General features: G+C 32.8%; 10 protein-coding genes and 1 long non-coding RNA gene across 24 annotated transcripts; 5 read left to right on the top strand and 6 right to left on the bottom strand.

The window, feature by feature from the left end:
- Positions 1-24160: 24160 nt before the first annotated feature.
- Positions 24161-30270, top strand: LOC112291560 (molybdopterin biosynthesis protein CNX1). 4 transcript variants are annotated; one of them, XM_024539140.3, is made up of 15 exons: positions 24161-24253; positions 24439-25085; positions 25219-25345; positions 25886-26019; positions 26353-26454; positions 26595-26681; positions 26874-27101; positions 27235-27425; positions 27685-27789; positions 27976-28121; positions 28341-28557; positions 28883-29040; positions 29188-29294; positions 29482-29538; positions 29789-30270. In XM_024539140.3, the coding sequence occupies exons 2-15, from the start codon at positions 24897-24899 to the stop codon at positions 30035-30037; spliced, it is 2097 nt and encodes a 698-aa protein (XP_024394908.1). In that variant the 5' UTR covers positions 24161-24253; positions 24439-24896; the 3' UTR covers positions 30038-30270. The 4 variants fall into 4 exon arrangements, with proteins under 4 accessions (XP_024394908.1, XP_090111730.1, XP_024394910.1 ...); XM_090255604.1 differs by having other exon boundaries at positions 24534-25085; XM_024539142.3 differs by having other exon boundaries at positions 24802-25085.
- A 2075-nt stretch (positions 30271-32345) lies between these two features.
- Positions 32346-36695, bottom strand: LOC112290973 (bystin). Its single transcript, XM_024537870.3, has 11 exons — positions 36201-36695; positions 35885-35958; positions 35508-35637; positions 35229-35367; positions 35002-35056; positions 34467-34794; positions 34167-34246; positions 33798-33845; positions 33296-33442; positions 32982-33054; positions 32346-32855 (listed from the first exon to the last, which is right to left on the bottom strand). Exons 1-11 carry the CDS (start codon positions 36372-36374, stop codon positions 32700-32702), a joined length of 1404 nt encoding a protein of 467 aa, XP_024393638.1. The 5' UTR covers positions 36375-36695; the 3' UTR covers positions 32346-32699.
- Positions 36696-42235: 5540 nt separating this feature from the next.
- LOC112291199 (GDSL esterase/lipase At5g03610) lies at positions 42236-46155 on the top strand. 2 transcript variants are annotated; one of them, XM_024538309.3, is made up of 5 exons: positions 42236-42430; positions 43093-43263; positions 44172-44431; positions 44545-45133; positions 45253-46155. In XM_024538309.3, the coding sequence occupies exons 1-5, from the start codon at positions 42361-42363 to the stop codon at positions 45708-45710; spliced, it is 1548 nt and encodes a 515-aa protein (XP_024394077.3). In that variant the 5' UTR covers positions 42236-42360; the 3' UTR covers positions 45711-46155. The 2 variants fall into 2 exon arrangements, with proteins under 2 accessions (XP_024394077.3, XP_024394076.3); XM_024538308.3 differs by having other exon boundaries at positions 42237-42430; positions 45247-46155.
- A 2433-nt stretch (positions 46156-48588) lies between these two features.
- LOC112291453 (large ribosomal subunit protein eL6y) lies at positions 48589-50270 on the top strand. The gene is made up of 4 exons (XM_024538863.2): positions 48589-48909; positions 49279-49385; positions 49718-49896; positions 50059-50270. Exons 1-4 carry the CDS (start codon positions 48659-48661, stop codon positions 50215-50217), a joined length of 696 nt encoding a protein of 231 aa, XP_024394631.1. The 5' UTR covers positions 48589-48658; the 3' UTR covers positions 50218-50270.
- Positions 50271-51088: 818 nt separating this feature from the next.
- On the bottom strand, positions 51089-51841 carry LOC112291454 (uncharacterized). The gene has a single exon (XM_024538864.3). The coding sequence runs from the start codon at positions 51717-51719 to the stop codon at positions 51129-51131; it is 591 nt and encodes a 196-aa protein (XP_024394632.1). The 5' UTR covers positions 51720-51841; the 3' UTR covers positions 51089-51128.
- A 28180-nt stretch (positions 51842-80021) lies between these two features.
- LOC112291690 (large ribosomal subunit protein eL6y) lies at positions 80022-81701 on the bottom strand. Its single transcript, XM_024539487.3, has 4 exons — positions 81383-81701; positions 80907-81013; positions 80396-80574; positions 80022-80233 (listed from the first exon to the last, which is right to left on the bottom strand). Exons 1-4 carry the CDS (start codon positions 81631-81633, stop codon positions 80075-80077), a joined length of 696 nt encoding a protein of 231 aa, XP_024395255.1. The 5' UTR covers positions 81634-81701; the 3' UTR covers positions 80022-80074.
- A 29730-nt stretch (positions 81702-111431) lies between these two features.
- Positions 111432-113251, bottom strand: LOC112291097 (CASP-like protein 5A2). Of its 2 annotated transcripts, XM_073538760.2 has the most exons (4): positions 112638-113251; positions 112371-112503; positions 112140-112240; positions 111432-111697 (listed from the first exon to the last, which is right to left on the bottom strand). In XM_073538760.2, the coding sequence occupies exons 1-4, from the start codon at positions 112961-112963 to the stop codon at positions 111682-111684; spliced, it is 576 nt and encodes a 191-aa protein (XP_073394861.1). In that variant the 5' UTR covers positions 112964-113251; the 3' UTR covers positions 111432-111681. The 2 variants fall into 2 exon arrangements, with proteins under 2 accessions (XP_073394861.1, XP_024393857.1); XM_024538089.3 differs by having other exon boundaries at positions 111432-112240.
- On the top strand, positions 112750-116841 carry LOC112291096 (uncharacterized). 6 transcript variants are annotated; one of them, XM_024538088.3, is made up of 8 exons: positions 112750-112891; positions 114218-114377; positions 114578-114618; positions 114931-114988; positions 115434-115527; positions 115789-115873; positions 116057-116122; positions 116374-116841. In XM_024538088.3, exons 2-8 carry the CDS (start codon positions 114242-114244, stop codon positions 116572-116574), a joined length of 681 nt encoding a protein of 226 aa, XP_024393856.1. In that variant the 5' UTR covers positions 112750-112891; positions 114218-114241; the 3' UTR covers positions 116575-116841. The 6 variants fall into 6 exon arrangements, with proteins under 6 accessions (XP_024393856.1, XP_073394857.1, XP_073394859.1 ...); XM_073538756.2 differs by lacking the exon at positions 112750-112891 and adding an exon at positions 113385-113608; XM_073538758.2 differs by lacking the exon at positions 112750-112891 and adding an exon at positions 113449-113580.
- A 978-nt stretch (positions 116842-117819) lies between these two features.
- Positions 117820-123370, top strand: LOC112291095 (aspartyl protease APCB1). 3 transcript variants are annotated; one of them, XM_073538755.2, is made up of 10 exons: positions 117820-117960; positions 118392-118699; positions 119414-119522; positions 119735-120000; positions 120096-120392; positions 120632-120782; positions 121223-121296; positions 121491-121614; positions 121745-121856; positions 122679-123370. In XM_073538755.2, exons 1-10 carry the CDS (start codon positions 117874-117876, stop codon positions 122768-122770), a joined length of 1620 nt encoding a protein of 539 aa, XP_073394856.1. In that variant the 5' UTR covers positions 117820-117873; the 3' UTR covers positions 122771-123370. The 3 variants fall into 3 exon arrangements, 2 of the variants coding, with proteins under 2 accessions (XP_073394856.1, XP_024393851.1); XM_024538083.3 differs by lacking the exon at positions 117820-117960 and having other exon boundaries at positions 118088-118699; XR_012218926.2 differs by lacking the exons at positions 117820-117960; positions 121491-121614 and having other exon boundaries at positions 118088-118699; positions 122679-122700.
- LOC149987800 (uncharacterized) lies at positions 117824-119561 on the bottom strand. Its single transcript, XR_016506227.1, has 3 exons — positions 119421-119561; positions 118376-118683; positions 117824-118101 (listed from the first exon to the last, which is right to left on the bottom strand). It is a non-coding gene; the product is annotated as an uncharacterized LOC149987800 (long non-coding RNA).
- Positions 122984-132251, bottom strand: LOC112291094 (insulin-degrading enzyme-like 1, peroxisomal). 2 transcript variants are annotated; one of them, XM_024538081.3, is made up of 26 exons: positions 131721-132251; positions 130365-130440; positions 129910-129977; positions 129699-129790; positions 129401-129474; positions 129081-129124; positions 128913-128964; positions 128693-128815; positions 128412-128524; positions 128049-128211; positions 127695-127787; positions 127515-127600; positions 127273-127359; positions 127051-127154; positions 126783-126885; positions 126451-126546; positions 126156-126345; positions 125776-125837; positions 125547-125651; positions 125084-125285; positions 124638-124846; positions 124364-124488; positions 124179-124230; positions 123933-124019; positions 123671-123793; positions 122984-123526 (listed from the first exon to the last, which is right to left on the bottom strand). In XM_024538081.3, the coding sequence occupies exons 1-26, from the start codon at positions 131859-131861 to the stop codon at positions 123197-123199; spliced, it is 3000 nt and encodes a 999-aa protein (XP_024393849.1). In that variant the 5' UTR covers positions 131862-132251; the 3' UTR covers positions 122984-123196. The 2 variants fall into 2 exon arrangements, with proteins under 2 accessions (XP_024393849.1, XP_024393847.1); XM_024538079.3 differs by having other exon boundaries at positions 129898-129977; positions 131721-132239.
- Between the last annotated feature and the right edge of the window lie 11928 nt (positions 132252-144179).

Raw genomic sequence — 144179 nt, forward strand, 5'->3', positions numbered from 1 at the left:
GTAAGTGTACTCTTGTCAATCTGTCAAGGATAAAAACTCGATGAAAAACAATTCAGACAAGTGAGCCTTCACTCAAAGAGAGGTAAATAAACAAATATATATATTGAAAGAGAAACTGGAATGGCTATTGCCAAAAGACAAGAAAACTAGAGACCCTTGAAACTAGACTAGAAGCAAGAAAGGAGTTGACAAGAGTGAAGAGAGCTTCATTCTTGCCTCTATATATACTATCTAACTAGAAGCCACGTGGCGATATTCTATAAGACCTCTAATATGTGTTGACTTTCTAGGCCACATGTCTTTGCTTGCAAGACAAGTTTTCTATGAGTGGACTACGTAGTTAGCTTGTCCTTCAAGCTACCAACATGTGTGGCACATGGCTAACTTGTTGACCAAGTTTTTAACCTAAAAGTCAACTATGGACTCCTATAAGGTCAAAGCAGCGTCTATGAAGCTTCTAGGAAGCTTTTTTAGAAGATATTATACAATTAACCTACTTTTATCTACTTTTACATACTTTTATCGACTCTTGTAGGTAATTATATGTATATCCGTGACACTCAGCTCTAACAAACTCCATTATGTGTTCATACGATGGTGAGTTTATAACCATCTCTACTAATGACGAATACATATGCTTCAAAAATATGCAACTATCTCTTTTGGACACAACAACTTCCTTGTATATCATCTTACGTTCGTCAGCTATAAGTCCTATATATCTCTTCTTTGTTATTAAAAGAAATGTTTCAAACATAGTTTTAAACTCAGGCTTTACATGTGTGAGAAACTCTTTTGATACTTCATTAGATATACGTACAGCTAACACTTTACATGATTCATAATCTTGAGCACTATGAGATATAAACATATACGAGTCGATATCACCATATACCAACTATACTAGATATCTAGATAATATGATGCTTGATGTGTGCATGAGCATAGATCTACCTATTGTTGTTGTGGACTCTGCACCTTCTATAAATTGTAAGTATGAAGAGTTACGAGTTCTATATGAATTATATACATAATTAGCTGATATCTTTAGAGCAAGTTGTCTCCTTTCAAGGACTATTTTTTCTATTCCTATAGATGTATTAGATTGTATCTTAACTTCTTTTTTCTTTAGTATTAATGTCTTTAATAGAGATGGTACTAATCCGAAAGGCTCTTTAGCAAACATGTAAGACTTCTTGTCAAATATTTGTATAGTGAAACAAGGTTGATTAAGATTTCTTTTAATAAACATTGAATAGCATATATTATGACTTATTATAACAAAAGGATATAAACTTGAGAAGTCAAGTAAAGAACATCATTTGTAGAGTCCAAGAGTAGGATTTGATACTATAGCTCCTTCGTACTCAAACTCTTCAAGTAGAGAATCTGTTCTATCAAATACAACATCCTTATCATAACATTCTTTGTATAGCTAAGACTTCACTCTTATTTATTGGCCTCTAGTATAGAAAACTCTAATTCTTGTTCTTGCAACAATTGACATCTCTGTCATGCTGATCCATATGTTCATATTATCGAACAATACAATAGTCAGCAATGAAGCTACTATACAATATCTTGCAATAGTCTGGATAGACTCTTTATCTCCTTTGTCATATAAGTTGAATACTTCTTTGTATGGTAAATCTACTTTCTTATTTCTAGTGAACTTCTTTGATACAGAAGACAAGCTATAGCTTTGCACCTTATACTCCTTCGTAACATATTGGTAAAAGTCTATAACAGTATGTCCTGATAGATCAATGACTATATAATCATTAAAGCCGTACGCTGAACTGTTCCAATGAATATCGATTCTTTCAGTACCAATACCTTACACTCTGGAGCTTGAAGGTAAGTTAATAAGCTTTCTTCGTAGTCTAGTATCAATGTATTTAAAATCAAACATAAATATGTTATATCCTATTATAACATTTGGGTTTATTTCTTTGATAAGAAGGAAATATGCTTCTATTAGATCCCTTTCTGTTGAGAATGCTCTTGGGTCTGTCTAATCAACATTTATACTATACTATCCAATATATAATATATACTTCTTAAATGTATTGGATATGAGGTACCTTTGAGATATTACGGACATCATAAACAATCTATCATTCTCTATGCAAGGATCTGGCATAGCACTGACATTAGATGAGTACACCTCTATGTCCATATATATTATTAATAGTCTTGGGACATCTATTTGATCTATAACTTGTATTTCACTCCAACTACATGTATACTCTAGATCTGTAGAACATAATCGTGTGTTGTAATCTACATCTATACATAATGCCTTTATCTATCCGGAATAGCTTATGTTTGTAGCAGTGATAAACATTTCTTTTGTCTTCATATCACCTTTGTAAACTCTTATATCCATCTTTTTCATTAGATTAGAGAAGTGGTTAAACGTACTTCTCTTATAGAAGTAGTATTTAATAAACTTCTTGTCACCTTTAAGGTATGACTTTAGTAGCCGTCTAGTACATGTTATAGTCTTAGTAATGTTGTTATGACTAACTAGTTTAGATATCTTGTTCATCTTCTTACATACTTTTACTCCTATAGCAGACACAAATATATAATAGTACAAAAGGAAATTATGTACTCTGATAGTTACAAATTCTCCAGTTATAAGATTTCCAAATCCATATAGCACAGTCCTCTCATCATTTGCTCCAGCTCTCCAATCGTATATCATACATGATATCTCTATTGTTTACAAATAGACTCGAGTACTATATTGATACAATGATGATGCTCGACTAGCTCCACCCCTTTACAACTCAATTGCTTATCCCAATCTTTACTTGTTCATCATTCGTAGCACATATGATACTAATCATGTTATTCCTTCTTCTAGTGAACTCGTTCGAAGATACCACTAAAGGAAGTATTGTTGAACGCTCATAACATCTCTTTAACTTATTGTATGTCTCTCGAGTAATTCTAAGAACACCACCACTAAACAACAAAAGATACCAAGATGAGTAATACTCCACAAACTTAGTAGCTATAGAAAATGTCTCTCTCATTATCTTGGGAATAAAAAAGACATCATCTCTAACAATTCTAATGTTAATTATATTCTACCACTTATACATAAGATATAAATTATGTACAAAATAGGCTCTAAGTCTTTGAGCATGTACTAAAGCAGATTGTGATACCTCATTTGTCTCTATTCTTTCTATACTTAATGGTATCTAAAGACATCAAGTCCATCCGCTCTTAGTTAATATAGATATACATTTTTCATTTTTGTTTATTTTTTGCTTTATAAACTGTTTGGACTTTAGTGCATTCTTACAAATAGTTATTTGCATCTTGAATTGCTTCAATGTATCATTCCAATGACCTGTTACTAGTTCACATTGGAGACATGGAGAAACATTTCTATAGCACAAAACGATGATAGATTGATCATACTCATGTTTTCAAATATATGGCCCTTTAGTACATGGTATAGACATTCTTACGCTTTTATCATCAAAGACATCAAGAACATATATGTTTGTTGAAAAGATATATTCTAATGCTCTACAATAGAGTATTGGATCAAGAAATATGTTTCTATCTCTAGCATTGAGAAGTATCTCTTTCTCTGTTAAGTACCACAACTCTTGAAGACATATGTGAGGAGGAAAGCTTAGACTCTCTCTTGGAATATAATACGGCATATAGTATAATATAGAAGACTTGTCTTTCTTAACACCTATTTTTGTTAGATTTGTTGAACACATTATCTTTTGAAGCTCCTTTGAAGCCTTACCAACTATGCTGTCCTCTAAAGGATGTAGTGGCTAGAATCACATTATCTTCTTATGACTTCTCTTTTCATCAAATACGTTGTGCACATATTTGTAATAGTTAGATTGTGATCTTTTAAGATGATCTGTTGCATAACAACAAGGTAGGAACTCAAATATATCTTTATTAGGTAACATGTTTCTTCTAAGTCATAGGAATAGTCCTACATCACAAGCGTATACTCTTGAGTATGGAACATCCTTGGGATATCTCATAGTTGGTCTTCCCTTAGATTTATACTTCTCCTCTTCTAGTTCTATAATTATTATTGGTTTAATAGAGCACTCTCTTGCATATCTAGATACAAATAACTCTGGAACTTCTTCTTTTAGAGCAAATGTTCGTGTATGATATTTAGATACCTTCTCTTCTTCAACTATGAAGTTATATAATTTGTTAAACTCATCTTTTACTTCATTGTAGCCACTAAGTAAAAATAAGATCTACTTTATAATATCATCTATATGTTCCTCGTTCTTAATATTTGTCATCGTGATAGTCTTGATCTCTCCTCTTTTGAATGTTACTATTCCAAGTTTAGCATATAAAGAATACTTGACTTTCATAGATATTGGAAGAGTCTTTTTTCTTAATAAAAAGATCTCACATAGTCTAGGCTCGTTCATTAAAACATCTCATACTAGCTCTAAATCTGGCTTTTCCTCTGTTATGTTAGCAGATAACTCTATGTTTTTCACTTCAACATGTTGTTGTATATCAATACAAATTGTAGTACTAATCATGCTAATAAGCTCAGCAATAGATACAACATATGATGATACATGTCTTATCTTCATTACACCTGAGCTAAAGTCAAAGTGTGCTCTTATAGGTATTCTCCTATTATTATCTTTAAGAGCTAGAATCATAAACGTAATAAGAAGTGTATAGTTACCTTTTAATGTATTGTTGACTTTCATCACATGATAGAAGTGCTTGTACCATGGATAGTCACCAACATGTCTCTCAATAAGAGGAACATCTTCAGACACACATATAATATCAAAAAGTGTATTTCTATTTGTGTTACTAATGCGCCAAACTAAGGTTAACTCTTTTATCATATAAGAATCCATGTCTCTTGATAGACATAAAAAAATAATACCAGTACAAAAAGTATCTTTCTGCATTAATATTTTTTACTTTTTTATATTACTATTTTGTAGTAAACTTCATTGCAGTAATCTCTTTCTATTCTTACTATATCACCTCTCTTAAATCCGTACTACTTACATATTTGATCTTCAGCATATATCTTTGGTAAGCTATCATGAAATATTCCCTTCTCTTCTATTTCTTGTAATTCTGAACTCAATGCAATACAATGCTTTGAAAAAAGCACATTAGATATAGGATTGAACATAAGCTCTTTCTTAATAAATATTGTTATACCATACACAGATATATCACCTTCAAACATAGAAGCATCAAGAGTATTTAATGGCATTACTATTATAGTAGCAAACTCTATAATGTCCTCATGTACAAATTTATAATACTCAAGCATGAAGTTTGATATGTCCTTCTTTGTAAGAACATTTGTATTTGCTCCGAAAGAATTCTTATCTACGAAGTTTCTTGCCAATAGTACTACAAGGTCATTTTTTTTATCTTGCATATGGGCCCATCTTTTCATCAGACTCAGTACCATCATTAGGTACATATCCTCTATCTCGTATCATCTCTTTTATAACTTGAATCATATTACTTAGATAATATGAATCTACAATATCTAAGAATGTTCTTTTTGATTGTAGACTTATCATAAAACTTAGAACCAGATATGTTTGGATCAGTATCAATAATGTCACTAATGACATCGTTATAGAGCATAGAGAATCGCATGTCTATCATTTCTCTACACTTTGCTAATACAAGAGTTGCAGCAACAAGAAGTGTTACATTCATATGACGAACTTTAATACCACACAATATCCTTTCAACAGCTCTTGCCATCTTTGGACCAATATTAAAGTACCTTATAGAAAATGGCAATACATCCAATGATTTCCTAGCGTCTTTTTCATCGAGTGATGATATACTCATAGATTTCAATCTATAGGAATATCTAAGAGATCGTTTATGATCGTAAAGTGGTTACAACCAAAAAATCCTTTGTTTGCACTAAACCGTGATGGATGTGATGCTTTAAGAATTGTATTCTTTGCCGTATCAATCTCTTTATCAAAGGTAGATGTAGTCTTTTCCCACAAAATAAATATTACTCTTCTCTTTGGAGAACATAATCTTATACACGTCTTTGTAAATTGTTGCCATAGAGCATCATGACTCATACTTGATCCACTCTCAGTTGTTAATGCTGAGTTTAGAAGCAGTACATCTTGCTTGTACTACTTAGTAAGATCACCATGAGGAAGTATATTAAAGCTTCTTATCTTATTAGATATCTCTTTAAATATATTTGTTAGTGATGGAGGAACCGAATAATTTTTATTAATAAAGAATGACAACCCATTGGCCTTACCAATACCTTTGTATGGTTCTTGACCAAGCATCACTACTCTTACATTGTTTAATGGTATTTCATAGAAAGTCCTTAAGACATCATGCAGTGCTGCAAATATTATAATTCTATTGTTTATCTTTCTTTTCAGGATAGTTACTATCTCATCTAGCTCATCTATCATTGAGACAATGAACTCTTCTCATCCAAAAGGCAGTGACAAAGACATGATCAAATGGTACGAGTTTAATATTGAATGTATGATCAAAAGAGACATTAAACTACCAAGCATTAACTGTTATGAGGATATCAATAATACCATCTTCCTCGATACAGACTTGAAAGAATCAACGACTCTTGTAGAAGAAGGTGCAGAGCAATGTCCTAAATATAAAAGTAAGAAAATAATGTCCATTGATGTTCAGAAGAGATCAGTTGATGAAGGAATGACTACAATATTCGAATGTTCTAAATGTCATAATAAGTGGCAAATATAAAAACTTTTTTTATATCTTGCTATTATCCACATTGTCTCTTCCATAACAAAATTGTATAATATCTGTATCATCTCTTACAGTATCATCGTATTGTACTGTTATGTCTTACATGGACTTTGATATACGTCTCTATATATATCCAGCATCAGAAGTATTCACACGAGTATTAAATAATCCTTGTCTACCTCTTTGGTAATAGAAGAAGTACTCGATAGGATTAAGTCTTTGTGAGTATGAACTATTAACAAACCCTTGTCCTTGTAATGAACTATCGTATGGACTGTACCATGTTAAAACTCTATCACCTAGTAACACCCTCACTAATCTTTTTTTTCTTATCCATTGTTGACCTACTAATGAAGATATCTGTCCCAGATTAACAAAGCTTCCTTTAGATCCACTTTCTATCATTGTGAAGAGTGGATTATTCTTATAGATAGATTCTACTACCAATAATTGGCTTATATTTCTAATATTATTAAGAATGACATGCACATTCTTATCATCTATATCTATATTTCCTATAGCAATAGAACTAACCTTGGTTACACAATCATCATATCCTACGCTTAATTCTTCTTCAAGAAGTCAGAGATCAATAATTCTCTGTAGTAATCCTAAGAACATTAAAGTATCACGTCCACCTTTGCTTATGAATATACTCTTTATTATATTCTTTATTGTACTAGATATAAGCGACTTGATCATTGGATTATTATTGTTATTTATTAACTTGATAAGCATGAGTATGAGAACTCTTGAAGTATGTACGTTAGTAGTATCAAGATAGATATAGAACACCATGATACAATCATGCAGTGTTGATCATTTTAATATCTTATTCTTTTTGTACATCATGAACACTCCTGTAATTGTATCTTGTATTGCATATACAATAGGCATCAAATTCTGAGGTGACAGGATGTACTTGTCAACAGTAAGAAATACATCACACTCTGCTTTAGATGGATATGACGATACACAGAATATGTTCATCTCATCTCCATCAAAGTCTGCATTGAATGCTGAACACACAAATGGGTTGATTCTTATAGTACAAGAATCACGCATCATCCTTGCTCTAAATGCCATAAGGGACATTCGTTGAAGAGATGGTTGGCTATTGATTAGTACATAATTTCCATCTTTCTATACCTTAAGATTATCTGTCACGGACACAAAATACAGACTTGAAATCTAACAAGAAGTTCAAGAAGAAGTGGCATAACTAGATTAAATAGATGAGTACAAGAACAACACCAGAAAGGTGAGCTAGAACTCCAAGAGATGTGTTGTCGAGACTGAAGAACTCTTCAGCCTCGACTCCTATATATACTACTGGCCTATGGTTCTAAGGAAGCGCATCAAGAAGCTTCCCAAGAACTATGAAGCTTCTCGAGCAACTACCCAAGAGCTAGGAAGCTTCTCAAGTAACTTCTTAGAATCTACTAGAATATTCTAAGCATCTTCTAGAGCCTTCTAAGGGAATCTTTAGGGAATCTTCAAAGAATCTTTAGAGAATCTTTGAAGAATATTCTAAGAGAATATTTAAGAAATCTTCTGGAAGTTTCTAGAGACTTCTTTCTAGAAGGTTCTAGAAACTTGTCTCTAGAAAGGTCTAAGGACTATGTCCCTAACATCACCTCCTCCTTTAGCTTCGAGGTCTCCGAGAAGCAATGTTATCATCAGTCAATACCAACGCAAGAAAATGAAGATCTGTCGCATAACCTCTGCTATGAACTCCAATTGTTGTTCACGAGGCAAGTGATTCAATGGTCCTTGAAGCCAACGGTAGTGGCCCACGCCTTCAACTTCTGACCAAGCATGAACCTCCGTGTCTTCATTGTGAAATTGTCCTGCAAACACTCCTTCTGGCTGACCATTGTAGGCAGGCTCGACCTCAAATACAATCACCAGCGATCTGTTGCTCGGAATCCTTCGACGTCGTCGTGGTGCAAGCGGTTCTTCATCTCGCGGTCGTCTTCGTGAGCTAGTTGCTTGAGATGACATGACAAGTGTAGTATCTTGGCTATCCATATTCAAAGGCTAAAACAATAAGAACAAACTTGGGCTACTAACAAAGTTCTACGCTATCTTGGAGAGAATGACTACATCAACTATGGATTTTGGTGGTGCTCTCTCCTCTTTTCTGTTTTCTGGATGAGCAAGCTTCAATAAGAAGCTATCGTCGAATCGGCTTGGGTTTCTCAGGATATCGTCGATGAAACTCCTGTACCTTTTGCGGCGCATTCGCGAGATTTTCGGCCGGCTCCCATGTTCGTTCATTAATATCGTAACCGCTCTAATGCACAAAGTATTCTAATTTACCCCGTCTTTGCCGTGAATCTAGGACCTTTTCCACCTCGTATTCTTCGTGGTTCTCTATTTCTATGCTAGGTGGTGGACATTGTACTCTTCCAAGAAAAGACGATTCTCGATAAGGCTCCAACAAAGAAACATGAAAGACAGGATGTACCTTTATAGTAGCTGGTAACTCCAGACGATACGCTACAGGATTGATCTGCTTCTGGATAACAAATGGTCCCAATCTCCGATAGTCCAATTTTTCACATGGCCGCTTGGTCTTAATATTTCGTCGAAGCAGCCAAACTTTGTCTCCAATCGTGAATTTAGGTGCCTGATTCCAAAATTTGTCCGCAGACGCCTTGTAAGATTCTTGGGCAGTTTGTAATTGAAGCTTCAATGTAGTTTGAAGCTGCGAAAGCTCCTTCACCAATCCTTCAGCTGCCGAATTGTTAATCGTTGACGAACTCCATAAGTCAAGCTTCGGATGGTATCCATAATTGGAAAAGAATGGCGTTTGTTGAGTTGACGCATGAAGGGTGTTGTTATATGCGAACTCGGCTAGCGGTAGATATGCGGCCCAATCATCTTGTTGATAGTTGATGGTGCAACGTAAATATTGCTCTAAAACTTGATTCATCCGTTCTGTTTGGCCGTCCGTTCGAGGATGAAATGCCGAAGAAAGCTTGATATCCACCTTCAATATCTCAAAAAGAGATTTCCAAAACTTTGACACAAACTGGGTTCCTCGATCCGATACGATATCATCTGGTAGACCATGATATCGATACACATTATCAAGAAAGAGTCTTGCTGTGTCTTCGCTTGACGATGTCTTCTTGCAAGGGACAAAATGTGCCATCTTTGTAAGCCGATCTACGACAACAAAAATGCTGTCAAATGAATTCGATGGTGGTAGATCCATAATAAAGTCCATGGAAACCGAAGACCATAGTCGACGCGGAATAGGCAATGGCTGTAGAAGTCCATAAGGCCGATGTCGAGGGTTTTTGGATCTTGAACAAATGTCACAAGATACAACAAAATCTTTCACATCCTTCCACATTTGAGGCCACCAGAAATCGCGAGAAATAAGTTCCAAGGTCTTATTGAATCCAAAATGTCCTGCAGCTGGAAAGTCATGACGAGATTGAAGAACTCGGAGTCGTGTTGGCCCTTTTGGGATATACAACCACTCTTCGAAATATACTAGATCTCCTTCTATCTTGAATTTATTATCACTAGCATGTTGCTTGATATCAAGGGCTAGAGAATCTTCAATGGTTGCGGCCCGTACCTGGTCGAGGAAGTCAGCATCAATTGGTACAATAGCTGCGTTGAGCCGAAATTTCTCTGGCTTCAACAATGTCGTGCACTGTTGATCAAATGCTGCATCTCCAGCCTTTGGCGCGAGATATGATCTCCTTGATAATGCATCGGACAACCCTTGTTGCTTCCCAGGCCGATAAGTAATAACAAAGTCGAACCTGGATAGCGACATACTCCACCGAGCTTGACGCCGATTCAAAACCCGAGCCGACATAAAATACTCCAAATTCTTGTGATCCGTATATACAGTCACTGGATGTGCAGTTCCTTCGAGAAAGTGGCGCCACTCTTGGAAAGAATCTACTATAGCAAGGAGTTCCTTATCGTGGATCTCATAGTTGATCTCAGCAGCAGAGAATTTTCGAGAATAGAACGCAACTGGATGGAGCTTCTCATCTACGCCCATCTGTGAAAGTACAGCTCCCAAAGCAAAATCCGAAGCATCTGTCTCCAAATAAAAGGCCTTTGTAAAGTCCGAATGTACCAAGATTGGAGCTGTAGTAAATACCATCTTCAAATCTTGGAATGATTTTTCTGCGATAAGTCCCCATTCGAGCTTGTCCTTGCACGTTAACCGAGTGAGGGGGGCAGCAACTTGAGAATAATTCTTGATGAAGATCCGATAGTAATTAGCAAATCCAAGAAAACATTGTACGTCCCTAACCGTCTTCGGAACTTCCCAAGACATGATTGCTTCCACCTTCTTTGGATCCATCTTCAATCCTTTCGTAGTCGCGATGAATCCCAAAAACTCCATTTCAATTTGGTGAAATAAGCACTTCTTCAATTTGGCATAGAGTCCTCGCTCCCGTAGTTTTTTGAGTACCAGACGAACGTGCTTCTCATGTTCTTCCTCGTTCTTAGAAAATATCAAAATATCATCTAGATAGAGGACAACAAAATCGTCTAGATGCTCTCGAAAGATGTCATTCATCATGTGTTGAAAGACTGCTGGAGCATTAGTAAGACCAAATGGCATGACATTGTATTCAAAATGGCCATACCTTGTTCGAAAAGCTGTCTTCCATTCATCTCCTTCCTTGATTCGCACAAGGTTGTAAGCTCCCCTTAAGTCAATCTTTGTAAAGATCCTTGCACGCCCAAGTTGTTCTAGAAGACCAGAGATCAAAGGCAGTGGGTAGCGATTCTTTTTTGTCACCTTGTTGAGACCTCGATAGTCCACGCACATCCGTAGTGAGCCATCTTTCTTCTTCACAAATAAGATTGGTGCCCCAGTTCGCGACTTCAAATGACGGATGAAGTTCTTGGCTAGATTCTCGTCAATATACTTCCGCAACTCAGTCAACTCCGTCTGCGACAAATTGTAGATTGGTCCAAAAGGTGGTTGTGCTCCTTCTTGCAATTCAATGGCACAATCATAGGGTCGATGCTCTGGCAGCATATCAGCATTCTTCTTTTCAAAGACATCTTTGAATTCTTCATACTGCTTTGGAATAACCAAAGTCGAAGTTGCATCTTCTCGAGTCGGAGTTGCGAAGATGACAAGAGGTGTATTTTGCTTGGCTTCCTTCATGAAAGCCCTTGCACCTATAAACAAGGATTTGTTTCTAGACATTGTCTTGGCAGATTCCACCTTCAAGGAGTTTGTTGGAAATGTCACTTTCCGCAACTTCCAATCTATCAATGGATTATATCTATCAAGCCAAGATAGTCCCAAAATGATAGGACATGAAGGCGTCTTGATAACATTAAACACAATATTGCTCTCATGGTTTTCAAGACGTACCTTCAATGGTTTAGTTTCATGGATAACATTGCCCGAAGACAATGGTCGTCCGTCTATGACTTCTACATGGACAGGCTTAAGTTTCTTTACAAGAGAAATATTGTGAAGCTTGGCAAACTCTTCATCTATAAAGCAAGCGGATGCATCCGAGTCTAATAAAGCATCGACTTGTAGTTCTTGAATACCCAGATGTAAAGGTACCATAAAACAATCTGAAGGTTGAGCTGAGAGAAAGGGACCTTGATTAATTTTGGATGTTGAGATGTCCAGCCGCACGGTCCCTATTGTGGCTGGGCGTCCTTGTTTTCCTGCATGCTTGTACTCCTGAGTCTTGTTGTTTGAGGCTTCTATTTCTTCCGACAATCTACAGCTTTATGGCCCGCTTCTCCCCAATATAAACATAAGTTTTGTTCAAACCGTCGCTTCGATTCCTCAGCTGTGAGGGGTTTGAAATGTACCGCATCAATTTGCATGGGTTCAGGATCTGTGGAGTGATTCTCTAGACCTTTTGAAAATGTAGCAAATGCTCCATCATTTCTCCAGCCTGATCGTCTTTCTTGTCGTAATTCAAAGAGGCGGTTGTCACAAATAATTGCTTGAGATATAAGTTCTTCTAAAGTATCCGCCTTAGGCATGGTGATCAATAAGTTCTTGACATCATCTCTCAGTCCATATCGAAATCGTTTCATGAACGCCTTATCATTCCAATCAAGATCACATGTAAGCTGTTGAAATTCTGCAGCATAGATTGCAGCAGAACGTGATCCTTGTCGCAGATTTTGTATCTTTCTTTCAGCCACTCTTTCTCGATCACTATCTCCAAATGCAGCAGTAAGTCTCTCTATGAAAGCCTCTAGGTCGTACAATATTGGAGAATCCTTCTCCAATAGTGGAGCAAACCAAGAGCGAGCATTTTCTGATAGAAGAGTACCTATGAAAGCAACCTGGGTAAATCCATTCGGATAACGAGAAGGGTATAGGCGTAGGTAAAGCCGTACTTGTTGCACAAAACCTCGAAAGTTGGCTCTTGTTCCATCAAACTTGTCTGGCATACTCGCTTTTGGTTCTTTCGTACTAATCCTTGAAGTATCTATAGGGGTCGTATGTGACACATGTCTTGCTTCTCTCAGTCGAATAATCTCTTGTTGTAGGCTATGAATTTCGCGTCTAGCTTTTTCAGTCACTAGATCAATTTGAGGTTCTTTACTTGGATTGCGAAGAAATGCAATCTCCTTTCGTACACTATTCATAAGAGCTTGAAGATCTGCAAGAGTTGCCACTCTATTATCTACTTGTGGAGATGCACTGTCTATGACCTGGTCTACTTCCATATTTAGAGAATAAATGGATTAAAATTTTGAGAGAAGAAGAAATTGCTAAGTCTCTTGGAAAAAAATGTAGCACTACCTGTCACTAAAACCTACTCGGAGAAAAGGAAAAAAAAAAAACACTAAACGATTTCAGTTTTAGAGGAGGGTAATCCGCAACCTCTAAAAATGCCTCAATGCTTTCGAGAAGAGGGGTAATCCGCACTCTATCAAGAAGGCAAAGCTCTGAAATCGATGTTAACAGTCTTTTCTACTAGCTATGCTAAACAAAAAGAAGGAATTAATATCAGTCCAAGAGAGGGTAATCCGCAACCCTTAGAACGCTCAAGTATCTCCAAGGAAAGGGGTAGTCCACTCTCTGCCTCAAAGAACTAAGCTCTGATATTGTGATTGAGAAAATATCAGTTTAGAGGAAAGTAATCCGCAACCCCTAAAGCGCTAGAATACCTTCAAGAAGAGGGGTAATCCGCTCTCAAACAAGAAGGATTCAGCTCTGATATTAAGATAAAGGTAGTCTCGACAAACTGTCACGGACACAAAATACAGACTTGAAATCTAACAAGAAGTTCAAGAAGAAGTGACAGAACTAGATTAAATAGATGAGTACAAGAACAACACCAGAAATGTGAGCTAGAACTCCAAGAGATGTGTTGTCGAGACTGAAGAACTCTTCAGCCTTGACTCCTATATATACTATTGGCCTATGGTTCTAAGGAAGCGCATCAAGAAGCTTCCCAAGAACTATGAAGCTTCTCGAGCAACTACCCAAGAGCTAGGAAGCTTCTCAAGTAACTTCCTAGAATCTACTAGAATATTCTAAAAATCTTCTAGAGCCTTCTAAGGGAATCTTTAGGGAATCTTTAAAGAATCTTTAGAGAATCTTTGAAGAATATTCTAAGAGAATATTCAAAGAATCTTCTGGAAGTTTCTAGAGACTTCTTTCTAGAAGGTTCTAGAAACTTGTCTCTAGAAAGGTCTAAGGACTATGTCCCTAACATTATCATAGAAGGACAAAAGAATACCTATTTCATCGACATCTATATTAAGATCAGGAGTTATCACAACTCTTGCGCAATGCTTGTTTCTCTTATTAAAAATGTATCTTCTAAATGTACCTTCTTTTCCAAATATTTTGTTTATTAGAGATCCTTCATTGTTTTGAAATGAATCTTTTTTTTTTGTTTTTAAGTATCTATTTGTAAATGAGTACTTTTTTTGTTTTTAAGAATCTATTTGTAAATCATTATTTGAGATGATATATTTAAAATATTCTACTTAAATTATATAAAGTATATATGTATCTGATTTTTTGAATAATCTTACATCTCTAATTTTTTTTAGTACGAGGCAAACATGTTTATGCTCTTATATATTCTTGAAAATAGTTTTAAAAAAATAATAAAAAAATAAAGCATTATAGAGAAATTCACAAAATAAATAAGTAATCAAATTTTAACGTATTTACAATTCTACTAGGTATGACACGGTATTAAAACTTATCATAATTAGTTTTGAATGTATTCTTATATTTAATCTCTTTTTTGATATATACCAAATTATAGATTCTTTATAGATTTATATTAGCACTAATGTTTTGAAGTTTGAATTCGTGCTTTATGCTTTAAATTTATTTCATTTAATATAAAAATATTTAATTTTTCAATCTATTTTTTTCAAAGTTTAGATGCAAGTTTTTACAATAGTATTATTCTTTCTCTAATTTTAAAATTTTAAATTGAATCATAATAGTCTATTAAGATTTCAACCTAAATTAAAAAAAATCTAAACTCCTAGAAGATATTGTCATTACTTAATGTGCCCCTCATTACCCAAGTCTTTGTTCTTGGTTTTTTTAAAAGTAAGTTATTACTTAAATTTTTTTAAATGAAAAATTTTTATATTAGATTTTCTTTTAGAATTTTAAATTAATTAATTGTAAATTTTAGAATATATCATCTCAAACAGTAACATGCAAATTGATGAATTGTTAATCATTGATTAATTTTATACCATAAAAGATTGATCAATTGTAAATTTTATGCTATAAACCATTAATCTTTAACATCGTTTTATAAGCTATATTAAAAATAATTGGTAAGATTTTTATTATTAATTCTTTATTATATGTGCATTAATAGAATATTATAGCAAAAAGAACTACAAAATTTTATGCTTATTTCAAAGATTAGACTTTTTTTTAAAATTTTAATTATTTTTTTATATGTAGCCATGAATTCTTCTAAAAATAAATAAAAATTATATACTTTTATTTTTTTATAGGTAAAAATCATAAAAGAATATTTTAAAATATAAGTATAATTATAAAATCTACTTAATTAAAACCATTGAGATATCAAAAAAGTTATCAATATAAAAAAGTATAATTTATTATAAAATTTCTTTAACTTTTGATTTTATTTCATCTAACTTCTCTAATATATTAATTTTTGGCTCTTTTATACATCTAATAATAAGACTTTCTAAATTAACTCAAAAAATTAGTCTACTTCTACTTGCTTCTTTTAATTGCCTAACTTATTAATATAAATTGTAAACTTTATTTTGATTTTTTTTTCCAAAATATAGCAACAGAAGTTCTATGGTTGACATTGCTAATATGTGAGATTAATAATGAAAGAATACTAAAAATATTATAAATATATACAATAGTTACAACTCTAATCTAAATTCTTCTAAATATAATATTTATTATTATTTTTTTTCATTTAAGATCATCTAGACTTGTAATAAATAATATTAATAAACATATAGGTAAAATAAGATAAGGATATTATGCAACCTAGAATACCAAATGAAAATTTCTATATAGAAGTATAGTTGACTTTTTTTAAATAAATAAATATTTAATTAATTAATTTCAATTTAAAAGTAGGTAAATTTTAATTTTTTAAAATATAAAATAATTTCATAAAAATAGAATGATCCACTTATTTTTTAGATAATATAATAATAATTAAATTTTAGTCTTGTTAATCTATTAAAATAAAAAATTTGATAAAAATCTAGAAGATAAAATAATATTGTATAATTAGAAGAAATAAAGTATATTATATATATATATATATATATATACTAAAGAAACACCTCCATGTTATTAATCCAACATCCTGTACAGACATCATCATTTATTCTACACTCATATTTGTATCATTACCTATTCAATAAGAATTCATGATACTTAAAAATTTGTACTCTCAGGTGAAACTTTGCACTATCTTGTGTAACAAAGTTTTTTCTAGAAAAATTGGTCAAAGCTAATAGTAGCGTAGTTAATACAATAACAATTATTAGCCATTAAGCTTGAAGGTTTTAATAAAAAAATATTTTTAAATAAATAAATTTCATTAATTTTTTAATAATAATTAAAAATCTACTTGACAAGAATTAATTTAAAATACTAATTTATTCTTGTAAGGATTCTCAGCACAAATTAGTTGGATATGTCATTGTTGTATTACTAGTACCAAGGAATGTGAGGTCCTTAAGTTATAACCTTTTAGCATCTTATGATTTTTGTCCAACTTAAATAGGTAATAAAATCAATAAGTAGAAGATCTAAGCTGCACTCAAAGTTTTTGTGCTAATTAAGATTGTGTATTAAGTTTGTAAGACAACTTTAAAGTTATTTTTTATGGCATTAATCTTATATTTTGTTTATTTTTTGTAGTTAGAGTATTGGAGCTTTTTCTTCAAAATTTATGTAATAAAACCTATAAGTAAATCTTCCAAAGGGGTGCAAATATTATGAGTTCATTTTATTTATAAGTGAAGATAAATATTTCTTTGGTTGTAAGATGCTCTAACTAGATGGATATTATAACCTCAATAAAAAGGAAATTAGTTTAATCATTGTATTTTGACTATTAAGTGACATGAAAAATGGTATCTGAAATCTTTTAAATAGATATAATGGTTTTTTTTAGAAAATATTAGTACTCCCTTTGTGTCTATTAATTTATGTTATTATATCTTATTATTTATTTATTTTCTTCTTGTACATATTAAAATAAGAAATATATACAAAAAATAGTAGTTTTGATTTTTTTATAAGATTTATTTTCAAAGTTTTTAAATATTGGCAAAAAGACAATCTATGAAAAAAGAATAGTGGAAGGAGAAGATTTTCTGGTTTTTAAATATTATTTCTATATACACATTTGAATCATTATGTCATGTGCAATCATTTTTGATATTTAAACTTTAGAATGTATGTGCATTCTACTATCATAATATTATAGATGCAATTTTTTTATGATGAATCTTACAAAATAAGACACAAAGATAAGTCATTATATTTAGTTTGATTAACATTATTAGTACCAACTACAAAAGTATAAGAAATAAAGTTATTAAATATATTATATGGCTAATAGGTCAAAAAAATAGATTTTTATTACATCAAGTTTTTGAATAAAAAGTTATAATCTAGCTAGAATTAATTAAAATTTTATAATTATCTAATGTTGAGTTGAATTCATTATTAAGAAATTGATAGTAGAATTTTTGAATGTTTAATTGTTTACCTTTTCTTAGGGCTATGATGTTATAAAAAGAAGCTCAAATGTTAATGCCCAAGTTTGGTAGAAGTTTAATTGTGGTTTCTAAAATATTAGTAAGATAAAAATTAAGCAAAGATATAAATACACATACCTTTACAATTGTCTACTTAATTTGTATGTCAAAAAGTTCTATATATTTGGTCTTTGGCATCTTATTATTTAAAATTCTATTTATAATCATTTGCCTTCTTTCAATATGTTTACACATGCTATTTCAAGATGTTTCTTCCTTAAGACACAACAAATTCTACAACACCTTCTACTTACAAAGATCAAGCCTACAATAGTTTTTACTCCCTATCTGACAATAAAAACATGGTATCATAGCCTTGTCTTCAAACATTTGTAACCAACGTATAGCTATGTATTGTCAATTATTGTAAAGATATATACTTATTTTATCTTTGTTAAACAAAATGAAGGTATTGAACTTTTAGTATGATTACTAATGTCATAAAAGCAATGCCATTATTCAATTCTTTTTTACTCATCATCTTTCAAGAAAACTTATATTAAAATATTTATAAGTTATTTTCTTAAACTATACATATAAGAAAAATAAATTTTAAATCCCAGTCTTTCATGATGTGGGTGACATTTCCTTAAATTCTTTTTTTATCATTTATTTTATATTTCTAAAAGATGAAAAAGAGAGAGATTATATTTAAGCATTAGAAAAGTTTAAAACTTTCTTTGATGATGGAGTGGCATCATTTATATTGATGACTAATACAAAATTAGCTATCATATTTGAAATGTATATTTTTTTTCTAATATTGATCAACTTTTTATGTGTTTGGCATTTTAACAGGAACATTTTTGCAAATTACAAGCAAAGTTTTTCTTCAAATGAGTAGAAAATCTTCATAAAGTATTAGAAAAAAATCAAGGATAGTCATTCAATAAATTTTTTTAAATCCACTTAATAAAAACTTTAGCAAAATTATGTTAATTACCTCATCATTATTAATTATATATTAATAATTTTCTTACCATAAAAAGAGAGATTTGCTATTGTATGGTTTTTTGGTATTGGCATTTTAAAAATATCAATACATTGACAGTGGAAGAAAGCCATGTTGTCCTAAAGAAGTGGCTTAAAGTCTCTATAATAAACTTTTATGATGTTTGTTTAAGATTACAATATAGGTGGAGCATTGGAAAAAGAAGCATCATGCAAAAATTAGAGATGAGAAAGTTCAGACTTTGACTAATTTGAATAGACAATTTAATAATCAAATGGTTTACAAAATTTATTATTTGGTATTATTAAAAGTTTAAATATTGGTAGATGTTAGGGACATAATCCTTAGAACCTTCTAGAGACAAATTTCTAGAACCTTCTAGAAGCAAGTCTTTGCAACCTTCTAGAAGCTTCTTAATTGGTAGAAGATATTAGGGACATAGTCCTTAGAACCTTCTAGAGATAAGTTTCTAGAACCTTCTAGAAGCAAGTCTTTGGAACCTTCTAGAAGCTTCCTAGTTGGTAGAAGTTACTTGAGAAGCTTCCTAAATAAAAGTATATATTGAAATCGAGGCTGAAGAGCTCTTCAGTCTCGACAACACATCTCTTAGAGTTCTAGCTCACCTTTTTGGTGTTGTTCTCATCTGATTAATCTAGTTCTTGCCAGTTCTTCTTGAACTTCTTGTTAGATCTTGAGTTTGTATTTCTATGTCCATGACAGTAGAACCATTAGATGAATAAGAAAAATAAATCAGATAATTTACTATCACTTTTGATATTTTGTAAAAATATCTACTTTATGAATGTCTTAAAACCAATAATATTCCACAATTAATTAATTTTCATCCATTCACAATAACATCTTAACCTTCTTCTATTGCTCCCATTATCTTCTATCTACATCATCCAAAAAAAAATTTAATAATTGAAATATTTTTTAATTAGCTAAGTGGTGTATATCTTACATTGGATCTTAATCAACAAGTAGAGAAACAATCAACCTTAGTAAAATTGACATCCTAAAGGTATTTTGTTCCAAACAAGTCTAATTGCCAAAATTCTACGAGATGTCTTTTTAGTGCATTAAATTGTAATTAATTGCAATCATCTACTAAAAAAGATCCATGTTTGTTTGAAGTTGTAGAGGGAAAACACAAACAATGTAAGACATATGGCCAAGTTGGACATAACATTAGTATATGTCTAACATGACCACGTCTACTTGAAGTACTTTAGAAAGAAAATCATCTTAATATGAAGCAACATTCATTAAAGTACAAAAGAAATTCAATTGCTTGTAGAGATAAGAACAGCAATAAGATCTAGTTGATTATTATGGATTTGGATATTACTTTGGCAATTGCCATAGCATATATTTGAAAGTATTATATGTATTGTATATAGACTCATTGCAATAATCTAAGTAACTTTTGACACAATAGTGTTGATTTAAAGAGAAAGACTATTAAAGAATTAATAAGATTCAAATATTATAATATGTGTAAATATTTTTATTTTTTAAATAACAAATATAATCATTTTTTTATGTCAATATAAAGTATTATATGTATTATATGCTATTGTATTACATATTAATAAAAAATATCAAACTATGATACTTCTTATAATACATATAATACATATAATACTTTATATTTAATCAATAGTATTAAAAAATTATAAAAAATATCAAACTATGATATTTCTTATATTATCATAGTTTGATATTTTTTATAATTTTTATATTTAATCAATAGTATTAAAAAATACTCTAACCTACTACTTTTAGAATCGATAAGCAACAAATAAAAAATACTAAGTTTTGAAGTTATTTTAAAAATTGTTTAAAATTAATTTTGCACCTTCTATTATCTCTTTGTGCATAAAAAATAAAAAAAAAAAAAAAAAAAAAAAAAAATCAATCCAATTTTCTTCTTTTATTAAATTTTCCAAAACACTAAGGCACATTTACATATTAAGTTTTGAATACATTCTCAAAATATTGCCAAAATTAATAAGATCCATCATAGAACAAACAATTGAGGAATTTTTTAAAATATAAAAATTAATGGTCTAATATCACTATTTGCTAGTTATATTGAATATTTTGTTTGTAATATATTTCTAAATTAATACTCTAGTCAATAAAATTCACCTGAAGTCTTGAAGTAATAATTTAAACAAGATAATTAAATGACATTAATGTAATTAATCTATTTTAGAATCATTTTTTATTAAAAAAAATTAAACTCATAATTGGTAATTATTATTGTGTCAATTATACAACCATTAGCTTTAACCAATTTATCAAGAAAAAACTTTGCTTTCCATAGAAGTGCAAAACTTCACGTAAGAGTGTAAGTTTTAAGTATCATGAATTCTTATTGAATAGGTGATGACAAAGATGTGGATGTGAAATAAGTAATAACATCTATGTAGAATGTTATTAAAGATGTTTTACATATATATATATATATATATATATATATATGATAGAAAAGAAATTAGAATGGCTATTATCAATTAAAAAATCTTCAATTAAGACTAAAATATAAGAAAGATGTAGTTAAACTTTGAGATAGTCTCAATCTTTTCTTTATGTATACTAGCTGTTCAAAAGGTCTTGTAGAGGCCTTGTAAAGATCTCAATGTTTATTGTCCAACATTAAATTATATAATTTAATAACCATATAAAATATTTATGGGAGTCTAAATATCTAATCCATTTATAGAAAACTTCATTAAAGTTTTTTAAGAAAAATATACTATACACCTATTATACTTCTACTACTTCTATTCACCTCTTTTTACTTAAATAATATTGTAATTTGTTATAACTTTATTCATTTGAAAAAATATCAAAGAGGTTACAAAAAATGCTTATACTAGAGATGATGTAGAATAAGATAGTTAATCATTTAGTATAAAGAAATATCCTTTAAAAAATAAAAATTAATAAATAATAGAAGAAAAATATCTATTTATCTATTATTTAATTTAGTACTACTAAAAAAACTATTATATTTAGAAAAAATGAACTAAAAGATGAATTTTATCAAAAGTGAGACTAATTATTTTTTGTAAGTGATGTTAAAATAACTATAATTGTTTGTTGATAATTATGTTAACAATTTGATCATTTTGTCAAATAATTTAAAAAGTTGTATTAAATGAAAATCAAAGTTGGGATGGAATATGAAATAAGTATTTTCAAAAAATTTCATTGTTGTCTTAAAATCAAATTTGTCAAAAACTACAATAAAACCAATATCATAATGAACCAAAGCAAATTTCTTGAAACATTGTAACATAAAAACTTGAAAGCATTATTTCTAAAGCCAATTTGAAATTGATAGGAACTTTCAAAAGAAGATTATGTGGATGTGAAGGCAAACTAAAAGGTATTCTCTAAAAAGAATAGTAAGATCACTTGTATATGCAATAGTAAATACAACAACTAATCTTATATATGTATATTGTTTTGTAAATTAATACGCCAGCAATGTTGGTTTTATTAATTAAAAAACAACAAAAGTGAAAAGGTACTTAAAATACACATTGAACATCAAATTATATCTTAATGGAGATAATGATAATTTATAAGGATTTTATAGTATATATTATATTAGAGATTCTATTGATTATAGATCCATCATAAAGTTTTATATTCTTTGTTCGAACAGAACAATTTTAAGGAATTCCAAGAAGCGGCCTATTATTACTTGTTCTGCTATTAAGGCAAGGTAAATGAAATCAAGTCATTGTAAAATAGGAATAATTAGATGAATTTAATGTCAATTAATTTTTTTTTAATATGGCAAATTAAATAGAAAGAAAAATCTCAATTTAATTTACAAGAATAGTAAAATTAAATTCAAAATCGATTAATACATCATTCTACTTAGTATCAGTCTCTTAATTTTAAAATTATGAAGCATATATAGATTTATATTTATATATATATATATATATATACATACATTGCATTGAGTATTTTAAATATAGATTAAAGCGTGCTAAAAATGTATTTAAATCAGATGTGGGCTGAGAGAGAGGCATGACCATGGCTGTATGTTGTATAGTCATTTCCAAGAGGGTCAAAATGACCATATTCAAAAGTAACATGATCCAGACTAATGATACAAAAACAGAGGACTTAGCAAAGCAGAACCAGAAAGAATGCAACAAAAACAGGCAAAGGAAGGTCATATGGTTTCAATACTAACCTCTGAGAAAAAAAGCATTGAAGACAGAAACTCCTTGAAGAAACAAACCCTTTGAAGAGTTTCAGATGTTCTCGGGTCGAAGCAAAACAGATCCAACGACAAAAAATATTCTGCCCTTTCGAAACCCTAAAATCAGAAAAAAAAATAAACGAAAAAAACAGACTTACCCTCTTTCGTGTAGATACACTGCTTTTCAGACATATCAGTAACGAGTTGCAGCAGAGTTGATGGCTTCAAGAGCCATGCTCTGCTCCGTCATCTTCATGGAACGAGAGCGCCTTGTAGAACCACAGAGAGCAATGCCCACGCAAAATGCTCGCAGCCCTTGCTTTGGCATATGAAGCACAACGTGTCTGCACAAGTCATCAATCAGCTCCTGTAATGGTCCATACCCTCCTCGCCCCCCTCGCCAGGGTGCCCTATCGATGAACGCCTCCAGTGGATGCGGTATCCTGTCACAGCCGGATCCGGAAAACCCATTCACGTGCTTGCGCAGACAAAAATTGCTTGCAACGCAATCTTCCCAATGCACAGCATCGGGTAGCCACAAAGTTGAAACAGACGTGGATAAACAAGCGGTATAAATCGAGATACGAAACAATCAGGCTACATCGTGCAAAACGAAGAAAACTGTGATACAGTAATGGTGGCGCTTTATTTAGAAAGATATATATATATATATATATCTCTAAACCCAACAAGGACGCCCCCCGTCGAAACCCTCCAGACGGAATCCTCCCAGGTTCTCATCTATCGCTGGTCGTGCCTCCCCACGATGTATACCCGGAATCTCCACACACACCAAGTTGCAGAAACCGTCCGGGTAACGTAGCCTCGGAACCCAAGTCGTGGAGATTTTTTAAAACGAGGCTGTGTGCACATTTCAGATCGACAAATCCTCTCAGCCCTGTGTAGGAATTTGAAAAGCTTAACTTGCTTCAACAGGTTCGTGTGGGAGTTCAGCGCAGTTGTTAGGGTCATTACTTGGCAATCAGGTGTGCAAGATTTTGTATTGTTGGTGGAATTCTTTTGTAAATAAAATCGAATTGAATGGTCCAATATTATTCCATTTTTTATTTTTTATTTTTGTCTATTTTTTGTTGTCGTGCCATGCTTTCTCGCAGTCTTATTGGGTTCTGTCGAGTTCCTTTGAATCCACAAACTGTTTATCGCATGGCAGCTAATGCTATGAGTGTAAGAATTACAACCTGGGAGATGCTCCGAAATTCCGACTTTGGTTTCGGATTGCGCTTAAACCTCTGAGTTTCTTGGCAGTCAATGGCCTTCAGCTTGGGGTTCCCTGTTTCGAAGATTTGAGGATTTCGATTTCTGAACCCTTCCCTTCAATTCCGACATGCGAATGTTATCAAGATCCGTGTCCAACATATTTACGACTGATGTAGTCTGGAAATACTAATAAGGGGTTGAGCGTGAGCATAATCAGAATCATCTTCATTTTAGCAAATTTGGTGGAATCGACTAGAATCAAGCACGAAATCTGTTCTAGGCTGACGATTTTGTGTACTTGCTTATCTGTCTCTAGTGGTCTTGTTAGCTTCAAGCTCAATATTCGAAGGCAGTAGCTGCATCCTCAAATTCTGCATCCCCAATTGAAGCTGGTGTTGTTTTCGAGCAGTTATGGCGCATGATATAGTAATTGAGAGTTCTCCAGGTCTTGTGACAGTTCAACAAGCAACAAACATCATTCTCTCAGTTGCCAAACGCCTGTCACCTGTTACAGTTCCTTTATACGAGGCAAGCGGGGCCACTTTGGCCGAAGACATCACTGCCCCAGAGCCTATTCCACCGTTCCCCGCATCAATAAAGGTGTATCTTTGTGACTCAACTCTACATCGTCTTCGTTGTTAACACTCCAGGGATTGCACTGCGATCTATTAGTCAGATTAGGTAACTCCATTGCTGTGGCTAAGATGAAGAAATGGCGGGTATGATTGTGTAGGATGGCTATGCCGTGGTTGCAGCCGATGGACCAGGAGAATATCCGGTTGTTGGCGCAGCTAGAGCGGGAAGTTATAGTTCTCAGCTGCAGCTTCAGCCAGGCTCCGTGGTTTACATCACAACAGGAGGTGGGATGCACTTCCATTCGCTTGTCAGAAATTAGATTCGTTAAGTAATCTCTTGATTATGAGCAATGCATTCGAAGGAGTATGTGTCTCGAGATTTCTTCCTTTGATGTGATCGGCAGGCTAGAACGTTTAGGTCTTTTTGTTTTATCGCAAGGTGAATATTCTGCACTCAGCATTCAGCGTGTCCACTGTCTATGAGACTCGGAATTGTGTTATATAGTTGAGCTTCTTCTGAAAGGAGGTGACTGAAGGGGTTGGGGTTTAAGGTATAGGGTTTGAAATCGCGACTGAGGATTTGATTACGAAAATTGCGAGATAAGTGTAATTACAGCCGCAGAAGTGTTTTCGTGCCTATTTGTAGATGGTTGAATGTGGTTGGAAGTTTGTAAAGTCACACGAATTGATAGAGGTTCAAGTATATGCAGCTATTCTACGAATTAGCTATGCTCACCGGAACCAATACAGCAGCTAGTATACCAATTTCATCCATAATGTGTAATCTCTATGGCCATCCATTGACTGCATCTGCTCCTTTAACAGGCCCTATACCAGACGGTGCCGACGCAGTCGTGCAGGTGGAGGACACGGAAGTTGTTGAAGATGGGGCATCCAATGATGTCAAAAAGATTCGGATATTGAAAACAGTCACTAAGGGACACGATATTCGGCCAGTGGTAATTTTCTTCACAGATGATTAACATAACGCGGGATACGCAGGAATTTCGGCAATGTCTCTGGACTATGTGGACCTATTCAGACAGTTTGATCATTATAAAAACAATTGTGACAATTGAGGAAATACAAACCAGAATTACCCTCAGCTTTTCTGGATTTGTGCTATGTAGTGCATGCATATTGAAATATTTTTGGGATTTTGGGTGCCAGCATTAGTATGTCAGATATGAGGTTATTCATGAGTAGGGGAACGTCTATCTTTGTTATTTCTTTATTCGATAGTGGAAGAATTCGAAAATATTCCGTTGCGCTTCATGGACTTGTGGATTCAGGGTTTCGACATAGCAGAGGGAGCTTCTGTGCTTAAAGCGGGTGAGAGATTAGGTGCAGCAGAAATTGGTCTTCTGGCTACAGTCGGCGTTTCTCACGTTGAGGTAAAGTTTTTATCTGGCTTGACTTGTCTTAAGTACATAACGAATTATCTGCTGAGGTGATTATTTTAGGTGTTTGATGCTCTGCCAACTTTTCTTTTGGAATTTCTTGTGCAAGGAAGTTATTTAGAATCAATGTGCAGGTTTTTCGCAGACCAAAGGTAGCAGTAGCTTCAACTGGCGATGAGCTGGTGGATCCTCAGGATGGCACGAAGTTGGGGAAAGGCCAGGTGAGATTGTGTTGCCTGCAAAGTCACTATTCAGCCGCATGTTTGTACGGAATATCAATTTCTTGTACAATTATATCATCATGTCATTAATGTGTCTGTAAGTGTCAATAATAGTTCACTTTCCATGCCTTCACTGTGCGTGTTTGAATGAAAAATCTACTGGTCTTGATATTAAGTAGAGATGAGTTGCAGATTCGAGATTCCAATCGTGCTATGCTTCTAGCAGCATGCAAAGAACACCATTGTGAAGTCATCAATTTGGGAATAATTCGAGACGTTGAGGCCGAAGTGAATGATATACTTGACAAGGCTTTAGCCTCGAATGCTGATATTTTGCTCACTTCTGGTGGGGTATCTATGGGTGATAAAGACTTTGTCAAGCCGTTACTTCAAAAACGTGGAAAGGTGTACTTCAGCAAGGTGAGCTCTCGGAGGTTAAAGACATGGCTCAAATACTGATGGTAGATTACAATCACATGTGTTGTCATTTGGATGTAGTTAGTACTAGAAAGAAGCATCAAATTTTATTCCTTGCTAAATCAATTCCTTACAGGTGCTAATGAAGCCTGGAAAACCTCTTGCTTTTGCCACGCTAGAGGCCCGTGCAAGAGGCGCCTCTGAGACATCACAAATGTTGGTGTTTGGACTTCCTGGCAATCCAGTTAGCAGTGCTGTAACCTTCAATTTGTTTGCTGTCCCTGCCATCCGCTACTTGTCAGGATGGGTGGAACCTCAACTTCGAAAGTAAGTGGTATTCCAACCGCATATTGTCTTTACATGCGACTGATTTGTGCAAGTAGAAACTCATTGATTAGTGTATGCAATGTGGCTCGCTATCGTTCATAATGAGCGTCTCAAGAAACCAATGATCCGTTCAGTATGCATTCTGTGTTTTTGTCGTGAAGCTGCTTATCTGAGATACTTCCATTACTGTTTAAATATAATTGTCGAAACCAATCATTTATTTTAAAATTCTGACGTTAACATTTTCAAATTGTCACAGGATTCAAGCTAGAACATGGAGTCCTCTAAGACTGGACCCAGATAGACCAGAGTTCCATCGGGTAACAGTAAGCTGGGAGCTAGATGATGGTACAGGCCATCCTGGGTAAGATACGAGACGAACAGCCTGCGGTTGTTTGCTTTCTAATAGAAACATGGGTCCGAATTTCGATTCTAGAGATGCTAAGAATGCTACAACGTCAAATGATTTCGAGTTTACTTGCTTTACACGGACATTAGTTTCAATATCCGAATACTCTGTAGCTGAATGAGTGGTGAATATCGTGTCCAGGTTTGTGGCAAAAAGCACAGGTCATCAAATTAGCAGCCGTCTTTTGAGCATGCGATCTGCAAACGCCCTACTTGAGTTGCCCCAAGCTCCTGCGATCGTGCCTGCGGGCGTACTAGTTCCTGCCCTTCTGATTGATAACCTAGCAGGTGGCTGTATTGTCTTTCATTACTTCTCTTTGCTTGCATGTGGAAATTTCTGCGCTCGGATTCATGAAAGATGAGCATCGGTTCTTTAATAAAATTGATTTTCATTCTACCTCGTTCTCAAGATTCAAAGTGATTTTTAATAATTGATGAGCTAAACGAAATTTGCAAGTTTCTAAGGATGTTCTGGTGGTATTCATCTGTGCTTGAATTATATTGTAGGTATGCCTCCTGCCAAGACTCCTGTCTCATCTAAAGACATCCCTTCACCAAGGCCTATCAAAGTGGAGGCTCTACATATTCCAGACACTGCCCAGCATAAACATCGCCATATGCATGCCTCAGATAAAAAGAGCGAGGGAGCCACAAATTCGCAAGTTAGAGTGGCAATTCTGACAGTGAGCGATACGGTAGCAACTGGTGCTGGCCCTGATCGCAGGTGAAATTCATTTTTAGATTTTTGAAAAAAATTCGACGGTTATTAAGTGTTCGAAGAGTGCTGACATCCTGTACTTGCCACTCCTCTTTGTTTTGAACATTTATAGTATGTTAGGAGCTTGTAACTTATCAATGGTCGGTATCTGGCCAATTTGTTTAAGGGATTCGTGACGTATAGATTGCTGAACGCTAAATAATATTAGTACACGTGCTGTTTGGTGCTGTCTAGTATGCCATCAGAAATCTTAGCGCAAGGATAACTCGTTCGAGATGCTAGGATTTTGTTAGTGTTTTTGTCCTTACAGTAATTTCCTGAAACTATGCAGTGGACCAAGGGCAGTGGAAGTTATAACCAGTGTTTCAGAACGCCTTGGGGGAGCATCAGTTGTCGCCAGTTCCGTGGTGCCTGATGATGTGGAGGCAATTCAAGAGGTGTTGAAGCGTTGGAGTGATATTGATAAAGTCAATCTTATCCTCACAACTGGTCTGCCCCACATTTATTGCACCTCTTTCTGCCTGTGACCTGTTCTCTGCTCTGGTGTGATTTCTAAGTCTAATTTTGCTTCATCACGTTAACCTTCATACGGAGCAGAATGTAAAATTGGCTCGCGGACTTTCCTGTTGTGGACAGGTGGAACTGGATTCACACCCCGGGATGTGACTCCAGAAGCAACGCGACCATTAATACAAAGAGAAACTCCAGGCCTGACTCAAGTTATGCTTCTAGAAAGCCTCAAGGTAACCTATTTTGAATTCTCTCAACCCACTGCACTGAGCTCCATAAATCAGAGAAGGCACTCATATATCTTCGGCTGGCGCTGCTTCATTTATTCGATGGTGTTGAAATCAACGGTTAAGGTGTAAATCCATCATGATGTTTCCAGATCCAAGGCTATCACGTCATCCCCGTGCTTTTGTTTTGCAGGTAACACCCACAGCAATGCTGTCACGAGCCGCTGCGGGAATTCGAGGATCTACCTTGGTAAGATTCACTCAGTAATAATCACATCTGTATTTATGTGATCAATTTGGAATTCCAACTTTGAACAGTATTCGAACTCTTTTTCACAGTTTGGACGGTAGTTTTTGTAGCTTCATTTTGCCCAAGTCCTAGGTAGATTTCTGTAGTACGCATTCCATTATCATTTTGGCATGTGTCACGATTTCTGTGAGACCAAATAAACAAAAGAATCAACCTGACTGAAAGGGGAGTTCTCCTGAATTAAATGCAGATAATCAATATGCCTGGCAACCCCAACGCAGTAGCTGAGTGCATAGAAGCCTTGATGCCAGCTTTGCCTCATGCTCTGAAGCAACTTCGAGGAGATAAACGGGAGAAGCATCCAAATCATGTCCCTCATGCCGCTGCACGCCCAGCTAATTCAGACGTATGGACGAAAAGCTACCTTGCCTCGATAGAAACTCAGCCCACAGAAGGACCTCTTGTGGACAAGCCTTGCAATTGCTCAATTGAAGGTTGATGGATGGCTGGCTTCGTCAACGAAGCCCCTCTCACCGGAAAGATGTGCCTTCAATAGACTCAACCTTGTCTACTTTTTGACTTGCGTGCTCACTACTATTAAGACAAGTTTCTATGAGTCTTCTATTGTTGAATTAGAGGAATAAAATAGAATCTATTCAACAAAGGTTGCATTTGCTTAATTTTCCAATGTCTACACAAGTAATGGTAACACGATAGTGAGTTAAAAATCAATCGAGTCTCTAAGCTGCAACAGAAGTGTAGTCCTTCCAATACACCATTATCCTAAACAAAAAGTTTAAATGCTGTTACTTGCAAATTAGGTAATTATCATTATCGAAATGTGTTACTGAAAACAATTACGTGATAGTGTGAACTAGTGAAGAAATTGTAGTATTTTATCTATATTTGATTAATTTTGTTTTGAATCTGTAACTTATCATTTGAATGATTGTGAAATTGTGCATATAAATGCAATCGAGTCTGGGAGTCTTAATGAAATATGGCTACTAATAAAATAAGACTAGAAACCAAAAACAAAACAAAATAGGTGGTATAAAGTAAATTGCCTAATGTTTCCAAATTAGTCCAATAGAAGAAAATAGAAATTAATATAAAGTGTTTAAAAGTTTATAAATTTAAACAAATAGATAGGTTGAACTTTTTAAAGACATGAGATCTAAAATAATGTTACAATTTATTTATTTATTATTCACTTAACTATTAAAAGATATTATAATTTAAAATGTAGTGGCAAAATGCATAAGTAATGGAACATCATATTATATCAAATTTAAGGTATAATTGATTATAATATTAAAGACTCCTATTGTTGTTTAATTTATTCAAATGTAAAAAATCATGTTTTTTTTACTTCATATAAAATTTGATATTTTGCTCTTACACTTGCATTTAGAATACAAAAAGATACAATTTGTATTAGGCTTAGGCTACAAGCATACTCCAAGTTGCTATATACACACCTCAAATTGCTACATGCACATATAAAACAAATAGAGGCCTCTAATTGGCTAGTTGATGTTATGTAAGGAATGATATCTACAATGATTGTAGGATCAAGGAGCAAGCAACTCCTTTTGGCATATCCACTGACTAGTTAGTGGACAGGATTTTAGAGGGCACAACCTCCTAAAAGAAATTGAACTTTGTTCCTAGTTTTGTCACAACTCCTAATCTTACAAGTCCTAGACTTCTTCTCTAACTCCCTGGTCTTGCATCTTTGATATGTCTCACCTCTGCAAGCCTCCCTCATACTTGAAACCACACATTCATGATTATGGTTGATGTAGGATATGAATGTGGATGAAGTGAAGACATAGATACAGGATAAGGTTCTGACAATGATAATTTCCAATCTTCAAAAACCAAAGCTACAAATGAGGTAGATAGAGATTGTATGAGGGATGGAGGCACAAAAGTGTAGTATAGTAGTTGGTTGGAGGTGTGAGCAAAACTAAAGTAACCACTACTAAGGGATTCATGGCAATGCTAGAATACAAATATGTAGTATTTTGTTGCTTCCTCAGAATAACTGTCATATGGAGTAGAGGGATCTTGATAATTGCTGATAGTTTTAGAAGTTATAGTGTGTCCCTATGTTGAGTGGCCCTCATGCTTTGTACACAAATCATAGACCATGCAAATGAGAAAAACATGATGCACTAAATTTTTATGTCTAGACTTACAAAGGCTTGTATGAAAGGGGAGAGGGAGGTGTGTTTTCTTTTTCCATGTCAATGTGCATGCATGATTATGATCAAATTGTTATATGCCACAAAAACAGAGAACTTTCATGGATAACTCTCATTTGCAAGGCAAGAAATATTGAATTGGTCAATAATCCAACAACATTGAATGACCTTGAATAACATAGATGAAGCTTGCAAAGATGAGACATATTTAAGGTGAGACATATCAAAAGTGTGGAACTAAGAGTTGAGGAGGAAGTCCATGACTTGTTGGAAGACTAGGAGTTGCAACAAAACTAGGAACAAAGTTCAAATTATTTTTGGAAGAGTTTGCCCTTGGAAATTATGTTTGCTAACCAGTTAGCAAGACCACTAGAGGGAGTTGTCTACCCCTTGACCCCACAGTCATTGCAAATGTCAATCTTCACACAACACCAACTAACCAAACAAAGGCCTCCATTTATTTTGGATGAATGTGTAACAATTTGAAGTGTGTACATGGCAACTTGGAATGTGCTTGTTACCTAAGCCTTTGTATTAACATACAACTGGAATAGAAACCTTGATATGCAAAAGACATGAACAAGCAGTGTCCTTGACTACTTCATAATACATTGCAGTATAAACTTTTAAGAGTAGATGCTGGACAAAGCAGTACATTTGGATCTGCCATGCAGTGTAAAGCAGATCAGAATCTTTAGGTCACGAACGCTTGATCTCGACATTAGCCGAAGCGAAATGAAAAATGAACGATCCTCATAATTTGCATGCAACGATGTTTGCCCCAAGAACACGCATTTAGGATGTGCCCTCCACCTTCTAGTGGGAAAAACATTGAAAAGCGAAAATATTAACTGGCCATTAACCAGCTAACTCACTTTATGATTGTCATACTTGAGAATGCTCAAACAGTCGCTACTTAATTAGCTCGGATATTGAACAATTGACTTAGCATCAATCTTCATCCATACTGATCTGGACTTCTGGAAGATTCCACATATCTTCTTTCAGAACTGCTTTTTCAACTTTCATAGGGAAAATTGACACATTATGGTCTTTCTGACCACGGTTTCTACTGTTGAGCAACTCTCTGTGAATCTCCGGTGTCACCTGCACGAAGTATAAGAACCAACCCAGTCTTCAATTCCAAAAAATAAACAGCGTTCCAGCTCAGAGAGCCGTTCCCACAAACCATGTTGGGCGCATTTCTGATTTAATAACCGAAAAGAAACATACCTGATAATGCTTTTGTCTCCGCGTTAACTGCTTTAGCCTCTCCTTGTCTTCCTCGCTCAGCTCATTCTTATACCTATGCGAGATTTGCACAACTAGTTTTAGAGTCTTGCTTTACAAGACTGAAGCCACATCGAAAGATATTTATCTCCTAGGATATAATTTCTCACGATTCGAATCACTTTAAACTTCAGCTACACAATCAAACGTTACCTCTTCACCATTTGAGGATAAGAGATGATTAAGTCTAGATCAAAAAAACAAGCTCAGAACAAATCCATTAACTGCCGAAATAGATAAATTATTTAAGACATTACCTTTGAACAAACGTGAGCAGAGATTGGTGCCAAATAACGGGAAGATCACGATCATCCTCAATAAACCTCACAAAATGAGACAAAACTGCATCCAGGACTCTGTACGGCAGAGCATATTTCTTGTCCAATAAAAGCTTCAAGAAATAACTGCAAAACAGTAACAAAAATTGAATGTTTACACATGAGTTGGACGTTAATTTCTTTCTCGAATAAACTAATCCAAACACAGGCTTCTGCATATCTAATTATAAGAACTACTTTAACTATTTCAATTGACTATCGTGGTTTACACTACTAAAAATTGGCATTTGCATCTACGACGAAGAACAAGAACCAACTGAAGCTTGGATAGTATTAATGGCAGTAGTTTCAAGAAACAACCAAATAATAAAAATAGCAACTGTTTGTTAATTCAGTTTAAAATTTAGAAATGTTTCTTTTTGTCCTTCGCCAGAAACTAGCATTGTTTCTAATACAACTATAATGGATGATTTCGATGTACCTGTTTGTGCCACAATACTCCATCTCAGCAATTTTCAGTAGTGCGACACTGCAAAAACAAGAAGACCGCATGACAAATGAAAAATCTTGAAGAGTAACATCCACATCCAAGCATCAAGTATGGAAAACTACTGGGTTCTAACATAGCATGGGTCATTATTCCAGTTGTCATTGCACATAAAACTGAATCTTCCTGCAAACTGCTGATAAACTGGGTCTTAAGAGGATTCACGATTGACTCGGATCTGCAGTAAATCACCACATTAATATACCTCACGTTCCCATCGTTCACTAATAAATTTTCACTTGTTGACAATAGTGACTTACACTCACTACAAACCAGTTCAGTGTGTGACTGTTTATATCTCACCTAGAATGTAAAACAGGGATTGAGACCTTTTGAAGCACGCTCCCAACAATAACAGCCTCCCGCAGGTTGCATGTTCTGGACTGCAAGAAATATGAAGTTCATTAGGAGAACTAAGTGAATCTTCACCATGAACATGCTATTGGGAGCATTCAAAACTATAAAAGTCAATGTCCTTGAATAGCAGCACAATATTCTGCAACAAACAACCATTAGAAAAAATTCGCTTTCCGTAGATTCTCCAAGTTCATTAAAAGAAATTCGCCCACGTGTGACTCCTCTAACAAGTTACTATTACATTACCTGGCAGAGGGGAAGCAGAAGGCCTTTATAAAATGCTGAAGGTTTGTAGACAGCCTTCTTCATAGCTTGGTAAAGAGCAAAGTGAAGTCTCTTGTGCTCCCTTATGTCGTTTCGGATTCTTGGTAGGAGGACCAAATTATAGAAGCGCTGGGCCATACGTGCATTCAAGTTGGAGGCAAAAACTCTAGTGACCTGATACATAGCATTTGGAGACCATCTCTCGGGCTCTGTTAAAAATAGCACGTCCTCCCAATTGGAAAGTGAAGGAATAATTTTAAAAGCTTTAGGTAACTTGCCCGCCCGATATCTACTGAGCAACTTGCCCACCCTGCACAATTACATCGCCAAAATTTACAAAAACTTATCTTTCTTCTAAAGCAGGAAAAGCCCTAGACGCTAAACTCTTATACAAGATACCTCCAAAAATGTGCTGATAGTACAAAATACCAAAACATTAACCCAAGAAATGTCCCGATACTTATTAGCTGAAATATACCACATTGCTGGCGGAGGATAGAACGACTAGAAGACATACCCCTGATAAACCTCTATAATTTTGCAATCTACGCCCGGTATCGTTCGACCTTCACCTGCATAGCAACAGGACAATGAACATTTCGCATGTACTCCAACGTGAAGTTAATCACAGAACATCCTCCTAACCAAGACTTCGTAATTGACCAACTAGAATACGTTCGATTAATGCTATATACTGTAATCGCTCAAAAAAAATTCAACATTTGATACAGAAATGTAGCTGACCTTCCACTTCGGCAGCAACCGTTTCATCCCCACCCTTATTGTTAATCCGCTCCATAATAATATCCGCTAATGTTAGTTGTGGAGCTGTATCAGAAGCCATAAACATTGACATAATTCTTTCATCTTCTTCTGTTACTTCCTGCAACATAGTTTCAAATAAACGTCAGATGCTACCGCTGTTTTTCCTCCACAATCTCAAAAGAGACATGAAAAGCTTTCAAGATAACACCCAGATGCAGCGTTCTAACGTGATAGATGTAATAAGTGGTAAATATTTACCTCGAATTCTTCAGTTTGTTCTTCCCCATCAGAGAACCCATCGTCGTCGTCACTGTCACTGTCCATCCTTTGATCGGGAATAGCAGCAGTGAAAGCTCTTCTTGTAGCTGCAACACCTGTCTCTTCATCCCTAGATTATGATAAGTTCTTAGGTCTCACAAATGCAAACCAGATGTGACTTTCAAAAAATATTTTAGCAACCAGCAGAAGAATTTGCTTGAAGAGCATCTAATCTTCTACAATCCTGTGGCTTGTTTAGCACCTACGTGCAACTTCAAGTTGAAGTCCAACAAAATTTAATACAAAATTAATGTCGTTGGCATGTTTGTTCCTTCCGACTGGTACATTAAAGCCTAAGAAACATCACTAATAATTACCTCTCGTTATCAATTTCCAATTGCTGCATCCTTGCTTCACTGAGAATTTTATTACTCATCACTGGAGTCACATACTGCAACCAAATACATGAACACAATTACTAACAGAGGAAAGACCGTACATTACATAAACAAATAAATAAAAACAAACAAACAAACAAACAAAAACAAAAGTAGATAAAAAGTGTCATCAGTATTTACAAACTGGTCATGAGATTGGACGATAAAGGTGAATTAACACAGACGGAAGCCCGACATACCACAACAGTAAGTTGCCTGAAAAACTCCGAAAATCGGAAATGCAACCAATCAGTACCTCATCGGTAGCTTGCTGGCGATTACGATTTCTCGGATGCCTGCGCTTTGGTGGCAAAGCCTCATGGCTCTGCTCCATCTGATCAGCCAAGCTAAGTACATGTTTCTCAGCCCCTGCATCTTTTCGCTTCTTCTTATCCTGTCCAGGAGCCCTCGGCTGTGAGTGGCTCGCCATTATGACAAACTACACAATCAGCGACAGCGGAGTTCCTCTGAAAATGTAGCCTTCTATCACCATAAATGCACAACACAGCTAAGGTTCTCTCCTCTGTCTCTTCAACGCCCCTTTCCCAACTGAACACAGCTGCAAATGGACTCAAAAATCCTCGTCTTCCTCCCAGCAATCTTCACCGACAGAACACCGCACAGGTGCTTCTACGATAAGTCTAAGACAGGGTTCCGCAGTCGAAATCTTAGCATGGAACGGAAGTATCGAGCCCGTGCATGAGATGAGGACCCTGCCTCAGCAATGCCTGTAACAACTGACATCGTCAAAACCCTAAAACATCATCTCTCAACACAAACCCTGAGTGTATATATAAAAGCTCGTTTCACACCGCCAATGTGAAAGCGTCGGTATAATTTGCTGAGTTGCACTTGACGGCTATTTCTTTGATTACACGACTCCTTATTATCACCATAACAACTGCATGCATCCTACACATGCTTTAATTGTGACTTCATTTTTTACCTTTTTTAATGCTTTTGTTTATGCAATACATACCTATTATGAAAACCAAATGTAATATGAAAGCAAGATGGACATCATTTGTTGTAAATGAAATGTGCCAGAAGCCAAGGGGAGGGCACTTCCAATGTCTTAGTTAAGAGCTAGATAAGTCTTAGCTTTTGGTACATGTAATATAGGACATTTAATACTCCTCTTGAAGAAGTAGGACTTAATTCTATACTAAAGCAAGACCTAACATATCCCTAAAAGCTAGAAACTTATCTCTAGAAAGAAGTTTTGTGAAAATGTTTCTTGTCATCTATTCCATGGGACAATATTTCAAACCAATTTGTCCTTTCTTCATACATTGCCTAATAAAATGATGTTTTGTATCCCAATGCTTTGTATGACTTTGGTGTATTGGATTCTTGGCAATAATTATGGCATTGTTATTATCTTCATAATAAAAATCCTCTCTGATTCAAGAATGTTATAATTTCTAAATACTTTATAAAGCTACAAAGTCTCCCTTGTTGCAGCTGCCAAAGTTGCATACTCTACCTCTATTAATAAAACAAAAACTAAAGATTGTTTCTTGCTTGAGCAAAAGATAATTGTCCCATCTAATTTAAATGGATAATCTCTTACTAAACGGCACATCTCCTTACAACCTTCTCCATATGTATCACTATAGCCTATAAGTTACAAATTTGTTTCTTTTTCTTTATACTATAATACTAAATATTTTTTCTCTTACAAATAACAAAATATTTGTTTGATTCCTTGTCAATGCAAAACATATAGATGTGCCATGTATTGAGCAAAGTGTTGACAAGCAAATACAATGTCATACCTTGTATCATTTTCAAGGTACAATAACAAACCAAAAGCTTTTTGATAATACCTTATACCTTTTGCATCCAAAAGATCATCATTCTCATGTTTAGTGACATAACTTTGTACCATTGGTGTAGCAATTGTCTTTCCATCTTTCATTCTAAATTCTTCCAACCTTCAAAAAAAAAATATTTAATTTGGCTCAAACTAATATTATCATGTTTTTTCATCTTGCAAAAAATCAGTGTAAAGAAAATCACTAGATTCACCAAGGTCTTTCATCTTATAGTACTCTTATAATTTATCCTTATATTTCACAAGGATCTCAAAGTTCTTGCCACTAATAAGTACGTCAGTGATATAGATAATTAATACAAGAACTAATTTTTCAATATACATTGTGTATAAATAAGAGTCTAATTCTAAGCAATTCCAACTAAGATTGAATAAAGATTTATTCAAACTCTCTTTCTATCTACATTAAGATTGCTTCAAATCATATACAGTTTTTAGCAATTGCAACATCTTACCTTTGTATTTCAATGGAACTTCCAAACCTTTTGGAATTTTCATACAAATATCATCATCTTTGAGTTTGTCATTTAAATATGCTGAAAGAATATCAAATTACAACATATTCCAATTAAAAATAGTGGCAATTGTAATAAATATACAAATTGTTACAAGGTGAGCAATTAGTACAAAAAATTCTTAGTAATTAAAACATTTTATTTGAGTAAAAACTTTTGCAACCAATCATACTTTAAAACATTCAATGGAGCCATCATTCATATATTTATTCTTAAAAATCCATTTCAAATCTACAACCTTCCTACTATTGGATAAAAATAAAAATTCTCATGTACCATGATTTTTCAAAGAATCTAATTCTTCCTTCATGGAATGACTCCACTCTTTGTAAAAAGGTGAATTCATAGCTTGTTTAATAGTCTCTAGTTCTACATATTCATTAACATGAACAACATCTATTGTTTCAATCAATAAGTCATAATCTCCTTGAATAAAGTTATTGTCTTTTTTTCAAGATGTGCAACATATCCTACTACCACTTATAAAATTTATTGGATCAATGCCACTTATATAACAACATCTTGGTAGTAGAACTTGAGTGATTGCCTCTACTTCTAGTTGATAGGATTCTACTACTTTTGTTGGTATAAGATTTGATTCTTCTTCAACTATTACTCCATCCAATCCATCATGCACATGTAATCTTAAAACTTAAGGTTGGAATATTTCTAATTTACTTTGATGTTGAAAATCTAATAAATTAAGATTATTTCTATGATCTATATCTTCTCCAATTTTCTATTGAAGAATCAATGACTCATCAAGTAACTCATTTTTATTATTAAAAAAAATCAAATCTTGACTAAGAATCATCTTCTTTTTTTTAGATATAAAAATTTCATATTCTTTTACTATTTTTGAATATCCAATAAAATTATCCTTTTTTGTCTTTACAACGAGTTTTTGATGTTTTTCCTTTGGTATGTGATACAAAGTTGGAAAACCAAAGCAATGAGTGTTTTGACGAAAAGATTTTTCATTGTAAGAAGATAATTGTAAGTCCATTTCACAAATTTTGTTGTAAACATTCAATATTGATAATCCAACTTGGCATTGTTTAGAAGTGTTTATATTCTTTCAAAAATAGTCCGCATCATATGCTTTGCCATGCCAACAATTTCATATATATATGCAAGAGTGATCATGTGTAAAATACCTTTAATTTTGAAGTGAGAACTAAGCTTATTATTCAAGAATTCAGTATCTTAATCAATGAAAAAAGCTTTTATCTTTCTTTAAGTTCTTTTTTGTACCTTTGCTTCCCAATTCTTATAAGCAACATGTATTTGGTCCTTTATTTGAAGAAATACAAGGCTACATCAGACAAAATATTCATCAATCTATTTAGCTAACTATTTGGTACCACCAAAGCTAGTTGTATCAAAATAACCAAGGTCAGATACTATTACATCTAAAATACAATTCGCATGCTTATACTTCTGTGAAAAAAAAAATTCTATGAGCCTTGCCAACAATGCATGCTTCACACATAGGTATTTTATTCTTCTCTTCCATGATCTTCAATCCTTCAATATAATTCATCTGCTCTACCTTTTGCATTATATGTATTGAAGCATGTATTAATGTTTGATATCATTCAATAAAAGTATGATTTAAAATAGATGAACTAAAAATTGTGGCAACTTTTTTAATTTCACAAGGCATAAGATAAGGTTTACCAAGTAACATACCTTATGTAAGTAAGTCACCTAAAGATAGAATCTAATTGACTCTATTGACATCTAAGTTAAATTTTTAACATTTCTTGCATAAAGTTGCAACTGATAATAAAGTATCACATGCTCTAGGAATCTAGTGGACATCCTTCACAACTACGAGAATGTATTTTTTTGATAGAATCTAAAATTTTGAGATAAATCTCACTTGAGCCTCGTGATTTGCTAATGTCACTATCATAGCCTTAGAGTTGGATAGTCACTTTTTCATCAAAATTGAGAAGCTTACTCTTGACTCTTTGCATGTGTACATCCATTGCACTATCAATGTATATATAATGCCACAATTGAGACAACAATGCAATCATTATTTTTGAATTCATTGATGCCTCTCAAGTTGAAAAAAAATGAAAACTCCAATATTTATTATACCATTGTTGTTTGTTTTAGGACATTCTAAATCACCTCATCAATGCACCTTCTATCTACAAGCCCTATAAGTACTTCTAAACTTATCAATCTTAGTCTTTTGTTTTTATTATGGATGGTATTTTTTTAAGACTTACTTTCATTTTGCATATACTGCTAAAGTAAGAAATAGAGAACTAATCTTCTCCTTCCTTTGCATGTGCTCCTCAAAGAGTATAGATTGCACTATCTCTTCCGTAATTTCTTCTCTTTTCTTTGATGCAACTGAGTGAATAAATAGAGCTTAAAATTTTGATAATACAATAAGTATAAAAAATACCATCTTTTGTTTGTTGATTTTACTACCAGCTTCAATATATTGATTCTTAAGATTAAAAATCTCTTTAAGAAAAATCTCCATAGATTCTTCATCCACATATCAAAGATTATACAATTTCTTCATTAAAAATATCTCAATAATTACTCCTAAGGGCTTGCGGATCTTAGCCAATACGTCCCACATCTCCTTTGTAATATTACATTTCTGTATATGAGTTAATTGCAAAGGCTTAATATTGAGTACAATCAATGCTTGTGCTCCTGCTTTGCTTGATTCCTATTTTAATTTTTCATCAATATCTATAGGACATTTTAATGTTATATCTACATCCATGAAGAGCTTCCAAATGTACATCATATATTTTATAACAAATGCCTATGTGCCATTTTTTTTTTCCATCTAATTGATCAATACAATGATCCATTGAAGATGCCATTGCCAAATATAATAAGTACAATAGGAACAAATTATTATAAAAGAAAAATTAATAAATAATCTACAAAATATAATATTTAGAAAGTAGTAGTAGTATCAAGCTATATTGGAGCAAAAAAAACTTGATTTCACTACTAACAAAAAATGGAATTTAATTAAATAAAAATCAACATCAATAGAAATAAATTCCAACTCCAACATGGCTCTAGCAACTCCATTAGATTCTTCGCTTTGGCAGCATTCTTACGGCGATGGAGCTTTAGCAGTAGGCAAAACATCCATGTTTTCATCTACAAAAAACATCCATTTTTCATACAAACTTTGTCCAATGATATTTATCCATAGCACTATTCATCTAGCTTTGATATTATGTTACAAAAACCAAATGTGTTATGAAAGTAGAATGAACATCATTTGTTGCAAATAAAATGTGCTAGAAGCTAAGGAGAGGGCACTTCCAATGGCTTAGTTAAGAGTTAGATAAGTCACAACTTTTGGTACATATAATATGAGACATTCAATAATAACTCAAAAGGTAGTAATTTCTTTAAAATCTCATGAAAAATATAGTTAATTATTGATTGTTGCAAATGCATTTGTTGGTAGTTATGACAAAATTGGAGTTGTTATCTAGACTATAAGTAAAGAATATGATAGCATATTGAAATTGTGGAGCATCCTTTCACAAGTTTATGACATAAAGGATGTAGAGCATGACAATCAGCAAGCCTACTAATCTTCTAAGAAATGAACAAAATTGTATTAAAAAGTGTCACAAGTCTTGTGGGTATATATCACAGTAGTCTTAGATGATGAAAATTGGCATTTTTATACATCACTTAGGGATGTAAAGCCCTTGCCTTCAAGAGTATGCATGCTAAAAGTTTTTGTTTAATTTTTTGTTTTTAAATGTTATTTGTGTATCTAAGGACACACGGATGAGTTCGATGACTGAGGTTGGATGGGTGATTTTCGGTCGAACGATCCTGTGCCGAGATGCGGTTTTTCATGCACTTGCACCACTTGGCGAAGCACAGGAGTACTCCATAACGTATCACAAGCCCTGGAATATGATGAAGTAGGCTGCAGTCGGGATTATCAGATCACTCACGGATGCCTAAACTCCCTGGACCAATCCTCTCACAAGCGGCTCAGGGGAGACTGCGGCGCAGAGAATCGAAATTACTAGGCCCAGAGCGTCGCGATGGCGAATGCGAGAACCTTGCAGGTGTTGCTTCTGGGCCTCGTGAGTTCAGCTGTCATCTTCAATTCAGGTATGCATGTGTTCGGTTAAAGCTGCCCTTTGATCACATCTACTCGACGTCCAGTGGCCAGACATTTTCATTTTATCACTCCGTGATCGAACGAGCTCAACCGATCGATATAAAGAGAGTAATGTTTTCCTTGAAGTGTGACTCTTGAAGGTTGTGGATTGTGTACCATGTTCACTTCTGAGTTTTGCTCTGTAAAGAGCATCTTGCATTATCAGCTGCTGGGTACATGGTGTCTTCACAAGAACACCATGAGTCTCAGATGATGTGACGCAGCTGCAATTGAGTCCCCCGTCAATGAACACCATGTTCACGGTCGGAGCTGATGTACGTTGTCGATTCGAAGTCAAGTTGTCTTCGGTCAATATCCAAATCGGTATTGTTGGTTTGTAATCTCATGGATATGTTCGTTGCAAACTGGTCGTACACTCATAAGACATAGACTTATGACTCGATCAGAACCGCAATATCTGTAATTACGAACTTGTGAAAGACTTGAATTAACTCAATGGATGTCGAAGAGCCAGTGAGTTTGCGAATTCATGTCTAGTGTTTGGATCAGATTTGCGTTACATTCGATTTTGTCTATATTTTTGGTTGTTGGAATTTGAAACGTGTGCAGAGTCCGATAATGAATCTGACACCAAATTGGAAATCGATTGCAGTGAATGTGCAGGCGACTAGTTTGCTGTTTGCGTTCGGAGACTCATATGCTGACGTAGGAAACACGCTCAAGGGCATCAGTCCCGCGTGGCGATACCCCTACGGCATCACATGGCCACTGCACGATCCTGCGGGTCGATTTTCCGACGGCAAGATTTCAACAGACTGGATCGGTAAGTCTTTGAAGACCATCCTATCTGCATCTCCCCTAGCTTTCGTCAGCAATTGAACAGGCTTCACCTCTAACTTCGGTGAGCCTTACACGAGGCACACATTTCCGTGCATGTCAGCAAGTCCGACATGGTAATCTTACAAATCAAAGCAAACGATGTCGAGAAATCCGGAGAAAGCAAGTTTCTATCTTGACTTTTTGTTCCTTTTAGCAACTCAGTTAACTTGGATGCTTGCTGCGAAACCCATGAAGCTTTGAGTTTCTATTGTCGCTGTGCAGTTCCGTGACTGTTACAAATATTGAAAAAAGTTTCTAAATTAGCAAGCTGACTGGAGATCCCCCCCCCCACGTGGACTTTGTTGGAATGCCACACTATTTTTGCTCAAATTAGTTGCTCACATATCTACCTGCATTTTGACCAGTTTCTACTGTACCTACAAATATCCCTTGTGAAGCGTTGGTCTATGAAATCCAAAATTTGTCGCTGATCAAAGTGGCAATGTTGTCATTGAAAATAGGGTGGTTCCACGTATCACACAAAGGCAACCATATTGTTTTACTGAACCAAGAGGCATGAATAGATTCACTTTTAAGCGGCCTTTTGCCTTTCGTTATGTCCTTATATCCATCTACATTCTCGTACAACATGGGGCCTAGATGACGGCAATTTCCAGGCCACCGAACTGGATTCGCCTCGTAGGCGGTTAGGTTACTCTATGTGAACAAGGATGTCTGTAAATTTGCCCAGAATTATGGTCACCGTGACACTTCATCGACAAGAACAACTTTGTTTATTCGCTTAGAGAATGTGAATACCGACATTTGAAGAAGCTGGGTGATGTGTATTATGCCCGATTGTAAGTTTCATGAACTCGGCTAACTTCAATGCCTGTTACTGTGGACGTGTAGCGGACCTGTTGGGGCTTCCCTTGTACCCACCTCCGTACCTGTACACCGCCGGTGAAAACATTTCATATGGCGTGAACTTCGCAGTTGGAGGCTCAGGCGTCTTCAAGGTACTCAGCAACGTCAGTTTGGACGTGCAGGTTGACAATTTCGAGCTGTTCCTCCGCACCGATCCTTACTCTAAGGCTGCTCTTGAGAACTCAGTGACATACGTGTCCGTGGGTGGAAATGATTATTTGGCTTTTAGGGGAACGACCGAAGCAGTGAGTCTTAAACCTAACGTTTCTAATCACCCCATTATCGTGTTCAAATCTTGTTTGTCTTTAATCAGACTTCGTAGACTTTTCACAATGGTTCGGATTTTGTTGTACAACAGGAAAGGTTACTGTACATAGAGAGGGTGATTAGGGGAATTCAAGCTAATTTGCAGCGGCTTTACGACCTCGGCCTCCGCCATGTCATGGTAGCAAATATACCTCAACCCGATTGCCTTCCACTCTTTACCGAGAAGAACAACTGGACCAATTGCACAGGTGAGACAGGTCCACTGATAAATATCCATAATTCCTTCCTTCTCGTAGCCGTCGAAAACATCAATGCTCGTAACCCGGGAGCGCGCTTCATCATATTGGACCATTACTCCGCGTTCAGTCGACTGCTGTCGGAAGCGGATGAGCAGGGTTTCACCGATGGTTTGAAGCCATGCTGCACGGGTACCACGAACACAACAAAATGTGGCGATGTCGACGCATCTGGAAAGTGGCTATACACCGTATGCAAGCATCGAGGGAGGGCTCTCTTCTGGGACTCCGAGCACCCTACCATGTGGGCATGGCACTACATTATCGACCTCTACACCAAACAACCCAATTACATTTTGCTGGCTGGTGTTCCAACTTTGAGGGATTGGTTGCAGAACAACAATGCTGCACCGGAGCCCACCGCCGCTCTCATGTCCCAACCTGGTGAGTCGATTCTCCCATGTCAGCGTGAAAGCTAGTGCTACCATCCTTTAGCTTCATGGTTCGTGTCCCTGATAGCTCCGTTCGCTGATCAACGCTCTTGATGACGTGGTTAGGTTCAGACTTGTTGAGTGTTGCCGGACAAGTTCAAACTGCGCTCAACTGCTTGTTGGACAAGCCGAATTATTCTGAAGCACTCGGCGTTCTCCAATCGTTCAGCTTGGAAGCCGTTCTAGCGGAGAATCTTGGCGAGGATGTTACTGTCTTCATCCCCAGCAATGACGCATTCGCTGCCACTGACCAGGCTTTTATCGATGGGGTATTCTCGATGAACAAGGTGAACGATGTCGCTGCTTACCATGTCGCCAACGGTTACTTCGACTACAACACCATAGCCACAGTGCGGCCTTCATTCGTGATCTCGGTAACAGGAGAACAGCTGCCGATCTACTATCCTCTCAAGGGGGTTTTCGTCGGATTGGGTTCGCAAGCCGAGGTTGTCGACCCCGACTTGTGCGTCATGCCCGACGAAATGGTGATTCACGGCATCGACCATATCCTCATGCCTCACAACTTCTGAGCAAAACGCGTGCATGCTACTGTGCTTCAAATTTCTGACTGATTAGGAACTTAGATTTTACGGAATGCTTGTTTTAGGATGAAAAGTTTCTAAGGGAGAAATTTTGGTGCAACGCTCTCTGATCTGCACGAAGGCTGTTCCTGTGCGCTGCATCAATCCGAGAGGGAAGTTGAGAAGTGGAACAGGTATAAGCTATTTAAGAGGTCTAGAAAGTGTTGATGTAAATAGATGTACAGATTCTCTTGGAAAACTCTTTCGATGGTTCTGTGGACTGATTGCAAAGCTGGCGAGATTAGATTACTGCAAGCTAGAAACAGAATAACGTGAAAGTCTTTCAGCTGTTGTGATTTGTCATTACGGAAACTTTTCTTTTTTAACTTTTGAATATATATGTGCATAAATTAAGCCTTTGTGGTCTTTAATTTATTTCTGTAATTTCTTCGCTTACACCGTTGCTATGAGTTTCTTTCCTCGACTACCACTATCCATGTTTAACACAAGATCTCACATCCACACAACTGGAGTACAAATTTTTGTCATCAACACTTTCAGTGTACGTTGCATGGCTGAGCAGCACCGAAAATTAGCAGCCATGACGTTTCCACTACCACAGCCGAAATGTAAAGCGAATGACATCTGAAGACGTGAATTGGACTAGCATAGAGCAAATTTTCATAGACGAGGATGAGTCTTGCCAAGAGTATCAACAAGCGAAGTGTGTGTGTGACAACTACAACCCTTCGTTGATAACACAAACTGATCCCTAAATCCTGTTGCTTAGGAGAGTGAGTCTAAATGTAAGCCAAGCAATGGATGTAAATCCATATACACCATTCATGCTGTCGTTTTGGTAACTTTGTAGCAAAAAATTATAACACAAATCCCTTTCACAACGTGACAAATTTAATAAAGAATATGTGTTTTTTTTGTAAAACAGATGTCTTTTTGTTTTTTAAGTTCATGTTGAATTATCACATGTCAAATTTCACGTGCTGTGTTATGTAATTATGGGCTTGTTATCATAATGCTTCTTTACTGCAACCTTTTGGTTTTAAATTTCTATTGTGATGTTTTTATTTTAACAATAGCGAATTGAAAACCACAAGAATGTTTATTAAAATTAAAATCTGTAAGGCACTAAAATCTTGTTTTTTACCATGCAATATTGTGTCTATTTTTATGTTTGAAGTAAAATGATTGAAAATCGTTTTGACGTGTCGACCATTACTTTGCACATCACACATGCTTATAACAACCATGTTTTGCATACACAACATTTCACTTATGTTAAAAAAGTCAGCCCAATGTCAATTATAATCAAATGCTTGTGAGTTTTGCTACAAATATTCTCTATTTTTATTTTTGTTCTTGAGTAATCTTTTTCCAAACATAAATGAAATTAGAGATATGATAAATCATGGTTGAAATTCAGGGCTGATTATTTGAACATAAAAATAATTTAAAACTTGCAGCATTGACAAGATAAAAAAAAATCACAGGACTTGAGCATTCATTCTAGGCAAAGTTAAAAGAGAAAACGTTAATAGTCGTCTTGAAAATATATGCAATATTTTGCATACTCAAACTTGATCAATAAATCCAAGTGTACAACAGTTGCAAATTTGTAACAGAATCATCAATTCTTAAAATTAGGTTAAAACTTGTTCAAAGTATAACCAAATAATCATAAGTAGCAATGAGCTGTAAATTAAAACAGAAACAAACAAGTAAACAATAATAATAATTATTATTATTATTATTACTTGGATGCTAAATTATAATATAAATATAAAATGTCAATACAATGCCATTCATGAATGAATTGGATTTGATAGTATCTGACACTTTAGACAAGCATAGGAGGTGTTGAAAGATGGTTAAGAACCTGAATAAATTTTTCATTCTATAAACAATGTCATCACATACAAAAAATACAAATAAAAATAAACTTTACTAATAAAAAAATGACAATGTAGACTTCAGCAATTTCAAATACATTTCATGAAATTCATGGTAATACTACTACCATAAATGGTATGAAAGTTGAAATAATGCATTACTAACCATTTCTGTGTGGGTGTGCAAATATATATGTTAACACTCCCAATATTTTGAGTACGTGTGAAGTACTTGAATTTGATTACGGTTTATTTGTGTCTACATATAACACCATGCCAAAAGGATGGGAAACAGCACATAATTTATGTGTTTTTAAATGAAACACGAGGTATTTTCGATTCCACCACTCCAAATTTTAAACAGAAAATACATTGAAGAAATAACTTTAAACAGCCAGAAGGGAGGAAATGTTAAACACAAGCCAAATCACAGAATCTGCACCACAAATAGAGAAATATACTTGGAAAACTCATACAAAACATAACACTAAAAAACCCCACAAAAAAAAAAATTGTCAGGGGTGATATGAATTAATTTTGCAACTTGGAGGTGTTGGATAACGTGACACATCAAATGGCAAGTTAATGCCTACCTTCAAATATTATCAGAAACCCTAAACGAACATAACCCTTGCACTTTTGTGTTTTAAACAAAGCTTGTGTAGAGGACAATGAAAGGCGGCGATTTCCACTTCTCCACACAAGCACACATCCTTTTGCAGCCACAACAAGTACTACTTTTAATAACAATAGTTTCCGGAAACAGACTGATGCGGATGTTTCAATGTAACAAGGCACCGATTCCATGGAAGTGAACCCATAAAAGGCGACGGCCTCATCGTCGTTACGAGCTGTGAGCTCGTTCGCAACAGCCACGGATGACGCCCATCATCCACTCTCTTCTTCATCCACCAGATTAGGGTTTGTGTCTCGAGGCTTGAAGGGCTGGCCAATCCACTGACGGAAATCTCTTTCTTTCTCCAACGCCGGAGTTGAGCTGCGTTGCCGTAGCAGCCCAGGTTGTCTGTTTCCGATCCCCCGTTAGAAGCCATGGCTCCCAAGTCATTGAAAGCTTCCAAGAGCAAGGAGCTGGTGAGGGGCATCAACCGCAGCGGCAGGTCCAAGACCTACCACAAGCGCGGCTTGTGGGCTATCAAGGCCAAGAATGGTGGGAAGTTCCCTACGCACGAGAAGGCTGCGGTAGCCGCGGCTCCCGCTGTCCGTGCGCCGAAGTTCTATCCCGCTGATGATGTTGCCAAGCCCCTGCACAAGAACAAGGTCGTCAACGCTCCCAAGCTGAGGTATGTTTTATTTATTTAGGGTTTTTGTTTAGGATTGCTTCCCTTTCAGTTGAGATGTTTATGCCCTGCTATCTGGGAATTATTGGACAATTGAGAATCGTGGGTTGGGTAGAGGCGAAGGTTTAAGGTGAGAAGATGGCAATGTACATGAGGTTATGAAATCATAATCGTGGCATTGACACGCCACGATGCATATGGGGTTGTCTAGAATGTCAGCGCCAGACACCATTTTTTTGTGTTTTATTGTTTTTGTGTGTGTCGCTGTGTATGTGCCCAGAACTGAATTGTTTGTTTTGGTGTCGTTCCATGAAACGCATTCGCGAACGAGGAGTTTGTTGTAGTTGACTTGGTTACTGTTGCAACATTCAGGTCAAGCATCACTCCAGGGACAGTTTTGATCTTGTTGGCTGGAAACTTCAAGGGAAAGCGTGTTGTGTTCTTGAAGCAGTTGGAATCTGGACTGCTGTTGGTTACCGGTATGGAACTCTTCTATGATGGATGTAATTTCGGAGTTTGGCGTTGGTGGAAGCGGTTTGAGGGTGAAAGGCGATACCTGGCTGCGTATGATGCATGTGGACGTAGAATAGTGTTTGTGCGATGCATCACGGAAGCACTAAGTGAAGATCGTGGAGAATGAAGTGATGACGGTTGATAGTGGGGGATTGGGATAGCTTGCACATTTAACAATCTTGACACTGATGGGGGGGGGGAGTTGAGTGCGAGGAGGCAGAGGTCGGTGGTTGATGATTGTAGGGAACGATGTTGGCATGGTTGTGGAGGTCTGTGAACGTAAGAGTGTATTGTGCAGGACCATTCAAGGTGAATGGAGTTCCATTGAGGAGGGTGAACCAGGCGTACGTGATTGCGACGTCCACTAAGGTGGACATCTCGTCCGTGGACGTTGCAAAGTACTCCGACGCGTACTTCAAGAGGGAAGTCGCGAAGAAGAAGAAGGGAGAGGCAGAGTTTTTCGAAGCAGAGAAGGACGTAAGTGTTGCTGTGACGCAGGCCGCAAATGCAATGAGTCTTGCAGGGAGTCGGTAGTGGGGTGGTAGTGGGGAGGTGGGTTGTGGGTGGGTGTGTTGGGACGGTGTGAGGTTGGTATACAGATTGTAGATGCTAAGGTTGGGAAGGGATGGTGTTGTGCAGAAGGAGGAGAAGAGTTTGCCAGAGGAGAAGAAGGAGGACCAGAAGGCAATCGACGCGAAGCTGATCCCTCTGATCGAGGCAGTACCGGAGCTGAAGAGTTACTTGGGTGCGAGGTTTAGTTTGAAGTCAGGCGTGAAGCCACACGAGCTTGTGTTTTAAAAGAAGCAGGGAATGCGATATGAGTAAAGTGGTGGAGATTTGATGTCTGGAAATGTCGAGGAGTGGTGTTGTGGTGAAAGAGACATGGAAATGTGAACGATGGGGGTTTGATGTGGGAAAGAGCTGTTTGGATTAGGATGTCACTAATGAGATTTGTGTTAATGTGAAACGGCTTGATTAACGGTGGGTTTTGGAAACGAACGATTGATATCGATGACTCGTTTATATTTGCAGGATTTTTTATGGTATACTTTCTTCTGAGAGACCCGTAGTTTCGTATACCGCCGAAGAGTGGGATCTATTCAGTGCTTCTTCTTACGTGAAAGGATGTGAAATATGGATAATGACAAGGAAATCCAATGAATTCGAAATACTCAAATATCCCTTAATTAAAGTGAGTAGTTGGGGCATTGAAGTAATCATAGCTGTAAGCGAAACAAATTGCATCAATTTGTTGAGCATATTATTTTCAACTATTTCTTCAATCAAAACATTGCAAGAAGTAGCCGAACTTTCTGTGATGAAAACTATTGTAAGGTATTCGAATACGAAAATACATTTTTTCACAAAAGCTTGAGAAATCTAACTGTGCCTTAAAACATAGTCAATTCACAACGGTCTTTGATCATAGGCTGAACGCACCAGTGATCGTCCTCGCGCACCATTGATTGTTTGCTCCAGCACGACGTTGGTCAAGATTGTAACTTTTAAGATATCTTAAGACCAGTTCAGTACTCCGCTGGTCTTCCCTCCTCTAAACTAAACGGTGCCCAGCAGAGAGTGAACCACAAGTAGGCTGGCAGATGAATACGCCGAAGAATCGAGTGGTACATCGCCCTAGTTGGGATTGCGAGAGGCTCAACAATCCACAGTCGGAAAAAATGGAAATGAAATGGTGAGGAGACGAAAAATTACACCAAAGTCAGGCCGTGCTCGATGGCTGAATCAATTACAATAGCTAGCTTCCCTTCTAACTTCTCGTTTTTGCGAAGATCGAAAGCCACGGCATAAATATCCTGCTCTATGCTCCTCTCAGCAATAAGCTGCCCAATCAGCCTACAAGCATTGGCATCTGACAAAGAAGGCAAAGAAAGCCGCAAGTCTTTAGCATTCGTCGTCGCTACGGACACCACCGAGCTCGTCACGCGGTGCATGACCTTGGCGTGCACATACTTCGAGCTGATAAACACGTCCAAAATGAACGGCTTAAAATACTTCTCCGTGCGCTGCTTCCACGACTTCTTATTCTTGCCTGGTTGCCCCTTCGACCGTCGCGTCCACGCCGCTTCCACAATCCACGATACTCTCGACCTCAAATTCTCCTTCGAAACAGGAACGAAGAGCCCATGCGACGCGAACAACGCACTCGACCAGCTCACGGGAGACGCATTTCTCACCTGCAGGCAGCAATTTCTCTCCCTATCCGTCTCCTTTCTCGATTGCGTTACAGACAAACCTCCACGCACTGATACAGCCCTCGTAATCACTTGCAACGCGGCCATCTCCGACCTCAATCGCACTCCTCCAGTTCCTGAGAGCAAGCAAACAAGCAAGCAATTGAGGAATTGAGCAAGAGTGCGAGGAATCCTGCAAAAGCCTTGAACCCTATCTCCCTTTCTAGCTCTCTCTCTCTCGCTCCATCCTCTTCCAAAGTTTTTTCGGACACGAGGAATGTCCCAAAACGAAGATTTTTGGGGGTGCTCTCTACATGTACCCAGAACGGTGATCTTCAGGACGAGGGTCAGATTTCCCTTTATTTTATTATTTTTGAAGATTATTATTCTTCACAAATATTTTTTCTTATTTATAGTAAGACTAGTGGAAAGACTAGTAAAAAATATTTATTAAAAACTACAATTGGGGGCTTTTGAGGTTCATGCCTTGTAATCTCTTAGTGCTACTCTTGGTAAACTATAGCAATAATATGCAAATTTTGGTCTCTAATTGATCAAAATTTGAGTTACTGCTTCACATGAAAACAATGAGATAGCACCCAATTAGAGATGGTTTTTGTCTCTTCTTATTTATCCCATTGGTTTATTCCTTGAGTTGGTTTATATAAGAGATTCAACCCATGTAAGATTATTTACTTTATTCTTTAAAGTAAATCCTTGGAATCCTACATATATAAGGAAAGTGAAATTCAATTAAATATTATCACTTTTGCTTGATTATTATGATTAATTATAATTCTATTTTTTATAATTAAAAAAATAATAATAGTCATAATAATCAAGCAAAAGTGAATCAACTCTTGAAAATTAAACAATGTAAGAATTTAAAATTTATCGCTGGTTATTTATAGGGCTAGTTAAACAGGTCATAGAAGTATCAGTTAAGATGTACTTACAACCCTATCAGATTCATACAAAGAAAAAAAATTAAAAAAAACATCATTTTTGACAAATTTTGAATACGTTGAATGTTATATTATAAAATTTCATTTTACAAATTAATTTTAAAAAATTAAAATTCAATAAATTATGTTTTAAAATAGGATTAAAAAAAGCATCAACTTTGTTGTCATCTATTAAAATGATTTTATTTTATTTTTATTTTATTTTTTAATTTTTTGAGAGAAGAAAAAAAAAACCAAATAAGGATAATGTTATTTTATTATTTATTTATTTTTAAAATTTTTAAAATTTTTTCAAACAAAATTAGGTTGAACATTTAGATTATATAATAAAGAGCATATATTATTGCATATTATAATAGATTATTGGATAGTTTAGAAGCCAAAAGAATTTGAATAGAGTGATAAATATAAATCATAAATTATTACAAAGATATTCGTAGATTTTTTTTTTTTTTTTTTTTTTTTTTTTTATATTAAAGCATCAACATATTTTATTTATAAATATTTTTCTAAAAAAAAAAATTTTGAACTTGTGAAAATAGGTCTTTCCAATACAATTATAATCAATTATGGACAATTTCTAGTATCAAGAAATTTTGTTAACAATATGCAACCTTTGCAAGAAAGTGTAACAAAAAGAATATCACACAATGCCTTTAATTTCATCTAATATTATTTAAATCTTGAACTAGTTTTAGAAGTTGAGGTACATAGTATGGAAATAGATTGGTCAATACAAAATAATTTATGAAGAATATATTATTCAAACAAGCAAGAACAAAAAGATGCACTATTATTATTTGAAAGGTAAAATATCTTTTTGAAAAGCTAAGAAATCAAATAACAATTGTAATAAATTCATGCCACCAAATATTTTAATAAAACATCTAATATTATGATTTTAAAGATGTGTTTGAGGAATAAGTTGTAAACATATATCTAACACCACAACAATATGTTTTTACAATTAATTTGCAAGAAAGACCACAAATTTTGTTTCAACAAATTTATAATTTTTTGAAATTTTGATAATAATTTATACAATATGTCTTTGAACCATTATTATTTTTAGTTATTTTAGACCATGATAATTTATTTTAATAATTTAAAAATAATAAAATTTAAAATAAAATTTAAAAAATTTAAAAATAAATAAAAATAATTATAATTATAATTATATATATTTATTTAAAATTATTAATAAAATAATAAATTCTATAATAAAACATGCCATTATAATATAAGATATTAATTTAAACACATCTTTTTTAAATGCAATGTGTTGTGTAAAAAAAGATGGCTATACACAACAAATTGAGAATATGAAATCAATATCAAGTATGTAATCTAAATCAAATAAGAATATATAAGCAACATATTGTTAAGATGAAAAATCTAAGTATAATTAAATCAAGCTATCTCTCATATTACAAAGAAAAAATCTAAGAGAGCAAGTGTATGTAGAAAGAATCCTAAAACTTTCCTAAATAACTAAATCACTATAGCCAAGCAAAATCTTAAAACATGAGTTTTTTTTCTTTCAAAAAATACTCATAAGATTTGACTTGACAAGAATGTCAAATCATAAGATTTTTTTTTATCCAAGTCTTCAAATCATAGTTGATATTAATAATGTCAATTAACAAAAAATAATAAATGGATGACAAATTATTATAAAAAACTAAAATACATCCATCAAACATGATTTGATTTCTAATGTTATATCAAGTTACGATTTTTATCTAAATAAAGATCATTATATATAATAGATTGAATGCCAAAAATCAATATTAAGTATGCAATCTAAACCAAGTAAAAATAAATAAGTAAAACACTTTCAAGTATGTTTTTAGTTGATTAAGAACCTTACTTATTAGCTATGGCAATAATGCACATGTATTTGGAGATAAATGCCACAATGATGTTGCTACAAAATTATTAATAATTAAACCAAAGTTGTAGGAATTAGACTAATAAAAATTATAGAAAAAATAAAAGAAGTAAATCTTCAACTCTTATCAACACATCATGTATGGCTAAAAGACTTTCTACAATTTGGACAAATCCAATATTTTAAAAGAAGAGTTGAAAGAAGTAGTATCAAGCATGCTATATGCCACCTACATTGATATTAGTTACATAGTAACATGATAGTAATTCTTTTCTTCTTACCACACACAAAATAATAAAGACCATCTAGTACAAATTCTACTTAAAAATGTATAGAATTATTAATAAAAAGATAACAAAGATCATAATTCTTTAAAATCTCTTGAAATTCTTATCCATATTTGTATGCAAGCAACAAAATACTATTAGGCAACATATCCTTGATACAAAGAAATGTGAGCTCCTCTTTAACATCAATTGTTATAGAGACTTGATATATTAAATATACATAATCTTCTTTGAAGAATCTTCACAATTAAGATTGATAAGATTCACTACAAATAAGAATATATTATAAAATATCACAATATTGATCAATACAAAAAAACTCTATGGCTATGGACATGGTATCAAGGATAAGAATTCTATGAAAGCAAATAAACAGGTTAGACTTTCTCAAAGAAGTATGACAAAATAAAAATAAGGAAGTATATATATTTAAAGGAAACTAAAATGACTATTGACTATTAGTAGTTTTAGTCATTTTATAAAACAACTAATAAGGACTAAAAGATGCCAAAGATACATGTCTATAAAAGTAATAATCTATTGCAATCCATGGCAATATTAAGTCCCAATTCTAATGATTATCATAAAATAATCTATAATTTTTGAGACCATGCTTGACAACCTAAATAATCCTTTTTATCAAGCTATTTTCCTCAAAATATTTTATAGAGGTGGTGCAATGATCTATAAAAGATTTAGTATAAAAAGCTTCTTAAACTTTATTTAATTTCTTTTCTAGATCCATTAAGATTATAACAAGCACTCCAAAACATGTCAACATATAATCAAGAAGTATCATAGTTGCCAACTCTGAAGAGCTTTGTGGCAAAACCTTAAATTCAATCTATTTATTAAAATATTTTACTATTATTAATATATATTTAGCTCTATTTGAGGTGACAACAAGTAATTTAGTAAAGTCTAAAGACTAAAGATAGCCAAAATCTTTGATGGATAAATGTCAAAGATATGAATCTCAAAGAAAGAGAATCCTCAATACACTCTTCTATCACTGAAGAGAACTAGAAAGTCACTCAAAAGGTGATGTAATATTAACTAGAATGGCTATTGCCAAAAACAAGAAGACTAAAAAGTCTTGAAACAAGACTAAGACTAGAAAGGCATTGATAAGAGTGAAGAAGGCTTCATTCTTGCCTCCATATATACTATCTAACTAAGAGCTATATGGCGATGTCATATAAGACCTCCAACATGTGTTGACTTTGTTAGCCACATGTCTTATCTTGTAAGGCAAGTTATCTATGTATGTGCCACGTAGTTCACTTGTTCCACAAGCTATCAATACATGGTTAGCTTTTTGGCCAAGTTTCTAATCTACAAACACATCTAAAGTCAAAACCGTATCTATGAAGCTTCTAGGAAGCTTCTCTAGAAGACTTTATGAAATTATTCTATATTTATCTACTTCTACTTAATCTTATAAGTAATTACTGAGATAAATATATATGTCCGTGACATTACCCCTCATTTTAGAGACGAGTTCCATGAGAAGCAGTCTTCATATATTGAAGAAGTCCAAGATGTAGCAAATTATATTTGCTATATACTTTGATCTTTGCTCTCTTTGAAGATGATTGATAGGTCCTCTCAACCATCTATAGTGTCCCATACAACGGCAAGAAGACCATCCTGTTATTTGGTCATTGTTGAAGCCTTCATAACTTCCTTCCAATAAAACATTTGGAACACTGTCAGGAGTTGTTCCTACCTCTAATAAAATCACTAAACATCGAGAGTCTCTTCTAAGGTTGTGATACCAAACACGTTACATCTTGCCATCTATTCGAAGAAAGACATGTCGTTCTTGAGGATCTTTATCTCGATTTTGTCCTCTTAAAGGTTGTGACAATCACAATGTCTCATCTAGTGAATCCACAAATAAAATCTCTTGAATTGAATCTGCTGATTTTTGGTGCTCCCTTTCATCACAAATAAACAGAAGCTACAATGAAAGATAGAAGATAGAATATTATTTTCCTTTGATCTTATTTTTTTTATAGCAAAGGTTTGCTATTCTTCATCTTGGTTTTGATGGAAGTCGTTGATGAAAGACTTCAACTTTCTTTGCTGTATTTGTAAGATTTTTTGATGACTCTCATGTGCATTCACTAATATCATATCCATACCAATGAATAAGATATTCCAACCTATTTCAATGCCACCTTGAGTCTAGGACTTCTTCCACTTCAAACTCTTGATTATTATCCACTTCTATACAAAGAAGTGGCATTTGTCTTCTTTCCAAGATATTTACTATCTTATACGGCTCCAAAAGTGATACGAGAAATACATGGTGGATCTTCATAGACTCCTATAGATATAATCGATAGGCAACAAGATTGATTTATTTACAAATAAGAAAAGGTCCTAGCCTACGATAATCTAATTTATCACTAAGATGAGTACTCTTGATATTACGACGAAGTAACCATACCTTGTTATTTATATTATATTGTAGTTGGTCCTTAAGATAGGCATCCACATTGGTCTTTTATTGTTTATGAGCTTCATTTAATTGTATCTTCATTGTTGTATGTAGCTCTGACAAGCGATTTCCTAAATCTTCCATCGTAGAATTATCAACTTTTGAAAAGTCAAAAATATCAAGATGTGGATGATAACCATAATTAGCAAAGAAAGGTATTTATTGAGTAAAAAAATGTACCAAATTATTATATACAAACTCTACCAATGGTAAAAGAATTGTCCAATCATCTTGATGATAATTGATGGTATATCTCAAATATTGCTCCAGAACTTGATTTATTCATTCTGTTTGTCCATCAGTTTGAGGATGAAAAGCTGAAGAAAGATTTATATCCATCTTTAGAATCTTGAATATGGTTCTTTAAAATCTTGATACAAATTGAGCCCCTCTATCTAATATAATATCCTTTGGCAATCCATGATAGCGATAGATATTGTCAATAAAAAACTTAGTTATTTCTTCACATGTGATGGATCTTGTACATGGTACAAAATGTGCCATCTTGATAAAACAATCTACTATCACAAATATATAGTCATAAGAATTTGAGATTAGAAGATCCATGATAAAATCCATAGAAACAGAAGACCATGGTTGTTTTGGAATAGATAACGACTGAAGAAGTCCATAAGATCGATGACGAGGAGTTTTTGATCTTGAACAAACATCACAAGATTGTACAAAATCTTTGAGTGCCTTCCACATTTGTGGCCACCAAAAATCCCTGAATATTAATTCCAAAGTTTTATTGTACCTAAAATGTCCTACTGCTAGAAAGTCATGACGAGTTTAAAGAACACGTAATTGAGCTTCACCTTTTGGAACATATAGGTGTCTTTCAAAATATAATAGATTATTCTTGAATTCAAACTTGGAAGTATCATGAAACTTAGAGGAAGTATCCTTGATATCCTAAACAAGAGGATTAGAGGACATGCTTGATTGAATTTACTTCACAAATGTTGAATCAACAGTCAATGTTGATTTTATAGCTTGAAGATGAAAATACTTGGGCTTCAAGAAAATTGATCTTTCTAGATCAAAAGATGCATCTCTTTCTTTTGGTACAAGATAAGAATGTTTAGAAAGAGCATTCGATAGATCTTGTTATTTTTCGAGTCGATAAATAATCTTGAAATTGAATCTAGATAAAGACATGCTCCAATGGGCTTGACGAAGATTCAAGACACATGTTGACATGAAATACTCAAGGTTCTTATAGTCTGTATATACGGTAACCAGACTTGAGGTGCCTTTTAGATAATGACGCTATTCTTGAAATGAATCTATGATTGCAAGGAGCTCTTTTTCATGGATCTCATAACTAATCTCGACTGCTAAAATTTCCTCGAATGGAAAGCTATTGGGTGGAGTTTGTCATCTATTCCCATTTGTAACAATACGACATCTATAGCAAAATCTGACGCGTCTGTTTTCATAAAAAATACTTTGGAAAAGTCAACTCAATATAAAATTGGTACAAAAATAAACTCATTCTTTAAAATATTAAATGATGCTTCTGCTTCTTTACTCCACTCAAGTTTGTCTTTACAAATCAAACATGTAAGTGGAGCTGCAACTTGAAAAAAATTCTTTATGAAGATTTGATAGTAATTAATAAAGCCCAAAAAGCATTGCACATCTCGTACTGTTCTTGGAATCTTTCAATTTATGATAGCTTGAACCTTCTTAGGATCCATCATAAGGCCTTTGTTGGAAATGATGTACCCTAAAAAGTCAACTTAAGTAGTGTAGAATATACACTTTTCTAATTTGGCATATAATCCTGCATCTCTAAGTTTCTATAATACTCAACAAATATGAAGCTCATGTTCTTCTGTATTCTTATAGTAGATTAGAATGTCGTCCAAATAGCAAACAATGAAACATCTAAAAACTCACAAAAAATATCATTCATAAGATGTTGAAAAGCGGTCGATGCATTCATGAGTCCAAAAGTCATGACATTATATTCAAAATGTCCATACCTAGTTCGAAAAGTAATCTTCCATTCATCTCCTTCTTTGATACGAACTAAGTTATATGCTCTTCGTAGATCTATTTTAATATAGATCTTTGCTTGATTGAGTTGGTCAAAAAGTTCCAAAATCAAAGGCAAAGGATACCTATTTTTGATGGTAAACTTGTTGAGTCCTCGATAATCCACACACATTTATACAAATTTTTTTTTTTCTTCTCAAATAAGATAAGAGCCCCAATTGGAGATTTAGAATGGCATATGAAGTTCTTTGCCAAATTCTCATCAATGTATTCTTTTAATGCACTCAATTCATTCTGCAATAAGCTACAGATTGATCGAATGATTGTTGAGCTCTTTCTTACAAATCAATTGAACAATCATAAGGTCAATACTTAGAGAGAATAACTCCATTTTTTTTTTCAAAAATGTCTTAGAATTCTTGATATCGGTTAGAAATACTACTTGATATTATTTCACCATTAGAAATGGATGTAGCATATATAGCAAAAGATGATCTTTCTTTTGCAACATGCATGAAAGCTTTTGCACCTACTAGTAAAGGTTTGGACATATTGGACTTACGTACTTCTATTTTATTAATGCGATCTTGGATTATACTATCAAGAAAGTTAAGATTATAAAAAATCCAATCTATTTGAGGGTTATATTTTTCTAGCCATGATAATTCTAAAATATTAGATTAGAGGGAGATTTTATTACATTAAATACTACTATGCTATTATGATCTTTAATTGCTACATCTAAAAGAATAGTTTTATGGATAAAATTTCTAGAAGACAATGAACGACCATCTATGACTTCTACATGTATGGATTTAACTTTCTTCTCTAAAGATATTATTTGATTTTTGGCAAAATCTTCGTCTATAAAATATGCTGAGGCTCCTGAATCTAACAAGGCAAAGACTTTGTGATTATTAGGTCTTAAATATATTTCTATTATAAAATAAGGTGATGAGTCTAAAGAGAAGATAGGACCTTTATTAGGTATTGCACATGATTCCAGTCGCACAGTCCCTATTATAGCTGAAAAAACTCGTTTTCTGACACATTATCTTCTTTGGTAATTGTGTTCCTCATTTTGTAATTTTGTTGCTTCTTTGGACAATGTTGAGCAGTGTGCTTAACTTCTCCACAATATAAACATAACTCCTTTTCACAATGTCAAGTCTTTTTTTGCTTTGTGAGAGGTTTAAAACGCATCATATCAATTTGCATTGGTTTCGGCTTTGACAAATATATTTTAGAAAACTTGGAAGCTTCCGTCATTACTTTACATGTTCTTCTTCAACCAAATCCTTGTTCTTGATGCCTTTCAAATAAATGATTGTCATAGGCAATAGCTTGAGTAATAAATTATTCCAAAGATTTTATTTTTGGTATTATTAATAATAAATCTTTGATGCTATCATTCAACCCATATCAAAATTGGTTGATAAGTGCTTTGTCGTTCCACTCCACATCGTAAGCAAGATTTTGGAATTTGGCAGCATATATAGTGGCTGATCATGATCCTTGCCGTAAGGATAAAAACTTGGTCTTTGTTACTTGTTCTTGATCACTTCCTCTGAATGTAGCTATAAAAATTTCTAGGAATGAATTCAAATCATAAAAGAGTTGTGAATATTTTTCTATTAATGGTGTAAACTAAGAAAAAATACTTCCTGATAGTAGTGCACTTATAAATCCGACTTGGGTAAATCCATCAAGATATTGGAAAGGGTGCAACCTTAGATAGAGCTTGATTTGTTGCAAAAATCCTTAAATTTTTGATCTTGTTCCATCAAACTTCTGAGGCATACTAATCCTTGTCCCTGTCATACTTGTAGAAGAAAAACTTTGTAGATTTGGTTGTGACATTGATCTACTTGCTTCTTTCAAATGCACAACTTCTTGCCACAAACTCTGAACTTCTTCTATAGGCGTAGGCATAGTACTTCCATGATTCACATTAGAAATTCATGAGATTTCCACTCTTAGAGTGTTGACAAGCTCATGAAGATCTGCCATAGTTACAAATCTATTCTTACTTTGGTTGACAGTAACATCCATAATCTTTCCTTCTATAGACAACTCAAACATATTCAAAAGTTAAATTAGAGGAGGGTAATCCACAACCTCTAAAAACAAATCCCACAAAGAGGGATAATCCACTTTTTTTAAAGAAAAGATCAATGTTAGAAAATAAGATTTTTTTAATTTAAAGGTGGATAGTCCGTAACTTTCAAAACACAACATTAGAAGTAGAATAATCCACTCACTTCTAAAATAAGAGAGAAATAATATATTAGCACTCTTGTCAAATTGTCAAGGACATGAATCTCGAAGAAAGAAAATCTTCAATACACTCTTCTATCACTGAAGAGAACTAGAAAGTCACTCAAAAGGTGATGTAATATTAACTAGAATGGCTATTGCCAAAAACAAGAAGACTAGAAAGTCTTGAAATAAGACTAAGACTAGAAAGGCATTGATAAGAGTAAAGAAGGCTTCACTCTTGCCTCCATATATACTATCTAACTAAGAGCTATATGGTGATGTCCTATAAGACCTCCAACATGTATTGACTTTGTTAGCCACATGTTTTATCTTGTAAGGCAAGTTATCTATGTATGCGCCACGTAGTTGACTTGTTCTACAAGCTATTACACAGAGATAACTTGTTCCACAAGCTACCAATACATGGTTAGCTTTTTGGCCAAGTCTTTAACCTACAAATACATCTAAAGTCAAAACCGCGTCTATGAAGCTTCTAAGAAGCTGTAGAAGACTTTATGAAATTATTCTATATTTATCTACTTCTACTTAATCATATAAGTAACTATTGAGGTAAATGTATATGTTCATGACAATAAAAGTGTCAAGTAAAGTAATAATATGTTAAAATTTGACTTAATTTGATCACACACTTCATACTAAAAAAACATATGTAGTAGCCTATTGATACATACTTGTCTATCAATATTAATTATACAACATTAAATATATTATATATATCTAAAAATATTTAAGCTCCTCAAGTACATTCCATATCACAAAAGCTCTCTAAATTAATCTTAGAACTATATGCCTAGCTTTATTAGACCATACACAAAATACTAAATTATTTTTTCAATAAAACCTCACTATTTAGTGATAAATCTTATCTCTTTTTTTAGTAGAAATACTTGAAAAGAATATCCTTTTTGAAGCTTGTGCAAGCCTAAAATGTCCTTCCATACATTAATAAATACTACGATTCTATCAAAATTCTTATTTGAGTATTGATTAGATATTACAATTGTTGAGCATGACATCAAAGTTAGATATGTGGTTGCATATCAGCCAAGAATTATTTCTATATCATAATTTCCATGTCATTGAGCTTCAATCAATCTCTCTTCTAAGAGACTTAGATTACTAGTAAGTATTTTTGCATCTAAATTGGTAATGTTTATTCAATGCACAATATCAAAGTCATATTTTTAAATCAACATTGTCCATTTAATAAGCTAGTGAATAAGTTTTTTTTTTTTTTTTTTTTTTTTTTTTTTTTTTTTTAATTTTATAAGCCACTTCAAAGATTGATGGTTATTTACTAATATAAATTGTTTCTTATACAAATAAGATTGGAAATAAGTAATGGCCAAAAATTTTGCTAAAGCTTCTACTTTTTAAGCTCAATAGCTAGATTTTATACTATTATTACTTACAAAAATAAACATAATGACATATTTCTATCCTAAATCATTTTTTTATATCAAGATTGCTTCTAATGCTACTATATTCTACTTTGTGTGTACTTAAAAAGATCTAATAGCATCCGGATGTCAAAGCATTTGAACTTAATTTAGCTTTTTTTTCAATATATCAAATGCATGTTGTTATTCATCATAACAAGTCTATGGATGATCCTTATCTATAAGATTAATTAAAGACTTAGAAATCAAATAAAAATTCATGATAAACCTTCAATAATATTATGCCAAATCAAAAAAAATTCAAAGTTGTAAAATATTAATTAGTGCTTAAATTTTCTATTAGGCATCTATCTTTGTTTGTTGTATACTAAGATCTCTTGAAATAATTATGTAGCCTAAATATGATAATTATTTGTGGAATAATTTACACTTATTACAATATAAACATAATTCCTATTGATATAATATTATAGATATATATCTATTGTAGTTGTTATTTAGGTAATATGAATTGGTTGAAGTATATAAAAATAGATTAATTTCATAATACCTTATAGAAAAGCTTTCTAGAAGCTTCTTAGATGTTGTTTTGACTTTACATATATTTGTGGTTGATTGATAATTTAGCAATTTGATCAACAAGCTAACTATATACCATATGTGTTGATAGCTTGCCTAACAAGATAACTATGTGGCGTCCATATAAAAAACTTGCCTTACAAGTTAAGATACATGTCATGCAAAGTTAACACATTTTTGGAGGTCTTATAGAATGTTGCTACATAGATCTTAGATAGATAGTATATATAAAGGCAAGAGTGAAGTTTTCTTCATTCTTATCAATTCTTTTTTTTCTTCTAGTCTAATTTCAAAAGTCTCTAGTTTTTTTTTATCTTTTGATAATAGCTATTCTATTTTTTATTTTAATATATATATTTTTTATTTTTCATTTTGTTATAACTCATTAAAAGAGTTTCACTTAGTTTTTTGCTTTCATTAAGTTCTTATTTTTGATAAATTAAAAAAATACACTTATAATATCAAAGCTTTATCTTTTTTTGATTAAAAGTAGATTATCTCCATTTTTTTTATAAAACTTAAGCATATTAGAAGTTACAAATCAGCCTCTTCTAAATTGATATTATCTTTAGTATTTTTTCTTTGTTTTTAAGTCTTTTCTTCAATTTGCTTCGAGCAATATTAAACGTCTTTCTTTCTTTAAATGTTATCATAGCAAAGCTTCTTAAAATAAATAGTGTAATGGCATAAATGCAAGAGCAATTGAAAGAGTTAATGCTTGCAATGTATCAACTCAATTTATCACCATAAAGAGCAATAAGAATGGCAAAGAGCAAAGATATAGACATGATTGAAGTTGTTTCAACATCTGCATCAAATTGTGTCCCTTTTTTTATAGTGGAACATCTTTTTAATATTATAGAACAAAAGATTATATTGCTCGAGAAGTTTGATAATAAAAGATCTAAGTTTTGAGGATTTATCAACCAAATAGAACTTGTAATTAAATTTCAATTTCAAAGTTATCCAATTCTAGGATTGCAAATTAGATTCATTGGTACACTTCTTTCAAGTTGAGCATTATCATAGTTTTCATCTTTTTTTGAATGACAAGATTCAATATTAAATAATCTTGAGGCTTTTTTTGAAGAGTTTTGATCCATATATGGAGAATATAATCTAATTTGTATTGCAATCAATAAGATCCATATTTTACAATTATGTAATCAATTGGTAACATTATATGCTTCATAATTTTAACAACTTACAATTAATATTAAGTAGGATGGTATTGCACTTGTAAGCTAATTTTTCTATGGATTACAATATGAGGTAAAAAACTTGATGCTCAACTTATCTAATCTTCAAACATTGAGTCAAGTAATTGACTTTGCTATGAAATATGACAATCAATTTTTTGAATTTTATTTTGAAAGTCGCACAAAAATACCTCAATATTACTATAATTTAATGAAAATACCAAAGTCTTCTCAAAAATTATATTTGAAAGTAGAAGATATGCAAATTGATGCAATACATTTCAAACCTCTTATTGAGCAAGAAAAGATTCGTTGTTGTTAAAAAAATTGTGCTAATATTATAGAGAACTTAAGCACACTGCTCAATATTGTCTAAAGAAATAATGCAACCACAAAATGAAGAGTACGGTCGTAAAAAAAGATAGTATGTCAAAAAACAAGTTTGTCCAGCTATAATACAAACCATGTAGATAAAACCTTGTACATCATCTAATAAAGGTTATATTTTATCTTTAGAATCCTCTTCTTATTTTATAATAAATATTATTTTAGGACCTAAAAATGAGAAAATCTTAGCCTTATTAGATTTAGGAGTTTCAACATGTTTTTTAGATGAAGAATTTGCTAAAAGATATAATATATTTTTAGTGAAGAAAACTAAATTTTTTCATATGGAAGTCATAGATGGTCATCTATTATCTTCAAAAAATATTATTTATGAAACCTTTCTATAGAGGTAACAACTAATGGTCATAGTAGCTTTGTAATATTTAATATTATTAAATCTCTCTTTAATTCAATCATTTTAGGTTTATCATGGTTAAAAAAATATAATCCAAAAATAGATTAGATTTTTATATTCTTGATTTTTTTGAAAGTAAAACTAAGAGTATAGTTGATCAAATAGAAAGTTATAAGTCTAGTATAAATAAACCTATATTTATAGGTGCAAGAGCTTTTTTACATGCTACAAAAAAAAAATTATCTTATATCATTTATACTTCACATATTTTTAATGGTAAAAAGACTTCAAGTAGCAATTTAAACCAATATTAAGATTTTTAAGATATATTTGAAAAATAGAATATAGATATTATACTAGAACATTGTTCCTATGACTACTCAATTGACTTTCAAGAAAGAACTCAACCACTATTTGGATCAATTTATACTTTATCATAAAATGAACTGATTGAATTCAAGGAATATATGGAAAAAAAAGTTAGACAAGAATTTCATATGCTATTTCAAATCTCTAACAAGAGCTCCCATTTTATTTGTGAAAAAAAAAGATAGATCATTGTGGATGTATGCCGATTATCAAAGATTCAATAAAATCACCATGAAGAATAGATATCCGCTACTTTTGATATCTAAACTTCTTGACTAATTGAATTGAATTAAGATCTATACAAAAATAGATCTACAAAGAGCAAATAATCTGATATGCATCAAAAAAGGAGATGAATGGAAGATTACATTTTGAACAAGATATGGACATTTAGAATATAACATCATGTCTTCTGGACTTAGAAATGCACCAATAGCTTTCCAACATCTAATAAATGATATTTTTTGAAAGTTTTTTGATGATTTTCTTGCCTGTTACCTAGATGTCATCTTAATCTATTCTAAAAATATAAATAAACATGAACTTCATATTCATTGTATGCTACAAAAACTAAGAGATGTAGGATACTATGCTAAGATACAAAAGTGTATATTTCAAACTACTCAAGTCGACTTCTTAAAATTCATCATCTCAAATAATGGACTTATGATAGATCCTAAGAAAGTTTAAACTATTATGGATTGAAATATTTCAAAAATAATAAGAAATATCTAATATTTTTTAGAATTTACTAATTATTACCAGATCTTCTTTAAAGACTTCTTTCAAATTATAGCTCTATTTACAAATTTGACTTATAAAGATAAACTTCAATAGAATTAAGAAAAAAAAAAAAAAAAAAAAAAAAACAGTATTTGAAGTTCTTAAAACAACCTTTATTTTTGCACCAATCTTACATTGCATCAACTTTTCTAATCCATTTTTTATAAAAATAGATACATCAAACTTTGGTTTAGGTATTGTATTATTAAAAATAGGAACAAATAATAAACTTCACCTAATAGCTTTTTATTTAATTATTTTTAATAGTCGAGATCAACTATAAGATTTACAACAAAGAATTTCTTGCAATTGTGGATTTGTTTTTAAAATAACACCATTATCTAGAAGGCACTTCTAATCCAGTCACTATTTATATTGACTATACGAATCTTAAATAATTTATGTCAATACGTATTTTGAATCATCGCCAAGCTTTTTGGAGCATGTTTTTGTAAAGATTTGATTTTAAGATCACTTATTGACTCAAAAAATAACAAAGTTTGTCAAATACTCTTTCTAGACATTCTTATCTTATACTAAAAGAAAGAAACGTATCTTTTTATCAATAAAGAACAATTTTCTTGAAGCTGGAGTATTTTCAACTTCAAATAATAAAATTGATATTGATTATTGATTCAATCTTTATTAAAAAAATTCAAACAAGTATGTCCTTTGATCTTCTTATTCAAAATATCAAAAATCATTCTTCTAAATCTCATGATGCTTTTAAGTTTGAATTCAAAAATAACCTACTATATTTCAAAGGATGCCTATACATTCTAGAAAAAGAAGCACATTTACTTGTTTTTTTAAGGACATCATGACTTTCTAGCGGCCAAATATTTTGGATATAACAAGATTTTAGAACTTTTATTTAGAGATTTTTAGTAGCCATAAATGTGAAAAGCAGTGAAAGACTTTATCCAATCATATGACATGTGTTCAAGGTCAAAAACTCTATGTCATTGATCCTATAGAATTTTCCAACTATTACCCATTTCAAAACAACTATGGTCTTCTGTTTCTATAGATTTTATCACAGATCTTCTAGTCTCACATCTTTATGATTCTATATTTGTGATAGTAGATCATTTCACTAAGATGGCATATTTTATACTATATAAAAAATCTATCACAAGTGAAGAAACAACCAAAATTTTCTATAACCACATCTATCGCTATCATGGATTGTCTAAGGATATTATATTGAATAGATGAACTCAGTTTGTATGAAGATTTTTTAAAATACTTTTTATGATTCAAAAAGTAGAAATAAAAATATCTTTGGCTTTTCATCTTCAAATTAATAGACAAAAAAAGCATGTAAATTAAATTTTGGAGTAGTATTTGAAGTGTATCATCAAGTATCAACAAGATGATTGAATAACTCTTTTTTCATTGGTAAATTTTGCTTATAATAATATGATATATTTTTCTATGTAATAAATAATGTTTTTATTAATTATGGTTATTATCCATAATTTAATGCTTTTGACTTTTTAAAGGTTGATAATCTTGTAGCGAAAGATTTGGAAAATGATTTATTTGAGTTACATACAACAATAAAGGCATGACTAAAAGAGGCTCAAGAACAACAATAGAGTAACACGGATGCTTATCATAAAGAAAAATCTTATTTTTAGGTTAATAATAAGGTATGGTTACTTTGTTGTAATATTAAAACTATTCGTTCTTATGCCAAGTTGGTTTATTATAGATTTAGACCATTTTTTATTTGTAAACAAGTCAATCCAGATACTTATAGATTACATCTACCAAAGTCTATGAAAATCCATCTTATATTTCAAATGTTTTTTTTAAAGCCATAAAAAACAAAGAATATCTTGAAAAGAAGACAAATATCTCTGCCTCCTACATAAGTAGATAATAATTAAAAATTTAAGGTAGAAGAAGTCTTAGACTCAAGGCAACATCGACATATGTTGGAATATATTATTCATTAGCACGGATACAATATATATAGAAGCTAGTAAAAATTCATAAAAATACAATAGAAAAGATCAAAGTTTTTTATAGATGACATCCATCAAAACCAAGATGAAGGATAATAAACCTTTGCTATAAAAAAAACAAAATTTAGAAAAGATTGAATTCTACCTTCTATCTTTGTTTGTAGTTTTTATATAATTAAGGCATTAAAAAACTAGAGAACCAATAGCTAGCAGATTCAATTCAAGAGCCATGATTTTTTGACTTATTGGACAAGTCATTACAATTATAACAGCCTTCAAGCTGACATAATAGGAATGAAGACCTTCGAGAAGGACATGTTTTTTCCTCAAATAGATGGCAAGATATAACGTATTTGATATTACAACCTAGGAAGAGAGTCTTGATGTTTTATAATTTTATTAGAGGTGGAAATGACTCTTGATGGTATTATAAATATTTTATTTGAATGAAGTTACAAAGGTTTCAAAAATAATCAAATAACAAGGTAGATTTCCTACCTTAAAAGGAGGCATTATCAATGGCTAAGAAGACCTATCAACTACTTTCAAAAGAAACAAAGATCAAAATACGTAGCAAATATAATTTGCCGCATCTTAGACTTCTTCAACATGTGATCACCACTTCTTGTGGAACTTATCTTTAAAAGGAGGAAGTAATATCAAGAATATATATATATATATATATATATATATTAATTATCATCTAGATAATATGAATAGGTAGAAATATATAAAAATAAATTAATTTCATAATATCTTTTAAAAAAGCTTTGTAGAAGCTTTCTTGATGTTGTTTTGACTTTACATGTATTTTTAGCTAATTGATAGGTAAGAAACTAGATTAAAAAGCTAATCATATACCATATGTATTGATAGCTTGTGGAATAAGCTAACTATGTAGCATCCATATAGAAAACTTACCTTATAAGTTAAGATATGTATTTTGCAAAGTCAATATATTTTTGGAAGTCCTATAGAATATTGCCACATAGATCCTAGGTAGATAGTATACAAGTGTGAAGTCTTTTTCACTCTTATCAATTTCTTTCTTGCTTCTAGTCTAGTTTCAAGAGTCTCTAGTTTTCTTATCTTTTAACAATACCTATTATAATTTCTTTATATATATATATATATATATATATATATATATATATATATATATATATATATATATCACATTTCTTTGAAAGAATTGTACTTATTTATTTGCTTTTATTGAGTTCTTGTCCTTGACATATAACTGCTCAAATATAATCTATAAATATCTCACATGATGTTACAGATTGCTACCAAAAATAATAATATTACAATGTAGCATCTAACAAATAATAAGGCAACCAGTATTTAATCCATTTTCTTTTAAAATATAGTTGGTGTATTTTTAAGGCCAAATAAAAAAAAACTTCTAGTAATAGAATTAATCTTTGTTATCTTGATCAACTTCCTAAAATATTAGCTTTTAATGATTTGGCCTAGTAAGGCCATACTATTGAATTTATTTTTTAATTTGGTTCTTTTTTATCTAAAATAAGATACTTATTTGGATTTAAAATGAAGCAATTATGATTACTATAGTTGATGAATATACTTAAATTGATTTTTTTAGATTTTTTTTATTTTTTATTTTTTATTTTTTAGGCTTTTTATATATTAAAGATTTTTTTAGAATAATAAATATTCTTTTTAGTATGACTAAATTTAAAACACCTTTGATAATACATTGTCCTTTTATATTGAATTTTCATGAAGGTACTTGTAACAAAAACAATCTTCTTAGGTATGGAAATATTTTTCATCCAAACAACCATGTTAGAATCATTATGTTGATAGAAGGCTCTATCACAGGTCTCAACTTTTGCAAATGCTTGTGCCAACATTGTCTTGCTATTATAATTAAAAATAATCCTTAATATAATCAGTTCTAATAGTTGTTTGTCAATCTTTGAAAAAAATAAAATAAAATAAAATAAATAACCTTGACAAGTTGACTCTCAAAAAATATACTCCTTGATTTTATTGCAAATTAAGCCAAATAAGTATATATAGTGTATGCAATATCTTTTTTTCAATACAAGTTTTAAATTTGTTGCATTTGATTACATTTAAAGCTTCTATACTTATACATTAAATATTTAATAAATGCTCTAAGAAGCTCTCCTATTACAAACATAGTTGTCTTTACATCTTAAGCCATCACACCTTTTTTTGGTATCTTTTGTAGTTGTATCATTTTTTAATTTTTTTGATTTTTTTGTGGATCTTCTTTGTTCAATACAAAAATTTAAGTAAAAAAAAGCACCTTCTTTAAAAACTGAGAGAAGCTCTATATTGACTTCTTAATAATGCTTAAGTTCTTGCAATTAAAGTGAGTATTATTTACTCCTTTCATAGGTCTAAAGTGCTTATGCTCAAAATATTGTAATAATAGCTCAAAGGCATATCACTCATTAAAAAGAAAAGAAATTTGATATTTTTTCTTGAATTATGTTTGATATCTAAGCTTTTAATTTGACAAGGAAATGCTCTCAACTTTTTCCAAAATAAATAAATAAATAAAATATATATATCATATTACGGGAATTGTCTTCTATCTCATAAAATGTGTCTATACTCTAAACTCAAAGTCTTTTGGTATTACCTACCATTGAAATAACCTACAAAACCTTAATAATATCCATTGGTAGCGTAAAGTCTTGGATATGATGAATGACTAAGTAGTCTTGCGAAAGAGTTTAAAAATATAAAGTCTTAGTATATGTTGTAAAAATACAACTTAGCTAACTAAAAATATTTAAAGGCTTAAAGACAAAATTTGCTTAAAATTATCACCAATATTTGCACTTCACTAGAAATCACCTCTATATCACAACAAGGCCAATAACCAAAACAAAAAGATCTTGTTAGCCATCAAGATGATCTCATTTCTATAAAATGCATATTAACATAGACTAGTATAACACAAAATAGGGCAACACCAAAAAGCCATACACAATAATACTTATAATTAAGAGAAGATACTGAAACAAAAATAAAAATCTAAACTAAATCTTTATTCCAAACAATATAAAAGCAAAAATCATTAATAAATCAAAGTAATTGGTATTCACCTATAGATGATATTCACAAATTACAAAACTTGTAATAATAAGAAAAGATCACAATAAAGAATTTAAAATATAAAATATAGAAAAGAAAAGGATTAAAATTCAATTAAAAATAATAATAATAAATAAATATGACTTTATTATTCCAAATGACTTCTAATTTATAAATCTAAAATAACATTAATTTTTTAAGAAAATTTCTAAGTAAAAATGACTTTTAAAATATTAAATTTAGACTCCATATATTTTTAAAGTATACTTCTAAACTTTGATATGTAAAAACATTGGTTCTTTTATTTTTATTTATATTTTTTTATATGTTTGTGTTTATGAAAGCTTCTATGACAATGCACCTTTACAAATTATTGTATGGCTCTAAAGACCACTATATCTCTTGTCACAATAAAGTTCTATCATTGTATAATTATTATCTGTGTGGAAGACTTATTACCATGCCATAAGTTTAAGCAAATTTCTATTATTATTGCTACTAGTAAATACTTATTATAAATTATTTCTTCAGAAAAAAAATAAAAATAAAAAATAAAAATAAAACACAATTTGTATACAATCAAATTTTTGCAAACACTCAAATCTGCACATAATTTAATATGATTAAATTATTAGAAGAAGTACTCTATTACAAACATAACTAGCATTAGTATTTACCTCAAGAAGATAGATTAGGCAAAAGTGAATAAAATTTTTTAAATTATATAATATTCTTTGGACTTTACAAAATCAAATTTGACTTTATACATATTTGAAGATAATTAGTAGATTAAAAACTTGACTAATAAGTTGGCGATGTAGTGCAAATATAAGAAACTTAATTTGCAAGTTACATATATGTCTTACAAGTTAAACACATGTTGGAAGTCTTATAAAATATAGCCACATCATTCTCAATTAGATGATATATATAAAGATTAGAGTGAAGTATTTTTTATTTTTTTTAATCCTATTCTTTCTTTTAATCTAGTTTCAAGAGTCTCTTGTCTTGTAATCTTTAACAATAGCCATTCTAGTTTTTTTTAGAATATATATATATATATATATATATATATATATATTTTCTTTGATATATATTTTACTTATTGATTTATATTCTTTGAGTTCTTATTCTTAACAAAGATAAGACAAAATAATCTTTGAATGCAAGAATGCATATAAATTAATTTTTTGTTTCATCAATTTTTTCAAAAAATCTTGTTGTGATTTCAACCATTGTTGCACTTAACCTTAATAATGCTTGCGTTCACATTGTAATTTATCCAATTGCATCTACAACCAGATTTTTGCACTGTACTTGAAAGCAAGTGCAATTTTGTTGCACCAATTTGCAACTTTAAAAAAAAAAAAAAAAAAAAAAAAATCAGCATCACATCTTTGCATTTGTGTCCCATTACTTTGACGGCTCTTGCAACAATTTCTAGACTTCAATGCACACCACATTGCAACCTTCTAACACCATAATGCTCTAATATTGAAAAACTCTTGTGATCCATACAACAACTCTATGCTCTCATATAGTATTTGCACACATTGTAATCTAGTCGTACATGAGATAATATCTTGATCTTTGGCATTGTATTATAATAGCCAGATATAAGAATTTTATTCAACAACAACTCAATATTACAACAAAAAAAATCAAAAAAATAATAATTCAAAAGAATGAAGAAATATCTTTTATTTTATTCTTGTTTTTATTATTTATTTCTTTCCTATTCCATTTTACTTTGCTTAAGTACAAAGTTGAAGAAGGGTGTGAATCACAAAATTGAATCACTTGTGTGTTTAGTACAAAAAATATACTTATGGTTCTTAAAGTCATTAGTCTAGTGAATTAGTATAGGAATTTTGAGATAATTAGCAAAAATAAATTGCTAATTGTGGAGATGCAATTTAAGGTAGAATTTATTATGATGGGTTTTTAAGATAAATATATTTTCCTTTAAATTATCTAATATTGGAAGAAGATTCAATAGTGGTAGTTTTGTTGTCATTGATTGTTTTAATTAAAATAGAAAGTTAAAGAAGAATTGTTGATTCAAACCTATTCAAAAGAACAAATAAAAAAATATTATTCATTAGTAGTCCTTAAAAATAAAATAATAATAGAAGAAGGAAAAACCAAAAAGAGAAAAACCAAAAAAAAAAAAAAAAAAAAAAAAAAACGATGAGGTTGCCCCTGAACTTCGGGGGCCTCATTGTTGATAAGGATCCGGGCCGCCCCAAATTTTGGTCTCTTCTTTTTTCTTTTGTTTTTGTGAGCTGTTGGAGGAGCTCCAAAGTTTTCAGTGCGTTCCATCGCCTGTGTGTGTGGCTGCGGGATTTTCTTTTCGTTCCGTTGAGGTGCTACAGTGCAGCATCCTCTTCTTTTGTATTGTGATCAGCGTGGAGCCGGAAATTAGAAGCGACAGTGGTACCGCAGTGCGGTCGTATTTTTAGGAAGGCTTTGTGTGATTCTAAAACGCCGACATTGCAGTGGCGACCTGCTTGTGGTTTTGGTGCGACTACAGCCACTAGATTTGTGGCTCCTCGTTGTTTTTTCTGCTAGTTACCCCTGCAATACGGAGGTGCGGCATAGGCGGAGGTGCGACGCGGGTTGCTATGAGCGGAATTGCTATCGGTGCAATTTTGTCCACAACAACTAGGCGGTGGATTCTCTAGTTCTTGGTGTAGATGCGGCATCCAGTGCGAAAGGCGGCGTGGTGCCCTTGCATATTGGCTTCAGTCCTTATTGACACAGCGCAAGACGTGAATATTCAAGCTCAATCGAGTGAACTGCACGAGACGAATCATCTCTAGACGTGATAGAGGATTTCGTATTGATCGGCTTTGCAATAATTCTATTTGATGTATGTCTCATCGTCTTGCTAGTTGACTTGCAAACTAGGGGAGCTAAAGCTGGAAGCTATTGGAGTTCAGTAGCAATGGAATCACAACTTGGAGTCGATTTGATTCAAATAAATAAATAAATAAATGATGACGTTCATTAGTTGAGATCAGTACTCCTCGAGTAGATTGTTGTGGAATAGATGCCATTAGTTTTGCCTTCGCGGTGGATATGTTGCGATAAGGTCAGTCATTGTGTGAGGAACGTGTGTGAGCGAAGCAGGGTTGTCACCCCTGGTCATGAGTTGATGTGGCTCGTCCGAGCAGTGACATGAACATTAAGTGCAAATTGCAAAAAAGTCTGTTTTGAGATCTGTTCTTGCATTCTTGCCGGCAATATTGGAAGTGATAAATTTGGGTGGATTTCCAGAGTTTGATGCTTGAGGCGAAGTTGTGGCGGTAGCTTAAAGAGCAGCTTTATGGATTCTTTGAATTTCCTATCTGGCCAACTTTCTCAGAGGGTACCTTGACTCCTTTATCCATCCGACGGCGAGGAATCCAGCTTCTGGCAATCAGGGCTCTATTGTTTCCACCTCATGGCAAGAGAGCTGTAGGCGGCGATTTGTTTTTTCTTCCATTATGGGGGTGAACAGGCAAAGTGGTGCAGTTCGGCTGGAGCAAACCAAACCAGCATTAGAGGCAACGGTTTTACATGTGCCAATAGCTTCGAAGGTGGCTTCTAATTAAAGTTCAAAAGGCAGTTTTTATCTACTCCACATGTTGTGAGTGCATATCTTAATTAGAATTGATTACTAAGAAAACTTCACTTGTGGATTGGACTTCATCTGGTGAATAAATTTGTGGTTGAGATATTTAATTGTAATTGATTGATAATTAAGAACTTGGATGAAGTTAGGTTAGAATTGGATGAGCTTAAATTTGGATGGAGTTTTTTAATCAATGATGAAATTTAAGCATAGATGAGAAGTTATTTGCAAATGAAAACTTTTACTTGGATGATTTTTTATTGGATGATTTTTAATTAAATAAAAAAAAAACAAAAATAAAGTAAAAAAATAAATAAATAGTTAAAAGAAGGAAAGTCTTTTAGGCATGAATTTTTTCAATGATTTATTATTACAAGTGTGAGTTAATAGTAGAGATTTGGCTTGATTACTTGGGTGATTTAAAAAGAGTAAAGATTGATTTGATTAGGATTTGAATAATAGCTACAACTTCTAAATATTACATAGTAATTCACTTGTTGTGAACTAGAATAACCTTCTAATTAGTAGATGCTTATTTTAGCTCATAAAAAGAGAAGATTTTGGTTGTAAGTCTCATTGGTTTCAAAAAGCTTTTACAACATCTTATATATAGCAAGTATATGTAGAGGTAAAAACGTAGCCATCTTTAGTATTATCAATGCATCTTTTGTAATTAAATTAATTTAAGAATCTTTAGTTTTTTTGTAATTAATAATAGTCATTCTAATTTTTTTATAATATTCTATCTATTTCTTTTTTAATTTTTTTTTAATATTTAATGATACATTAATATATTATCTTTCTAGTATTTTATAAATAATATTATTTTATTTTATATTTTATATAGATATTTCAAGTAATCATTATAAGAATAAATCTAATAGATTTTGAGATTTTTAAATTAAAATTTGAGGAAAAAATAAGTGATTTAGTACTTACTATATATATCATTTTTTTCTACTAACTTAATTAATAGTAGTGGTAGTAGTTTAGGACAAAATTAATATAACAAGTCATTTCATCAATTGAATCATCTTAAGTAAGCCATACAAAATGCAATTGTACTAACCAAAGAATAAAGAATTGTTCTTATAAAAACATTCAATGGTATTAGATTACTATTTTAAGTTTTATCAACAAACATTTTAACTTTGTCTCTAATTTTAACTTTTAAGTTATTCAATTAAAGTATTTTAATTCAAATTTATTATAATTCTACTCAATAAATAAAAAGTTCTTTAATTATATAACTTAAATACATTTATTTCAAAATTTTAGTCTTTGTGCAAAAAATATGACACAATTTGTACATCATCTAATGAAATCTATAATTTACAATAAGAAAATTAATGCATGTCAACATATGCATTACAATCTCAACAACTAGAAATAAATATCAAGTGAAAAAATATTATAGTATTAAATCAATAACTTTATAAATTATAACTTGATGTGGAGGATTTATTGTTTAATTTATCTTATCTTAAAATTTTAAATCAAATAATTGATACTGCTATCAAACTCAATAGTTGATTAATTGAATTATGAATAAAAGGTTGTAAGTTGACACCTCAAAGCTTCTATACTTTTGTTGTAATTAATTTTATGTATCAAGATATTTAATCAAAAATATAAGATATACACACTAGTGCTATATATACATATATATATATATATATATATATATATATATATATATATATTAAAATCCTCACAACAACAATAACAAAAAATTAAAAATAATTAAATAATTAAATAATTAATTCCAATAAAAAAGATTGTACATGTTTTATGGAGAATCAAAATATATAATTCAATATTATATCAAGAAGATAAGAAATTACAAAGAAAATTATAAAACTGACATTATATTTTAGAAGGTCTTTCTAAATTTATTTTAATTATATTAATTACAAGAATTTTTAGTATTTTGTATTATTTTATATTCTGAATTTTTGTCAAGTGCACTGGAGCATTTTTTTTTCTTGCAATTTGTATTTAATATTACATTTTTTTAAGGAAAAAAAAATAGAAGTAAAAGTAAAAAGTAAAAAATCTTATTAGATGTTTTGTTATAACATTTTTATTTTTTGTGAAAAAAAAGAGATGATTTATTTAATCAATAATTAATTTTTTTGCTTAAATCAAATCAATTGAGTCGAAAATTCCTATTGATATTATTTTCCTTGATAAAGTTCATTCAAGAATGTCAACAAACCCTCTTCTTTTAGATGTTCAAGTTAATTGTCATGATAATCCTATAAAATTTGATTTTAGGAATAACCTTTTTTATTATAAAGATTGTTCGTATATTTGAGTATATATATCTATTTTACAAAAAAAAAAAAAAAAAAAAAAAAAATTGTATATTTTTCCATAAAAATCACTAATTGGTTGAGGTTGTTAGCACGATTTAAAATCTATAATGGTCACTCTATAAAATCAATTGAGCACTATATAAAATCAATGTTCTTGGTGATCTTAATAATCCTTGTATTCTTAGTGTTCCTTGTGTTTGTAGTATTTTCAATATTCCTAGTATTCCCTATGTTCCTAATATTTCTAATGTTTCTAGTGTTTCTTGTATTCTCATGGTTCTTTGTGTTCCCAATGTTCTCAGTGCTATCTATGTTCCTAATATTCCTTATGTTTCTAGAGTTTTTGGTGTTTCTAGTGTTCTATATACTTACAACCCAAGTAGCACTTTCAAAATCATTGTTTCTTTGAAGTGGCATTGACAACAAATAGTTTTGGCTCTTCGTCAAATTTTCAAACTCTTAGCACTAAATTGTTGTAAGTTATAGGTGTTCACACTACGCATGAATCCTTGAAGAAGTCTTTGGAACACCAAAAATACATAGAACATGTACAAATTCTATTCCTTAAGGACATGGAGCTCAAAGAGCAATTGATTGAAAAGTTCCAATATATATATTATACATGTATGTATGTATGTATGTATGTATTGAATAATTTGGATCTTCTATTTTGAAAAAATGTTTAATCAAAAGAATAAAACATGAAGTTTTTTATTTTTTATTTTTTTTATTTTTTTCCAGAAATGTAATGATAACAGAACCAATAACATTTGTTCATCTCTTTCCTCATTTTTTGTGAATATATGGAGCATATATTTTGACAATTATAATTAAAAAGTAAATAAATAAATAAAAGTAGATACATATGCCCAAATAAAATATTTTTATAAGTCCACATCTAATGTTTCAATAACAACAAATGATTTAATAACTAAATAATTTTGATAATCATTTAGCTTGCTAAGTAAGTATATGTGTGTGTATAATACTAGTAATTTATATAATATATGGTTCAACTTCAAAATTTATTAATTGCATTATGGATTAGATTAGCAACCTTTTTAAAATTATGTAAACATGTATTTGAGGCTTAGTCATCTTATATGTAAAATTACTTGATTCCAAAAGAGATATATATTTTTTTTTACCTAGAAATTAGCCTGTAATTGTATTCAATTACATTTTTCAGAAATGCCATTCTTCATATACTTATTATAAGAACCACATTTTCTCTTAATTTCTCCTTCCGAATTGTTAAAATTGTAAGATCTTAGCAATGGCTATTATCACTTTGGAACCATGTGAACATTTTCTTGAGCATCTTCAAACCCTTCTAATCTGACAGAATATGTATGATGGAGGACATTACCCATGAAATTGTCAAAAATTGTTACATGTATCAAGACAAAAGTTATGATACAACATTAAATGTAGATTTCTTATTGGAGGGGGTGTTCACGTCAGTCCACACCATTCACTTCACTACTATCACAACATTACTTTACTTTGATTACTTTTATTATGATAAATCTGACTACTATCATAACATTAAGTTCTAACAATTTATTTATGTTGCGTCACTTTTCAAACCGTTATCCTTCCCCACCATGTGCTCGGAGCTAAACATTGACTGATTCTTCAAAGCAAGAAACTTCACATGAAAATGTAAAAGATACCAAAACATACTCACTTATGATAGAGATTTGCGACGACACTTCAGTTACACTACCTTTTAAGACAATTGCTGGGAATCAAGATAAATATCGCCAAATCCACAACGAATGCAGCGTCCTTGCGACAACAAAACACATTACAGACATTAGAATGGGAAAGGACACATTTTCACCGTATTCTTGTGGTACTGTGTCATGCAAGAAGTATCCACCGGCACATAGAAACAAGCACATCTCGTAAGCCCTCCCGTTTAGCTCCATCAACGATTGACAGATTAGAAAAAATGAACAGATATCTTGTTACTTTTTCTAGCCCTGCACAACTTAAATGAATAATCCATGATCAGATGTCTTATGTCACAAGACTCAGATATAAAATGTAGCAACTGTTCATTTGAGTTCGTACTTTGTAAGGTGCGGATAAAAACAGATCAGATAAAAATGCTGGTGAAACCTGTAAGCAGTAGAACAAGTACGAATCCTGAGCGACGAGATTGAAAAATGCACGGAGGCTAAGCGAACGACCCTGACCAGGTCACCAAACCATGCTGTAGACATGGAACGACCATTATAAATCAAGGCCAATCCCAAAACAAGTGATATGACGCACTGGCGCAAACATGCCCATTCACAATGTCACAGAACTCTCCAGTGCCGCCCTAACCTCAAAATCAAACCCCAATCGTTCACATTTCCATGTCTCTTTCACCACAACACCACTCCCCGACATTTCCAGACATCAAATCTCCACCACTTTACTCATATCGCATTCCCTGCTTCTTTTAAAACACAAGCTCGTGTGGCTTCACGCCTGACTTCAAACTAAACCTCGCACCCAAGTAACTCTTCAGCTCCGGTACTGCCTCGATCAGAGGGATCAGCTTCGCGTCGATTGCCTTCTGGTCCTCCTTCTTCTCCTCTGGCAAACTCTTCTCCTCCTTCTGCACAACACCATCCCTTCCCAACCTTAGCATCTACAATCTGTATACCAACCTCACACCGTCCCAACACACCCACCCACAACCCACCTCCCCACTACCACCCCACTACCGACTCCCTGCAAGACTCATTGCATTTGCGGCCTGCGTCACAGCAACACTTACGTCCTTCTCTGCTTCGAAAAACTCTGCCTCTCCCTTCTTCTTCTTCGCGACTTCCCTCTTGAAGTACGCGTCGGAGTACTTTGCAACGTCCACGGATGAGATGTCCACCTTAGTGGACGTCGCAATCACGTACGCCTGGTTCACCCTCCTCAATGGAACTCCATTCACCTTGAATGGTCCTGCACAATACACTCTTACGTTCACAGACCTCCACAACCATGCCAACATCGTTCCCTACAATCATCAACCACCAACCTCTGCCTCCTCGCACTCAACTCCCCCCCCGCATCAGTGTCAAGATTGTTAAATGTGCAAGCTATCCCAATCCCCCACTATCAACCGTCATCACTTCATTCTCCACGATCTTCACTTAGTGCTTCCGTGATGCATCGCACAAACACTATTCTACGTCCACATGCATCATACGCAGCCAGGTATCGCCTTTCACCCTCAAACCGCTTCCACCAACGCCAAACTCCGAAATTACATCCATCATAGAAGAGTTCCATACCGGTAACCAACAGCAGTCCAGATTCCAACTGCTTCAAGAACACAACACGCTTTCCCTTGAAGTTTCCAGCCAACAAGATCAAAACTGTCCCTGGAGTGATGCTTGACCTGAATGTTGCAACAGTAACCAAGTCAACTACAACAAATTCCTCGTTCGCGAATGCGTTTCATGGAACGAAACCAAAACAAACAATTCAGTTCTGGGCACATACACAGCGACACACGCAAAAACAATAAAACACAAAAAAATGGTGTCTGGCGCTGACATTCTAGACAATCCCATATGCATCGTGGCGTGTCAATGCCACGATTATGATTTCATAACCTCATGTACATTGCCATCTTCTCACCTTAAACCTTCGCCTCTACCCAACCCACGATTCTCAATTGTCCAATAATTCCCAGATAGCAGGGCATAAACATCTCAACTGAAAGGGAAGCAATCCTAAACAAAAACCCTAAATAAATAAAACATACCTCAGCTTGGGAGCGTTGATGACCTTGTTCTTGTGCAGGGGCTTGGAAACATCATCAGCGGGGTAGAACTTCGGCGCACGGACAGCGGGAGCCGCGGCTACCGCAGCCTTCTCGTGCGTAGGGAACTTCCCACCATTCTTGGCCTTGATAGCCCACAAGCCGCGCTTGTGGTAGGTCTTGGACCTGCCGCTGCGGTTGATGCCCCTCACCAGCTCCTTGCTCTTGGAAGCTTTCACTGACTTGGGAGCCATGGCTTCTACCAGAAGACCGGAAACAGACAATCTGGGCTGCTGCGGCAACGCAGCTCAACTTCGGCGTTGGCGAAAAAGAGATCTGATCGAATGCGCGGGGCAGACCTTCAAGCCTCGAGACACAAACCCTAAACTTGTGGATGAAGAGTGATGTGGACGACGTTCGTTATTTTTGGATGTCTCTCGTTGGTTTGGAGGGCTTGACCAGATGTGGCTCGCGTTATTGGTCAACGATGCTTTGCAATCGGTCTTGGGATCGAACCTCGTCTCCTACAAGTAGTTTGCTTTGAGAGGCGGGAAGCTGGAATGTTGGCTGTTGCTTGATTGTCATTGGCTTACAATTCCGTGTGTCATTTGTGTCAATGCCTCTACAATTGCAATGGTTTAATGTATACAACTTGAAGTGATCTTAGTGTTTTTTCATTAATACTGTTATAATTCATGTAAAAAGAAAGCTTGTGGTCATTGAATGTGATTAATGTTGTTGATATTTGTTTCTTCCCTTTGATGCACTACTCTGAGCATAGTTTCAAGTGTGGCTTCCCTTTGCAGTTCCAGTTACAATTTGCATGAATGTATGCAAGTGATGGTCGTTTTGGTCACAATTATGATCATATCAAACCCTTTTTTTTCTTTTTTTCTATTTACATTAATCATAATTGATTATCATTTTGTATTTTGTGCGTTTAGTTTCAAAATCTATCAGCTTTGAGCTTCTTGAAATTCTGCTTGAATGCAACACCAAGTTTTTTATTTGTTTTCTGTTACATCCTTTATGTTGTTTGGATAATTTTACAACAAGACCTTATCAAAATTGTGTTTGACTGAATTTTGTGCACAGGCTCGATGATGCCTGTGGGTCAATTCCAATTAGTATGCATAATAGCTCCATGTGCACTAAAATGTTGTTATTAACAATTTGGGTCTTACAGCAATAATGATCAACATGTGCAAAGGATATTTATATTACGGTTAATTTTTTCCAAACGGGATAAATTATGCAATGAGAGAGTAGATTTGGGATAGTAGATTTGGTGTTTCAATTAAAATCTCGAATAGGGGCTTAACTCATGTTATTTTTCATATTCTCAAATTTTATTCATTATTATCAACATCGTTTTTAAATTTCAATTCTTTACTACAGAAGCCTTGTTGGATTTTGGCACACAGGTCAAAGTATCTGGGCTTGGTTCATTTCGGGTAAGTATGAGTTTAATATTTTTAAAATTTGTATATATAAACATCATCCAACCATATTTTTTAATCTTTTTTGTGTTCAACTCTGCAAACAAATTATTTCCTCAAAATTTTGTCATGCCATTGTGATAAAGTTTAAACATTTACATGGTATTATCTATGAGTATCACATCAGTGACAATGGTTGGACGTCTCTTTTTGTGGTTATTGAACTTTATATATGAAATTGGTAAAATACTATTAAAAATGAAACTAAGTTTCGTAACAATGATGCCAAAGTATTGCAGAAATTGACAGAATGCTATGTGCAACCGATTGATGCCGGTAAATTTGAACATAATTTCAATTTCTGGTGGGTTGTCGATTATGGTTTCCAGAGGTGCTCTTAACTTACTGCGACAAAATGTAATATTTAAGAATAAAATGAATTACAAGTTACTGTTTAACAACACTGTACTAAATGAACTAATGTTATTATAATCTTCTTGGTACAGTTTAGAACATGTAGCTTGTTAGCAAATTGTTCTCCTCAAACAGATGGCAGGATTTTTTCCATCTTAAAAGTTGAATAGTTAATTATACTTAGTAACTAAAACCATTTATGTAAATTTGGAATCACTAGATTAATCATACAATTGTTCTGTTGCTTCCTTAGTAGGATTGTTTGTTTGTTAAATTCTGAAAGAGATAAATTTTGACATTTATTACTGTAAAAAATAATAAGAAACCAATTTCTTGAGGAGTCTTTCCATACCAATAGTAGAGAAGTTGGACTTGGCTCCAAAGTCCATTTACTAAAAATCAATGCCAAAACTTGAATAAAATAAATAAACAACCGAAATATTAAATTCAATTCGATAACTTATGTGCACCACTAACAAAATCTGATGTGGCCCTGATGGTGAAGAATCATACATTTCCCCCCCCCCCCCTCCTTTTTTGTCATATAAAATTTGTTTATTGTGTAATTTTTTATTTCTTAAGCCCACAACGATGTTTGCTCGCAACGTAAACCCTAATTCAGACTGTACCCTGTGTGCAACGGATGTGAAGCTTAACTCGACAGGCTTCGTGAGTTGGTCGTGAAGGGACCCATTCGATGTCATCGAATGTCGCAATGTTGTGATATTGTGTTGATTCTTGTGAAGGGATTCAGCACTTTAGTAGCACAGCACAACTCAGTGATTTCGAATTATTCCATCTTGCCAAGTAAAAGCTTCCAGGTGTGACATCTGAGATTGCGCAGTCGAAGTTAGGGTTTCTCGGCCGCCGTCGTCGTCGTAGTCTTGCCCCCTCTCTCGTCTCTTATTCAATTCGTGGTTGCTCGTCACTATTTATAACCCCATATTCTTCCCAACTTGTGCAACCTATGTGAGTTGCTATCTCCTTCGGTACAGTTGTGCTGCTAAACGTCGACACTCCAGGTGGTCGCACAGATTGTTAGAGTTTGCCGGGTAAGCTCCCGTTTGCTACTATGCTTGTTTTTAGATCGATGTAATACTGTCTGTGCTGCGTCCAGCCCCAGGAAGTGTTGCCGGTCAGTCCAGTATTAAGTACGGTCTTCCATTGTGGCCGTTCCATGAAGAACTCATTCCTAGGCAACAGTTCTTCTTCTTCATTATCTTAATCACTTACACAGGATGGTTGTTACATCCGACAGTGTATAGGGTTTTTAGTGCAACCCTTGATTCATGTCCTGGCATTTCTCGGTAGTTTGATATCGGGTATAATGATATTTCTCAGTTGTTGTCATCTGTCACATCACGAAAGTTGCATCTATTCCATCCCTTGCTCTGTTTTGCGGTGGTCGATCGTTTATTCCCCTACAGATCAGCCGTTTGCCAGTTATCTCCGTGACCTCCGCCAATCGAACAATGAATTAGTACGCTGGTTCGTTATGCTGGACACCGATGAGGATTCAAGTTATCCTTGCGCTTTGACTGGAGAGCTATAGCCCTCCTATGAAGACAAGATACTTTCCAGATTGCTAATCCTGGTACTGAGGTGTCTTGGCGTACCGTAGCGTCTTGGTCTATGATGCTTAAATTTTGCGTTATCTTTCCGAACGGTCGACTTCTGTCACCTTGTGGAAACAAATAACTGAGACCTTTTATATGTAGTTTCAAGTAGTGTTCATTCTTCTTTTGGTATCTCACCGATATTTGCTCGTTAGTGAACTTCAAATTATGAATTTCTCATAAATTGATGGTAATGTAGCTATCTGTGTGTACCAGAATCCCCTCCTAGAACGTTGATGAGAAGTCCTTCGATAGAGGTTTACCACTGAGGCCATATGCTATGGCGCTGTCTTGTTTTCAGATTCCGCTCGTGACTGGTGCGCACAATTGGATTTAAATCACATCCTGTTGCCCACTACATGCGGTTGTACATTGTACATCAGTGCATTATCAAAGATTGCTTCTAAACCTACATGAGAAGTATGTTAACTAGTGATAAAATACAAATAGAATATATCACTCCGAAATGAAACCATCTGCTATTTTGAATATTCCTGTGCTCTACTCCTACGTCTTTTCTTATAAATTTTACACGTCGCATTTCCACCACCTTCACCACAGAAAAAACCCATTACCTTTCCAATATTTGAGATCCTCTTTAGTAAAGGTGGTGGAAGTAGGCAAACATGCAAGTAACCTGAAGGATTATTCAGTTTTGATATAGTAGGTTAACCAATCGAGGTAAGCGAGGTAATTCAATTTGTTGCAAAGTGGTGGAAATTGACAACAATCTACAACTCTACTTCAATAAATCATCTTAAATTCACGTAGAAACGCATTAGTAGCCCTTACAAGTAGCAGCACATTAGAAGTCCTATATAAAAATCAGAAATGTGAATCTTATAAGATCGGCCACAAATTATACATTCGAAAATTACAAATAAGATGGCAGTGACAACCAGATTTGTAAATTCTATACAAGTGAGCTCCTACAATTACTAATAGAAATATCTTATCTTTTTAAGTATCAATTGCAAATTTTATTTTGATTTTATTGCAACAATAACTTCTAAAGCAACTTGATTTTACAAATACTTTCTTTATATCCTTCTAAATATTATACACTAGTCTATTACATAAAGACTAGTGTATATGAGTGTGATTATGCGTGTGTCCCGGCCATAATCATGTAAGCTAATAATTACATATAGAAATAGGTAGAAGTAAGTAAAAGTAGATAAAAGTAAGTTAATTCTATAATATTTAATATAGAAGCTTCCTAGAAACTTCCTAGACGTTGCTTTGACTTCATAGGTGTCTAATTGACTTTTTGGATTAGAAACGTGGTCAACAAGTTGGCCATGTGCCACACATGTTGTTAGCTTGAAGATCAAGCTAACTATGTGGCCCACACGTAGATAAACTTGCCTTGTAAGTCAAGGCATGTGTCCTACAAAGTCAACACATATTGGAGGTCCTATAGAACGTCGCCACGTAGCCCCTAGTTAGATAGTATATATAGAGACAAGAGTGAAGGCTTCTTCACTCTTGTCAACTCCTTTCTTGCTTCTAGTCCAGGTTCAAGAGTCTTTAGTTTCTTGTCTTGTGGCAATAGCCATTCCAGTTTCCTTTTAATATACCTACTTGTTTATATTTTGACTTATTATATCGAGATAGCCTTTTTGTGTATATTTTTCCTCATCGAGTCTTTATCCTTGACAGATTGACAAGAGTATACTTACAATATCAGAGCTTTGTTTTTTTTGAGTGAGAGTGGATTACCCATTTCTCTTGACAAGATATAAGCGTATTAGAAGTTTGTGGATTACCCACTTCTAAACTGATATTGTTCTTAGTATCTTCTTTGTTATCAAGTCTTTCTTTTCTTTTTTCTTGAGCAGTATCAAACAAATTTTTCTTCTTAGTGTCATTATGGCAGAGCTTGTTGAAATGAAGAGTGCAATGGCACAAATGCAAGAGCAAATGAGGGAGTTAATGCTTGCGATGCAACAACTCAATTCACCAACACATGAAAGAACAAGAATAGCAGAAAGTGGGAATATAGAGATGATCGGAGCTGCTTCAACATCTACAACAAATCACGTTCCTTCTCCAATTGTACAACACCCTATAAGCACTAGAGAACCAAGAATTGCCTTACCCGAGAAATTTGATGGTACGAGATCTAAGTTTCGAGGGTTCATCAATCAAGTACAATTGACAATTGAACTTCAACCGCAAAGCTATCCAACTCCAGGATCACAAGTCAGATTTATTGGCACTCTACTTTCTGGTTCTGCATAATCGTGGTTTTCGTCTTTTCTTGAATGACAAAATCCAATATTGGACAATTTGGAAGCTTTTTTGGCGGAGTTTCGATCTATGTATGGTGAACACAATGCAACTCGTGTTGCAACAAATAAGATCCAAATACTGCGACAAGAAAATCGCTCAGTAACAGTGTATGCTTCACAATTTCGACAACTTGCAATTGACATCAAGTGGGATGATGCTGCACTCATCAGTCAATTTCTTTATGGATTGCAATACGAAGTAAAGAAATTGATGCTCAACTTACTTGATCCTCAAACTTTGAGTCAAGCAATCGATTTTGCGGTAAAATGTGATAATCGACTTTTCGAATTTCGATTCGAGAATCATTCACGGGAACCTCAACGTTATTACTCAATGGCAACATCAACATCTTTGCCAAACGTACATTCGGAAGTAGAAAACATGCAAATTGACGCGATATGTTTTAAACCCCTAACTGAGCAAGAAAAGATTCGTCGTCGTCAAGAAGGATTATGTTTATATTGCGGAGAATTTAAGCACACTGCTCAACATTGTCCAAAGAAACGACGCAAATATAAAATGAGGGGTACGACGGTCAAAGAAAACAACATGTCAGAAAATGGATTCGTCTAACTACAATAGGGACCATGCAGCTGGAACCTTGTACAATTCCTAATGAAGGTCCTATCCTCTCCTCAGAACCCTCTCCTTGTTTTATAATAGACTTATGTTTAGGACCTAAGAATTACAAAGCCTCTGCTTTATTAGATTCGAGAGCCTCAGCATGTTTTTTAGATGAACAATTTGTTAAAAGTCATAAAATACTTTTTGTACAGAAACCTAAACCAGTACATGTAGAAGTCATAGATGGTCGTCCCTTGTCTTCTGGAGATGTCACTCATGAAACTCATCCTATAAAAGTAACAATAGACGGTCATGATAGCTACATAGCTTTTAACATAATTAAATCCCCGTCCAATCCAGTTATTTTAGGTTTATCTTGGCTAGAAAAATATAACCCTCGAATAGATTAGAATTTGCGTAAACTTGACTTTTCCCAGAGCGTTATTAATAGTTCTACCAAGCAAATAAAAAATTATAAGTCTAGTATAGTAAAATCCGTACTGATAGGTGCAAAAGCATTTATATACGCAGCAAAAGAAGGATCAACTTTTGCTATTTATGCTACACCTATTTCTGAAAACGTAAAGACTTCAAGTGGCATTCCAAGTCAATATCAGGAGTATCAAGACGTTTTTGAGAAAAAGAATGCAGATATTCTTCCTGAGCATCGCCCATATGATTGTTCAATCGACCTCAAGGAAGAAACTCAGCCACCATTTGGACCAATTTACAGTTTATCGCAAGATGAGATGGCTGAACTCAAGACATATATTGATGAGAATTTAGCGAAGAATTTCATACGCCATTCAAAATCTCCAGCAGGAGCTCCAATTCTATTCGTAAAGAAAAAAGATGGATCTTTACGAATGTGTGTTGATTATCGAGGACTCAACAAGATCACAATCAAGAACATGTATCCATTACCTTTGATATCAGGACTCCTTGACCAGTTGAATCAAGCTAAGATCTATACAAAAATAGATCTAAGAGGAGCATATAATCTAGTACGGATCAAAGAAGGAGATGAATGGAAGACTGCGTTTCGAACCAGGTATGGACATTTCGAATATAATGTCATGCCCTTTGGACTCACGAATGCACGAGCTACTTTTCAACATCTCATGAATGATGTATTTCGTGAATTCTTAGATAATTTTGTCATCTGCTATCTAGACGATATCTTGATCTATTCTAAGAACGTCGAAGAACATTAAATACATGTTCGTCAAGTATTACAAAAACTTAGAGATGCAGGATTGTACGCCAAGATGGAAAAGTGTATATTTTACACTACTCAAGTTGACTTTTTAGGATACATCATTTCAAATGATGGTCTCATGATGGATTCTAAGAAAGTCCAAACAATCATGGATTGGAAGATTCCAAGGACAGTAAGAGATGTCCAATGTTTCTTGGGATTTGCCAATTACTATCGGATCTTCATCAAAGATTTCTCACGAGTTGTAGCTCCACTTACACGCTTGACTAGTAAAGATAAATTCCAATAGAATCAAGAAGCGGAAGCAGCATTTGAAGCCTTAAAGACATCGTTTGTCTCTGCACCAGTCTTATATCGTGTTGACTTTTTCAAAGCATTTTTTATGGAAACAGATGCATCAGATTTTGCCTTGGGTGCAGTTTTATCACAAATGGGATCAGATGACAAACTTCATCCGATAGCTTTTTATTTAAGAAAATTCTCAGCAACCGAGATCAATTATGAGATCCACGATAAAGAACTTCTTGCGATCGTGGATTCCTTTCAAGAATGGCATCATTATCTAGAAGGCGCTTCTAGTCCAGTCACTGTGTATACAGATCACAAGAACCTCGAGTATTTCATGTCAACACGCATATTGAATCGTCGTCAAGCTCGTTGGAGTATGTCTTTGTCAAGATTCAAGTTTATTATCACTTATCGGCCAGGAAAACAACAAGGTTTATCCGATGCCTTATCTAGACGTTCTTATTTTGCACCAAAAGAAGGAGATGCAGCTTTTGAGCAACAAAGAACAGTCCTCTTGAAACCAGAGCAATTTCATCTCCGAGCAATGAAATCAACATTGACTGTTGATTCAATTTTTTTCAAGCAAATCCAGTCCAGTATGTCCTCAGACCCTCTTGTTCATGATATCGAGAATAATTCTTTCAAGTCTCATGATCCTTCTAAGTTCGAGTTCAAGAATAATCTATTATATTTTGAAGGACGCTTATATGTTCCAGAAGGAGAAGCACGTTTACGTATTCTTCAAGCACGTCATGACTTTCCAGCAGCAGGGCACTTTGGATATAATAAGACTTTGGAACTCATATCAAGAGATTTTTGGTGGCCACAAATGTGGAAGTCAGTCAAAGACTTTGTACAATCATGTGATATTTGTTCAAGATCAAAAATTCCTCGTCATCGACCTTACGGACTTCTTCAGCCATTACCTATACCAGAACAACCATGGTCTTCTGTTTCTATGGATTTCATCACAGATCTTCCAAGCTCAAGATCTTATGATTCTATATTTGTGATAGTAGATCGTTTCACCAAGATGGCACATTTTGTGCCATGTACAAAATCTATCACAGGTGAAGAAACAACTAAGCTTTTCATTGATAATATCTATCGCTATCATAGATTACCTAAAGATATCATATCGGATAGGGGAACTCAATTTGTGTCAAGATTTTGGAGGACCCTTTTCAAGATTTTAAAAGTGGACATAAAGCTATCTTCGGCTTTCCATCCTCAAACTGATGGACAAACAGAGTGCGTAAACCAAGTCTTGGAGCAATATTTAAGGTGTACTATCAACTACCAACAAGATGATTGGACAACCCTTCTGCCATTGGCAGAGTTTGCTTATAATAATACGGTACATTCTTCTACGCAACAAATATCTTTCTTTGCCAATTATGGCTATCATCCACGACTTGATACTTTTGATTTTTCAAAAGTTGATAATCCTGCAGCAGAAGATATGGCAAATCGGTTGTCAGAGTTACATGCAATAATGAAGACGCAATTGAAGGAAGCTCAAGAACGACAAAAGATAAATGCAGATCTATATCGTAAGGAGCAACCACAACTCAACGTGGGTGATAAGGTATGGCTACTTCGTCGCAATATCAAGACTACTCGACCTTGTGATAAGTTGGACTATCGTAGGCTTGGTCCTTTTTCTGTTTGTGAACAGATCAACCCAGTTGCATATCGGTTACATCTACCGGAGTCAATAAAGATCCATCCTGTATTCCATGTGTCTCTTCTTGAACCATATAAGATAGTGGATATACAAGGAAGAAGACAAATGCCACCGCCTCCTATAAAAGTAGATAATAATGAAAAATTTGAGGTGGAAGAGATATTAGACTCAAGGCGGCGCCAAAATAAGCTGGAATATCTTGTTCATTGACGCGGATATGATATTAGTGAACGCACATGGGAGCAATCCAGGAATCTAGGAAATGCATCAGCTAAAGTCAAAGTTTTTCATCAACGACATCCATCAAAACCAAGATGAAAATCTCTCTTATAAAAGAGACAAGATTGAGGGAAGATAACATTCAATTTCCTATCCTTGTTTGTAACTTCTTTGCATTTGTGACGCTAATTAGATGGAGAGCCAACAACTAGCGGATTCAACTCAAGAACCTTTGTTTGCTGACCTGCCGGACGAGACATTACGATTGTCACAACCTTCAAGACGACGCAATCGAGATGAAGATCTTCAAGAACAATATGTTCTTCCCCAAATAGATGGTGAGATACAACGCATTTGGTATCACGATTTGGGAAGGGACTCCTGATGTTTGGTGATTTTGCTAGAGGTAGGAACAACTCTTGATGGTGTTCCAAATATTCTATTCGAAGGAAGTTACGAAGGCCTCAACAATGATCAAATAACTGGGTGGTCTTCCCGCCCTGGTATGGGACACTACCGATGGTTGAGAGGCCCTATCAATCATCTTCGAAGAGAATAGAGATCAGAGTATGTGGCAAATACAATTCGTCGCATCATAGATTTCCTCAACATATGATGACCGCTCCTTGTGGAACTCGTCTCTAGAAGGGGGGGTAATGTCACGGCCATAATCATGTAAGCTAATAATTACATATAGAAATAGGTAGAAGTAAGTAAAAGTAGATAAAAGTAAGTTAATTCTATAATATTTAATATAGAAGCTTCTTAGAAACTTCCTAGACGTTGCTTTGACTTCATAGGTGTCTAATTGACTTTTTGGATTAGAAACGTGGTCAACAAGTTGGCCATGTACCACACATGTTGTTAGCTTGAAGATCAAGCTAACTATGTGGCCCACACGTAGATAAACTTGCCTTGTAAGTCAAGGCATGTGTCCTACAAAATCAACACATATTGGAGGTCCTATAGAACGTCGCCACGTAGCCCCTAGTTAGATAGTATATATAGAGACAAGAGTGAAGGCTTCTTCACTCTTGTCAACTCCTTTCTTGCTTCTAGTCCAGGTTCAAGAGTCTTTAGTTTCTTGTCTTGTGGCAATAGCCATTCCAGTTTCCTTTTAATATACATACTTGTTTATATTTTGACTTATTATATCGAGATAGCCTTTTTGTGTATATTTTTCCTCATCGAGTCTTTGTCCTTGATAGCGTGTGATTGAATATTACCATCTTCTATTGTCTATAAATGTCAAGTCACTATTCTTCTTTTTCATGGTTATATGATTTTGTGTTATGTTAAGAGTATTCTATTCATCTTTGTAGGTTATGGTTTTAACTAGTCATTGTCATCTTCACTTGATAAAATGGGAACTTATAACCCTGATGATTATGTGGGTTTGGCTTTGAGTGAGACATCTTCTGAAGCTATTTATGGAGAAGATAATCAATTAGTTATGAGAGAATTTGTCATAATATTTGAGACTTTTGGTTCTACTCATGCGTACAATAGGTTCTTTATTAGAATCTTGATAGTGAGATAGAGTGGAATGACTTCAGAGATCTCTTATTCTATGTCCATAGTATAAGAGAAGTTACATTTAGAAACTTGGTACTTATTATTAATGCTAATGGACAAATGTTTAGAAGGATTTCTTTATATCCTTCTTTCTTACATTGTAATATTTTGAAAAAATTCTTTATCAATTAGATATGACAAATTGTAAGATGAGGAAGTCTTATTCAAGAAATTAATCTTTATAAATACTATCTTCACATTCACATAAAAATAGCCAAAAATGCGAATTTCTCTACAAGTTGGATGTAACTACTAGAATTGTATAACCTTTGCAATATGGCTAAGATAACCATGAAAATATATTTTGTGGAGGTTGATTGTTAAAACCATATTTGATGATTTTTTACAAATAAATTGGCTATGAACTTTAAATATTGTGAATTCCTTGCAATTCATGTAAAAAAAATATGATTTTTTTATTTCTATATAGGTTAATTTTTAAAACTACAATTAAAAATTCTTTGCTACTATTAAGAATTTATCTTTACAATACAAGACAATGATATACTTATTTAAATATCCTTCTATTAAAAATATTGTATTTTATTTTTTTTGTCAAAAATTTATTGTAGTACATAAATATAAAAATTTATCTTAAGTTGGCTATAACAATTAAGAATGTTAATTTACCATACAACACTATAAGATCACACTTGTATGATGTGGTGTCAAAAATATCTTGTTTATTAATGCTTCCACAATAATCAACTATTTTAAACTATTCTATTGATGCTTCTAATAACTATCATGCATATACATAATTTTCATTTATTGAAAAATTATTATGGTTTTTTGTTCAATAATTTCTTGATTGATTTAACAAATATACTAAAATATTGCAATAGCTTGTAGAAATTATATTCATACAATCCATACATTCACCATTATGATATGAAATTATATACAATATTAGATGCACAAAATAAACAAAGAAGACAATAACTTTTATTATATTTGAAAAGAAGAAATAAAAAAGAAATAGAATTAAGAGGTAGAATTGTCAAGAACAAAAACTAAATAAATATAATTAAATGTGTGAGATGTATTGTAAAGAAAGATAATATAAAAGAAATAAAAAAATATGTATATCCAAGGAGAAATTAAAATGACTATTGTCAAAGATAGAAACTACTAACTTTTGAAACTATACTAAAAGTAAGAAAGAAGTTAATAAGAGTGAAGATGGCCTTAATCTTGCCTCCAAAAATACTATCTAACTAAGAAGTTATATAATAATGTTCTACAAGTCATCTCACATGTATCTAACTTGCAAGACAAGATTTCAACATGTATGCCACATTGCTAAATTATAATACATGTAACTAAAATGTGCAAAATGTAGCTAACTTGTAAAAGAAGTAATCAACATGTGAAATACATGGTTAATTTTTTGGCTAAGTTTTCAACCTATAAATCATTTATAAATACTTATAAAGTTTTAATATAGATTTAATAATATAAAATTATTATATATAATATAGATTTAACTTTATAATAAGTTATAATATAAAGTTGTAATATAGATTTATTAAAATATATTTATATTATAATATAGATCTATAATATAATTTTATAAGATATTATCAAAATTATATATTTTTACTTACTTCTATCTTATTCTTCTTTATTAATGTATATATATATATATATATATATATATATATATATCCATGATAATATCCCTCCTTTTAAGAACAAGTCCTATCAAGAGTGATGATTATATATTAAGAAAATCTAACATATAATAAATTGCATTTATTGCATATTCTAATCTTTATTCTCTTTAAAGGTAGTTAATAGATTCTCTCAATTTTTGATAGTATCTCATATTAAAGTAAGAAGACCATCATATTATTTGATTATTGTTGATACCTTCATATTTTCTTTCAAATAAAACATTTAAAACACCATCAAGAGTAGTTTCCACCTTCAATAGTATCATCAAATATTAAAAGTCTCTTTTAAGATTGTAATATCATATATATTGTATCTTCCTTTAAATATAAATAAGAATATTTTATTCTATAGGATCTTCTTTTAGATTGGATTAAAAGTTGTGACAATTTTAATAGATTGTTTAGTAATTTAATTTAAGATAGCTCTTGAGTTCATTCAATTGGTTGCCAATTCCTCATATTATTAATACTATAAATATAAAGAATTATAAATAATGATATAAAATAAAATATAAAATTTATTAAATATGATTTCTTTTATATTAAAGATTTATTTTGTTATTCATATTTTTTTTGATAAATGTTGTTGATGAAAGCATCTATCTCCTCTTTTATATTTACAAGATTTTTTGATGGATTCTATGAATATTTACTAATATTATATCTATACTATTGTACAAAATATTCTAACATATTTTTTAAGTTGCCTTAAATCCAAGACCTCTTTGACCTTAGATTCTTTATTATTATTTGCTTCTTTGAAAAGAAATGGCATTTGTCTTTTTTTTAGTATATTATTACAAATATCAACATTGGTATTATTAATTAGAAGTTTAAAAAATGATTAGATAGAAGTAAAAGTATATAAATTTAATAATATCTTGTGAAAAAGCTTATTAGAAGCTATATAAGATTGACAAATATTTGTAGGTGATTAATAGATTAAAAACTTTGCTACATGTCATACATATTGACCACTTGCTTTACAACTTGGCTGCTTGTGGTATATATTGTCCATATGAAATATATGTAGAAAACTTGTCTTATAAGTTAGATATATATTTCATAGGTTAAACATGTATTAAATGACCTATAGAATATTGCTTTTTACTTTGTTAATTAGATAATATATATAGATACAAAAATAAGGTCTTCTTTACTTTCATCAATGCATTTCTTATATTCTTGTTTTAGCTAATGAATTTCTAATTTTTTTAAATTCAAAAAATAAGCTAGTACAAATGAAGTAGATTTAAATAAAATAATAATAATAAAAAATCCTATTTTGGTTTTATTTTTACTATTGGATTTTGGGCGCTATTGTGCTAATCACCAAAACTTAGCTGGATCTTACTATTGTATTATTACTTTATTGCACTACTATGATATTAATACAATATTGTGATGGACAGTTGAATGTAATTGAAATAATACATATTACTTATATATTACAATGTAATATTGGAATTATGAGGCAACAAGACAATACTAGAGTTGCAAGGCAATATTAGAGCTATAAGGGTGTAGTGACATGCGATGCTAAAGGATTGGAAGAAAAGATTGACAATAAGATCACGGCACTAGACAGAGTTACTATGCAAAGAACAATGTAAGGCAAAAAGTGGCAAGATTATTGTACAAATAAGAAGTACAAAATGGCTATCAAAATGATACACTATAGGATTACAATAGAAGGTACAAGCCATTTTGTTAAGAGATACAATGTGCATATGGGGCTTGGTTGTAAAGAATTAGAATACGTTGGACAATTTGGTGTCAAGTTTTGACCATTTTTTATTCCTATTTTGTTGTTTTAAGTGTGATACAATGTTGGAAGCAAAATTGAAGTTGCTTAGTGAGGTCCTTTATGCAAGGCAGAGCAGTGCAAGGGTTTTGTATGAATTGCAAGAAAAAAAAAATGTGTCAATAAATAGTGGCACATGATGTTTGTTTACAGCTCAAAGCATTGTCATGTGATAATACAATTATATGGCGAAAAATAAAAATATGGATGTTGTTATAAAATACCTAATAGAAAGATATAGTAGAATAATAATAATAAATTATAAAAAGATAGTAAATTTTTTAGTCTTAATACTATTTTTTATAGAAAGAACTTCTATTTATTTTATTGAGACATAAATAATCTAAATCAAAGTAAATAGGATAAGAAATTGATATAATCATATTTAGAAGAAAAATAAAAATAAATTAAAGTAAAATTTATTTCAAAATATTAAAAATTGATACCTATAGACAAGTGGTTGTTAAGAAGAATAAAAATTAGACCCTGAGGCATAATACAACATACCTATGGTAATTCTAGGATTCTTTTGTAAATTAAAGAGTGGAATTTGGAAGAAAAATTCTTAAAGTTTGTTAAAGCATTAGTTTCAAGCAATTTGAATTTTTAATGACTTTGTAAGAGCTTTGTAGAGTAAAGGTTGTTTTGAAAAGAATCTAGATTTTGTGAAATAAAATAGGATTTAGAATTTGAGAAATTTCATAAGTTTTGAAATAAATCTATAAGTTAAATTTTGAAGAATTATAAATATAATTGTATCAAATATATGTTGTAAATTTGAACTTAATGTAACAATTAGATTGGAGTTTATTGAAGTTCAAGTAGATTAAGGTCTCAAAAATTGGATTTATAGGTCTAATAAGATTATCTATGTTTTGCAACAATCTACTAATTGGATTGAAATAAATTTTATTAGAACTAATAATTGTCTTGACTTCCAAAACTTATGAAAAATTTGACAAAAAGTTATTGATTTGGTTAGAAATTATTGTTGTTGGAAGATCAATATTAAGGTTAAAGATGGAAGCTAACCAATACCCGAGTGAATTATGACATTTTTCTCCTATTTCGTAAGTTCAATTCTCTTCAAATTTATTGTGCTTGTTGTTAACTTAGAGATTAAAAGTTGTGTATAAATTTAAGTAACATCAATAGTTTAATCAATAGATATTGAGGTTTTAAACTAGCTTAGAGTTGGTTTAAATTGGTTAGATTTTGATTAACATTTGTTTAGAATTGATTAGGATTTGATTTAGGATTTAGAATTTGATTAGAATTAATTTAAGGTTTAAGATCTAATTAAGGTTAATTTAAGATTTAAAATTTTTATAAGATTTTTTTAGGATTTTTTTAAATTTCTTTTAAATTTCTTTAGGATTTTATAAGGATTTTTTTAAGGTTCTTGTGGATTTCTTTTAGTTTTTTCTTGGATTTCTTTTGGATTTCTTTGCATTTTTTTAAAAATTATTCTTATTGTATATACATGTATGTGTGTGTGTTTTTTTTTTTTTTTTTTTTTTTTTTTTGTTTTTTTGTTTTTTTTTAAAAATCATTAGGTTTCTTTAGGATTTTATTATTATTTTTTAATGATTTTTAAAAAGTTTTTTAGAATTTCTTTGTATTTATTTAAAAATTTATTTAAAAATTTAATTAGACTCAATTAAAATTTAATTATGTTTATTAAGTGTTAATTGGAATTTATATATGATTCTATTAGAGTTGCTAAGATTTATTATTACAAATTTCTTTTGTCTTAATTAACTAAGTACTCAGTACATTTTCAAATAAGACTTCATGTAATATGACAACATCAATCTATGGTCATAGAACAGTAGTGATAGGATACGACAATTAAAAGGTCTTTGAAACCATAAGACCACAGTAATAGGGTACTACAATCAAAGGCTCTTTGTAGTTATAAAACCACAATGATATGACATCACGGTCAAGAATCAATAGTAATAGGACCATATTTACAAGGTTTTGTAGTCATAAACCTAGTGAGCAGTTATTGGGTATTTAGAAAAAATATATCTAGAATTCTTAAATATCAAGTTTGGAAGCTCATTATATGTGCATATGGAATCCAAATTTGATTATTTTTGAATCAATTTTATATAAAAGAGGTCCAAAGAATCCATTAATATTCTTAATTTTTAGAGTGGAGGTCATTTTAAGCATTGAAGTGGTATTTACTAAATATTGATTATTTTCTTAATAAATTTTGATTTCTTTTACTTTTCTATATTTCATTTTTATTGCAATTATCTTTTATTGTCACATGTTTCATGATTTGTAACCATCAATCATAAGTAGTTCTCGATTGCTTTGATTCATTTTTGATTTTTTCTTACATGTTATTGGCAATAAGGATCCAATAAGAATTTCTCAATTTCATTTTTGGTACCTTCTCTTAATTACAAGTATTATTCTTGGAGGTTTTTTGTTGTTATTCTATTTTGTATTTTTACTAATTTGTGTTGATAGGCATATTATAGGAATAAAGTTAGATTCATGTCCGATGAGATCTTTTTATTTGTAGATATATTGGACCTATAGTAATTCAAAGGTGATTATTAGTGAAGTGCAAACCTTAGTAGTTTTGTAAGTGCACATTGTCCTTTTAGCCTTTAAAAAGTTATAAGTATCTAATTAGTCCCTTTTATGATGCATATTAAGAGTCAATATTATTGATTTTGTTTACCAAATCATTTAAATAGTGACTACATCAAAGACTTCAAACTAGAAGTAGATACTAATAAGACTTTTTAGCCTATTTTATTATTGAATACTATCCAAAGACTTTGGATTTTGGAGGTAGATACATTTTACGAGATAAAAGACAAACTTTGCAACATGGTGAAGAATAGATTCTCATGAAGAGTTAAAGGCATTTTTTTACTCGATTGGAGAAACAAGTTTTAAACATGGATGAAAGAAAAGCATCAAATGTCTTTTATTTTCAATGAGTGGTATAGCTTTGAACTTTTATCACAATACTTAAAGCATGAGGTACTTCAAATCTATAAAGAATAGAATGAAGAATAATCACTTGAGTTACTTGAAGTAGAATATTATTAAGAGACACGCATAAAGCTAATTTCAGTTCTTAAGGAGGGTGCTATCTCAAGCTTTATGTCTAGAGTGAAGGAAGAAGATCTAATCTAAGGAGAAGTTTATAAAACTTTGAAAGATATTAAAGAAAAATGAGTAGCTACTTTCTTAATAAGCTCTTCAACTACTTTGTGTTGTATGACTCTAGTAATGAACGCAATTTTATCTACAATAGAAGAGCTACCATCATTTGAACTTCTCTAAATATTTATTACATACTTGGAGCATGAGTATGGAGGTTTTAGGCATAATCAAATATAATGCATTTAAGACTTTTGCCATAAAAAAGAAAATATACTACATATTGTATATACTTGTTTGACTCAATTTGCAATAGAGTTAAGGCATGTATTTGCTAAAAATCAACTTGTTGAGATTTTTCTATTTAAGATTAACAAAATACTCTTGGAATTAGCTACACTAAGAATCATTCTTAACTATGATGGCAACATAACTTTAATATAAGTCCCTGTTGAAGTTGAGAAATATAATAAGACACTTTGTTAATATGATTCTTTTGACATGGTAATTTGGATGATAGATGTATATAAGCCGAAGAAGATAGTAACTACTACAAGTAGCTTGGCAAAAACTCAAACTAATAAGACTAGGTATTATTGGAGGTATGGTGAATTTAGTCACATAAAAAATGATTCCAATGCTAGTTTTATATATTGTATTGTTGTAAAAATACAAAATATGATTTGGCTTATAAAATATTGAATATGTCCATATTTTATAGTATTGACTTATTGGCTTTAAAATTTAAACTAACAAGGATCTTTTCATTGGTTGGTAAAATATTAAAAGATAAAGTGCCTATGCCATTGTTATATAAAGCTGAAGCAATCTTAAAGCCTTATATATAAGAAGATTTAGCTTAGTTATAAGCAAAGCTTACAATTGAAGCTACTGTCATATTTGATGAAGGTCATTCAAAGGCCATAAATATAAAACCTTCAAGTGAGGTGTCATTGACTATTGAGATAGCATTTTTATTTGATATTATAGCTAAATCTACTCAAGAATGTTAAAATTTTTATCCAAAAATTATATAATTAGTTAACAATAATAATATACTTATTGTTAACCATACAAATAGTAATACCACTTATACTACACCTTTTTCTTGTTCTATTGGATTTTGGAGCTTAGCTAGTTATGATTAATAAATGGCTTATTAAAAAATTAGGTCTTATTCTTCTAGACTTGGAACTTTGTTCTTTTACCATTGTCACTTCAATAAGAGACACAAAGTGAGCTATTAGCTATACTATGCAACCTTTGCAATGAATATTTTACACTAGATTTTATCCACTTTATTCACATTTATTTTTAAAGTATGCAATGACTAGTATCAATAATTATGATATTTTAGTAGATCAATAAGTCTTTTATCTATTTGATTTTGGCTTAGATAATTGAATTGAAGAAGCATGGATTCAATCAAAATAGTCTACTAGTGATGAAAAGAAAGAATTCATTCCAGCCACATTTGCTAACAATTGCTATAAGTATGTTAGCAAAAACCTTATTCAATTATGGTACATTGGTATTTGACTTGCCTTGTAGAATAGTTCTATGAGAAGAAATATTATCAGTTATATCCTATTTTATAAGACTATCTAATCCACCATCTTTAGAAGTTCATTTAAAATACTAAAAGGATCCATCTCCTCTTTAAAAAACATATGCAGATTTTTTTTGCGAATGTGAAGAAATTGTATCTTCATTAGATATATTGAAGATACCAAAATCTTCTTTCTTACCTATCTTTATACAACTTATTCATTGGCATCTACCAAATAAGGTTATTACCATTATAGAGTTCTTTATAGGCATTGATATAGGTTTGACAATAGTATTGAAGGCTGGGCTTATTGTTTAATGATACATTTACGTGGATACTAAAATTGCTCTTAATCAAGCAGCTCAATATCATCTCTAAAGTTTTTTGATTAGGTATCTTAAATAATTACAATCTTTTGCTATTTTTGGTTGTTTTAGTTAATTTTCTTATATTTTTATCCTTATTAGTGATGAAGATTTGAGAAAATTAGGCAACATAGACTAATTAATTGTTGAATGGCTTTATTGAGGTTATTTCTATGCTGAAGCATGTCAAAGATTAGATGATCTTTAACCGAGTTTATTTACAAATTTTATGTGGCTTATACATCAAACTAGACTACTTGAGTATATTTTTGAAAATATACCACTATTTAGTGACATTCAAACATAAGTATTGGAGTTCCATCAATATATTAATTAATTCTTTGGTTCTTCAATCTTTTTGGATGTTGTGGCTTTGGACTCCTATGTCCATCAAGCTCATTTGATTTGGACCAATTTAGCATTATTTTACAAAAGCACCTTTTAAAATTAAATAATCTTATGGATGTCATATTGATGATATCTTAGATGATAATCAAATTTCTTTGATTTTTACTAAAATTGATGAATCTCTTTTTGCCATGGTAAATAAGATGTAGGTGTTGCATGGTGTATTTCCTATATTTGTAATATTTTTAGCATCTTTTATATTTTGAGCATGTAGACTTCATATGGTTTGAAATGTTAATTTACAAATCTATAAAGAACTTAATGTCCATAAAAATGAGCATGCCATGGACTTTTTAACTAGCACTATAATTGCTTATAATCTCACTAAAGAATAACATCATTTTTTCTTAGGCTAAGCTATGGACTTCAATATGTTAATATGGATTTTTGGCATATGTATTATTGTTCAAAAGCATTTTCATGACCATATTAATATACTAAGGTCAGAAAAAAATGGACAAGGAGTAGTAGATCTTCAACTTATTAAGGTTGAAGAATCCAATTCATTTCTTTGCTTATAGAGGCATACTATTGATGAGCTATAAGCTCAATATGTCTTTGTGATTTTAGCTAAAGACTTGGAAAAAATAAATGCTCAAGAAAATTTCTTAGAAGATTTTTTTTTTTTTTTTAAAGACACTCTATATTCTACCAACATTTTTAATTCACACAAATATTTTTGTGGTAGAACCCTTCATTTGATTAGAAGTGAAGACATAGAAGGCATAAGAATTTTTTGTTAAACAAATTTGTAATTAAACTCCATGTCGACATGTAGTAATACTCCATTGGTGAAGAAAGACTACAAAGTTTAATAATTGGCTATTAGAATTAAGGCCACATCTTACTAATGCCAAATCACAAAACATACAAGTTTTTGTTTATTTATATTGCAATTGTTTTGCTTTTAGTTTTAATAATCTTGATGGTTATAAAAGCAAATCTATTTGCATCTAATTAAAAGATGCTCACTCAATCTTTTGAAAGATATACAAGCTTAGTACTTCAAAGAAAGTTAGTGTTTAAGCTTGTTGCTAAGAATTATTGGCTATAAGCTTGATTGAGCTTTTGAATAGTAAGTATACTTATACCACAATTATGCCTTTAAAAAAAGATATTTTTGGTAATTAGACAAAGAATCATATGTATAGAATCTACCATCTAATTAATCATAAGAATAAATTTGATTGATATTCAATGCCAATGTTAGAAGAATTATTTGATGTTGTAGGATTTTCCTAAGTATTTAGTATTTTGGATTAAAGATTTTATTACTACCAATTACTATTACTTGTTGAATATTGAGTGAAGATTATATTTTGGAGAATTGATTAAGATGACAAAGATCAACTCTATGACTAGAAGTTCCTTCAATTTGATCTTAAAAATGCACTAATAAAGTTTCAATGGATAATAGATCAAGTTTTATCTGATTTGTTATTTTTAGATGTTATAATGATAATATTATTATTTTTAGTAATACTTCTCAAGTATCATATGAAGCATTTAGAAGTAGTGTTTGAAAAATTATAGCAATGGAGATTGCACTTATATCATGAAAAATATAAAATTTTCTATAAATGATTATTATACTTGAGTGACATAAATATTTTAAAAAATCTTTGCATAAAACAAGCAAAGGTAGATGCTTTGTAGAAAATTTTGACATCAAGTGATATTTCACAACTTCAAATATTTTTAGAGTTGAAAAACTACTATCAAAGGTTTTTTAAAATTTTAACAATATTTCCAAGCCTTTAAGTATTTTTTTAGATAAAGATCAACCATGGACTTGAGATCATGAGCAATAAAATACATTTAATACATTGAAGTAAAAATTAGATTCAACTCTAATGCTTTGATGTCCAAATGCCAATAGATCTTTCCAATTATGTAAACATTGGAGTATAGTAGGATTGAAAGTAGTCTTGATACAAAAGTATGATGTAAGATAGAAATATATTATTTCATTTGCTTCTAAAAGTAATAACAATGCGGAGTCAAATTACTCATCTTATGAAGAAAAAAATTTGGTAGTAATTTAGGCCAATGCTCACTTTCAACCTTACTTGTATGGTTAATGTTTTATATTGGTAATTAGCCATCAACCTTTGAAGTGGCTTATGGAGTTAGGTAAGCTTATTGACAAGCTTATAAGATAAACTTTGTTGCTTCAAAAATATGACTTTGAGGTTGTGCATTTAGTAGGTATGATCAATTTAGATGTTGATCAGCTTTCTCATAATCTATGTCTTTTACAAGAAGATTTAATTGTAGCTTGATGATATAGAAATTATAAGCAAGAAGTAATCTTTGAATGGCATGCTGCCTCATACTTGTTTTTAATGTCATATTCAACAATCATATTTCTTGATTAGAATTCAAATGAAGAATTTAACAAGAATCAAGTAATTAGCAATGTATAAAAAGATCTTGTAGTCTAATATAAGCTTCAACAAGGAACATTTCCTTCAACTATTTTTTATATCAAAAAGAATAGGACTAGTCATCAAATAACAAGATTTTATTGAAAGAACAATTTATTACTTTGTGTACGGCCTACTAGAGTTAGACATATAGTTCCAAGGCCAAATCAAAGATCCTCCTTAATATGCCAAGTAAATGAAGAATTTAGAAATTTTAAGGTGCATATGACACATTTTATATTGCGTAATCAATATTTTTGGAGTGATATATGTTAACCAATAGCCATATATTTTTCTTGTTGTGAAGTATGTAATTAAGTTAGATCAAGATTTAACACCTTATTACTTCAATTGAAGCCATTATCTATTATAGATTTGTATTATTATTGGTCTTTAGACTTTATTGGACCACTTATTGTTACTTCATATAGAGCTAAGTACGTGTTGATAATGGTAGAACATTTTAGTAAGTAGATTGAATTTATAGCTTTACTACAAAATTTATAAAAATTGGAAGATATGGCTTTTCTTAATTGAATATTGGTACATTTTAGAGCACTTGCTAATTTTTTAAAAAATCAAAGAAGAAATTTTCTTGAAAGTTTTTAAGCTTCATATATTAAAACTTTGATAGATTATCGTACTATATCTATAAATCATCTTGAGGTAGATGACCTAACTAAGCAGGTTGTTTAGACTATCAAATATGATTTACAAAAGTATAGATTACTTTATGACAACCACCACAATTAAAATTTTATATTATTATAGATTGCAATGGATTATTGCTTTAATAGATAAACATCTTTGGCATCTAATAATACTTATTAATTATTGTATGGATAGGAGTTAATTCTATCTAGCTCAGTATGTAAAACAATTAATTATGATTGTAGACTTAGATGATTTTAATATTTAGACTCAATATCTATATAATTAAATAGAGTTCTTTCAACAAGCTATGTCTCTGGCTATGAAAAACTTATCTATTATTCAACATTGCAACTTTTTATAATATGCTCACATTTGTAGTAGAGCTTATCGACCTCAATTGTAAAGATTCTCCAAAGAAGATTATATATATTTGCAATGTAAAGTATCTATAATACTTGATGTTAAGACATGATGTACAATTCTATATGTAAAGGATGTTATTCCTAATGGTATTTTGTTGTTGGAAGGCAAAGATGGAAAAGTATGTCGAGAGCATTCAAAGAATTGTGCTCCTTATCATCTTCTTATTAACAATCCTATACATCATGAATTGGTAATTGAGCTAATTAGTCTTCTTTGATTTTATATGTTGTGAGAAGAAAGAGGTTGCCACCATGATTTTGTGTGATGAATGTCAATGTAGATGGCATATGGCATATTTGAGACCACTTCTTTTGATTCTTTCATTAGGAGATTGGATTTGTCCTTATTGTAAGAATTCTCCTAGCTATGCTTCATTTCTAGATAGGAATTGAAGATTTTTTCTATTATATATATTATACACTTTAGTGGTCTAACTACTATAATACTAGTTTGAAGGAGTATATTTTGGCAATAATATTATTGTAGCGTTTATCTTCAATGATGTGTGTTTTGTGGTCGTAGTTGATTGGATGGGCTTCTAATGAAGTAAAAAAAGTAATTGAGAGTATATTGGATGTATATTTGTATTTGATTTAAATTATGTACTTTATAATTGGTTTGTAGTACTCAATGTATTGTGTATAATAATCTTTGTTTACATGATAATTTTATATCTATTTTTAATTTTTCTACTTTTTCTTTTGAGTGTCACAAGAGTATAATGCTTCTTTAGACTTTTTTTATGATTTGTATCTTTGATAATTTTATAATAGTCATTATTTATTTTTGACGATATCTATCAAAACTAAGATAAAAAAACAAAATTTTATTTGCTATAAAATAAGATATATTTAATAAAGATTGTATCTTATCTTCTATTATTTTTGTAAACTAAATTTGCTATTACCAAAGATAAAAAGACTAGAGATTCTTAAAAGAGACTAAGAACAAAAAAAGTGATGCTAAGAGCAAAGAATGCTTCAATATTACCTTCATATATACTATCTAATTAGGAGATATGTAACAACTTAATATTGGACCTTTGACATGTCTCTTACTTGCAAGATACATATCTAACTTCCAAGACAAGTTTTCTATATGTATATTATATAGCCAATTTATTAGTCAAGTTTTCAATCCATTAATCACCTTAAAATATATAAAAAAATAAATTTTTATTTATAAAACTTCTAATAAGTTATTCCACAAGATATTCTCAAATCTAATTCTACTTACTTCAATGTAATTTCTTTAATCTATCTATCTATCTATTTATCTATCTATCTATCTATCTATCTATCTATATATTTGTAATATTTTGTGTCTAAAAAATATAATCTATTAATACATTGAATTTTTTGTAATCATTATTTTTTCCATTGCATATATGGAAGGAAATTATAATTTTTTTATAATCATGTGATGCTTATTCAAGATTAATAATTACTTATTATCAATCTTATGGACTTCTTTTGTAATTATATATACTAAATCAACTACGGTCTTGTGTTTCTATCAATTTTATCATTGATCTTTCAATCTCTAGTTCTTATGATTCTATATTAATATAATAGATTAATTTATTGAATAAAAAGACTAAATTTTTATTTTTTTAAAATATTTTTTAATATATTAAAATTAAATATAAACCTACTTTTTACTTTTTATCTATAAACTATTGAATAAACAAAGTAAAATGAACTAAGTTTTGGAGCAATATTTGTGATATATTATCAACTTCTATTAAGAATTTATTGATAATAACAGATCACATTCTTCTATTTAAGAATATTTTTTTTGCTAATTATGATCATCATTCACAACTTCATATTTTTAACTTCATATAATTGGATAAGATTTGATAAATCATTTAATAGAGCTTTATACAATAATGAGGGCTTAATTAAAAGAAGCTTAAAATCAAAAAAATATCAATATGGATGCTTATTGCAAAGAACAACTTCAATACCATATTGGTGACAAGATATGATTACTTTATTAAAAATTTCAAGACTTCTAGCTTTTGTGACAAATTGGATCATTGTAGATTTGAACCATTTCATATCTGTAAAAAAATCAATTTAGTTGTTAAGTGAGTATACTGACAAAAATCAATGAAGATCTACCTTATATTTCACGTGTCTCTTCTTGAGTTATATAAAATAGTAGATATATCTGATAGAAGATAAATGCCACCTTTTCCTATAAAACTAAAAAGTTATTAAAATTTTGAAGTTAAAAAAGTCTTAGACTCATGGTGATGCCAAAATAGGTTAGAATATCTTTTATGTTAATATAGATATGATATTAGTAAAAATATATAAGAACCACCTAAAAATCTTAAAAATATAGTAAAAAAACTTGATACTTTTTATTAATAGTATCTACCAATGCAAAGTTGAAGAGTTAAATATTTTTTTGTTATATAAAAACAAGATTTAGTAAAAATTACAATCTATCTTTTATCTTTATTTGTGATTTTTGTTTATTTGTAGCACTAAAAAGATAAAAAATCTAAAACCAATAGATTCAACTCAAAAGCTATTGTTTGTTGAGTTAATATATGGAACATTGAGATTTTTATAATCTTCAAGAATAATATGTTTTTTTTAAATAGATAATAATATATAAGATATTTAACATAAAATCTAAGAAGAAAATTTTGATGTTTGGTGGTATTATTAGAAATAAAAAATATTATTAATAATATATTAAATACTTTATTTGAAAAAATTTATAAAAGTCTTAATAATGATAAAATATTATGGTAGTTTCTAGAAGGAAGGTAATATCATGGATATATATATATATATATATATATATATACCTAGATTAAAAGAATTACATAGAAGTAAGTAGAAATAAACAAATTTAATAATATCTTATATATTTAATAAATTTGATAATATCTTTGACTTTGTATATATTTATAATTAATTGATAAATTAAAAACTTATCAATTATTATCAGGCATGTAGAATGGAATTGAGAAGATGGCAAAGGTTGAGGGAAGGATGGATGCCAAGAAATTTGTATAAATTTTTGAAAAAAACCTTCTCCTTAGCATTGAAGAATCTTGCATTTCTAAAGAAGAAGTGATTTTTTAGCAAGATAACGAGCCCAAGCATAACTCAAAACTAACATCAAAGTGATTTGATCATCATGGGATTAAAATAATGGATTGGTCCACTTAGTCTCTTGATCTTAATTCCATTAAACATCTTTGGAAGGACCAGAAATGCTAGCTCAACACCTAGAAAATAAAACCAAAGGCAGTTTGGAAATTATAGAAAAGAATAGCTATGGAATAGAATAACATTGAAGTAGTTTTGCACCAAAAGTTAATAGAAAGTATGCTTAGGAGGTTGGAAGCAATTATCAAGGCCAAAAGAAGTTCTACAAAGTACTCATATGTAATTGGATACCACACTCAAAAAAATGTTTCAATACCATTTCAAAGTAGATTAGTCATAGCTCTACAATTATCTAATGGATTCTTTTCAACTTGGGCTCATTTGATAGCCGTAAAAGAATACTTTATTTGCTATACAAACCATGTGTCGTTATTCACTATAATTCATCTATAATACATCATTTTTTCCAAAATATATCAACATTAAAATAATATTTTGAATCATTATAAATAAAATACATTTAAAATTAATAGATAATTAATATTCAAAAAAAATTATTATTTTGTACAAAAAAGGTGTTAATATTCTTATACATAATTTATATTAAAAAAAGGTTGATCAATAAAAAATATAAATGTTGTTAATATGGTTTATTAATTTTTTTATTTTTATCAATTCAATTATGCCAATATATCATAGATATGTTGTAAATATTAGATACTTATAATAGATTTATTAATAAAAATCTTTTAATACTAATTAAAATAATTTGATAAATTTTTTAAAAATAATAATTTATGATATATTTTCTTATATACACATGTTTAAAATGCAATGATTTACTTACACTCAACAAAAGTTTTGTTTACATTATTATGTAGTAATAGTATATAATCAAAATTTTATAACTTAAAAACAAAAAATAATAATAATTCTATAAGACAATTACATCTAATTCTTCACAACATAATTTCATAAATGTATACAATTATGTGATTTATAATTCATCTTTATCAATTATATAACAACTTGTATATGATAAACATACTATTATCAAAATATATAATTTTTATTGCAATAACAAAAAAAAATTATAATTTTATCTTTCATAAAAAATTACATATAAGAATAATAATTGTAAAAAATATAAAAATATAAATCAACCTTCATATAGTGAGTTGATAAAGATCCAAAGCAAATACATACCCATAGGCCAAGTTTGTTCTTACATTGATTATTACACTAATTAAGCCATTTTTTATATTTTTAGTTGTGCCATTGTATTAAATTTAATACAATTCCATTCTAGTAGCTAATTTTACCTTCAATTTCACTCAATACCATCTTTTATATAAAATAGTTCAAGGAAGGACAAACCAATAGGATAAACAAGAAGAGACAAAAATCCTCTTGCATTAGTTGCATGTATCTTTATTTTCATCAAAAGTAAAGTAATAATTTATAAATTACTAAAGCTTTACATCAAATATAATTTACTTCTACTTCAAAAAATGATCTTAGTACTTGAAATCATTTGATGTTGTTGCAAACTTTGTATTTCTTTTATAAAAAGTTTTTTCTATACTTGAGATCATTTAATGTTGTTGTCGAGTTTGTATCTACTTCTAAAACTAAACAAGTTGAATCTATCCTATATAAATGACACATGATGCCCGCTAGATTTTTTTATTTTATTTTCCATCAATTTCATAGTATGGATGTCAATTGTTACATCAAGGACTTTGTTGCACTTACCAATGATGGTGCAATTCATCAATGGACTCATGGAATTACTAATCTTATAATTAATATTTATAGTATTTCATCTACTCCAACAACTCACCAAGGGCCCTTTATTTATAAAAGAGACATACTAAAGAGTATATTTGTTGAGGTTGGAATGTCCATTGAAGTGACATAGCTTAGTACACTTTACACATGGCATGTTCTCTAGAGAGATGTATCTTTGGAATTACAAGCACTTGGTAGTCCTTTGTATCATGATTCTAGAATGAGAAGTGTTATATCATCTTTAGATGATAATTAGTCAATTAATTTCATAAGTTAGTGCTTGATTTATTGAAGATTTTGCAATAAGTACTAAGTTTTAGGACATATCTAATATATCTTAGAAAAACATTCATAATCAAAGAAATTGATGCTCATTGGTTTATTGATGCATGAGAATTTTGGATTGAAGAACTAGGTTTGCAATCCAGGTGATATACATAGAGATACTTTTGTATTACTTGAATTCAATATAGTTCAACACTATCTACTTAATTTATAGCATAAGGACAACTTATGTATAATAATGAAATAATATCATTTAATTATAGACATCACAAGTAATGTATTTGTGATTGTTATAGCTACTATTATCATTACAAAATATAGCTTCTTTTCAATTCTTATTCATGTTTATAACCATAAGGTTGCTACATGTAATATAATATGTCCAAAGCATACACATGCAAGTTTTACAGCAATAGTTTGCTTAAAACCATGGTCCAAATATGTTCTAGATTAAAATAACACAAGAAAGAAAAGATGTTGCAAGAAATTAATGGAATATACGTTGAGTTGCAAGAATTATTTTCAAAAGATATTCCATATTGTAGTCATTCTTGGATGTTGAAGGAATAATAATTGATTAGATTTGGAGTCCTAATCCATCAACTTAATATGGTGACAATATTATTGCAAAAACATATGTAACAAAGACCTTAAAAAAGTGCATTTAAAATATATATATATATATATATATATATATATTAGATATGCACATTTGGGTAGAGTCAAAAGAAAGCATGTATGATGAAATGATTCTAAGAACTATCTACCTTCACCACATATGATTTTTGCAAGTTGTATTTAATATAAAATTAAATATTTGTAGTTTGTCAATATATAATCCATAGTTAAATTCCTATCACATGTTTAGTATATTTTCCTACCATGAAATTATTTTTTTAGTTATGTGACTTATCATTTTGTGAATGTTTAACCAATTGGATGTGGATGAACAAAAGAATAACCAATGATGGTCAAAAAGTTTTTCGTTGGGTGGATATTTTGACAAAGTGGATCACTTCTTTTTATTACAATTTTATGAAATCATCTCACGTATAGTTTTTCATAAACAATTGTTTTAAATCACAATTCTAAAATAACAGAAGTACATATTGTTATTAATTAACAACCACATTCATTAAATGTATATAAGTATGTATACTTACACATACCTAAAAGCTCAATTTTACAACATTTTGTTTTATTATTATTATTATTGTTATTGGAGATGTATCCAATCTCTATTATAAACATTTTCACATATTTTCCGTGACAACTACAGGGGTTTAGTATTTAAAGAATTTACCTGTGTTTGTAGCAATATCTAAACATACTTCCGTCAATCCATTCTCTTCCTTCAATACCTACTAATATCTCATTAACATTGGTAGCATAGTTGAGACCTTCAAAACTGCATTAGACTTGCATGGTAGAAACTTGATGAAAGTTTAGGTCTGTGCTCATTGCTTCTTTTGTTTTTCTTTTTCTAGAGTTTATTTTTTTCAATAACATGGGCTTTTCAAAAAACTATGTTACAGACAACCTCAACCTTAGGAATGATGCATTCTGTGTGTGATGGCATTTGTACAAGCAGAGGCTTCCCAACCCTAAACCACTCTTTGGTTCATAGTTAAGTACAAATGAGCATGTCAAGTGAAAGCCAAAACCTGTTTGACTGAGCAGGTGCTTGTGTTCACAAGTCATGCATATTGGAGAGTTTGCAGCCTGAAAGAGTAGAACAATGAGATAGTGGAGAAGAACCAAGCACAGAATGCCATCGCTGCTGCTGCTTCGTACCTTGTACAATGATTTTGTGGACACTGGTTCAAATCGTCGTCAATTAGGGTTGAGATTCCTGCTACTGCGCAAGCAGCTGCAAACACCATCATGGACGTTACCTGGAAAGCAACTGACTGATTTTAGTGCCGGGTTGTGATTTGTAGTAAAGCTCTAGGGTACAGAATCAATTTGCTTTTCAACAATGTATGAGGTTTGGGAGGAAATGGAGGTGTCAGAGATCACACCCACCCAGTCACCGATGGCAAACAAGTTGACTAGACAACAGTAATGGAGGCAGGACTCCGTATGTATTGCGTAAATGTCCACTGCCAGCAAGACTGCGCTCCAAATACATTGAAACATGGTTGCTGTCACGAAGTATCTGCATTTTGATCACAGCCAGAGGCTGCTCTAGGGTTAGTATTTACAACAACGGTTCTGTAGCAGTTTTGGAACTTCATGAACCGTAAGCAAAACAAGCTTGTGAAAAGCAAGGGTCTGAAAAGTGGATCATACTGGAAAGCGGTGATGGAGTGGTAGCCGCGAATTTTTATGATGATCATGAAGCCGATGAAAGCGAATGTGATTTGGCATACTCTCGTAACCGCCCCTCCCTTCGAGCCTGGTATGCATGGCAACGCTTTGAGGTTAAACGCGGCTGGAGGTGTGCATCCTTGCCTCACGACATCCACAGGTTTATGCAAGGGGCAGGTTGCCTTCACTTGCGGACTACGCGGCAGTATTACACATCGCAGCGGCCCTTCGCCACGGTTTGTGCACCCGCTTTCCATCACCAGATTCATTCGCAAATGCCTGCAGACGAAGCGAGAAACCGAACCCATGGACCCATATTCCGTTATTTGCTATTGCTCGTATACGCGTTCTCTCTACAACACTGATATCATACTTTCACAAAGCTGAATGAATTCTAGGGCTCGAAAAGTGTCTTCGTTAGTTTTTGTTTTGATCTAGTCCATCGTATTCTTCAAGACTCTCACTGTGCACATGCGATTCTGTACTCTAACCCAACATCGATAACGAATTAAACTTCTTTATTTTCCTCCCTCGAGACAAAACGAAGGCATGTGTGTGTGTGGTGTCGTTCCTCAGTGGGTACTTGCCGGTATGTATGTTCTAAATTGAGTGATTATTAAAACCTAACTTCCCACTTTAAAGAACTTGTCAAACTTAGGCCAATGAGAAATGAAGTTGCTGTTTGTTCATGGAAATTTAGGGTACATGTTACACCATTTGGGATCATTAACTGGGAGTTTGTATATAAATATATATGTTAAGAATGTAACGTGTACAATGTTGAGAGTGGTATAGTAAGAATCATCCCTTAGTCGTTCATCCAGTTTGTCCACACAGAAGGTTTGCCCTACCGACGTTGAGGAACGCTGAGGAAAGAGCACCCTGAGGAGAAGAGTGCTTGCAAAAATTTAATAATTTGGACCAGGTGCAGATCATATATTTTGTGCTGTCAGGTGCTGTTCGGACGAGCCGCGTGCGCTCTCAATCTCGGATTAGCTCTTGGGGATTTCATTGGAGCTACAGCTTGTGCCCATCTGATTAATTTTACGATTGCGAATATCGAGAGTCTAAAATTTCGAAGGTGGGGGACTCTTGTGGTCCTTCACCTGTTTGATTGTATTGTGTTGTGAGGTCTACTGGTCGGTCTGAGAGGAAGAATGATACATTTATATGTTTGCGTGTGTGGGTGTGTTTATTTTTTCCTCGGGTTTTAGTTGACGAGCAGTCATGTGTGGTTTGTGGTAGGGGTTTAGGATCACTGGCGGTAAAGAGGGTTTGCAGTTTATCGTCATTTCGAAATTGGACATATTTTGAAGCCATATTGGAACTGGACTGGTTGTGCTTGTGGCATGGATTTTGATTTTAAAGCTACAAGAGTGACTTGAATGGATGATAGCTCTGTTCATCGGGTTTTGATGTCTTTCAAATGGTTCCACACCTGGTCTGCTGCGCTCGGATTTCGTGTCTGATGCATGATTTTGCGATCGGAACAGTGTATATTTGAATATTTTCATTTTCCGAATCACTCACTCAGCTGACGTAGTTTGTTGGTGATTTTTCAGTGGTAGCTAGCCGAGTACTCAGCCATGGCGTCCTACTTCAACTGGGCGAGCGGAATTTTCGGGGGTCAACCCAACCCTGACTTGCAATCTTCAGGCATGCTCACCAAAGAGCAGCTGCTGCAATTGTTCCAACAGTTTTCGAAGGTCCTGGACGAGCCTGGTGAGTATGCATTTCGATTCTTTCTTAGAAACAATCATCACTTATTGTAAACTCCTATGTCGGATGGCCTGGTCTGCATCCTTGCAACAGTTGCTCGATTGCTTGCATTATATCTTGCCTGTTTTAATTTCCTGTGTCTCGCACAATCTGTTGAATGTTGTAGTGATCTATTGCGCTCCTTTTGTTTTGGATGGAAACAGAGACGAAACGCCGCATTGCAGATGCGATTAAAGCAAAGCAGGTGAATATTTTCTATAGTATTGTTAAATACAGTATCACAATGTCCCGCTCCTTTCCTCATTAGAGTAGTTTTTATTTTTATTTTTATTTTTATTTTTATTTTGAATGACGTCAACAGGGCTTGTACATTTAGTCTTTTGGTATCAATTTTATGAGGATCTTAGATTTTGGTACTTAAACGTGTCTTTCTTAGCTTGGTGGCCGCAGTTTAGCCTTCTGTCTTAAACTCTACAGTCTGGATCTTTACTCCATTTAATATGAAATTTTGTTTTTATTTTGATCCTTCGTTGAATGATGACATCGGATTTTGCAGGAAGCTGTAAACGTTACCACTAAAATCCAGGAAGAGCTATTAGTCAAGATGGGTGTAGGTGACCTTCTTCATACTCTTCTTTTTACCACCCTAGTAGGGTCAAGGTTTCGACTGTCTTTGTCACTTTTCAGATTTATCTATTTATTTTACATTCTTGAAGTGGATGTGAAATATGTTTGGCTTGTCCATTTTTTGAGGCATAGTATTCAGCATAAATTGGTTCTATTTGGATCCATTTGTTCTAAAGCTATCGTCATGTACGGGAATTAGAACTAAATTAACGTTGATTAAAAACAGGGATCATTCCCTGACAGTCATCTGCTAATCTGCCACAGAGGAGATGGTAGATGCTTCAGATAATAGTAGTGGCTCACGTCTTCAGTATATGTTTTTGGAAAATTCAGGACATAGCGCTTACAGTTTACTAGGACAACGTGTTTCCGATAGTGTAGATTCTTGCCATTTCGTCAGACTCTAGTTGACAAATGACACATTTATTGCAGAACCGAAGTTTGGGATTGAATGCTTGGGGAAAGTGAGTGCGATTTATAAAAATGACCGTGATCTGATGATTCAATTCTATCAATTTGTTTCGCGGTAAGCATCCAGACGTTTGTCTTCGTAGGTTTAGAAAGACATGTTTTACTTGTTTACGTGTATTTTTTCTAGCCTGAATGTGACTTAGCGGAGGCCTGCTGTTATCAGCTACTATCATTTTGTGGCACTTTTTTACTTTGACTTTTCTTCTCATCTCAGTTAGTGAATGCCGTTTAGGTGACTGCATCACATTTTGTGTGAAACATTTGTAACTATTTGTGGCATATGAGATAAGTTTTTGATATCAAAATCGTTGGCCAGCGAGGAGATGGCTTGTGAAGAGGCAGAATTAGGACCGGAGGCTTTCGCAAAGAAAATGGAGCAGGTCAAAAAGTTTCAACAACAGGTTGGTACACGTAATATGTTCAAAATAATATAAGCTGTACAATTTACTAGTCCCAAGAATGGTCAGGATTTTGCTAGTGCAAATGGTATGATTATCATTTTCAGCCATTAAGAAGCGATGTGCGAGGTTGTGTAATTAGCGTATCTGCAAAATTGGCACCATTTGAACATGTGAGCTGTGCAGCAAATGGGTATGTTGCAGCAGCTACGGAACGTTCCTGTGGATCAGCAACAAGCTGTTTTCCAGCAGGCAAGTATCTTACATATCTTGGTTATTCGTCCATGGTCGAAAATGTTTGTAGTATGTTTTTGACGCGTTCTTTCCCCCCCGATGTTTCTGAATACATTCAGCCAGACAACTACATATGCCTCGTGCTAGTAACCAGATTTTGCAGGAACTTCTTGAACTGGACACATTTAGTCCAGCATTGTCTGCCACATTTTGTTATTTCATGTGAAAACGACGTCTGTATCTTCTAACGAATTTTCTTTTTGATTCAGCTGCAAACAAAAATGCGTGAGACCCAAAGTTCTGGTGGTGCAGCTATGACCCCTCAGGAGATCCAGGATTTTTTTGCTCGCCAACATCAGGGCAACCAATCGATGGGTAGACAACCCTCTCCGCAAGATATGCGCAATGACAGTAGTTCCTCAGGAAGCAGACCTGGGTCTCAACCTACCTTGCATCAACGACACTTTTAAAGTTGTTGAATTTGTGAATGCTGTGGATCGCTACGTGAACGTGTTTCTGCTTCTGAGTATTTAATGCTTCAAACCTCTTACTGCTTCTCATACTCAAGTTCTAGTGTGAAGACAGAATAGGCAACCATATAATTGATATTTATCGATGTATTGACAGCATTTTAAAGCTGAGATAGGTGTTGCTGCTTTTGTTGTAATTCATGTCGCTGATCTGTGCTGCATACCTGTAAACGCGCTGCAATGCTATCTTGTACAAGCTTCCTCGGACTTTTGTTTCAAATCATGGTGGTATTGTACTTCTGGTGTCGGAGCTTGTGTAAACTGCCGGTGTGGATTTTATGTTGGACAGTCAGAATTGTAGGCATATAATTGTGCATACACTCGTTAACTTTGCCAATTCAGTCGCGGGAGGTGCTTCGCTAAATACTACTGGCATCATTGAAGGGCGTTTGGAGGATCTTTTTTAGTTTGTGCTTGGATTGTTTGCATGTTTGAATCGCCTGTAATTATATAATGTAGGGCATTAAATTTGAAATTCGGACACCAGTTAAGATCACCTCTAAAATATCGTTACAAATACATGTATTTTTCATTGATGATTAAGTCAAGTGTATTGGCATAGGTCTTTCCCTTTGACGAATCTGTTGGTCTTTTCTCTTTGCTTGTTTTTTGGATCTCCCAATGCAGCGATTTGGTCATGCAAGGCTTGTGTCTCATCTCGTGTGAAACTTAAAGCAGTTGTAATCACAGGTTTAAGATGCTACGTTTGTTAGGTTAGTCTCATCTACGGATGTTCTACAGAATCTTAACCCGTATCTGCAGATCAACAACATTTTAGGGTAGATTATATAACTCCAGCAATTAGATGTAGATGGTTTGTAGTGGATCGATCATTGACTCAACTCCAGGTGCATATCTTCAGAACTTGCACCTCTCATCAAAATGCTATCAGTTCGTAATCATCATCTTCAAAACCTCCGAAGCCGAATATGGTATGTTTGCACCCACTCAGCGTTGCTGTTTGTTCTTACGAGATTCTGAAGGCTACCAGTCAGTAGTATGGTTGTGATATGCACTCTGAACTATAGCTCATTCTGCTTCAAAAAGGGGGAGAAATTTTAACAGTTGCAGAGGCGGGAGAGCAATCTCGATTGTTTGCAAATTGAGACTATGTCACCGTCCCCTGAATGAAACTGAACTTTTGGGTGCATGAAAACGCAGTGCAGACCAAAACAAGCACATCGCCATGCTTTAAGAAATGAAGTTTAAGGGGGACTATTTCAAACAGATTAGGGAATAATGAAGAGATTCCATTCTGCAACCCAAGGAAGACGTGAATCATCGTCCGATTATCCTGCAGCTACCACAAAATCTTCAAATTCAAATGTACGCGTGAACAACCTCACTGACGCGTTCTTGTAATATCCTCTCTAGTGCAAATTCTTGAGTTGAGCACATCTTTAGGATCCTCAGAAATGTGGCTGTAGAATTGTACACAATTGGGTCTGCTACTTTTAGACCGAATTCCTGGATCATGCAAGAAACGCTTTCAGTGATTGCCACTTTATCCTATATTGATTTTAGTGCAGTGTCATAACAAATTAGGGTTTCAAAAATGAACTCCTCAACATGTCTTCGCACACGGAACTGGTGGACGAATTCCGATCATAAGCTCTATCGTGCATTCTTTATCATTTATGCAATGCCGACCATCATCTACTGTCGCTAACTCGGCCATAAAACCCGTGCAACCAACCCAACCTCTCCCTTTCACCGAATTCAACATTGTTCTCATGCTCACTTTTCTCCTTCTGCAGGATTCACAAGCATGGCGAAGTCGAAGAGGATGTAGACCCACTTTTCGATGTTGGTGTCTGGAAGTTCTTGCTCTCGCGATGGGAGCGATGGTTGTTGCAACATTGTGGGCGAGACAAAAACCCGCTTCGCACGTGAGACTACCTTTCGTACTTCCATTGTATGCCGGAGTCTTCAATGCTTCTTGGCAGACTCATGCACCATTGAAGGTGTCGTCAACGTTGGATAGGCATTCTCCTCGGAGATCTCTCATGACTAAATCGGAGGCTCCAAAATTCATCTCGGAGGTTCGCCCTGCATTAAAACACATGTATATGATTTTAACTTCGTCGGAGAAATTGTTCTTTCAGTGCAGCTTGTCCAGCTTGCATGCATGCATGTATTCAATACTTATTTACACGCAGCGTATTCTTTGTCTACATGAAGTGCCTCCAAAAAGTTCTTGCACTAAATAACATCGTTATTTGGCATTTAAGTATTACTGTGAGTGCAATGCAAACAAAGGATAAAGTTTTTCTGTGTTTTGAAATCACGTTGTAGGTGTTCGTGTATAAACATGTACATATAATCGATTAAATTAACAATGGAGTGGATTTGAAATAGAATTACAGTCAATTACTGGATGACGACGAGTACTGTCTGTCACAATGCTGCAAAATTAAAGTAATACCATGATTTTTTTTTATTGTACGTCGTGACTAAAACCGGAACAAGTTTTATTGTTGAAATAGATGAGTTTGCCTGTATTTTACAAATACCAGAAGTAAAATGTGGTGGAAGACCATAATCATTACAATTCAAACCCAATAAATCAGCACACATATGTGAAATTCATTAGGAAAATTCTGTTTCCCTTCGTCGATTTTGCAAGCAAGCATGAGTGGCAAGACTGTTTCTTCTCCTTCCTATGACAGAACGGAGATGTCTGCATTTCGCTGTACGTTTTATTTTGGGAGCATGCTATACTCCCGGTGAGTTTTCAAGAGGCCAAAGTGGAAACTCATCCTTGTTTGTTTGTGGACAGAGCGTACCAAATCAAAGTGGAGGTGCAAGGAAAGGTATTCCACATGGCTCTGGACACTGGAAGCTACGCATCGTGGTTGCTCTGTAACTATCCTCCTTTCGCGCAAGGGGTACGTATCCACCATCCGCGGCTTCCCCCTTCATATAATTACTCATCGACGTCATCTTTCAGTATTCGGGTCCCACAAGAGAGAGGTTGCATTTCCCAAGTTTCTCTCATCACTGGTCAGAGTACAACGGAGTCGAGTAAAACAAAGCAACCAGAGTCTCGAATGTGAATCTCATGCGACCAACCAGAGTGGAGGTTCATTGTCATGAACAGCAAAAAGAAGTGTTCTATTCACCCAAACCGAAGAACTACATCTCAGCAGCGAAATACAAATCCCAACCCAAGCGAGCGCACACGCAAGCCTCCCTTCCACCGCTCTCATTCAAGGAGTGCGGCCCAGACTTGGAGCATGTCTGCTTCGAGATCGAAGATCGTCACCACCACTGGGGCCGAGTAGCAGCGGCGCTCGTCGAGGACGCCTTTACACTCGCTCCGGAATTCCCCACTTCGCAATCAGTTCCAGTGAGACTCCAATTTGGGTACACCACGACTCCTACGTCCCAAAAGTAAAAAACACACACACAAATAACAAAAAACAAAACCCTAAACGCTGGGGCGTATGACTGTGTGGCAGGTGCGGGTTCCGAGTGGCGCAGAGAGGGATGTGGTGGGCAACAGGCGCTGGGTCTGGCTATGGCCATGGAGTGATGGGGCTGGGAAACAGAGGTCTGAGCGTGAGCAAGCAAATGGCGGATTCGGGGCTGGTGGACCACATTTTAGGGTTTTGCTTCGCATACGGCGTGTTCCAGAGCGACCATGACCGGGAGCACCGCAATACCGACACCGTGGGCTACGTCGTGCTGGGGCGGCCATGGGACTACGACGACAATGCGTACCAGTGGATCCCCATCGGGAGCTCCCCCAAACATGGGTACCCTATCTCCACCCCCCTTTGGTCCTCTATCACACCGTCGCACTAACCGACCGACGGCCACGTTACCGCTTCTTCTCCTTTTACTTTAAGTTTTACTTTAACTTTTACTTTTTTCGTTTTTGGAAAGTGCCAAGTTAACGGGGTTGGTGCATACGGAGTTTCTTTAAAAGTAAAAGGTTGTTTCAAAGCTCTTTTTTTTCTTTTTATTAATGTGAAAATTGTATATTTGTTAATAGGTTTGATGTCATCTATTTTGTGCACATGCAATATGGGGATTTGAAATATAATATTGTCAAAGAGAGTAAATACTTTGGAGCAACCATCATTGACACTGGAACCATGTACATGCACTTGGTGCCAAATTTGTTCCAACTTGTTTATGAAATTGTAAGTGGGATTAATACAATTATTGGATGTTTGTAAATTTTCCATTGGAAAGTATAATATATGTGTGTACACGTATTGCTTTGTTGATTTATTTATAATGCAATTGGATTTTTAGAATAATGTTTGTATTGCAAATCCAATGTATGGAATGAATTTGTTTGCTACATTTGTGATTTGCATACTTCAAATATGTGGTGTACTTTAAATAAACATAGTTTTGGTATATTCTATAAGTAGAAACAGTAAGGTTGTGCTTTGTTCTTTGTTTAGAACAAACAAGTGTGGTTCTTTGATTATAACATTTTAAATATGTATGAGAGTTTCGAATATATATATATATATATATATATATATATTATCTTAATGAATTAGTTTTGAGTTAAAAAAACGACACAACACAACAACAATGTTAATTAACAATTAATTTTATTGTAATATAGGTGATTGAAAGTGCTTTTCATCATGGCTACATTGAAGTTCATAATTATGGTTACAATACACACTATTGGCGAAGGTGATTGTTACCATTTTCTTCATAGCATTTTAAAATATATGTTTTTTGCATCATGTGAAATAGTTTTAGGTTTATTTAATAAAATATGCCAAATTTTTATTTTCAACATATAATCTTTATTGGTGTTATTAAAATATATTTAGATTTGCTAAATACAAATGTCTAATCACATGAAACATTTTATTTAAACACAGTCCAGTATTGGATAGTTATTTTTCAATATTTAATCATTTCCATGAAATGAAGTTATTCTTTAACACGGAATATGAAGAAAAATACACATTTCATATAAGTCCATTTGGGTATCTTCATATAGTTGTAAGTTTCCAACTTGTTTTTAAAATAGTATAGTTAAATGTATTTTTAAATGAAAAAATAAATTGAAATTTTGAAAAATAAAAATCCTACAAATACCAGTATTGATACATAGTGGTCTCTGACACAAAAGGACACAATAAATATTCCCGTGGAGAATAGAATTTTGCATCAATACATTGTTGCTTTAGCCGTTCTAGAAAAAACTGAAGAAGAAGATCAAGATGCATTTAATGTAATTGGAGGTAAATATTTATTTCTTTTAACATCTACATGAATATACACATATATATATATATATATATATATATTTGTTTTTTTATTTGATCATGATAGATGTTATAGGTTTTAATAATAAACTTATATAATATACTTATATGAAAATAATACTTGATTTCCTCCAAAAAAAATACAATAGAAGTGAGATTAAATATAGTTTTAGGATAAAAATAACTTTGTAAATATTTGTTTACTTGATATCAAAACTTAGTTAATGCTACAAAAATTGAGTGACCTTTGATTATTACTGCACATCAACAAATTGGTTTTTTGTACATTTTACATTTTACTTCATTAAACATATATTTTGTACCTTCCGTTAGTGACATAAAATTATCATTATGGAATTCAATTTACACCAATTATGCAGATTTGCAAGAAAATTCTCAAATTCTACTTAATTTAAAACTAAAGCAATTACATTGCCTGAACGTATGTTAGATCCTATACATCAATCAAAATTCATGAAGAACAATACTAAGTTTTTCTTGAAAATTTTACCGTGCATAGAACTTATCATGTGTTAATCCATATTATTTGGAACTAATACTACCATTTAAGACTGATATGTTTAATCAAACATGTAAGACAGATTGGACAAAACATGAGGTCTACAATCAAAAATTAAAATACCAAATTCGAAATAGCTCAATATTCCTGTTTGTTTTCAAATTTTTATGCGTGCATTAAGTACCATCACTGTTTTCAGCACATAAATGTGTTCGACTTTTCATACAATGTGTGAAATTCACTTAATATCCCTGTCAAACTCTGTTAACACTGTGCAGGTATAGCCCTGCGTGGAAATAAATTGATAATTGACCACGTCAAACAGCGAATAGGTTTCAAACCAGAGTACAAATGCGCTATAGAAGGTTAGTTTTACATGGTTTTTCCAGCGATGAAGGATTGAAGGATGCGAAAGAAGTGCTTGCAAAATGAAACCCAACAGATAGACCTCAGAAACATTCATTGAGTTGTCACAAAGTGGGCAATGGGAATGAGGGATTTCATGTTCTAGCTACAAAACAGCATGGTTGTCCAACTCTTACTAAAAGGAGAGATCACATTAACCCAATCCCAAAAAGTTGGATTTTGGAAGGAAAATTCAAACAAAACTCAAATCCCGAATGCTTGACCAGGTTTTACATTGGGTAGTGTGGCCTAGACAGCAAAATGAAAGAAGCCATTCTGTAATGTCTAGAAGTATTCGCATGGAAGACGGTCAGTCATTTCCTGTACTCTCAACTCAAAACAAAACCTCTACAAAATTGTTCATCGTATGCACGAAAACCAACCAAACCCCTCAAGCATAAGCAGCATGTTTACCGCCCCTTAGAGACTCGTGCAACTGCTGAGAGCGTTTGAAAGTATAGATGTTATCTATTCGATTAGCTGCTGCTTTGGGTGCCGACTTGCCATCTTCTGCCAGACCATCTCCTCGCACAGTATCTTCAGGAATCGTACCATTCGTCGTTTCTTGAGGTGCCTCGCCCTTGGCAATTTCTAACTCGGCAACGTGTTGCCCTCCGTAGACTTGAATGCTCAACTTTCTGCGATTTGGAGATTTTCGAGAAATGTTTTGTGCTACGAAGTCTAGCAGCTCTTCCTTGTTCACCTTTCTCAAGGCAGCTACCTGTAAATGAAAAATGATAACAATAGATCATGTATCATGTCATGGACTTTTATCGTTCATTCAATGTACACAAGAAATAAACAATGGAAAGTATACAAGGAGGATTCAATACAAGAGGCTAACACTTAGAAAGCCAAATCATACCTCAACTTGGGGTCTGTTGAAAGTCAATGTTCCGTCCTCAATTTCACCCCAGTAAAATCTACTCTCTTCCCATAAGTTTTTGTGTTTTTCTAATTTGATCTCAACCAAGGTGTCAACGTTTTTCTGCGTGCAGCCAAATTCATTAGATGCATCCTGGTTCATGGATAGGTTTCGGAAAAGATTTTTCATTACGATATCTTCAAATCTACACCCTAAAGAACAAAGACCTGGAACAAAAAAGTATTGAAGAAGTTTGTGCTACCTTGAAATCTTCATCTGACATTTTCTGCAGATCTTTTTCGAATTGCTCTAGAAACACTTCAACCCTCTCTTCAAGACCTCGTGGATCCTACATTTAGGCATACGAGCAACAAGGATTGTAATCGACTTAATACATTCATCTTATCAAAAGAGAAACTAAGACAGTCACTTTAAAAAGTTCTGCAGTGAAGCAGTCTGCTAGGTTCAAAATCACTAGAATTAACACAGAAGGTGTTAGCAATTTTACCTTTGTAGTTGATTGGATAATAAAATGTGCCCCTCGCACTCCATAATCATTCCTATAACAGGACAGATGCAGTCATCAAATAAGTGACCATCGTTGAGTTGATGATGTTGGCAACATAAAATCGATAATGATAATATTGGATGTACGGAATAATGACTTAGATCTACCCTGGAGTCGAGACTTACTTGGACATGAGAAATACAACATAACCAAGTTGCTCCACAGTTCGAAGCTGATGGAAAACTTCACGCTTTGCAGCCAGCACAAAAAGTTCAAGCAGAACATTTATATGCGTGTTATCCTGTCCAACCTGTATCCAGCACCAGCCACGCGTAAGATGAAGCACAAAAATAGATGATAGCATTCAACAAGTCCGCTCACCACTAGCAAAAAAGGAAACTGATATCAATGTATAAAATCGTCGAATCGAATGCACAATACTCGAGCAGTGTACAATACCTGGAAGTAAGTCTGCAGAGCAGAATTGTCATCCTGAGGGTTCGTTCCAGCAATAGGGTAGTACCAGTCAGCGCCAGGTCCCAATTTCACAATTCTCTGTTCTATGTGCTGAGATCGAAACGGAGGCCTAGCCTTTACTAAAGGCCCATCAGCAAGAGTGTTCTCAATCTGCTCCACTAGGCTTTCTGCTTCCGTGGATGTCAAATTCCCTGAAAAAATATTCCTGGAAACATCAGCTAGGTTCCCTCGAAGCGCCAGCAGGAATTATTTACGATGTAAACACTTCCTAAACATGGTTTCCATATTGTTTTTAAGAAACGAAATTTCTCTACATATATTTACGGTGCGAAAAGTGGTTATGTCCCTGAAATACAATGCATTTTTCCACAGCCTAGGTGTCTTATAATATGTGGCACCAGAGTTTTCTTGATAAGCAGTGTTCGTACCTGCTATAAAGCACTCAAAGAAAACCCGCGACAGTACGCGAGGGAAAAATGCAGACAAATCACGGGCCTCCAAGGATGGCAATACTTCAATAAACTCGTTAATGTGCCAACGCTTGTGCTCTAGCAGCATGGAACAATTATACATAACCTGCTGGTATGGTTGCTGAAACCGAAGATTCATACAATCCTTCATAACCTTTTCCTGCTTTCACAAATCAGATCAGAACAATTTTATGGAAGTCTTCGCTTTGTGTGGTTTTTTCTAAGAGAAAGCGTGGCCTGTATGGGGTCGCATGAGTTCAGTATTTACATTAACAGTTTGAGATTGTATGTTTTCTCATCAAAAAGGACCGAGACAAAGTGCACTACGTCAACGTTTCTTGTCCTTTCCGTGCTATAGAAAAGACTAGGATCTTTTCCTTCAGTACAGAGCAATAGGAAATCAATAGATAAGGATTTGAACCTTGATGACTGAGAACCGCTCCTCTTCCACTTCGAAGTTAACAATCTTGTCACATATCTTCTCAACCAAAGTGATGAGCTTGTGGTGGTAGCCTGAAACGGATACCTGTAACCCATTCATCGAATTTCACACATTAGGACTGTAACTTCACATGTATTACTCGAGCCATCTTCAAGGTTACCATGAAACCATAGTTAATATATTTCTAGAAAAAATACCACAAACATACCTGGAATCCGGTCCCAGTTGTTACAATACTGTAATTTAATCCAGCAACCTGTGCATAGTAAGCTGCACAAACAAATCTTGAAATTCAGGACAAGAATTTCAACACGATGTCCTTTCTCCTTGAAAATCGAATGAGGCTATTCAATCTCGGTCAAGTGACTTTCTCCTTAAATATGCAGGACGCTAATAAAAGGTCAGGTAAGAACACCACCACAAATATCTATTAAAAGAAGCAAGGCATAAGTTTAAATCGAAATTTTGACTAGAGAAAAGCTTCGGCCATTTCAGAAAATGAATACGAATGTCAAGATTTCCCTCGACGATTTTAGCTCAACAGCAGTAGAATGTATTCTAAGGTATCTTGCGAATCTGCGAGCTTACCATATTCGTTCAAGTAGTCCACCAGTAGTTTTGTAAATACTCGAGTCAATATGCTCGCTTCTGGTGAATAATGAGACTCTGGACAATTAAATTGCATTTGAATACAAGCCTTAGGTGTGCGGAACTTGGTATCAGGCTTGAACCACAACCTCGACATTTTTGTTTTCCTCAAGATGAAAGGGTGATCCACCTGAATATTGATGAGTGCCATTCATTAGCTGGCTTGCACTGTTGGAAGCGACATCCCAACAAGATAATTGCAAACCTAATAAAAAAAAAGGAAAAAAGTGGACACCTTTGGCTCGGGATCTCTGAGGCTAAAGTCGGTGGGAATGAAAACATTTGCACTCGGCAAGTGCAGCTTCTCATGGGTCGTGGCTTTTGACCACTCCTGCAACGTAGGATCAACATTAGATCGAGCATGCCGCAGTTAATACAGAGGAATTGAACTTAGGATTTCCGTTACATGCTCATTACAATCACCAACTTCAAATTCTTCGTTGAATTTGCTCATACATAGAAATCAATTTCTCTATATCCGATTCAATCGAAACAAACGAATGACAACCTCGAGTCAAATTAAAGCATAATAAATATAGCTTCCGATTAAAAAGAAAAAGGTCGTACCTGCACCAAATTTTCTTCAATTCTTTCTATGATGTAGTCCGTCCCATACCAGGGCTCCTTCTGAGAGGTTTTACCTTCGAATCGTTTAGAATACCAAAATATCCTGAAAGAGGGCATTAAAAACACCATCAGAAGCAGACACAAAAGATACAGCTACTTGCCTTTCAGGGCAACATTACTTAATACACCTTGTGATCTGAGTACAACATGCATTCTTGACAAGAAAAAAGAAAATTCACAGTTAAGAGAAGGTAATCAAAATAAGCACCTCACTCGCTCAGGTTTCAATTGCTCGATTAGGCCTGAAATGGCTTCTGCATCAAACTGTCGGGGTAGTGAAGACCCGGCTAGCCAGTCTCTTGGAGGATAAAGCTGGAGACAGGTAGAACTATTAGAATGTACGCCGATGGACATTGCTACCTCTTACAAATTTATAGCAAACATGAATGTAACCAAAGGGAGGTGCAGTTTAGTCGTTATAAATTCGCACCAGCATATTCCCTGCAAGATCCGTGACGTATGAAATGGGAGGTCGCTTGTCCTGGAAATGGAACTTCATCTCGCAGACAGCTCGAACCTTCCACATTATAAGAAACAAATACAGTAAGTTAGAGACGTTCTTGGGACACCTTTCCATCAAACTTATGAGTTCTGGAACTAAATTTAGAAACAGATGAATTATGTTATATATATATGATGATCCAGAACCAAAGAACTCGACACGACGGTTACCTCTTCAAACATCCACTCAGCAACACCCTGCTGTTGCAACACTCGTATGTATTGAAACGTGAGGCTCACTACCTCTTCCATGTGATCTGTAACCACGATACAAAGTCAATAAGAAACCAAGAGAACCAAGATCATTCAGACTTAAAATCGGCTGAAACCGCCAAAATAAAGATGGCATACCTTGTCCAATATCAGTTAGTTCGATTGCAATCATAAAGAATCCATACTCTAAACTGCTGTCTATTTCACCAGCGCTCAAGCTGTTTGCCCACCCTGTCATAGATGCAATTCATCACCAATAATTATGATTCACACGAATAAACAGACACAACAATTATAGGTTGGATTAAAAATGTGACATCAGTTTATCACTACTTCAGAACAAACTATCCATGACTCGCCCCAACTTGAATAGGGAATATAAAACTGATAGGATAGAAAACCAAAAACAAACTGTTATAAAATAGGAAACACGAATGAACATCAACATTACAACAAATAAAGGCACATAAATCAGGATAGTTTATATCTCACCCAATTTCTTAAGAAGCGCAAACAGAGATCCGTCAGCTTCATGTCCAATCAAATGTCCAAGATAACGTGATGGTGCAGCCATATAGTTTTGAATCTCTGGCGTGATAGGAAACATCATTTCCAGACTGTGGCCTTCCCTAACAGGCACAGCCTTAACTATTATCTGAGAATTTCACATCCCAAAAATGCTCTTAATAACAGCGTAAAACACACCAGTCATAATGCATTTAACAACTGTTTCAACGAGAGGACATGTACAGCCAGATACAACTCATGACAACTTGGAAATGGATCAACCTTAACAGATAGTCTCAAGTGCTTTATTAAGAATGAACAGGATATTTCGCACAAAGATCATTTTACCTGCAAGTGCTCAGGAAGACATGGCTGTCCAGTGAACTTCTCAGCTTTCCTGCCCGTGTTCTTGATGCGACTGAACTTACTGTGGACTAAATCCGTAAGATCATCCACCGACTCTGTACAAGCCGATCAGGATGAATCATGTCAGAGGAATACTCATGTCACAGTGTTGATACTTTCTACCACAATGGGAAATTTGTGAGACAGGCCTGAAGCATAGCAACAAGTGAAAGTTATGAAGACCTAATCCAATGGAGATTACTAAATATAAACCAAATACATACCCCTGCCGTAGACAACAAGCCGCATGAGATTGGCAGAATAGTTGGCTTTATAAAATTTGACCAACTCATCAAGTGTATCCACTCCCCTCGATTTTGGCCCAATATCAAGGGTCTCCAAATTTCCTGCATACAGACATGGCCGTAGGGATCCGTAAGCATGTTCAATGCTGAGCAAAATGTCAAAATTGATCGATTGTGAATGGTCAAAGAGAATTCTTACCAGTTCCAAACTTGTGAAACGGATGATCTTTAGAGCTAACCATTTTAGTCAACTGCATGCAACAAAAAGAGTTTACGTCAGATTTTTAAGAGAAGCCACCGATCAGCTTTTGTATTAAATCCAAGAACAAGCTAGCATCATTAGGCGAAAAGATTGAGGAAACCATACTTGATTCATTCGCCACATATCCATAGTCAAGTTCTTGCTGTTTTCTGATCGACACAAGACCCACCCCATCCTATCATTAGATACCAAAATAGCCACCGCTCATTTCTAAACGAGAAAGGTACTATATAAATTTTTAAAATTGGAAATCTTAGATATGCCAATAATAAAGCCCGCGGAGAACTACACACTCAAGCAAGTTGCAGCGTTTAAGCAAAGGTGTAAGGTATGTGTTACTCCATTCCTACTAGTCCTCATTGATGACAGAAATCAGCATCAAAATCTAAACGTCACTCTAAAAACTTGGGCAGAACATGCCGTACCAGAGTCAACAGCATTGATTTCTCTTGACGTTGCTTCCGCGGAGAGTAACGGACATATAAAAAACTGGGAAAATCTGCACACACAATACCATCATGTGTCAAGTGACATCAGCAACCTGTGTACACTGGATGTCAAAATAAACACAAGTGATATTATCTCAATAGGCCTCGCAAACAAGATCTTTCAATTCATGGGCTTCAGCGAGAATGGGCTTCTGGTTCCTAAACGATCTTCAACTCTGCTCTAATACATGTAGAATACAAGGAATCTTTCTCTCGTCAAAAGATTCAGCGCTACCTGTCCAAAGCCTCCTCCAGATAATCTGCACTAACATCAAAGTGATAATTCGTATGCTCCGCCGCAGTGAAAGCATTTGAATGGCCTCCATGCTGCACACAAAACTGCTTTTGTTAAAGAGGTTCTGAAGTACGCAATCGAGATAACTAATATTCAAAAGTACATACGTTGAAAAAATCACAACTGGAAAGCTACGAGCCTGCATGTACACCTCAGTGAGATACTTGGAATAGCTATCTTCGTCTGGATATTTCTCACTCGAAAAGAAAAGCATGTGCTCTGCATTACCCACTCCAACCCACGGTTAAAGTTCATGAAAGATACAGAAAGTACAAACAAGATCAGTTGAAGTCACTCCTCGCATCAGAATGAAACTGAACGCACAATTGATAGCCTCTGTTAATAAATATTATTGTAAGGACAGAAGAAGATTTCTAAATCAACTTCCAATCTCTCGTGGAACAGAAAATGAAGAGTTGCCTTCCCGGCAAACATATATGAAAGTCCCACTCTGAGGTGCAATAACTGTAGACAAAGTCAAGCCCTACATTCTATTCTTCAGTAGAGAGCTGCATTCATTCAGATTAAAAAATTAAATCATTGCATGAAACCATAACGCATTTAAAATTAAAACGCATCAAAGAAAATATACAACAGATCGCACACCTAAGAAGTGAGCCAATCCCTCGAGTCCCTTCGGATCGCTGAAAGATCCTACATTCACAACCATCGAAGCTGCTGCCTGCAATACCGCAACCAAATTCACTATTAACAATTGGAAATGGGACAGTAAGTACGTCCTAAGAAGAGTACCTACAATCTCAGTGACGTGCATGAGCTTTCCTGACATGAGAGGTGGGATCAACAAGTCAGACTTTACTATACCAGCTACTTTACAACCAGGACTCGAAAATTTTAATGAATTCTATGCATTTCAGCCAATTACATGAAACATGGTATCAACAACTAGCAGAGTGTGTAGCATCCTGTTCTCAATAATGAGAACCAACAATTGAGCAAAATATGGTTATATTCAGATCCTCTTCTTGGCATGAGCGTGTTCAACTTCTCTCGATTGGTGAATAGAAGGGATGCTGTTCAGAGCCTGGCACGTAACAAGGAATCGGTACATATCCTACAGAACTAGTGTAAATCATAATGGCGAGTCATTCACAGATTGCAGACTGTTTGCAAGTGCTAGTGAAGAGGTCTATAAAGACAGTAAAGGAGGAAAACAATCTGAGATATACACTCAGCATCCAAAATTAGTGTTTGAAGAAAAAAAAAAAAATACTAATTCAGAATGAACCCCCCCCCCCACACACAACTACGAAAAATCTAGGGACAGGAGTTCCAAACGTGAAATATAGCACGTGGTGTAGCATGAAGACGTGTGAACGTGTATTTCCTGCGATTACTTCATACATTCGGTAAATTCTTCTGGAATCGATTTGTAACCGTCCTTCTAGAGATGCTTAGCAACGATCCCTCGTCACCTGAGATATTTGGGCATTCGAATCGTACTCAGAAGTAGGGGCGATGGTTGCAAAGCATTCTTGCACTTGTAGTGCTGCACAGAAAAACTATTCTACAGAAATTCCATGCTGCACCATGACGAAATTCCTTCTGCATCTGCATCCTGACCTAAACTGTCCGAGAAAACGATTGAAACTACTGATCCTTCACAGGGTTTCGGTACCGGGTGGAGCATAACGAAAACTAAAATTCTTTCGAGTAGCGATATCCAAATCCCAATTTATTTCTACATTCGAAAATAAAACTATAATTTAACTATTAAAAACAAAACAAAAACAATAATTTAACTATTAAAAAACTTTAAAAAAAAACAAACGTGCAATCTTATCAACAAAATAACCGATTAACCAAAAATTAAAAGACGGGAAACTAGGAAAAAAGCTAAAAATTAAAAATCCACACCATCGCAACAAAGAAATCGCGCCATCATGACCCTGGACCCCAAATTTCCCTCTGCGCACAGGACCCAATTCCAGACTGCCGCACCTTATCGGTCTCCGGGTCGCTGATGATGAGCGCCTGCAGCGCATTTCCCAAGCCCACGCATCTGTAGTCACGTTTATCCGTGCGCGGCTTCAACACGTCGGTGGCGTCAACAACAACCTCGGCTGAGCCTCCGCGCCCCATTTCCTCCACTGCACCGAGAGATGCGCCAGCCGAAAGAATGAAGGCAGAAGGGAGGAAAAGAAGAGAAGAGTAGAGAAGAGGAGGAGGGGGAAGGGAGTGTGGGTCGGAAATACAAAACAGAGCACCAAGCAGGGGTCAGAAGTAACGCAACAAGAGAGGGAGAGGAGAGGAGAGGATGTGATGGGGTCTGGTCTTGTGAGCGGGCGATGGAGGACGCTGTTGTTGCGGTGCGGTAGCAGAATCGCACTCTTCCTTTGCAGCAAGCAATGCAATGCAAAGAAATGCAGTGCCCTCTCTCGTCTCTCTCTCGCTCGCTAGCACAAGCACGCAATCTCTCACTCGCAATGTAGCCCGCCCCGCTTCACGCCCTCTCTCGCGCCGGCCTCGCCCTCTCTCTCGTGGCCGGCGCTCCGCTTCGACCTCGCGCGTCCGCGTTTGTCAGCGTCTCTGGACGTCCCCACGCGGCCCCTCACGGTTCCTCGCGTCCCTGCTCGATGTCCTAAATTGGGCCTTGTCTTCTTATTCCGCTATTATTTATTTATTTATTGGCCCTCTTGTTTACTAAGTTGGCTGCTAACCTTGGCGGTGAACCCGCTTCTTTGACTTTTCAGGGCCACATCGGACTAATTTAAAGGGGGTATTGCTTTAAAATATAATTATTCATTAAAACTTGTTAGTCAAAATTCTCATATCTTCCTTGCCTCGAACTTCATCCATTTGGATTTGTGTGTGTGTGAATGAGCACGTGTATATATATAAGGAATTGTTAAACTGATCTGAGCATTTATTTAATCAACCCACCCATCCTAATCACTGTCAAAAAATTCTCCATTAGTGGATCTATATTGGTCGAAAATCAATGAAAAGATGGTTTAATCTGCAACCAATGATGATGGATAGGTTGATTTAGTAAATGTTTTGGTCAATTTAACAATTCCCTATATATATATATATATATATATAAATCAAATTTTCATCATAAAAACTCATCATCTATTTTTTAAAAATAAATTTAAATAAAAATATGTTATTGATTTTTTTTCTTCTTCTTTTTCTTCTATATATATATATATATATATATTTCTATCTTTCTTTATAATGAAATTTGTGTCAATATTTAATAATTGATTTTTATCATCTTGAAAACTATGTGAGAAGGATTTAGTACCTAAAATTATTTGAATCTCTTTCATAAAACGAAGAGCCAAAAATAATTGAGTGGAATGGTACAAAAAACAAAGTTGTTAATTCTTGTCATTTGTGCCAAATTCCTATATGTAATTTTTATATTAAAAAAATAAATTATATACATTTACATTTATATTTATTTTTGTTTTTTTATTGACATGATAAAGAATTTATTCCTGCACTTACTTCTTCATTCTCACAACAACAGGATTTAATTATTAAAATATAATGTGTCTTAGAAGTTTCTTTACATTTTTAAGAAGTACCTCAGAGAATTATTACATTCTTTCTGAAACCTTGTAGATTATACCCAAATTTAAGCTTGAAGATACTTTTACAAAATCCATACTGTATGCTTACATCAATAAGACCATTCACAAGATAATTAAGAAAATTCAACATAATTAATGCCTTCATAACACTATGACTCAGATTCTAATTTCCAAGGAGAGGAAATAAAATAATACCTATATATATATATATATATATATAACAAATTAACTCCAAATCAATCAATGAAAGTATCACTTTTTATTTATGCATGTTTACTTCAATGCCTTTTTTTATTAAATCTGATTTTAAATGCCTATAAATAATCTTGCATAAAGTAATGTTCATAGAGAGTAACAAGATTTATGAAAACTTCATGGTTTAAATAAAACAAAATGAACCAAAGTCAGAACTGATTTTGATCAAATGTTTCAAAGATAATTTTATAACCCTACAATGATTGTTATTCTGAATTATTTAAAATTTTTGAATGTTATATTAGAAATAAATGCTAAGATCTAGAATTTAATTAGAAATAGTATTATTATAAACTAATAAATGGAAAATAATTATTTTTGAAATTTAATTTAATTTGTGTTCAATTCACTTTACATTACTAATATAATCACTCATATTCTTATGTTTTGAAATTTCTACAATAAATTTAAAATTATTTAATTATTGCATTCTTCAACAACAATTATCTATTGCTTTTCTATTTGTCACAGTAATGATTCTATTATGATCTTAAAATTATTTTGGATGTAGTAATAAATCATTTATAAATTAAAAGCTAATAACTCATTCATTTTCTAAAAAGGAATTGAGTTTTGTTCTTAAAATGTTTACACATTTAAATTCCTCTTTACTCTATGAATTCAGAGAAAAGAAATAAACAACAATAATATCAATAAAAATTATCTTAACTCGTAGATTTTATGTAAAAGTTTATATTAACAAAAACTTAATAGAAATTAAAAACAGCAAGGTGATACAACCTCTTTTATAACACAGTTTATTAGTTTTGTATTAGGAGTTTTATTATTAAATGTTACTTGGTGGACTAATCATCTGCAAAGGTTAGTGCTTGCAAAGCATTATGCTAAAGGTATAACCTTTTAATTCTATATATATACTATGTTAAATTGTATTCATAAAATATTACAACATAAGTCGTGGATGATTGTATTTTAGTGCAAAATGTCTTGTCTTTTAATTATTATTACTATTTTCTTATTTGGTGCTAACTATTTTATTTTATTAGTTAAAAAAAAAAAAAAAAAAAAAAAAAAAACTAATACATACTCAAGGATGTCAATTTGGGCATAGTTGTATAAACAAAAATTATAATTTGTCTTAGTAATAAGTCTTGTACATACTCATGATTCTTACACTAGCAAGGTAGGCATTAAAAGATAAACACTTTTACACCTATACAATTCCAAAATAGAAGCATTGTCCATTAGGAATGTCCATCCAAAATATATTTTTATTTTTATTTGATTTTTTAATACAATAAATGTTCAATAGGTATCTTATACTACCAAAAACATGATACTAACAAATGTGTGTTCTTACATTGTCAATATCACAACATGGATGAATTTATGTCATTGAATAAAAAAATATAATCATATTATGTAGTAAATAATAAGGTAATAACACTTCCATATGCAATTAGACAAAAAAGTAAAAATAAAATTATTTGAAAGTCTTGGATGCAAGTAAAATCCCTCATCGAATATGTAATAAATGCCTTTGAACAACACAAACAATGTCTTATATTGTATTAAAAGATAATTAATAAAAGTATAATATTGGTTGGATTCTAATTTTACACTTGTTTTATATATTTAAATATATAGAACAAGTGTAAAATTAACAACAAACACCAATTGCTTTCCGTTGGTTGTAACATTAATAAGAATGAAAGAAGAATACTTAAATTACACATTACTGACTAATAACAGTTCCATTCCTAAAATTTCTAAAAACGTGGAATTACAAAATTTATGAAACTTCAACACCGATATCAAGTTTAACCTCACTAACTATTCTCCTGCACCATATTAATCCTGTAAATATCAAGTCAAATTCTGAAAAGCTTACACATATCAAGGAGCTTGTGGGACCAACGTGGGGGTGGGTAGCAGCTGTGGATAAGAGGTGAAGAATCTAAATAGACTGGGTTTGCTATGACTTGGTATTGGTCCGCAGATGGAGAGAGCAATTCTGCTGCAGTGCAATAAACAAAGAAAGGAAAATATAAAGCACACACACAAACACACACTTAAGCATCCACACTCTTACTCATTCACACACTTACTCACTCACACACATATAATCAGTCACCACCGCATGGTGGCTAACATTCCAATGCACTGTGCTGGGACCAATGCGGAAGCCCAAGGCACTGTAAAGTGGGGGGGGCATGGTAGCTGTAAAGCTAAACAGTTCCAAGCAAAAGGGGCACACACATCGATCTCCCAACTAGGGCACTAGAAGGGAATGTTTTTTCTGGTTTCGGTGCCAAACATGGCATCAGCATCACCCAGCTTGTCAGTAACTGTCAGTCACACATGCAGCAACAACAACATCACCACCACCATCACCACCAGCGACACTCTAATCTGGCATCCGCTGCTTTCTCACCCACAGATCTAGCTCGTAAATGTATTTTCAGAACAATACACTGACACGGTCAAAAACAAACATAGTTTGTTGCGGTGAATGTTTTCCCGACCCGTTGATGCCGCCTGCTGGTTTGCGGTTTTCAGTTTCGGATAGTTCCCACCGGCTTGAATCTGGGGTGGAGGTGGTGGTGGTGATGGCGTGGATGGATTGCCGGCGCTTGTGGGGGGGCTATTTGGACGATCAGGAAAGCAGGTTTTGCAGGGACAGCCGCACGTAATACTCGCCTTCACGCATGCAGAATCCTGCCACGGTTCTCCTCGCTGGCCGAGGCAAGTAACGCCAAAATTGGAATCGGGAACAAAATGAATGACGCCATCTGGATAGCACCACACCAAGCGCACATCCAGCGCCTCCCTCCCCTCCCCAGATGGATCGATCGATCCCATCCTCGACATGGATGCGATTGGCGTTTACCAGGCGCGTGGGGAGGGGACGAAGAGATATTTATTTCCACGAGGAGGATCAGCAACACCCACCCACCCTGTTTGTTTGTTGGTTTGTTGGTTGGTTAGTTACTTCCCTTGTTTGCCAGATTACCCAACACCACCTCTTTGTTGTAAGCTTCTGTAGCTCCCCCTCCCGTACTCACAATGCTTGTGAGAGCACATATCCTGGATCATCACCTCGTTTGTTTGTTTGTGTGCCTGTTTCTCCCTCTCTGCGACCCAACCCTTTTTTCTTCGTCGTCTTCTTCTTCACCATCCAGTGCACTGCATGGAGGCTGTATATTGAAAAACAGAGTAATACACTTAAGTAAGCAAAACTCCACCATGATTATATGACTACTATGCCTCACATAGTATTCTTATATGTATTAGTGGCTTAATCTATACTCAACTTACTTAGTGGGTGAAATGATGAGGGGATAAGTACTATAGATGAAGTGATTCAATGTCTATGAAACTGAAATGGAATAAGTGTCTTGGGCAAGGTGATGTGGAGCATTTAAAGATATGTCACTCTTATGTCAATCTTTATTTTTGCTTATTTTCAACTAAGTAATTGAAAGGTATAAAAATTTTGAGTCAAAATCTAAAATTAAATTATTTGTTATTGAAGTTTCAATATACTATAGGATTGATAGGGGTTTATTTAAAATTTACGATTTAATTAGGACTTACCACAAACATACATATTTATCTAAATAAGCAGTATTAGGCATAAGATAAATGTAAGTAGATTTGATAATACCTTATTGAAAAGCTTCTTGGAAGCTTGATGGATGCAAATTTGACTTTAAACATGTTTGTAGTTGATTAATAGGTGCGAAACTTGGCCAATAAGTTAGCCATGTCTTGCACTTGTTTGTAGCTTGTTATACAAGCTAACCATGTGGCATATATATAAGAAACTTATCTTGCAAGTTAAACATATGTCTTATAAGTTGAAAACCTTTTGGAAGTCTTATAAAACATGGCCACATAGCTCTTAATTAGATACTATGTAAGGAGGCAAAAGTGAAGCCTTATTCACTCTTGTGAATGTCTTTCTTATCTTTAATCTTATTTTAAGAGTTTTTAGTCATCTTATCTTTGATAATAACCATTCTAATTTTAATATATTATTATCTTTAAGTGAATATCTACTCTTCTTGAATATCATATGAATGTATTGAAGATTTTATTATCTGAGATTCATATCCTTGATATGATTTTATTAGGATTTGATTTATGATTTAGAATTTCATTAGGTTTTGATTTAAGATTTGTTTAAGATTACATTAGAATTTGATTAATATTTATTTAGGATCTTTTAAGATTTATTTCAAATTTATTTAAGGTTTATTTAAGATTTATGTTTTTAATATTTCTTTAGTTTTTTTTATAGTTTTTATAGTTATTTTATTTTATTTTAAGTATTTTAGTTTTTTTTAATATTTCTTTTAAAAAAAATTTAAGACTTCTTTTGGATTTGATTAAGATTTGATTAGGACTATTAAGCTTTAATTAAAATTTATTTATGATTCTATTAGAGTTGTTAAGACCTTGTTATTACAATTTCTAATTTATCTTCCATAACCAAGTGCTCAATGCATTTTCAAGCAAGACTTCACATAATTCAAAAATGCATTATTTTTCCTTTAATCAAAGCAAGTATATTGAAGGATGTTACAAGGAGAAATAATATGTCTTTGCATTGTAAAATTTACTTTAATTCTGTAATTTTGACTTTTGATAGAATGAAGAAGCATTTAGTGGAAGTAAATCTTATGTTCATTGAAATGAAATTTGACTCTCAATTAGATCTTTACATTGTATAAGGCCAACATTTCAATGATGCATATTATTTTTCCTTTGAACTACAAGATATTTTTGATGTCATCTTGTGATACTAAAATATCATCTATGTATAGTAAAATAATTATATAATTTTTGACTATTATCAAAAAATATAGAATTTAGTATTTTTTACTCTTTTGTAACTTATGTTGTTTTAGATTACTATTTATATAATTATATCAAGCTTTAAAAGCTTATTGTAGTCTATAGAGTGACTTTTCTAATTGTTTTCTTCTTTAAAGTATAAGAACAAATTTGTGTTTATTTCTTTATCAATTTTATCATTTAAGAATGCAATTTTGATGCCAAGATGTTGTAATTTCTATTTTATTTATTTATTTATTTATTTTCTTGCAAGAGCAAAAATATTACAAATGAAGCTCTATCTTACAACTAGTGCAAAGGTTTCAAGAAAGTTGACACTTTCTTTGTGTTTAAAGCCTTGAGCCATAATTTTTGTTTTTGATTTCTCTATTTTGCTACTTGATCATGTTTTGGCCTTAAAAATCCACTTTTTTGAAATATGTATTTTTTTTTAGTAAGTTTATAAATCTTCATGTCTAATTTTTCTTAATTGATTCTATCTCTTACTTAATTGCCTCCTTCGAACCATCATACTCCATAGCTTGTTCAATTTTTTTGATTCCACTTCTTTTCTTATTTCTACATTCATTAAATAATTGTCATTCAATCTAAAATTGGATTTTTATTCTTGAACATGGTATCTTGGTTGACAATTCTAGTTTGATTCATGATTAGTTAGTGAGGTTATTTATAAAGAACTTTTTATGGAGATATGTAAATAGTTAAGAGTTCTATCATTTATCTAAATTTTTAGGTTTCTATCATGTTTTTAGAGTAGATTAAGTGAGCCTCCAAGAACAAGGTTGTTTCTTCAACAAGCAACTCATTTGTTTTCACAAGATCATATCTCACTTTATCTTTGTCAAAAACTATGTCTTTGCTTATGAATATTCTACAAGTAATTAAATCAAATACTTGTTAAGCCTTAGTTTGTTCATTTTAGCCTATAAAGAAATACTTTAGAAATTTATAATCTAATTTTGATCTTTTTTTTCTTTAAAATATATAAAAAGGCTATTGATTTAAAAGATTTAGAAAAGATCTACCTTTGCTTTTTCTTTTTGTATTTTTTTTTAATGTTACTTTGTAATTTGTTCAAGTAGAACTTAGATTGACTAAATAATTTGGTATATTTACAGCTTTATTCTAAAGATAATTTGAGAGCTTGCATGTTGAGCTACAAATTTAACTCGTTTTACAAATGTCATATTTTTTTTTTGTTTACTTTGTTCTATTGGAATGTAGCTTCCATGATAAGGTGTCTTTTTATATTATTATTTTTAATTTTAATTTTAATATGTAACTCAAATGTTTTTATATCTATTTATAGAACTAAAATTAAATTTCTTCTTTAAGCTTTGACCTTGGCCTTGAATTTTCAAAACTCATCAAATGATTCATCTTTGCTCTTCATGAATTAGATATTATTTTTTTGAAAAAATCATTTGTAAATACAACAAAATATTTGGATCTTCTTAATGATAGAATGTATGTAGGTCTCACAAGGTCAAAGTATATTAACTATCATATAAGTATAAATTTGTAATGTGATTTTTTTAGAAATCTTTTTTAGTGTTGGCATCTACCAAGACAATTAACACATATTTTCTTGTTGTGCCAAAGATTGATATTCTCTTTTTACTCTTAATAAATGTTACAAGCTAACATAGTAGAGATGCTCATATCTTATTATGTTCTTATCTGTTGAGATTAAGTTTACTTTTGCTAATTGATCTATATATATATATATATATATATATATGAATTTCTATAATCCATTTAAATAATCATTGATATCCATTATTAATATATTTTTTAATTTATTTCATTGTCTAAGATAATGAACTCTTTATTGGTAAAAACTATAGTTCTTTCATATGTTTAAGAATCAACTAATATGAGATTGCTCTTTAATATGAGTACATAAAGAACTTTTTTTAATTTAATTCTCTAAAAGTAGTGATAACATTTGAAAAATCGACTATTCTAACTTGGTGTTGTATTATAACACAAACATTCAGTGCAAGAAAAAAAAAAAAAAAAAAAAAAAAAAAAGATAATTTATAGAGAAGCTTAAAAAAATATATTTTAACAAATTATCTTAAAAATATAGATAATAGATAAAGAAGCAATAAAGATTAATAATTATTAATATTTCTTTCTTGTAAAAGAAACTTCTACTTACTTTAGAAGGCCATAAATAAGACAAAAAAAAGATTAAAAAAATAAATCATATAAGAATCTTTAAAAGAGAGTTTAAAATAGTTTTAGTAGAAATCACCCTAAAATATTAAGAATTGATACCTAAAGAGAATTGATTGTAAACTAGTATCAAAAACACGCTATGAACCAAAAAACTACACATTTATTATAATTTCGGGATTTTTTGGTTGATTAAAGAGGAAGATTTGAGATAAAACTTATAAGATATTTTTTGGCAAATGGTTTCATGTGATTTGAAGGCATATTGAATTTTTGAGGGTTTTTTAAGATGAGAGATGTACTCAATGGTTTTGGATTTGAGAAATAAAAAAGAATTTATAAATTTTAGGATTATATAAGTGTCATAATTCATTTATAAATAAATATTTTTAAGTTTGTTATTGTACTTTTTTTGAATATGATTGTGAAATTTGATGTCGATTGAATAGTTAGATTGAAGGATATGGAAGTTTATTGGATTAGGATCTTACATAGGGTCATTAAGAAATTTTGTAATTATGTAAAATCTACCAATTTGATTGAATCAAAATTTAGTAAGAGCAACTTTGACTTAGAATTCTACACACTATCTAATTTTTAAAGCAATTAAATAATTCAACAAGGAGAAATTGCTACTAAAAAATCAACATTTATCTTGGAGAAAGAAAGTGGTATACATCTAAGAGGTTTTGAAGCTTTTTCTTTTTATTGGTGAGTTTGGTTTTTTTCAAATTTTATGTGCTTATTAATTTCTTATGGATTGAAATTTCGGTTAAATTTTTAATTGAGATCAATGGTTTGATTAATATTTATTGAGATTTAAAATAGTTATAGCAATTGGTTAGGATTTATTTTGGATATTTTTGGATTTATTTAAAATTTGATTAGGATTTGATTAGGATTTGAGATTTGATTAGGAATATTTAAAGATTTCATTTAAATTTTATTAGGATTTATTTAGGATTTTATTAGAATTTAGGATTTTATTAAAAATGATTTAAGGTTATATTAGGTTTTTTTTAGGATTATATTAAGATTATATTAGGTTTTATTTAGGATTTTTATTTTTAATATTTTAAAAATATATATTTGATATTTTTTAGGATTAATATTTTATTATATCTTCATAATAATATTTTTATTATATACATTTTTTAAGATTAATGTATAATTTCTTTATATTTTTTTATAATTTCTTAGAGATTTCTTTTGAGATTTGATTGAAGATTGATTAGAATTATTATAATTTATTTGGAGTTTGTTAAGATTCTATTAGACTTGTTAAGATTTTATTGTTGCAAGTTTCATTTTACCTTCAATAGCCAAGTGTTTGGTGCATTTTCAAGTGAATCTCATAGAATACAACATTGGTTAATTTCATTATCTATGGTTTTTATATTTCAACAAAAAGATCTTTCTTCCATAGTATATAAGTTCATCTTTTTTCCAATTACATGATTTGATATACCAAAATCCATATATCAATGTTGATTTTGGTATTTTGTGAGATTTGCATTTGTCAATTATTCAACAAGTCCTATATAATTATCTTTATAGTAATTATTTCCAATATATTTTGCATTTGCTAGGTGATGTCTTTGATTTAGATATTCTCTAGAAATATCTCCAAGTCTCTTAGAATTGAAGTAAATGATACTCTTGCCCCTATATTGTCTTGTTGTAGATGTATAGGCCATTCAAAGAGTATTTGTCATTGCATTTGATATTGCTCCTTTGGACTAGGTACAAAAAGCTTGTTGGTAGAAGATTGTGCCCTTGATGCTATTGAATTTTGTAATATTAGGATAAACTTCATCCAAAACCTCATCTTCTACAATATCTCTGGAAGTGATTTTTTTTTTTTTTTTTTTTTTTTTTTTCATGGAGTTCTTTCTTGTATAAACAAAGTTTTCTAAAATTGAACAGAGAATACTTTCTCTTATTATATCTTCTATTATTAGAGCACCTTACAATATAATTTGGCAAGTAACTTATTTATAACTTCTTTGAATGTTGAATTGGCTATATAAGTTATATCTTAAATGACTATTTCATCACTTCGTGGTAGTCTATTAAGTACTTTGTTGTTTAAGGTTCTATTTGCTTTAGTTTCAACTATCATCTTCAACTAATTTTTTATATTTATAAAAAATATTAGATAAGTATCAATATCACCTTCTTTTTTTATTGACATGCTATATAGACTATTTATGAGTAGCATTATTTGTTGTTGGTCATTAGACTCAAATATGTTCTTTAATATGGCCTAAAAATTTGTTGGATCTTTGTATATTACTATTGATCTTATCAAGTTATCTACAATGGAAATAGTAATATCCAACTATTTTCTTTTTTTCTTTTATCCTTCATTTTGACTTTTTTATAGGACATTTATACTATGAATATTGGAAATAATGCTTGTACTTATTTTGTATCTATTAATATCAAAATATCCTCTATTTTTAAAATTATTATTATTTTGATTCTTAAGACATTGTAATTTATAGCTCCTATCAATTTTTTTAACTCTCATACCTCACAATTTGAAGAACTGTTATTTTCAACCATCATGACACTTTTACTTTGGATCTACTTTGATATTGTCTCATATTTCTTCTAGGATATATAAAAGCAATGCTTACCTATGTTTAATATACCTTGACTAAACTTTGATACCATATAGGTTAAAAAATAGATTAATATACTTAAGCAAGCAAAGCTCAATTACAACTATACATCTACCATATCTTGTATAATATATTTATATATGTCATTGGCTTAATCTTAAACTGATAATTTATACTCACTTATTTAGTGGGTGAAATGATGAGCAAGAAGTACTATGAATGAAGTGATTTACTATAGGTCAAATTATTACAGAATAAATATCATAGACAAGGTGATGTAGAGCATTTAAAGAAATGTCACTCTTATGAAGTATTTGAAAGTTTTATTAATGCAAACTGGAGGCATGCAATTACAACAACATGCAAGAAAGTGATTCTATTATTGTATTGATAATGTATTAGAGAAGTGTCTGGAGATACATTTTAAACATGGATATTTATCTAATTTTTTATATTAATGTAAATTTGTAGCAATATTACTACAAGCTAGTAGTTGAAGGATTGTGAATGTAATTGAAGATAAAATGAAGTAGCTTATGCATATAAGTTATCAAAAGAGATTTTTCAAAATAATATAATGGTGTTTAAAAAATGAGTACACAAGAAAGATACAAGATGACAAAATACCATCTATAAAGAAATTTAAGTCCTTAATCTAAGTGAGATGCTTTAATTAAGAGTTTTAACTTGTATGATATATTTTGGTATCTTAAAATAGATATGTGACTATTTAGATAAAGAATTTGATTTCTAACTATTATTTACATGTTGCTTGTTTATTGTACAAAGCGCAAGGGAAAAATTTAAAAAACATGAATGTTATAAAAATAAGTTCAAACTATTAGCAAAGATTAAAGCTTTGCAAATTATACTTTGTTAATCTATATTTATATATAGTAATGGGTCTAGAGGTTGTTCTATAGAATGTATAATCTTACATTGTGCAAGTAATCATATTATTTAACATATATATT

This window comes from Physcomitrium patens, chromosome 14, assembly GCF_059467195.1.
Source record: "Physcomitrium patens ecotype Gransden chromosome 14, ASM5946719v1, whole genome shotgun sequence".
NCBI lineage: Eukaryota > Viridiplantae > Streptophyta > Bryopsida > Funariales > Funariaceae > Physcomitrium > Physcomitrium patens.

What these genes read in the sequence shown, in the direction of transcription:
- LOC112291560 (XM_024539140.3), top strand. Translation starts at nt 24,897, where the DNA reads ATGGCGCATGATATAGTAATTGAGAGTTCTCCAGGTCTTGTGACAGTT. An exon ending in GAAAGGTGTACTTCAGCAAG is followed by an intron (nt 27,102 to 27,234) that starts GTGAGCTCTCGG and finishes AATTCCTTACAG; the next exon opens with GTGCTAATGAAGCCTGGAAA. An exon ending in CAATCTTATCCTCACAACTG is followed by an intron (nt 29,041 to 29,187) that starts GTCTGCCCCACA and finishes TGTTGTGGACAG; the next exon opens with GTGGAACTGGATTCACACCC.
- LOC112290973 (XM_024537870.3), bottom strand. Translation starts at nt 36,374, where the DNA reads ATGGCGAGCCACTCACAGCCGAGGGCTCCTGGACAGGATAAGAAGAAG. An exon ending in AACAAACTGAAGAATTCGAG is followed by an intron (nt 35,368 to 35,507) that starts GTAAATATTTAC and finishes ACTATGTTGCAG; the next exon opens with GAAGTAACAGAAGAAGATGA. An exon ending in TTCTGCTTCCCCTCTGCCAG is followed by an intron (nt 34,247 to 34,466) that starts GTAATGTAATAG and finishes TATTTCTTGCAG; the next exon opens with TCCAGAACATGCAACCTGCG.
- LOC112291199 (XM_024538308.3), top strand. Translation starts at nt 42,361, where the DNA reads ATGGCGAATGCGAGAACCTTGCAGGTGTTGCTTCTGGGCCTCGTGAGT. An exon ending in TTAGGGGAACGACCGAAGCA is followed by an intron (nt 44,432 to 44,544) that starts GTGAGTCTTAAA and finishes GTTGTACAACAG; the next exon opens with GAAAGGTTACTGTACATAGA. An exon ending in CGCTCTCATGTCCCAACCTG is followed by an intron (nt 45,134 to 45,246) that starts GTGAGTCGATTC and finishes TGACGTGGTTAG; the next exon opens with GTTCAGACTTGTTGAGTGTT.
- LOC112291453 (XM_024538863.2), top strand. Translation starts at nt 48,659, where the DNA reads ATGGCTCCCAAGTCATTGAAAGCTTCCAAGAGCAAGGAGCTGGTGAGG. An exon ending in GTCAACGCTCCCAAGCTGAG is followed by an intron (nt 48,910 to 49,278) that starts GTATGTTTTATT and finishes TGCAACATTCAG; the next exon opens with GTCAAGCATCACTCCAGGGA. An exon ending in TTTTCGAAGCAGAGAAGGAC is followed by an intron (nt 49,897 to 50,058) that starts GTAAGTGTTGCT and finishes GGTGTTGTGCAG; the next exon opens with AAGGAGGAGAAGAGTTTGCC.
- LOC112291454 (XM_024538864.3), bottom strand. Translation starts at nt 51,719, where the DNA reads ATGGCCGCGTTGCAAGTGATTACGAGGGCTGTATCAGTGCGTGGAGGT.
- LOC112291690 (XM_024539487.3), bottom strand. Translation starts at nt 81,633, where the DNA reads ATGGCTCCCAAGTCAGTGAAAGCTTCCAAGAGCAAGGAGCTGGTGAGG. An exon ending in TGGACTGCTGTTGGTTACCG is followed by an intron (nt 80,575 to 80,906) that starts GTATGGAACTCT and finishes TGTATTGTGCAG; the next exon opens with GACCATTCAAGGTGAATGGA. An exon ending in TTTTCGAAGCAGAGAAGGAC is followed by an intron (nt 80,234 to 80,395) that starts GTAAGTGTTGCT and finishes GGTGTTGTGCAG; the next exon opens with AAGGAGGAGAAGAGTTTGCC.
- LOC112291097 (XM_024538089.3), bottom strand. Translation starts at nt 112,963, where the DNA reads ATGGGTTCGGTTTCTCGCTTCGTCTGCAGGCATTTGCGAATGAATCTG. An exon ending in CACTCCATCACCGCTTTCCA is followed by an intron (nt 112,504 to 112,637) that starts GTATGATCCACT and finishes ATCAAAATGCAG; the next exon opens with ATACTTCGTGACAGCAACCA. An exon ending in TGTTTGCCATCGGTGACTGG is followed by an intron (nt 112,241 to 112,370) that starts GTGGGTGTGATC and finishes GTTGCTTTCCAG; the next exon opens with GTAACGTCCATGATGGTGTT.
- LOC112291096 (XM_024538088.3), top strand. Translation starts at nt 114,242, where the DNA reads ATGGCGTCCTACTTCAACTGGGCGAGCGGAATTTTCGGGGGTCAACCC. An exon ending in ATGCGATTAAAGCAAAGCAG is followed by an intron (nt 114,619 to 114,930) that starts GTGAATATTTTC and finishes CGGATTTTGCAG; the next exon opens with GAAGCTGTAAACGTTACCAC. An exon ending in TCAAAAAGTTTCAACAACAG is followed by an intron (nt 115,874 to 116,056) that starts GTTGGTACACGT and finishes TGAGCTGTGCAG; the next exon opens with CAAATGGGTATGTTGCAGCA.
- LOC112291095 (XM_024538083.3), top strand. Translation starts at nt 118,272, where the DNA reads ATGCAATGCCGACCATCATCTACTGTCGCTAACTCGGCCATAAAACCC. An exon ending in ATCCTCCTTTCGCGCAAGGG is followed by an intron (nt 119,523 to 119,734) that starts GTACGTATCCAC and finishes TGTCATGAACAG; the next exon opens with CAAAAAGAAGTGTTCTATTC. An exon ending in TTGGGTATCTTCATATAGTT is followed by an intron (nt 121,615 to 121,744) that starts GTAAGTTTCCAA and finishes CTGACACAAAAG; the next exon opens with GACACAATAAATATTCCCGT.
- LOC112291094 (XM_024538079.3), bottom strand. Translation starts at nt 131,861, where the DNA reads ATGGGGCGCGGAGGCTCAGCCGAGGTTGTTGTTGACGCCACCGACGTG. An exon ending in CTGGAGGAGGCTTTGGACAG is followed by an intron (nt 129,475 to 129,698) that starts GTAGCGCTGAAT and finishes TTGTGTGTGCAG; the next exon opens with ATTTTCCCAGTTTTTTATAT. An exon ending in CTTTGAGTGCTTTATAGCAG is followed by an intron (nt 124,847 to 125,083) that starts GTACGAACACTG and finishes ATATTTTTTCAG; the next exon opens with GGAATTTGACATCCACGGAA.